Source organism: Megalobrama amblycephala, linkage group LG15, assembly GCF_018812025.1.
Source record: "Megalobrama amblycephala isolate DHTTF-2021 linkage group LG15, ASM1881202v1, whole genome shotgun sequence".
Taxonomy (NCBI): domain Eukaryota; kingdom Metazoa; phylum Chordata; class Actinopteri; order Cypriniformes; family Xenocyprididae; genus Megalobrama; species Megalobrama amblycephala.
The window spans coordinates 34,636,150-34,780,328 of record NC_063058.1 but is presented as its reverse complement, the minus strand read 5'-3'; the positions used below and the strand labels follow the sequence as shown (position 1 = coordinate 34,780,328).

General features: G+C 36.6%; 9 protein-coding genes, 1 long non-coding RNA gene and 2 other non-coding genes across 15 annotated transcripts; 4 read left to right on the top strand and 8 right to left on the bottom strand.

The window, feature by feature from the left end:
* Positions 1 to 18,910: 18,910 nt before the first annotated feature.
* Positions 18,911 to 25,757, bottom strand: LOC125247592. Its single transcript, XR_007180116.1, has 3 exons — positions 25,390 to 25,757; positions 19,711 to 19,984; positions 18,911 to 19,606 (listed from the first exon to the last, which is right to left on the bottom strand). It is a non-coding gene; the product is annotated as an uncharacterized LOC125247592 (long non-coding RNA).
* Positions 25,758 to 42,937: 17,180 nt separating this feature from the next.
* On the top strand, positions 42,938 to 48,470 carry gpr22b (G protein-coupled receptor 22b). Its single transcript, XM_048159429.1, is given in 4 exon segments — positions 42,938 to 43,983; positions 44,887 to 45,642; positions 46,817 to 47,336; positions 47,338 to 48,470. Coding segments are annotated over 2 exon segments (1,320 nt in total). The 5' UTR covers positions 42,938 to 43,983; positions 44,887 to 45,642; positions 46,817 to 46,820; the 3' UTR covers positions 48,142 to 48,470.
* A 5,479-nt stretch (positions 48,471 to 53,949) lies between these two features.
* Positions 53,950 to 66,237, bottom strand: chchd3b (coiled-coil-helix-coiled-coil-helix domain containing 3b). Of its 2 annotated transcripts, XM_048157708.1 has the most exons (9): positions 65,679 to 66,237; positions 63,157 to 64,216; positions 62,565 to 62,658; positions 62,296 to 62,476; positions 60,738 to 60,752; positions 60,325 to 60,408; positions 60,140 to 60,210; positions 59,703 to 59,838; positions 53,950 to 54,456 (listed from the first exon to the last, which is right to left on the bottom strand). In XM_048157708.1, the coding sequence occupies exons 1-9, from the start codon at positions 65,754 to 65,756 to the stop codon at positions 54,430 to 54,432; spliced, it is 1,746 nt and encodes a 581-aa protein (XP_048013665.1). In that variant the 5' UTR covers positions 65,757 to 66,237; the 3' UTR covers positions 53,950 to 54,429. The 2 variants fall into 2 exon arrangements, with proteins under 2 accessions (XP_048013665.1, XP_048013666.1); XM_048157709.1 differs by lacking the exon at positions 60,738 to 60,752.
* Positions 66,238 to 66,466: 229 nt separating this feature from the next.
* Positions 66,467 to 74,458, bottom strand: slc35b4 (solute carrier family 35 member B4). The gene is made up of 10 exons (XM_048157712.1): positions 74,228 to 74,458; positions 74,003 to 74,116; positions 72,343 to 72,445; positions 72,223 to 72,272; positions 71,601 to 71,682; positions 71,415 to 71,475; positions 69,551 to 69,660; positions 69,384 to 69,459; positions 69,092 to 69,167; positions 66,467 to 67,419 (listed from the first exon to the last, which is right to left on the bottom strand). Exons 1-10 carry the CDS (start codon positions 74,302 to 74,304, stop codon positions 67,173 to 67,175), a joined length of 996 nt encoding a protein of 331 aa, XP_048013669.1. The 5' UTR covers positions 74,305 to 74,458; the 3' UTR covers positions 66,467 to 67,172.
* Positions 74,459 to 74,543: 85 nt separating this feature from the next.
* On the top strand, positions 74,544 to 78,595 carry golt1bb (golgi transport 1Bb). 2 transcript variants are annotated; one of them, XM_048157713.1, is made up of 6 exons: positions 74,544 to 74,620; positions 74,694 to 74,837; positions 75,425 to 75,516; positions 76,090 to 76,268; positions 77,762 to 77,843; positions 77,958 to 78,595. In XM_048157713.1, the coding sequence occupies exons 2-6, from the start codon at positions 74,813 to 74,815 to the stop codon at positions 77,994 to 77,996; spliced, it is 417 nt and encodes a 138-aa protein (XP_048013670.1). In that variant the 5' UTR covers positions 74,544 to 74,620; positions 74,694 to 74,812; the 3' UTR covers positions 77,997 to 78,595. The 2 variants fall into 2 exon arrangements, with proteins under 2 accessions (XP_048013670.1, XP_048013671.1); XM_048157714.1 differs by lacking the exons at positions 74,544 to 74,620; positions 74,694 to 74,837 and adding an exon at positions 74,884 to 75,036.
* Positions 78,596 to 81,047: 2,452 nt separating this feature from the next.
* ldhbb (lactate dehydrogenase Bb) lies at positions 81,048 to 89,430 on the bottom strand. Its single transcript, XM_048157710.1, is given in 9 exon segments — positions 81,048 to 81,677; positions 81,680 to 81,689; positions 81,807 to 81,930; positions 82,140 to 82,257; positions 83,417 to 83,590; positions 83,665 to 83,838; positions 84,027 to 84,144; positions 87,428 to 87,564; positions 89,361 to 89,430. Coding segments are annotated over 9 exon segments (1,065 nt in total). The 5' UTR covers positions 89,416 to 89,430; the 3' UTR covers positions 81,048 to 81,522.
* A 2,050-nt stretch (positions 89,431 to 91,480) lies between these two features.
* slc25a3b (solute carrier family 25 member 3b) lies at positions 91,481 to 99,877 on the bottom strand. Its single transcript, XM_048158473.1, is given in 9 exon segments — positions 91,481 to 91,880; positions 91,882 to 91,895; positions 92,291 to 92,401; positions 93,894 to 94,066; positions 94,399 to 94,580; positions 96,037 to 96,216; positions 96,980 to 97,104; positions 99,342 to 99,491; positions 99,730 to 99,877. Coding segments are annotated over 8 exon segments (1,068 nt in total). The 5' UTR covers positions 99,478 to 99,491; positions 99,730 to 99,877; the 3' UTR covers positions 91,481 to 91,733.
* Positions 92,000 to 92,236, bottom strand: LOC125248072. The gene has a single exon (XR_007180234.1). It is a non-coding gene; the product is annotated as a small nucleolar RNA SNORA53 (small nucleolar RNA).
* Positions 94,139 to 94,369, bottom strand: LOC125248071. The gene has a single exon (XR_007180233.1). It is a non-coding gene; the product is annotated as a small nucleolar RNA SNORA53 (small nucleolar RNA).
* Positions 99,878 to 103,803: 3,926 nt separating the features above from the next.
* Positions 103,804 to 110,365, bottom strand: tmpob (thymopoietin b). Of its 2 annotated transcripts, none has more exons than XM_048158797.1 (6): positions 109,630 to 110,365; positions 107,702 to 107,819; positions 107,446 to 107,622; positions 107,191 to 107,294; positions 107,003 to 107,109; positions 103,804 to 104,567 (listed from the first exon to the last, which is right to left on the bottom strand). In XM_048158797.1, exons 1-6 carry the CDS (start codon positions 109,855 to 109,857, stop codon positions 104,216 to 104,218), a joined length of 1,086 nt encoding a protein of 361 aa, XP_048014754.1. In that variant the 5' UTR covers positions 109,858 to 110,365; the 3' UTR covers positions 103,804 to 104,215. The 2 variants fall into 2 exon arrangements, with proteins under 2 accessions (XP_048014754.1, XP_048014755.1); XM_048158798.1 differs by having other exon boundaries at positions 107,003 to 107,106; positions 109,630 to 110,362.
* Positions 110,366 to 133,163: 22,798 nt separating this feature from the next.
* Positions 133,164 to 133,984, top strand: pthlhb (parathyroid hormone-like hormone b). The gene is made up of 2 exons (XM_048158220.1): positions 133,164 to 133,298; positions 133,573 to 133,984. The coding sequence occupies exons 1-2, from the start codon at positions 133,210 to 133,212 to the stop codon at positions 133,982 to 133,984; spliced, it is 501 nt and encodes a 166-aa protein (XP_048014177.1). The 5' UTR covers positions 133,164 to 133,209.
* Positions 133,985 to 138,879: 4,895 nt separating this feature from the next.
* Positions 138,880 to 143,013, top strand: LOC125247056 (galanin receptor 2a). Its single transcript, XM_048158219.1, has 2 exons — positions 138,880 to 138,894; positions 140,913 to 143,013. Exons 1-2 carry the CDS (start codon positions 138,880 to 138,882, stop codon positions 141,825 to 141,827), a joined length of 930 nt encoding a protein of 309 aa, XP_048014176.1. The 3' UTR covers positions 141,828 to 143,013.
* Positions 143,014 to 144,179: the final 1,166 nt, after the last annotated feature.

The following is a 144,179-nucleotide window of genomic DNA, read 5'->3' as shown; positions in this document are numbered from 1 at the left end:
CTAATTTACTGGGTAAAATTAACCCAACATGTGTTCTGTCCTATATTTACCCAGCCCTTGGGTTGAAAACAACTTGTTTTTAACCCAGTGTTTTTTAGAGTGTATAGGCCTAAAATCAACATAACCCAACAAAATTCCTAGAATAGGATCCTGACTGCCTTTTCTTGAGGATCAAACATTCAAAACCCCTCGGTCCTAGAACTCACATTATATTCAGTTACATTACTCATTTAAATGTAATTTCCTAGTGTACATAAATCCAGCGGATGATGTGTTTTTCACCTGCTGAAAATTCATAAACGAGCGTGCTAATTAAGACATGACCTACATTGGCAAACAAGATCAGCCACAAACACTCATTTCCTGGTGGAAATGGCCGAGAAGATGCTCTGATACCGCAGCCATGTGATTACATTATCAATGACACTAATGCCACGAGAAAGAGGAAATGCGTGAGTGATCTCTGGCTTTTGTACATTTGATGAAGTTTATTTGCATTACATATTTAGCGCTATAGCAAATTTATTGAAACAATTACAAACAAACGCAGAAGTCGCATTCATTAGCAATTACCCGTAAATGAACTGCTGGTGAATGTGGCAGGCGGAACTGACATTTAAAACTGTGGTTTGACTATCCATAAATATATTTTAGATCGCTACATTTTTATTGTCATACTTTTGAATTACTTCTATATAAAGCAGTTTAAAATGATCCAAACATACAGGACCTTTATTTACAAATCTTAGACAACAGTTTACAAGGTAAGATTAGTTAATAAAATGTTTCAGGGTTTTAGTTATCTATTTTTGACCAGTAAGAATGTTAATTACAGATATCTACACTAAAATTCTTCCCAAAGTCACAAAGCTAAATGCAGATATCTCCAAAGAAAGGTCTTCGTTGTCAAAAATCAGATTGAGATATCCATTATTGAATTGCAGATATCTTTAAATATTTAAATTCCAGTTCAAGATCTCTCTTATTAAGTTTTGCCTAGTCAAAAACTAGTAATACATTACTTTCAGATATCTTTAAAGATGACAAATTAAAGTTATCTTAAATTTGAATTATGACTAGTCAAACACCAGTTAAAGATTTATCAATTTTTACTAGTGGTAATTCAGTTACAGATATCTCAAATTTAATTATCACTAATAAAATTGAAATTTGAGATATCTCTAATTAGAATTATGCCTAGTACGAATGGAAAAAATGGAAACAGAAAATATGACTAGTCAAAATAGCACTGTAGACAGCTCGAATACATTTTATGACTAGTCATAATGACGTTGTAGATATCCTAATTCTGATTATGACGAGTCAAAATTGCAGAATAGATATCTGGAATTGTAATTTTAAGACTAAATGAATTTAAGACTGAAATTCAAAACTAATCTACGACTAGAGCCAGTGGCATTAAATGCTAAATTGGCTTGCCATACACAAATCTTAACGAGGATGTTGAGATATCGGCCTGAACCAGTGACATCACTGTTAATCTTCCCTTGCGTGATTACTCACATCGATTCGACGCAAACAGCGGGCCGAGATACGATCGTAAACAAGGACCACCGGACAGGTGATGGATGCGAAAATAACCAGCTGAGATGAGACAGATTCAGCACGATGTCTGTCCATGTGCCTCTCAGAGAGAGAGAGAGAGAGAGAGAGAGAGAGAGAGAGAGAGAGAGAGAGGAGAGAAATCAGCCAGAGCTAATAAAACTTAGTTTACTTAGTTGGCCTCTTATTTTAAAGTCATAAATTACAATTATATGTAAACGCTGATGCTGGACAGGATGCGTATGATGAAGCACAGAGACTCATGATAGAAGTGTTTTTGTAGTGCACACTCATTCACTTAAATCATCTAGAGTCAACTGTGTCTGCTAGCAGTCATGTAGCGAGCGTTTGTGAATGTGTGCAAATAATCTTACACAATCACAATATCAACGTCTTTTAAAGGACCTAAAAATGAAAATTGTCATCATTTACTCACACTCATGTCATTTTTAAACCCTGCCTCTCTTTTGCATGAAACAACACAAAAACTACCCAAACACTGGGTTGTTACGTCTGACCCAGGATCTTGGTGACGCAAAAACTACCCAAGCACTGGATTGTAACATCTGACCCAGGATCTGGGTGACACAAAAACTACCCAAACACTGGATTGTTACATCTGACCCAGGATCTGGGTGACACAAAAACTACCCAAACACTGGATTGTTACATCTGACCCAGGATCTTGGTGACACAAAAACTACCCAAACACTGGATTGTTACATCTGACCCAGGATCTGGGTGACACAAAAACTACCCAAACACTGGGTTGTTACGTCTGACCCAGGATCTTGGTGACGCAAAAACTACCCAAGCACTGGATTGTAACATCTGACCCAGGATCTGGGTGACGCAAAAACTACCCAAACACTGGATTGTTACATCTGACCCAGGATCTGGGTGAGGCAAAAACTACCCAAACACTGGGTTGTTACGTCTGACCCAGGAGTTGGGTAACACAAAAACTACCCAAACACTGGATTATTATGTCTGACCCAGGATCTGGGTAACGTTGTTACGTCTGACCCAGGATCTGGGTAACACAAAAACTACCCAAACACTGGGTTGTTACGTCTGACCCAGGAGCTGGGTAACGCAAAAACTACCCAAACACTGGATTGTTCCATCTGACCCAGGATCTGGGTGAGGCAAAAACTACCCAAACACTGGGTTGTTACGTCTGACCCAGGAGCTGAGTAACACAAAAACTACCCAAACACTGGGTTGTTACGTCTGACCCAGGAGCTGGGTAACACAAAAACTACCCAAACACTGGGTTGTTACGTCTGACCCAGGATCTTGGTGACGCAAAAACTACCCAAACACTGGATTGTTACATCTGACCCAGGATCTGGGTGACGCAAAAACTACCCAAACACTGGATTATTATGTCTGACCCAGGATCTGGGTAACACAAAAACTACCCAAACACTGGGTTGTTACGTCTGACCCAGGATCTGGGTGAGGCAAAAACTACCCAAACACTGGGTTGTTACGTCTGACCCAGGAGCTGAGTAACACAAAAACTACCCAAACACTGGGTTGTTACGTCTGACCCAGGAGCTGTGTAACACAAAAACTTCTGAAACACTGGATTATTATATCTGACCCAGGATCTGGGTAACGTTGTTACATCTGACCCATGATCTGGGTAACACAAAAACTACCCAAACACTGGATTGTTCCATCTGACCCAGGATCTGGGTGAGGCAAAAACTACCCAAACACTGGGTTGTTACGTCTGACCCAGGAGCTGAGTAACACAAAAACTACCCAAACACTGGGTTGTTAAGTCTGACCCAGGAGCTGTGTAACACAAAAACTACCGAAACACTGGATTATTATATCTGACCCAGGATCTGGGTAATGTTGTTACATCTGACCCATGATCTGGGTAACACAAAAACTACCCAAACACTGGGTTGTTACATCTGACCCAGGAGCTGGGTAACGCAAAAACTACCCAAACACTGGGTTGTTACGTCTGACCCAGGATCTGGGTAACACAAAAACTACCCAAACACTGGGTTGTTACATCTGACCCAGGAGCTGTGTAACACAAAAACTACCCAAACGCTGGGTTGTTAAGTCTGACCCAGGATCTGGGTAATACAAAAACTACCCAAACACTGGGTTGTTACATCTGATCCAGGAGCTGGGTAACGTTACGTCTGACCCAGGATCTGGGTAACACAAAAACTACCCAAGAATTGATGGATAATATTAAGTCCCACCCTACATTTGTTTTTGTTGAATATTCTGTTTCACTCATAAATATAATTGGCTTGCGAACAAATGAGAGATTAAATGAGTAAATGATGACAAAATCAGAATTTTTGTGTGAACTATTCCTGTAACATACAGATTCTTGATCTGTAAGGCAGTTTGCACAAACCCACAACCATTTCTTTCACTTCTGATGTTAGAAGTTTCTGCAGAAGTATTTACTTTACTGCTCGGTCTGCTGTTTGTTGCTTTCATGGTTCAGTCAGGCCTTCAGTAAAAGGCACTTGTGTATTTTCTAGCCATATACAGTCATGAAATGGTGTGAAGCCAGACGAGGGTCATTAGTTGTGGGCCAGCGATGATCAAATGCTTTGTGTGGGGAGGTTATTAATGTGGCTCCGTGAACACATGGGCAGCTGTGACAGACATCTGTGAGTTAATGAAAACTTCACAACATGACTAAGGCAACCGCTGAAGGGGGGAAAGAACAGAAGAAAAGGCAAGAAATGAAAGAATGGATCATGCTGGAAGGGAATTGGATGGAAAGAAATCATGATGCAGCTGGAATGGAATGAAATTGATCTGGATGGAATGAATCAGATTGGAATGGAATAGAAATGGGCTCGGAATGGAGAATACATAGAAATCAGGAAAGCTTTACAATAAGGTAACATTAGTTAAGTATCAGGAACTAACAATGACAATTTTTTGTGTTTTTGAAAGAAGTTTATTCTGCTCACCAAGGCTGCATTTATTTAATGAAAATACAGTAAAAACAGTAGCCTAATATTGTGAAATATTATTACAATTTGAAATAACTGTTTTCTATGTGAATATATTATAAAATGTATTTTATTCCTGTGATTAAAAGCTGAACTTTTGATTAAATAAATTCAGCCTTGGTGAGAAGAGTTTCAAAATAAATAAATAAATAAATTATAAAATTGATTGTTAATTCATGTCTGTTAATTATATTAACATTACATAACTTGAAATATTAAAAAATGTATTAGCAAATGCAGAACATTTCATTTTTCATTTTGACTAATGTTAATATAATTGCATTAACTAACGTTAACATAATTGCATTAGTTAATGTTAATGTAATTGCATTAACATATAAAACCTTATTATAAAGTGTCATAACATCAAAAGACTGATATTGTCATTTTTGATGACCCAATATAACAGCTTGGTCTCTTTTTTCTTGCTAAACTCAGGGATGTGCATAATGGCGTTCAAAAGTACATTTTTCTCTGGCAGACACGCTGCACGCTTACACGCGCACTTAGATTGATTGCATTCTCAGCAGCGTTTATGGGCTCTGTCCAAGCCTGCTGGCAGAATGAATCAGGAGCCGTGAACAACCATTTTACACTGACTCACTGCTTCCACATAGAGGAAGACCAGCAGATAAAGGACATGCGAGAACACCGCTGGTGGGACCATCTCACTCCTGCTCAGATCTGCTGAAATCAAAAGCGCAAAGACATGTTAACTAGACTCTGATGACCAGCACTGCTGGGTTTCTTAACTAGCCTAACCAACAAGACTTCCTTGGACTGCCTGCTTCACAACAAAGACATGCTGGTTCAAATGTGTTTGTTTTAAAAAAGACATTTAGCAACTGAAAACAGACATTGTATTGTGATTTAATGGCTCTTGTCATAAAAAAATACACTTTTTTAGTTATATAAAATAGAAATCATATCAAACAGCAATTTTGTAAAAAATAATTTACAATATTACTCTTTTTGACTGTATTTTTGATCAGTTAAATGTAACATTGGCAAGCTGAAGCATCCATTTCCGAATTATTCCATACATTTGAATGGTGGTATAAAGTTATTAAAATATTTGGAAAATCAGACACTATTTATACATAACACTTATTAAGATGTTTATTCACAGCAAATAATATTCATTCATTCATTCATTCATTTTCTTCCGCTTATCCGGGGCCGGGTCGCGGGGGCAGCAGTCTAAGCAGAGACGCCCAGACTTCCCTCTCCCCAGACACTTCCTCCAGCTCTTCCGGGGGAATTCCGAGGCGTTCCCAGGCCAGCCGAGAGACATAGTCCCTCCAGTGTGTCCTGGGTCTTCCCCGGGGCCTCCTCCGGGTGGGACATGCCCGGAACACCTCCCCAGGGAGGCGTCCAGGAGGCATCCGGATCAGATGCCCGAGCCACCTCAGCTGGCTCCTCTAGATGTGAAGGAGCAGCGGCTCTACTCTGAGCTCCTCCCGAGTGATCGAGCTCCTCACCCTATTTTAAGGGAGCGCCCAGCCACCCTATGGAGGAAGCTCATTTCGGGATCTCATTCTTTCGGCTCCCAAAGCTCATGACCATCGGTGAGAGTTGGAACATAGATTGACCGGTAAATCGACCGCATTACTGCAGAAGCTGCACCGATCCGCCTGTCAATCTCCCGCTCCGTCCTTCCCTCACTTGTGAACAAGACCCCAAGATACTTAAACTCCTCCACTTGAGGCAGGACTACTCCACCAACCTGAAGGGGGCAAGCCACCCTTTTCCGGCTGAGAACCATGGCCTCGGACTTGGAGGTGCTGATTCTCATCCCAGCCGCTTCACACTCGGCTGCAACCGTCCCAGTGCACGCTGAAGGTCCTGGTTCACCACAAGGTTCTTCACCACAATGGACCGGTACATCGACCGCATTACTGCAGAAGCTGCACCGATCCGCCTGTCAATCTCCCGCTCCGTCCTTCCCTCACTTGTGAACAAGACCCCAAGATACTTAAACTCCTCCACTTGAGGCAGGACTACTCCACCAACCTGAAGGGGGCAAGCCACCCTTTTCCGGCTGAGAACCATGGCCTCGGACTTGGAGGTGCTGATTCTCATCCCAGCCGCTTCACACTCGGCTGCAACCGTCCCAGTGCACGCTGAAGGTCCTGGTTCACCACAAGGTTCTTCACCACAATGGACCGGTACATCGACTGCATTACTGCAGAAGCTGCACCGATCCGCCTGTCAATCTCCCGCTCCGTCCTTCCCTCACTTGTGAACAAGACCCCAAGATACTTAAACTCCTCCACTTGAGGCAGGACTACTCCACCAACCTGAAGGGGGCAAGCCACCCTTTTCCGGCTGAGAACCATGGCCTCGGACTTGGAGGTGCTGATTCTCATCCCAGCCGCTTCACACTCGGCTGCAACCGTCCCAGTGCACGCTGAAGGTCCTGGTTTGATGGAGCCAACAGGACAACATAATCTGCAAAAAGCAGTGACGAAATCCTTTGGTCCCCAAACCAGACTCCCTCCGGCCCCTGGCTACGCCTAGAAATCCTGTCCATAAAGATAATGAACAGGACCGGTGACAAAGGGCAGCCCTGCAGGAGTCCAACACGCACCGGGAACAGGTCTGACTTACTGCCGGCAATGCGAACCAAGCTCCTGCTCTGGTCGTACAGGGACCGGACAGCCCTTAGCAGGGGGCCCCGGACCCCATACTCCCAGAGCACCCCCCACAGAGTGCCACGAGGGACACAGTCGAATGCCTTCTCCAAATCCACAAAGCACATGTGGACCGGTTGGGCAAACTCCCATGAACCCTCCAGCACCCTGAAGAGGGTATAGAGCTGGTCCAGTGTTCCACGACCGGGACAAAAAACGCATTGTTCCTCCTGGATCCGATGTCCGACTATCGGCCGAATTCTCCTCTCCAGTACCCTGGCATAAACTTTTCCAGGGAGGCTGAGGAGTGTGATCCCCCTGTAGTTGGAACACACCCTCCGATCCCCCTTCTTATAAAGAGGGATTACCACCCTGGTCTGCCAGTCCAGGGGCACTGTCCCCAATCGCCACGCGATGTTGAAGAGGTGTGTCAACCAAGACAGCCCTGCAACATCCAGAGACTTAAGGTACTCAGGGTGGATTCTCATCCACCCCCGGTGCCTTGCCACCGAGAAGCTTCTGAACTACCTCAGTGACTTCAGCTTGGGTAATGGACGAATCCACCTCTGAGCCCTCGGCCTCTGCTTCCTCAGAGGAAGACGTGTCGGTGGGGTTGAGGAGATCCTCAAAGTATTTCTTCCACCGTCTGACGATATCCCCAGTTGAGGTAAACAGCTGCCCACTTCCACTGTAAACAGTGTTGGCAGGGCACTGCTTCCCCTTCCTGAGGCGCCGGATGGTTTGCCAGAATCTCCTCGAGGCCGACCGATAGTCTTTCTCTATGGCCTCACCAAACTCCTCCCAGACCCGAGTTTTTTTTTGCCTCCACAACTATCCAGGCTGCAGTCCGCTTGGCCTGCCGGTACCCGTCAGCTGCCTCAGGAGTCCCACAAGCCAGCCAGGCTCGATAGGACTCCTTCTTCAGCTTCGACAGGCACCGGAGACCTTACGGCCACAGCTCTGAACGCCCGCGTCAACAATGGAGGCGGAGAACATTGTCCACTCGGAATCCATGTCTCCAACCTCCCTCGGGATCCGATCGAAGCTCTGCCGGAGGTGGGAGTTGAAGATCTCTCTGACAGGGGTCTCGGCCAAATGTTCCCAACAGACCCTCACAGCACGTTTGGGTCTGCCGAGTCTGTCCAATCTCCTCCCTCGCCATCGGATCCAACTCACCACCAGGTGGTGATCAGTTGACAGCTCCGCCTCTCTCTTCACCCGAGTGTCCAAGACATACGGCCGGAGGTCCGATGAAACAACCACAAAGTCGATCATCGACATCCCGCCTAGGGTGTCCTGGTGCCACGTGCACTGATGGACACCCTTATGCTTGAACATGGTGTTCGTTATGGACAAGCCATGACTAGCACAGAAGTCTAATAACAGAACACCACTCGAGTTCAGATCAGGGGGGCCATTCCTCCCAATCACGCCCCTCCAGGTGTCACTGTCATTGCCCACGTGAGTGTTGAAGTCCCCCAGTAGAACGATGGAGTCCCCAGTCGGAGCACTTTCGAGGTGACATTCCATGTCCCTAGCACCAGATTCCGTGTCTGGGGATTGGGTCGCCAAGGCCCCCGCCTTCGACTGCCGCCCAATCCACAATGCACCGGCCCCTTATGGTCCCTCCTGCAGGTGGTGGGCCCACGGGAGGTTGGCCTCACGTCGCTTCTTCGGGCTGAGCCCGGCCGGGCCCCGCAAATAATAATCATAATAATAATTACATTTGACTTGTTTTCCAGTTAAAATATTTCAATAATGACAACTCACAGAATAGTTTTAGTATGTTATTGAATATGGCACTGTTAATTGGTCTAGGTGAGCCAAGTTTGCCACGCTGCTGCTGCTGATGATTATTACTGCTGTTGCTGCTGATTATTACTGCTGCTGCTAATGATTATTGCTGCTGTTGCTTATTACTGCTGCTGCTGCTGTTATTGCTGCGGCTGTTTTTGCTGCTGTTGCGCTTGATTATTACTGCTGCTGCTTATGATTATTGCTGCTGCTTATTACTGCTGCTGTTGATCATTACTGCTGCTGATGATTATTGCTGCTGCTGATGATTATTGCTGCTGCTGATTATTATTATTATTATTGCTGCTGCTGTTGATTATTACTGCTGCTGCTGATTATTATTGCTGCTGCTGTGCTATTATTGCTGCTGCTGCTGTTGATTATTACTGCTGCTGCTGCTGCTGTTGATTATTACTGCTGTTGCTGTTGATGATTATTGCTGCTGCTGATTATTATTATTATTGCTGCTGTTGCTGTTATTGCTGCTGCTGTTGATTATTACTGCTGCTGCTGATTATTATTGCTGCTGCTGTTGTGCTATTATTGCTGCTGCTGCTGCTGTTGATTATTACTGCTGTTGCTGTTGATTATTACTGCTGCTGCTGATGATTATTGCTGCTGCTGTTATTGCTGCTGCTGATTCTGCTGTTGATTATTGCTGATGATTATTGCTGCTGCTTATGATGATTATTGCTGCTGCTGCTGTTAATTATTGCTGCTTATGATTGGTGCTGCTGCTGTTGATTATTACTGCTGCTGATGATTATTATTGCTGCTGCTGATTATTACTGCTGCTTCTGCTGCTGATTATTATTGCTGCTGTTGCAGTTATTGCTGCTGCTGCTTCTGTTGATGATGATTATTGCTGCTGTTATTGCTGCTGCTGATTCTGCTGTTGATTATTGCTGATGATTATTGCTGCTTATGATTATTGCTGCTGCTGTTGATTTTTGCTGCTGCTGATTATTGCCACTGATGCTGATTATTGCTGCTTCTGCTGTTGATTATTGCTGCTGCTGCTGATTATGGCTGCTGCTGTTGTTGATTATTGCTGCTGCTGCTGCTGCAGAGCAAGTATGGACTTGCTACTGTCAATAGATGCACAGACACACTGCTGTTGCATATATAGACCTACATAAATCCTGTAGCAGATGTAGGCAGGTGGAGTTGGGGAAGGTGGAGGGGTCCATGCGGTAATGTGATTGCTTGCAGATTGCATATAAAGGACTGATCAGCCTGTGCCCTCAAGAGTTTTATGACTGAACTAGATATATCTAAAAATCATTAAAACAAAATAAATTTACTGATGCAACTCTCCATTAAGTATTATGATTTGTTCCTTTAAATTTGTTCCACTGGATCTTCCAGTGCATTAAAGACATAAAATCAATGTGGTGCTCCATACATTTATCTTGTTTTGAGGATTTTTAGATACTCTAACTGGAAAATTAGACATAAATATTCCTTAAGAATACCATTTTCTCCATTGTTGATATTGCATAGTGTGATGACTCATTCCTTTACGAGGAGAATTGGATGTTTCCATCAATGAAGAGATGCCATTGGACACAACAAGGACGCTCAGGACATTAATTCGCAATGATGCCACAGAAACCGTATTGATTGACTACTTAAAGGATTACTTTCAGTATTGACTCCCAGAAGGAGAACAGGTTTGTCATTGCCTTTTAAAGAAACGGCAAATTAAATTTAGCCATGATCTGCTTATCTGTGTAAAGTTACCTAGGACGGCTAGCTGTTTAAGTGTCTGTAAAATGAATGACAGACTGTAGATGCTCTTAGAGTGGGAAAAATGAATGCAAATGGAGCATGCAGGCAAACAAGCACTGCAGAACTGCAGTGCGCACATGTGTGTGTGAACAGATTGAGTAAATGTGTGTTCTGCTGTTTTCCTGCCACACCAGACACACACTGGCTGCTCTTCATGTTTAGAATGCTAATGCCGCCCTGCCGCTCTGAAACAGTAAAGGGCACCGCGGCATTAATCACGGCTTCTCTCCACCCTCCGCACTCACACCTGCTCTGCGGCGCGCGTTACCTGCTGCAGTCGCCTCCACCTGCTGAGAGCCCAGGACAGCAGAAACCAGACGACTCACACCTGCCCTGCCAAAAAGATTTCACAGAATGAAGAAAAGCACATCTAACCAGATAGATCTCCAAGTGGTAGCACTGAAACAACTAACTAAAGACACTATGAGAACTATAGCAACACTGCAAGAAAATACATTTAGTGGATTTTTATGCATAAAACATGAACCTGTGAATGACATGTATATATATATTGTAGTGACCCAGCATTCAACACCAGCAGCTGGTTGCATTGTGGGTATTTGTTTGTTTTTAGTTGATTTATGTATTATTTAAGCAAGATGGTTGGGTTTCGATTTTGCAAAGTGATGTGTGTTTATGTTCTAGTTAGTTTGGGTGAGTTTGGTTCAATTACCACCTGGTATTAAAAAGTGTGGCTCTCACCGTCATGGAGAGATATGTGTACAGGAGGGACTTGGCAATCTGGCCTTGCCTGTGTAGTTATTATTCTGTGTTTAGAATAAAAGAAAAGAAAAGACAGTACTGCCTCCTACTGTTTTATTCTGCGTAAAGAGACACTCACAGTCGTGCGGTGTATGGGACGCGAGTGCTCGCACTAGCTAGCCTAATACAAGTATATTAGAGTAGTATAGCTCCGTTTAGCCCCACGCTGTACTAAATAACTGCCAGTTATTACAATATTTTTGTGCTTCCTTGTCGTTCGTTCATCAACTGCGAGTGTGAGTTTTGGAGGTGGAGCAATGAAGAGAGGGGTGGGTTTTTTGGGTTGATTTCAAATAGCAACAATGTCCAACAACACTATTCAAAATCTACTTACCGCACCTTTAATGGAGTGTTAACAAGTTTAGATGACCGCTGTCAAATCGATCATTCAAAACTGTTATAGACAGTATGATGCAATCGTGACCACACAGGTCTGTAACTCCATATATCTGCGAGCGTTGTGCTGAGTGAAGGATATTTTTGTGTGCTGACTAACAGACGGTTTAGCAGAGAAATCAATATTGTTTTTATTGTTTTGCATGAAAGTGGGAGGGACTGCAGCACAATAGGGAATTCACCAAGACGAGCCGATCGGACAGACAGCAGCAGTGAAGTATTGTATAACCGCTGACTAAACGCAAGAGGTAAAATTACCACTTCAATGTATATTAGATGACAAAACTAATTTATGCATTCTGCATCAGTCTAGATATCTTGTCCTGGAGGCGAGTGAACGCTGGCAGAGAAATTACAGAAGGCAACTGAGAGCACACATTCACAAAGCAAGACAAAGTGCTCAATTCTGATTTCCTGCTCAAATGACCTTTTAAATGTGGCACATGTAAGACACTAGTGTAAACAGACACTGCTAAATATAATAAACATGAATCTGAACATATGAATGAATCTAACTATCCAACACTTCTGATTTATTTTTATGAAAGTGGCCCATATTGGAAATGATCAAATTCAATACATTTGTTTTCACTTATACAGACTAAATATAATAGATGATAATAGCTGTACATTCATTTGTATTCCATAACAAATTGGTCACTATTAATTATATGATACAGGACAGGAAAAAGGCATAATTGAGACTTGTTGCGAGCTGGTTTCAAACTCCTGTCACCCATATGTGTGATGTACAAGCCCAGGAGGTTTAAAACTTTTTGATGCCAAGGACAGCTATGAATGTACAGTTCCATGTACAGTATAGAAACCCATTTACACGGTAGGGGGTAATATTGTGATTTTATAAAATTAAATAAAAATTCAATTTAAAATTAAATAATTGGCTCTTACTGTCACTAAAATATAATCGGGAAAGCAGAATGCAAAAAAACCCCATAACTATAGTAATTCAATAATTAGTTTAATAATACATTTTATCAATTTCAAAAAATAAAAAATTGTTTAACATTTTTAATAAATTAAATAATTATTTAATTGAGTTGACAATCTTTTTGACAGCCATAAAAAGCTTTTTTTCCCCTCAAATTTTCTGAAGACCACATTATCATGACCACCCTATTATGCTATTTTAAAGCTGCAGTCCGTAACTTTTTTTGTTTAAAAATGATCCAAAATCAATTTTTGAGCAAGTGCATAACCAGCCAGTGTTCAAAACTATCTCCTTACCTTATCCCGATTCACATCGGTAAGCTTGGAATAATGTTTTATAATTCGGGTGGCACTGGTGGGTTTTCGCGGGAAATTCGAGCATGTAGCAGTCTGTCTTTGCGTCACGTCTGTTTACATAAAGAACGAGTCCCAGCTAGTAAGCTATATCGCATATGAGGCGGATCATTTATAGCCTTTTCTCACAGCAGCTGCAATAATTAAAGGTGCCGTAGAACGTGTTTTCAAAAGATGTAATATAAGTCTAAAGTGTCCCCTGAATGTGTCTGTGAAGTTTCAGCTCAAAATACCCCATAGATTTTTTTAATTCATTTTTTTAACTGCCTATTTTGGGGCATCATTAAATATGCGCCGATTTAGGCTGCTGCCCCTTTAAATGCTCACGCTCCCCGCCCCCGGAGTTCACACTTGCCTTAAACAGCATAAACAAAGTTCACACAGCTAATATAAACCTCAAAATGGATCTTTACAAAGTGTTCGTCATGCAGCATGTCTAATCGCGTAAGTACAGTGTTTATTTGAATGTTTACATTTGATTCTGAATGAGTTTGATAGTGCTCCGTGGCTAAAGCTAACATTACACACTGTTGGAGAGATTTATAAAGAATGAAGTTGTGTTTATGAATTATACAGACTGCAAGTGTTTAAAAATGAAAATAACGACAGCTCTTGTCTCCGTGAATACAGTAAGAAACGATGGTAACTTTAACCACATTTAACAGTACATTAGCAACATGCTAACGAAACATTTAGAAAGACAATTTACAAATATCACTAAAAATATCATGTTCTCATGGATCATGTCAGTTATTATTGCTCCATCTGCCATTTTTCGCTGTTGTTCTTGCTTGCTTACCTAGTCTGATGATTCAGCTGTGCAGATCCTGTGCAGATGTTAATACTGGCTACCCTTGTGTAATGCCTTGAACATGAGCTGGGATATGCAAATATTGGGGGCGTACATATTAATGATCCCGACTGTTAGGTAACCTGTTCTTCGGAGGCCTTTTAAACAAATGAGATTTACATAAGAAGGAGGAAACAATGGTGTTTGAGACTCACTGCATGTCATTTCCATGTACTGAACTCTTGTTATTCAACTATGCCAAGGTAAATTCAATTTTTAATTCTAGGGCACCTTTAAACTTATTTTGATGGTGGATTGTATGGTATTAACGTTACAGATTAGACTGTACAGAAATTGAAATCGACATGTAATGCTAATGCACACTAAATACACAGTCACACAATGCTGATGTTGTTAACATTAACAATTTGAGAACAAAGTATAACAATAATAATAATTTGTACGGCTTGACGCGATTCGAGCTAAGCGATCGTTAGATTTAAATCACCATTGGCAGCGCGATTTACTTTAATGCTTTTTTTCCCTCAGTCAGAACAAAAGTGGCAGACATGTTACTTGTTCAGATTACATTTTCCGAAGGACAGTATCCACACCGATGTGGTGACTGACAGCAAACATTAGATTCATCCATCCACAACCCACATAAAAATTATAATTCTGAAAACAACTGTAATTGCAGAGATGGCGACAGAGAGGCAAAACTTACGGACTGCAGCTTTAAAGGCTCCCAATTTTGTTTTGGAGTCTTCAAAAAACACATTTTCTCATAATATTCATTGCAGCATCAGCTCTTTTCTCACAGTGTCTGAAACAGTTCGATAAAGGATTCGGACTCTCTAAAACCCCGCTTTCCACGAGCTTCCTCTGCTCTGATTGGTCAGATAGCCCAACCTGTTGTGATTGGTCCACCGCTTACAACGCTGGTCGGAAACCAAACCCCCATTATCATATCTGACTTTTTATCAGAGATGTAGCAGCATGGAGATTGTGAACAACTCTCTACTGCAGGCAAAGACAATTTATGTCTATATATATCCATTGTGGCTAGAAGCTCTGAATCACAACTTTCAGCACTTTAAAGACACTTCAGGGGATGCACGAGAAATCAAAACTGCAAAGTGTTCAGAGTTCAGTCCTGACCTTCCATTAATATTGTGTTTTGCAAAAGGAACGCAACCTGTGGAGATTCCATTATAAAGCAATTTACTCTACCTGCCAAGTGCTGCTGGCAAATTATACCCAGCAGCTCTGTCATGCGAGAGGACATGTCTTAATTAAGGTGCCAAAATGCAAAAAACAAAAAAACAAAACATGATGTCTAATTCTTGCACATGAACTGATTGTAAATCACACACAACTTCAAGTTCTGCAGCTGAATGAATGCTCGACTCTTTGCTTACGTAATAAGGCGTCATTTGGCTGTGTTTTACAGTACTGAACATATAGTAATTTTAGTCCGTTTCAGAACCGCAGGCCCATTCTATGGAAGCTTTCTTTGTGACTAAATAATAGGGCTGGGTAGCTGACTAATGAGTTCATGATCACTGAATATGTTTTTCTGAGGTGAATGTGACGTTACGTGACATTGTTTACAAGCTGTTTTATTGACGTCTTTCCGAGGTTGAAACACTGATTGAGCGATTACACGACACATGATACGGATTTCAGTAAGTTGTACTGTATATTTTAACATACCTTCAGATGTTCATGCATGTTTATTTCGCTGTAACTGGTATTAAAGCGGAGGAGAGGATGATCACATGCTTCTCTTTAACTGAGGCGCTAAAGCGATCTGTCACGCCACATTAAACAGCGACAAAACGGTGTTTATTTTTTGAATCTCATAATAAGATGGACGTCATTTGAAATCTGAGACTTTGCTTCATATCAAAAGTAACAAAGATTAGTGCGATTTATTGGATGGGAGGCGCTACATATTCTGCTCATTCATCAACTGAAAACAGACTAGACTAATCGATTCTTGGGATTTAAGAATCGATATCGGTTCGTAAAAATGAGAATCGATTAAAATCAAGAAATCAATATTTTTAATAAATAAAAAAGGTAATAATAATATAATAAATAAAAAGGGTAATTGCAAATTTTTATCTTACAATTCTGACTTGTGAGATATAAACTCGCAATTGCGAGTTATATTGTCAGAATTGCGAGATATAAACTAACAAATGTGAGAAATTAAGTCAGAATTGCAAGTTATAAACTCACAATTCTGACTTTTTTTCTCACAATTCTGAAATTTTTTTTCACAATTGTGAGATATAAACTCGCAATGGCAAGATATAACGTTTTTCTGAGGGGAAAAAACTCAGAATTGCAAGTTTATCACGCAATTCTGAGTAAAAAAAGTCAGAAGATAAAAAGAGATAAAAAGTCACAATTATACCTTTTTTATTTTTATTCAGTGGCAAAATGTCCCTGTTATTAGTTCTTGTTTTTAATATTTATGACAGGATATAGTTAAGCAACACCACACGAGCAAGAGGGCTGTTTTCCCGAATATTAGCACGATTGCAAATGTGGTAGGCCTATTCATTTTATACAACAGTTCAATAAACAAAAAGTTGAATTGCATTTTAGAATATTATTTTTGCTCTATTTCGCCAACAAAAATAGTTCCACTGTAGAACCATTGCTCATCTCAGAGCAACATTTCATTACTGAATGAATCTGCGCTTTTGAACAAATTGGTCTAATTAATGATTCACCGTCTCACTTATAAAAAACACTTCGTCCCTGAATGAATCTGTTTTGAATGAATCATTTGACTGAATGATTCAATGACTCACTCGTTAAGACAAACTGTGTCTGAAATCGCATACTGTATGAGTAGGTACTACATTTGAATTTGAATCTACTACAGACTACAAAACTGCAGTGCACTTAGAATAAACGGAACATTAGCGTACGTTAGTTTGGACGCTAATATATTTATCGTTATAGTTATCATTCTTGGTGTGAATGGGACTTTAACTGTGAGATTTTAACACAAAAAGAAAGCAGCAGCAGCAGCTCAAATGTCGTCCACCGTGAAGTCAGTTCTGGCCCCACTCTGACGTCAGCACTTACTGACGCGCAGCTAAAAATCTAGGTCATATTTAAATCTCGGAAATCTACGTCCTCAAGAGCAAATATGGATTACTTTTAATATCGCTTCCGGTCTCTCTCCACCGGTTTTCGGCCTTCTTCCCAGCTCCCCTATGTGTGCCATGCCTAAAAATATCCCCTGCACTTCAAAGAGATGTTAAGTGTCTTCCAGCTACATCCAGAAACATTACAGACAGAGAGAGGGAACTGATAGCTGCCGGCTGTTCAATGGTTGGACAAAACCACATAATCAAAAATGGACCCTGATTAAACAAAGTGATCAGCAGTTAGGCTTAGATTTGAATGCAAAGCACCTAAAACCCTCTTAACCGTGGTAAAAGTGTGGTGATTTAACAAAAAAGTGCCTGCACAGATTTACCACTACTGCTTATGTTTGGAAAGTGGGTAAACAATAAAATTAACCAAGGATTTTGACTGTTTAGATGTCATTACTACACCATCTGGCTGTAAAGAGTATATTTCTCCATGATGGCTATTCAGATGTTGCATAATCTGATGAAATCAACATTGAAATTGCCTGATTAATTCTTAAAAAGCTAATTCACAATAATTGCACAATTTTTTTTAGCTTGCTTGTGACTGGGTTAGCCTATAAAAAGTATATTAATTTTAATTTTATATTAATTATATTAATTTGACACTATAAACATTACTTTGTGCATGCTATTACATGCTATTATTAAATTTTAAGATTAATAAAACTTAATTAAATAACAATAATGTTTAATATACTTTAATAATTTAAAGCATAACAATAATCATGATAGTTTGATTTGATTTATTTGTTTGTTTATTATTAATATTATTAATAATAACAACAATAATTTTATTTAATAAGAATAATAATTTCTACCAATTAATACAGTTTATTAGCCTAACATTTGGATGTTAACACATGCTGCAAAAATGCAGAATTTAACTTCAAATGTGTCTCATCCATAGACTTTATAAAACAAACAGTGTCCGTGACGTCATGACAAGAGCATTTTTGAAGCCCAAAGTGGGCGGAGCCGGCAGTCGCCATCTTGGTAGTGCATCACCACGCGTGACTCCTGGATAACCGAAAATAGGGACGAAAAGGCGGGACGTGGGTGGAGCTGAGACCGCAGACAAACGGCTAATAGTGACAGCAGCGGCAATCCACCTGTCACTCAAGTGGCCCCGCCCTTAATTATGCAGAACTTTAAGGCTTAATATAATTCAAACGGATGAGTTATAAAAAAAAAAATTCACCCCCTCACAGTTTTCATGAAGGGCAAAATGAGCTATATAGACCTAAACCACTTTTTGTACCAGGCTGTAAATATGTTTTTTTCTGATGTAAAGTTGGGCATTTTAACATGGGGTTGACTCCCTTTTGGATCCTGTCTCTAGTGGCCAGTCGATGAATTGCAGTTTAAGTCACTTCCGTGTTGGCTTCGAGAGAGAGACTGGATCTTTGCTGCTTGATCTTATCCAATCAGAATTGAGTTTGATGCTGGGCGAATCCCACAAAGAAATGTCCAGGTCATGTTTAATCCCAAAATTAAGTATATTTTTATGAGGATATTTCTCAGCAGTTTTCGTAAGATTCTCCCAACTACCCGCTGTATTGATTTGTGAGTGTGTTTCTGTCTATTTTAAGCTGTTCTCTTCACCTTCACACTGCCCTGTTCTCTCTCTCCTCATCCTCTTGTTTATGTAACAAGGTGATTTAATGTTTTTACACTGTCTGAGTGCCTGCATATAATTCACACTATGGTTCGTATCTGTCATCAGTGCAACGAGACAAATGGCAGAAGTGACGATAAGTGCATGCTAATGAGTGAAAAAAAAAAAAAAAACTTTCAGGAATGAAACAGGATGCGTCATCGTGATGATGACATCAGAGCATCCGGTCTGCTGCCATTCAAACGCACATTACAAGCAAATTGCTGAGTTAACTGAATGCGGTAATGACTCATCTGAGCTGCCTGAACTCATTTACTTGTGTGCCAACACATTCATTCACGAGGCCCGGAATGAAACTTTTACTGGATCCTAGTGTTGCATAGCCAGATTTTTGTCAATTTGCAGGTTATTCTGCCGTTAATACGGTTATATGGGTGCCAATAGGTGTCAGATGCAACAAAATTTACAAGGCAAACAAAAACAGGATGAAATTAAACCACAAGACACAATGGAATTAAAGGGACAGTTCACCCAAAAAATTAAAATTATCCCATGATTTTCTCTCATAAGAACTAGTATGAGCAAACTATTCTTTCTGATTCCAGTTTGGAAAACCTGTTTGGAAATAGTCATTATATTATCATTTCATGATGCAGAAATGACCTTTAAAGCGTTTAATAGATCAGGTGTTGTTGGATTAGTTGGTGTCCCACCTTGCAACACCTTGTTTGAAGCCGAGAATCCAGGACTTGGCAGTCTCTCTAGAACAACTAATCAAAGCAACAGATTTTGTGAGCCATCCAAGTAATATCAGGTTTTAAGATGCATATTTGGAGCGTGCCGTAAGACTGCGCCTGTAACGATGATTACTCACCGCTTTCCTCCTGAAACACGTGAGTGACGTGCCGTGCCGATGAGGTCATGTTGTAAAGGGCAGATGGGAGCCGTGGAGTTTGGCAGGTGTAGAATCAGATGGCAGACAAGAGGGCGATCTGAAGCCCCGCCAAACGCGGGCACTGCCAGGACCACAGATCACAGCCTACGGTTCATCTGTGGACCCGAGGGCTCGAGATCTGGGATGAAATGTCCTTACAGCACGAAACATAAAAGGCTGCATTTACACTGTCAATATCTGGCACAGACTGGATCTGTGAAGAAACAGAGACACGCATCATATCTGACATCATCTGATTTCGGCCATTGTCACTCCACATGTCAAATGACCCGTTTTATTTAATTATGACCTGTATGGGAAGACAAAAACACCCGAACAAAACAATTGGCGAACGCCAAGAGAATAGTGTAGCGCAGATCAGTTTTGGGGTTTTGTTATATCCAGTTTCAGATTTACCTGTCTTTAAACATCAAATTGAAAATTAATTTAGCTGGCTGCATTCCACAGGAAAATAAAAAATAAAATAAAATAAGTAAAATTCCTGTTATTAACCCAAATTAACTTAAAAAAATGAATCTGGTTGGATACATTTCAATGAATTGAAATTAAATTTATCTTACTTTGGACAGATTGACCTGTCCCTAAACGTCACCTAAAAATAAATTTGGTTGGTTGCATTGTATTGCATCAAATATAAATTGAAAATAAAATAAAATAAAAAATAAATAAATAATAAATTATAATAGTTATATAATTTCAGATTAACCTGTACCTAAATGTCACTTAAAAAATAAATTTGGTTGCACTGCACTGCACAAAATAAAATAAAATAAAATAAAATAAAAAATTAACCTGCAATAATAAAAAAAATAAAGCCATCTCGAGATTAAAGTTGTTAAATTTCGAGAAAAAAGTCGAGATAAAATGTTGAGAATAAAGTCATTAAATTAACGAATTTATTCTCGTAATTTAACGACTTTTTTCTCGTAATTTAATGAGTTTATTCTCGTAATTTACTGACTTTATTCTCATAATTTAATGACTTTATTCTCAACATTTTATCTCGACTTTTTTCTCGAAATTTAACGAGTTTTTTCTCGTAATTTAATGAGTTTATTCTCGTAATTTAATGACTTTATTCTCAACATTTTATCTCGACTTTTTTCTCGAAATTTAAGAAGTTTGTTCTCATAATTTAACGAGTTTTTTCTCGTAATTTAACGAGTTTATTCTCAACATTTTATCTCGACTTTTTTTCTCGAAATGTAACGACTTTTTTCTCGTAATTTAACGAGTTTATTCTCAACATTTTATCTAGACTTTTTTCTCGAAATGTAACGACTTTTTTCTCGTAATTTAACGAGTTTATTCTCAACATTTTATCTAGACTTTTTTCTCGAAATGTAACGACTTTTTTCTCGTAATTTAACGAGTTTATTCTCAACATTTTATCTAGACTTTTTTCCTCGAAATTTAACGAGTTTTTTTTTCATAAATTAACGAGTTTATTCTCGTAATTTACTGACTTTATTCTCATAATTTAATGACTTTATTCTCAACATTTTATCTCGACTTTTTTCTCGAAATTTAACGTGTTTTTTCTCGTAATTTAATGAGTTTATTCTCGTAATTTAATGACTTTATTCTCAACATTTTATCTCGACTTTTTTCTCGAAATTTAACAAGTTTGTTCTCATAATTTAACAAGTTTTTTCTCGTAATTTAACGAGTTTATTCTCAACATTTTATCTCGACTTTTTTCTCGAAATGTAACGACTTTTTTCTCGTAATTTAACGAGTTTATTCTCAACATTTTATCTAGACTTTTTTCTCGAAATGTAACGACTTTTTTCTCGTAATTTAACGAGTTTATTCTCAACATTTTATCTAGACTTTTTTCTCGAAATGTAATGACTTTTTTCTCGTAATTTAACGAGTTTATTCTCACCATTTTATCTAGACTTTTTTCCTCGAAATTTAACGAGTTTTTTTTTCATAATTTAACGAGTTTATTCTCGTAATTTACTGACTTTATTCTCATAATTTAATGACTTTATTCTCAACATTTTATCTCGACTTTTTTCTCAAAATTTAACGAGTTTTTTCTCGTAATTTAATGAGTTTATTCTCGTAATTTACTGACTTTATTCTCATAATTTAATGACTTTATTCTCAACATTTTATCTCGACTTTTTTCTCGAAATTTAACGAGTTTTTTCTCGTAATTTAATGAGTTTATTCTCGTAATTTAATGACTTTATTCTCAACATTTTATCTCGACTTTTTTCTCGAAATTTAACAAGTTTGTTCTCATAATTTAACGAGTTTTTTCTCGTAATTTAACGAGTTTATTCTCAACATTTTATCTCGACTTTTTTCTCGAAATTTAACGAGTTTTTTCTCGTAATTTAACGAGTTTATTCTCAACATTTTATCTCGACTTTTTTCTCATAATTTAACGAGTTTTTTCTCGTAATTTAACTAGTTTATTCTCAACATTTTATTTCGACTTTTTTCTCGAAATTTAACAAGTTTTTTCTTGTAATTTAACAACTTTAATCTCGAGATGGTTTTATTTTTTATTATTGCTTGGCCCTAATCCTCTTCTGTACTGCACTGCACTGCACAAAATAAAATAAAATAAAATAAAATAAAATAAAATAAAATGAATGAAATAAAAAATAAATGTACCTGTTATTAACTCGATTAACTTCAAAAATGAATTTGGTTGCATTGCATTGCACTAAAAAATAAAATAAAATTAAATAAATAAAATAATAAAATAAAATGAATGAAATAAAAAATAAATGTACCTGTTATTAACTCGATTAACTTCAAAAATGAATTTGGTTGGATACGTTGCACTGCATTGAAAATAAAATTAACTTAATTTGGGCAGATTGACCTGTCCCTAAATGCCACATTTGGTTGGTTGCATTGCATTGCATCAAATATAATTTAAAAAATATATATAACAGTTATTGTCCTATATAATCTTAACCTGAACCTAAATGTCATTAAAGGATTACTCCACTTTTAAATAAACTTTTGCTGATAATTTTCTCACCCCCATGTCATCCAAGATGTCCATGTCTTTCTTTCTTCAGTCGAAAAGAAATGAAGGTTTTTGATGTAAACATTCTAGGATTTTTCTCCATATCATTCATTTCAATGGGCACCAAACGGTTGAAGGTCCAAATGGCAGTTTCAGTGCAGCTTCAAAGGGCTTTAAACGACACCAGACGATACCAGACGATGAATAAGGGCCTTATCTAGCAAAACGATTGGTCATTTTAAAAAATAATCAAAAAGTTTAAGTTTTATAAGCACAAATGCTGGCCTTGCTCTTTTCTCCGATGTGCGTTCGTGACGTCACGTAATACGCAATTACATTGAAAAGGTCACGGTTGACGTAGGCGGAAGTATCGAGTCAGTGTTTACATTACAAATATGCGGAAGGAAGCTCGTATACACATATTCAAATGTCTTTGTGTCAGTTTATTGTTTAACCCTTTGAGCGGTACGTTCCCACATATGGGATGTTTATTTCTGTGCCCCTGGGCGTACGGTTCCACATATGGGATTTAGAATGTTCAGCGACGTCACATAACTGCTAGATTCAAACTGTGCTTTCGCGCTCTGGCTGCGAGACGGACGCGCGTTCTCTTGTCATCACAGGTATGCAGTGTTTTCAGCCACATAATGTTTCTATTAAGGTTTCACACATTTAAATACGCATAAGCACCATTAAACAATACATTTGGAGTTTATAAAATACACACTGATGTCAGACGTCAGTGGAAGCATCAATAAACAGTGAATTCAAATATAATTTGCTGACATTTATTCATATCAGACACACATAATGGATAACTATAAAGTTTACTCTCTTATTCTTCCAGTTCACCAGCCACTTACTTGCATATATTTCAGGAGAAACTGATGTATTCACCTGCCGTAAATCAGACTGACAGAACTCTGTGAACTGCAGTGCAAACTAAGATGGCGGCGCCCATCTCGCATTATAGATCAAGATAAAGATCATTTATAAAGGTTTTTAAACGACAAAACACTTTCACTCACACATATTTGAGAATCGGAATATCATATAGTTGAAGACATGTAAGCAAGTTTGCGAATATTTTAAATAAAAAAGGAAAAACAAAATAATAGTGATCCATCTCTCATACAGTGTTATTGTGGCTACGTTCAGCGCTCGTGACACGCACGCGTCGCCATGGAAACAATAAGGGCAAACGTTCTAAAATAAGGGTCGCCTTAAAAAAAAAAAAACTCACTCTGGCGGTCAGTTAGAATATTTTAAACTCACGCTTGAAAGGTGTGCGTATCCTGGGTGTTTTAATATTAGAAAGCCTAAAAGAACATTTTTGTCAGGACAGAAATTTGTGACTTTTCAGAGATTTCCTGTACACAATCCTGAGCGAATGAAACTGTGGTTGCTACGCCTACGTCAACCGTGACCTTTTCAACGTAATTCGGATCGGAGAAAAGAGCAAAGCCAGCATTTGTGCTTATAAAACTTAAACTTTTAACATTTTTTTTTTAAATGACCGATCGATTCGCTAGATAAGACCCTTATTCATCGCCTGGTATCGTCTGGTGTCGTTTAAAGCCCTTTGAAGCTGCACTGAAGCTGCCATTTGGACCTTCAACCGTTTGGTGCCCATTGAAATGAATGATATGGAGAAAAATCCCAGAATGTTTACATCAAAAACCTTAATTTCTTTTTGACTGAAGAAAGAAAGACATGGACATCTTGGATGACATGGGGGTGAGTAAATTATCAGCAAAAGTTTATTTAAAAGTGAACTAATCCTTTAAGAAATAAATTTGGTTGCATAAAAATGGGCAGATTAACTAGTTATTAACCTGATTAAATAAAAAAAAATGAAATTGGTTGGTTACATTGCATTGCACAGCAATGAATAAAAATAGAATAGAATAAAATAAAATAAATGTAATGCAAACGATTTTGGCGTTTTGTTATAGGCCTGTCTAATTTAAGATTAACCTGTCCCTAAAAATTACATTACATTGAATTAGGGCAGATTAATAAAATAAAAAAATAAAATCAATTTTGGGGTTATCTATGTAAACAGATGGGATCTGTGCATTAGGCCCTGCGGTGTAAACACAACCAGAGAGTCTCACAGCTTACAGAAGTGAGTCTTGCACCTAAAATAAATGTTTTTGAATGAGTTATTAAACCATTAAAAGAGCGACGCAGCATTCTGAATGCGTTCAGTCAAAACGAGGCTCATCTTAAGCTGCACGTGGATTAGAAACGACGGGCGTGAGGTACTTGAGGCTTATTTTGGGTTTGAAAGAACTCCCAGTCAGAGCGCTATCAGCTCATAATCAAACTCCAGCGCACGCAGCGGAAGCGAAAAGGAGGTAATTATATCATCGAGTCTAACAAAAAGGACCGCAGTCCATTACAAACAACGTCATAGTTGAAACCAAATCTGCAGCCAATTAGTTTTGTTCATGTTCTGAATGGACTAAGAGCAATCATGAAAACAAAGATAATTGAACATTTATGCCTCTGCAGAATCCTGTCCTGCTATTAAAACTTACTGTCGCATGTCATTTTTATCAACAAAAAAAAAGTGAAGGATGTGACAAAGATTTACTCACAGAAACTTCCCTCCTCTCCGCAGATCACAAAACTTCATTTCACGGTTATTAAGTTCATTACGGCTGTCGTGCTTGAATGCTCTGGAGAGGTGAGAGATGAACCTGAGACAGAGCTCATAAAGTGAAGGCCAAACAAACACAAACATCAATTAAGACATTTATGAAAAGCACAGCAAAAGCTGTAGGACATTTAGCTTGCGTGGATCATTATAAACTCCAGAGAGTGTGGCTCAAAATAGCCCGGGTTAGTGATTTAAACAAACCCCAAACCTAAAATATTAAAGTTTTGAGTTTAGTTTGATCTCAAAAGCAGATTAAAACAGCTATTAAAGGGGTTTAAGCTGTTTGAGCAACCGAAGCGCGAGCTGTTGAAGCTCCGCCCTCTTCTGGAAAGGGGGCGGGAGCAGCAGCTCATTTGCATTTAAAGGGACACACACACAAACAGCGTGTTTTTGCTCACACCCAAATAGGGGCAGATTTGACAAGCTATAATAAATGATCTGTGGGGGATTTTGAGCTGAAACTTCACAGACACATTCTGAAGACACCAGAGACTATATTACATCTTGTGAAAGGGGCATTATAGGTCCGCTTTAAAGGGGTCCTTGATTATAATTTCACTTTTTAACTTTAGTGTGTAATGTTGCCGTTTAAAGTTCAATGCAAAGGGAGATATTTTCTTTTACAGAAATCTCTGTTTTGAAAAGCTGGTAGGGACTATAACGAGCTTCTGCCCAGATTGGTGACATCACAAACCCTAAAATTTACATAAACCCCGCCCCCGAGAACACACAACAAAGTGGGCGGGGCCATGTTGGGCTGCTTTAGAGAAGAGGAAGAGTTGTTGTAGTAGAATGTTGTTGTCATGCGGTCATTTTACGCCGGACTGCTTCACAAACGAAGATCAATTCAACGCTGGATTTGCACAAAATATTAACATGAGGCACATGCTAGTGGATGAGTTGAATCAACTCCACAGCAACTACATAAATTTATCCACTAACCATTCAGAAACGTCCTAAAAGTTGTAACTTCTTCCTGAGTCTCTCCATCAGTGTCGACTCCGGTTTGAACAATGTAAGGCTGAACTCCGTTACTGACAATCCTCATTTTGGCTGCGTGAGATTCTCCAGCTTTGTTGTTGTTGAGCTGTTAAAGCTCCGCCCTCTTCTGCCGTGTTTTTGCTCACTCCTAAATAGGGGCAAATTTGACAAGCTATAATAAATGATCTGTGGGGGATTTTGAGCTGAAACTTCACACACATATTCTGGAGACACCAGAGACTATATTACATCTTTTGAAAAGGGCATTATAGGTCCCCTTTAAAAAACTATTCATAAAGCCGGCAAGGAGATACACAATGGGCCGTGTTTTGTCTCGATGACACTCTGAGAAGGAGCAAAGAGTGTTTTACTCTATTGATGTAAAGGTTATTCAATTATAATCGCTCTGAAGGTATAAGACAGGTACAAAGTGAGAGAAAAGAAAGGATGAGAGAAGACTCAAAGGATGAAATAAATCATAGCAGATTTTATATTAAGATAAAGGTTGGACAAGGCACTCGAGCAGATGACCTTTAAACAGCACTAATAATGTGGGTGGCGTCAATATCACACATGCTCATGGAGCAGCTGCAGACTGATGCTTATGCACACAAAAGAGGCTTGCAGAATCTGGCTGGTTTTATGCATTTTCTGGGAATGAAGATGCTCAGGTTTTTATCAGTCTGTCAGGAAACTAAAGGCATGTTTACAAGTTCCTGGACTGTTACTATGAGTGTTTCTGAGGATGAACTGACGCTGGATTTGCCAAAGTTGCATCAAATCTTTTATAGATTTTTTTTTTTTTTCTTTATAAGTCTTGTCCGCTTGCTCTGGTTTACAAGTAACATTTTTATAGATGAAGCCTGAACAAGCGGAAAAGACTTTATGGGTGAACCTCACTAAGAAATGTCTTGTTCATATTTTAATTAGGCATTAGGCACATTTAAACCCAAACTTGCATTACTGCATTACGTTGGATGGATGGATGGAATAAATTAAATAATTAAAATAAATAATTAAAAAATAAATTCTCATTACTAAATGAATGAATGAATGGATAAATAAACAATAAATAAATAGCCACAAGGAAGCGTATTAACTAACTAGCGAAGGAAAACCAAAAATGTTATAAATTAATTAAAATAAATAAATAAATATTAAAATAAATTCTCAAAAATAAATAAATAAATAGTCACATGGAAGTGTATTAGCTAGTGAAGGAAAACCAAAAATGTAATAAATTAATTAAAATAAATAAATATTAAAATAAATTCTCATAAATAAATATTAAAATAAATTCTCATAATAAATAAATAAATAGCCACATGGAAGTGTATTAACTAGTGAAGGAAAACCAAAAATTAAATAAATAAATTAAAATAAATAAATATTGAAATAAATTCTCATAAATAAATAAATATTACAATAAATTCTCATAAATAAATAAATAAATAAATAGCCACATGGAAGTGTATTAGCTAGTGAAGGAAAACCAAAAATGTAATAAATTAATTAAAATAAATAAATGTTAAAATAAATTCTCATAAATAAATAAATAAATAGCCACATGGAAGTGTATTAGCTAGTGAAGGAAAACCACAAATTAAATAAATTAATTAAAATAAATAAATATTAAAATAAATTCTCATAAATAAATAAATATTAAAATAAATTCCCATAATAAATAAATAAATAGCCAAATGGAAGTGTATTAACTAGTGAAGGAAAACCAAAAATTAAATAAATTAATTAAAATAAATAAATATTAAAATAAATTCTCATAAATAAATAAATATTAAAATAAATTCCCATAATAAATAAATAAATAGCCAAATGGAAGTGTATTAACTAGTGAAGGAAAACCAAAAATTAAATAAATATTAAAATAAATTCTCATAAATAAATAAATATTAAAATAAATTCTCATAAATAAATAAATAGCCACATGGAAGTGTATTAACTAGTGAAGAAAAAAAAAACTTTTTAATAAAATACTAATTTAATTAAATAATAAAATAAATTATTAAAAAATTATTATCACTGCATTGCACTGCACTGATAAAAAAATTCAAGAAAAATAAATGGGTAAAAAAGTTTGGGCATAATTCTTGAACATTAAGTGTAAATGTAGTTCACTACATCAAATATAACAATGTATAATTTGCAATTGTACTTTACAGTATAAATAAGCAGACAATTATTGTGTGTGTGTGTTATATGTGCTTATATTGTCAATGCAAAAAATGACTTAAAATAGGCTTCAATTCCTATTTGATTCACTCGTGCCAGTAGTCTGGGTACAAGAGGATACACAGTCAGGGATACACACTTTTTACCCAGCAGTCCTGCTGGAAACAGAACATTCTCTTCCCTCTTCATGACGCTTGTTTTCAGTTCTTCAAAGCAGCAGATCCCGCATCTCTTTCCTTTCACCTGCGCAGCCTGCGGATGCTCTAATTTAACTGCTATTTACAAGGCGAGCTTTCAGCCCGAGGTTTGGACAGACAGATCCATCTGTACAGAATACTAAAAGCATCTGTCAGGCACCAGCCGTCATCAGATATTCAGGCCGAGCTGGTGTGTGCTGGTACCGGTGCGGGCAGCATGACAGACCCAAGCGTCTGCCCACCTTTGATGTCCGGGAGGAATCGCAAACCTGCTTTTCCTTTTTATCCCAACCAAAATCATTACTGGAATTACTGCATATAATAATAATATATAAATATAAAAATACAATAATATTAATACTGTGATATATATCATTATTCTATCTATCTATCTGGTGCTTTAAATCAAAATAATATATAATAATAATATATAAACGTTAAACAATATGCAATGATAAACATTTCAAACAATGTATGAAAATAAGTATCAACTATACTGATAAGTACAAGTATTCTGATAATATGCTATACTCCAAACACAGCCTCTCTTTCTCATGCTCTTTTTCTTTTCACATCCATCATTCAATAGCTCTTCCTCATTTTTCCATTCTCCTTCCTGCTTCCTAATCACCTACTTTAATTTCCTGGTTTGGGAAAAGGATGTTGACCTCCGTTAACCTCACGCTCCGTAATGGCCGACAGATCAAGTGCATGATACATCAGCGTAATCTCTGGGAAATAGAAAGCAGGCATTAGTTTCCAGGTGCTTCCGAAATCTAATCCCACCTTTGCTTTTCTATGCATTTGGAGAAGCTGAAATGTTCCCAACTGGGATGATGATTAGACATCATTGTATGTTAATGCAGCAGGTGTGAAGCAGTTTGTTGAATATTAACTACACGCCTTTGATGGGCGTCCAAGCAGGTTCGGAGGAAGCCAGAATGTAAAGATTCATGGACTATGCCGAAGAGAAATTTGATAGATCTGGCAAAATATAATACACTGAAATATTTACAATTCATATGCTGCTTGCAAAATATACCAGAATACATGGCTACTTTTGAATGCCAATCAATGCAAAAATATTATAGTTTCATGCAAAAAAACAGCTGTTTTAATGGTAAAAGACCGTAAAAATTCTACTGTAAAAACGTGTTAATTGGGTAAGTTGCCACAGTGAAAAACTGTAATAGATCTACTGGGACATTACAGTAAAATACTGTAAAAATTAACAGGTTTTGAAAGTGAAAAATAACAAGTCATCTTATAATATTGTAAAAAAATATATATATGATCAATAAGTTATGACAACATATGTTTTTACATTGCTTTATCTCATCAAAATAAGTTAAGCAATTTTCCAAAAAAAAGTTATACAAGATTCAACTAATTTTTAAGTCAGTTTAATGTAATTTAAGTTTAAATAACTTATTTTGATTGTACTTAATTTAAGATAGCAACTTTTGTTTTACAGTGTACAGTAAAAAAACTGTTTTTCAATTGAAATGTTTCTTAGGTTTTTATGATCAAATATGTATATTAGTGTTTTATGTTACATCTTATGTTGTTAAATTAATGTTTATTGTATTATTTTAGTGTCATATCTGTTACTATGATGGTTTTTTGTGTTTGTGTCTGTCAGTATATTAAAAGGTAAAGAAAAAAAAAAACTAATTTTATTGATGGTATGTTTTGGTATATTAACATTAATTTCAGTTAATGAAATAATTATATACATTTAAGTTCAGTCTGTAAAACGTAACTCTTTCCCCACCATTGATGGAATTTTCCATCATTTATGCCACAACGCTTCCCCCGCCATTTCCGGCAATCCATGTTTTCACTGTTATACGGTAGGGGGCGCTATTACGCATCTTCTGAAAGAGTATAGAATATCCTGATCAAAACACAAGTGAAGAAGAAGCAGAAACAAGTGACAAAAGCATTGCTTACGCACATGTAAAATAACGCAATCGTCAAACATTAAACAGCATATAAATCAAAACTGCCAAACATTACTGAATAAAATGTCGAACCCATGAAGAGGAAACCACTGTGAAGCTTCGGGGTTGCTGATGGACTCGATCTACTCTGACTGATAATATAAAAATGTTTTTCACATATTTGTTAGACCTTGAGAATGAATGTAAATGCGGCGGCGGCTGGAGCGGAGGGCTCGGCGGCGGCGGCTGGAGCGGAGGGCTCGGCGGCGGCGGCGGCTGGAGCGGAGGGCTCGGCGGCGGCGGCGGCGGCTGGAGCGGAGGGCTCGGCGGCGGCTGGAGCTGAGGGCTCGGCGGCGGCGGCGGCAGCTGGAGCTGAGGGCTCGGCGGCGGCGGCTGGAGAAACTGGCTCGGTCCAGAAGTCTATTAGCCAGGCCGCATCATCTGGCGGCTTGCACAGAGTTGGAGCGGCAGGCTCGGAAAGGGCTGGAGCGGGCTCTGGAGAGACTGGAGCGGGCTCTGGAGAGACTGGAGCGGGCTCTGGAGAGACTGGAGCGGGCTCTGGAGAGACTGGAGCGGGCTCTGGAGAGACTGGAGCGGGCTCTGGAGAGACTGGAGCGGGCTCTGGAGAGACTGGAGCGGGCTCTGGAGAGACTGGAGCGGGCTCTGGAGAGACTGGAGCGGGCTCTGGAGAGACTGGAGCGGGCTCTGGAGAGACTGGAGCGGGCTCTGGAGAGACTGGAGCGGGCTCTGGAGAGACTGGAGCGGGCTCTGGAGAGACTGGAGCGGGCTCTGGAGAGACTGGAGCGGGCTCTGGAGAGACTGGAGCGGGCTCTGGAGAGACTGGAGCGGGCTCTGGAGAGACTGGAGCGGGCTCTGGAGAGACTGGAGCGGGCTCTGGAGAGACTGGAGCGGGCTCTGGAGAGACTGGAGCGGGCTCTGGAGAGACTGGAGCGGGCTCTGGAGAGACTGGAGCGGGCTCTGGAGAGACTGGAGCGGTTTGCTTCCTCCTCCTCCGCTTTCGGGGCCCAGTGGAGGAGTGTGGGTTCCGTGTGGGACAGGCAGGGAGTTTGCTGGAGGGGTATGCGGAGGAAGACGGTGGCTGACTGACTGGCCCGGCCAACCATGTTTCTGGATGGACTAGAGACAGACACCCATCCTGAACCCAATCAACTACGAATTTGGAGTCATTTAACCATAAAATGGAATTTATAGTTTCGCTTAAGGAGAAACGATAATCGGGTTTACCAAAACGGATGGTGTCATCATCTAGTCCATCCAGAAACAGGGAGATCAAACATGCTTCAGGCCAGTCAGACAAAGCAGCAAGCTCAACGAACTCCTCCACATATCTCTCCAGCGAACGACCCACCTGTAGGAGCCCGATGAGTAGATCGCCAGCAGTTAGAGGTGTTGGAGGAGCAGGAGCCAGGAAGCTGGTCAAAGTCTCCATCTTTCTGTGGAAATCCAGTTGGTTTTAAGGTCCATCTTTCTGTTACAGTTGTACTGGTTTGAAGAGATGAGGCAGGTACGAATTTCCACAATACTTTAATCCAAAAGGCAAGGAGAACCAAACATACAACGTAAACATAACATTAAGATGGACAAGGAGTGAAGGGAGTGAGTGCAATATAAAGGGAGTGCTATCAATAGAGTCCAGGTGCAGGTGATCCGTGAAGCTGAGGAGCTGACGAGGGAAGTGAGTGCAGGTGAGGAGACAAGAGGATCATGGGATTTGGAGTCCGGGGGACAGGGGATCCGTGACAGAGAGTATAAGCTACTTTTTAATTTATGGCCATATGAAATCCATTTTATGGAAATTTATTTTTGTTTTGGGATTCTGTGTTTGTATGAATTAATGCAAATGTATATAAACTTTAACAATTTAATCAAGCTTTTAAAATGTAATCAAATGAAGAATAAAAATTAATTTACAACAAAACATTTAAAAATGTCAAATAAGATGCTTCACAACAGAACTGTATAAATTTAAAACATGGATGAAAAAATATTTTGGTTCTATGATATTCCTTAGAAATAATAATATTATTACTTTGAGAAGTACATTTTAGTATATAGTAGTGATATATTTCTGTCATAATTTATTGAAGTTAAACCGAACTTTTATTTTGATGGTATGTTGTGAGGCTCTTTTAGTTTTAGTTTCAGTGTATTTGACGGTACACTGTAAAAACTAACTGTGAAATTCACTAAATGAAATAAGTTCATTTTACTTAAAACTTTAAAAAAAAGTTCATTCAACTTAACAAATTTTGTGATGTGAACTCAAAAACCTATTATATTAAGTAGAACTCAAACTAAATAAGTCACTATGTTATTTTAACTTTAATGGTTTAAGTTACAGAAATTTATTTAATCTAGTAGCTTACGTCGTCTATAAATAAATAACTAAAAGCTATCAAATAAACACACAAACAATAATAAACACATTAATCTTTTTCATATTAAGTCTACACACCTAAGCCTTTTTAAAGTAATTACATTTACTCACGTCAAAGTATTATCCTAGTGCGTTTCTTATTTTCTCAAATGAAATGGTGAAAAGTTTGTGAAGTGACTCTCAAAGCAGCTCTGGAGTTGAAGTTCATGTCTTCATGTCCTCGTATATTGAGATGGCAGACTCTGAAAATGCGGTAAGTGTGCGAGTTTGTTTTTTAAAAAACCGCTAGCGGGAAAAGAGTTAATGTCACTATTTTTATGGTATAATTCTGGCAACCACAGCTGCGTACATTTGTTAATTTCTCTCTCTCTCTCTCTCTCTTTTTTTTTTTTTTACAGTGTACTAACTAACCTGGACTATGTCAGACAAATGCTTTTGTCTGTTGCATTGCATCTAATTTGTAAAAATCCCATGCATGAGTAACATGATTTTTTAAGACAGCAAGTCATGTTCTATTCTGTTGAATTCTGTTGAATGCAAGAACTCATCCTGCATGAACTCCATTTAACAAATATTTTGGTCTGTACACTGGACTAGATTACTAATCCAAGTCTTGAAGACCAAATAATAGATTAAAATGGCTTTCCATTATTATTATGACTCCCAAAAATAAACCACATATTCAAACACCAGAGCGGGCCAAGAACAACATCTCAGCTCATTCATTCTGAGACCGCAGCGGCATCGCTAATATCAGTCATCACTACCGGAACGGGAAAGAGATCAGTCAGCCTGTCAGTACTAAATGCTAATGCCCGGCACTTCAAGAGGAGAATTATAGAGGCGCTCATCCCGCTTTCGAAAGCCCGGACGAATACTGATGCTTTTCAGCGTGAGAAAGTGGGAGACCTTCTTCTCTGCATTCGATGTTCACACGTCGAATGTTTACATGGAAGTTCCTCTGGTTCTCCGAGCGGCCTCCGACCGAAGAGCTCTCTTTATGTGGAAAAACAAACAGGACGTCGCATCTTCAGAACCTCACTGCGGGAGGTGGCGGGATTTGAACTGCACGTGGACCCATGATTGATGAGTCCACGTCCCAAACGTTTAAGTGACCATCAAGCTCGGCGACACACGTGATAATCATCGGATGATCCCGCAGCGCTCAGTGTGTTGTTTAGGGTCCCTGGGAGAAAAAATAAATATGCAACATATTTTATATGGCCAGGAAAAACAACTGTGATTCACGTACAAACATTTACTCTGCATTCAGTGTCCTGGTGATGTGCTTACGGATCTGTTACATCAAAAAATAAACTTTGGTGGCGTCAATCAATGTGGTTAAATTTAGCAAAATTGACTTTATAATATTTATGCAATTATCAAGTTTTTGGCTTCATTCCAAAACCTAGTGAACGGCCTATGGATGCAATTCAAGATTATAATTTCTATAATAAAATCTAATGAGCGCAATGAAAAAAAAAAGTGTGTTGGATTTACATGATTTAATCATTTACATTGGTTCAACATTAATCAACTAAGTAACACAAACATAATATTTTTAGTTACTTCAACATCACCAAGTCGTTCTGGAGTGATCAAAGTTCAATGCAAAGCGAGATATTTTCTTTTACAGAAATAACTTTTTAAAGACTACAATAAACGGCTGGTAGGGACTATAACAAGCTTCTTCCCGGGTTAGTGACATCACAAATCCTAAAATTTACATAAACCCCGCCCCCTAGAACACGCAACCAAGGGGGCGGGGCCATGTTGGGCTGCTTTAGAGAAGAGGAAGAGTTGTTGTAGTAGAGTGTTGTTGTCATGCCGTCATTTTACGCCGGACTGCTTCACAAACGAGGATCAATTCAAAGCTGGATTTGCACAAAAGATGAACATGACGGCACATGCTAGTGGATGAGTTGAATCAACTCCACAGCAACTACATAAATTTATCCACTAACCATTCAGTAACGTCCTAAAAGTTGTAACTTCTTCCTGAGTCTCTCCATCAGTGTCGACTCCGGTTTGAACAATGTAAGGCTGAACACTGTCGTCCTTTTGGTTGCGTGAGATTCTCCAGCTTTGTTGTTGTTGAGCTGTTAAAGCTCCGCCCTCTTCTGGAAAGGGGGCGGGAGCAGCAGCTCATTTGCATTTAAAGGGACACACACAAAAACGGCGTGTTTTTACTCACACCCAAATAGGGGCAGATTTGACAAGCTATAATAAATGATCTGTGGGGGATTTTGAGCTGAAACTTCACAGACACATTCTGGAGACACCAGAGACTATATTACATCTTGTAAATGGGGAATTATAGGTCCCCTTTAAACTACCTCATGTCTCAAAGCACATAACTTTACAATAATAATGAATGTAAATGACTTTAAAAGCACTGACCTGTAGCACCTGACTGCTGCAGATTCATTTCGCCGTTGATAGTGTTGCCATTGAAATGCATAAAATCAACTCACGAACCGCTCCAAGTATAACATCATGGGTTTGCATCTCTTCCAAATCACTTTTGGCGTGAACGCAGCATAAGATCGTTGTTTTGGTTCAGGAGGTAGTGTAAAAGGTGGCCGTCCAATCATTACATTCGGACCGAATGCAATGATTGGACAAACATTTTATGGTCATACGCCTTCCGCAGACAATATATTATATACATATAAATACATTTATACCACTTAACTTAGTGATTGCTTACCTTGCCTTACCTTACAGTTTCAGTTAAGTCTACATCAAAAATTATTTGAGTACTTGATTGGTTCACATAATTTAATCTCTAATTCACATTTTAGAGAATTACATTAATTATAAGCAAAGATAACATAATATAATTGAGTAAATCGGAAATCTGTTTTCCCATTTTTCCAGTGTAGCGTTTCAAATTAGAGTTTGAATTTGGGTTACACAGTCAGTGTAGGGTGTGGTAGACAGCAACACGGCTCACTAGGTTTCGTAACAGAGCCCTTGTAATACTAAACAGAGCGTGGTGAACCCCAGGTTTTTTTTAATGCATGACATAGCAGTTTCTCTTGTGAATCTCTGACCGAGGGGTGAACAATGTGTCCTCTGGAGCATGTCTGCTGCATTCTGAAACAGCGGACCTGTCCTTTCTCACGCTAACAAGCTAATGTAAACAAGCAACTCAAACAGGAAGTCAAGGGGTTTGCAGTGACTCTCTGTCTCTTTTAGTGTACTGTATGCTGGAATATAATGGACTTATCGTATATTGGCCCATTATTCTGCTGGGAGGAAAAATGAACTAGTGTTATTATCAGCATTTTTTGTTCCTAAAATTCCAGCCAAAAACTGAAGCTATACACCATGATTAATTACATAACCGGAAAATGCATTCTTAATAATAACACATTTTACTGTTATACAATTTTATTGCTCTTTCACGAGTACTATAACAAATCACTTGGACTCTGGAACTTACCTTTTCTAATGGAAGGACTGGGATGAGTCCAGCATCACTGTTGAAAGTGTGTCAATCGTCGCTATTATATTAAACTTGTATCTACATTTGGCCTTGATGTAATGTGTGCTGCAAATCTTGCCTTGCACAAATGTTAGCAGACAGTATCAGCAGTTTTACAGCTCCAAAATTTCTCCAGGGATGCACCGAAGTGGATATGTTGAATCACATAAATCAAATGAAAGTTTGCATCCTAGTAATTTTTCCTGCTTCTAACACATCAATTTTGAGGACAAAATGTTCACTTGCTGCCTAAAATATCTCCTCCACTAACAGGTGCCGTGCTGAAGAGATAATCAGTGTTATTCACTTCACCTGTCTGTGCTCATAATGTTATGCCTGATCGGTGTAAACTGTAAACATAATAACTGCATAACTGGTGACCCCAAGGTTGAAGATCTCTGAACTAGCCTCAGGTGGTTTACTGGTCTCTACTGGCCAAGATGGTTTCCATTGGGTTTTTTAAAGAGGTTTTCAGTTGGTCCAACTGGTATACTAGTTGGCTATCCGGGTAAACAAGCTTGGTCAGGCTGTGAGACCAGCTAAAACCAACAAATGGCCTCAGAAGAAGCAGATTTACTTCATCTACTGAACTGAAATTGCATCCACCTCAATTTGTTTGAAATGCAATCATTCGCAACATAATAACCGTATGATTTCAGGTATGATTGGTTCTCCATTTTATCTAGATTATTGCTGCATTCAAGTCCTCTTTGAGAAGTTCCCATTTATGAACTTGGAAGTCACAATGATTGGCCAATTTCATAGTTCTTTCTCTCTTTTTGACAAAGTTACTGTCAAATGCATTGAGCTTTTTTACTTCTGATCCAAAAAACGAAAAGGAAAGGATGCATATTAGATGTTGAATCTGCATATTAGCCATCGAGGAAGCAAATGAAAATGTTGTCGTACAAACCCATCACCTTATAAATTGGCTTAATGACATCAACAAGTACATAACATGAAAACTAATGTTTGGTCAACATTTACAATTACAACTTACAACCAATAATAATTAACTTCCACCATGATTCTTTAATTGACATTCCCAATTTGGAAAGTCTGCTTTATACGACAAGTGGTGGAATTCATGTGTTACTTGTAAATATAGTCATTACGACATGTGACTCACCAGCTCTAATTCATGTAACCAGTTAGTCTGACACCACAGAGGACTAGAGATGACACAAAACACATGCTGCAAACAAATCAGAGAACATGTTAATAAGAACAGATGATGCAATGAGACAACGGGGAAAAGAGAGAGAGAGAGGCCACAATTACACACAGACAAAACAGTCTTGCCTCACTGGCCACATTATCAAATTTACAAGCTTCGACAATAAAGATTAATCACTTCAGGCTACAGGGTATCGCACACAAATCAGATTTAGAGTGTCATAAACGCAAACAAAGATGAGTGATTTGTTTGCTTAAACATCAAAGGGCTTATAAATGCAGTCGTTGGCTTGAGTATAAGTACATTAGCGGAGCACCATGACCAATTATTATTTATTGATTGCACAGAGATGAACATTTAGTATAAAAGAGGATTGAAAACAGGTTACGGCTGAAAAACAACACGTTTATAAAAAAACTGATAATTACAATGGATGCAAAATGACATCAAACTGTAAAATCAATCAGCCGGCATGTGAAAAAATTCATAAGGAACATGCAATGAAGGGTTTGAAAAACTGGACAAAGTATCTTGTGCAATGAATGCAATGTCTCAGAATTAACGCCTAAACTTTAACTAATAACTAATGGCTAAAAGAAGCTATCAAAAGTTTGAACGACCAAAAGAAAAGGCACCATTAAATATAGACACCGTCTGAAGCTAAGAGGGAAATAACTTTAACTTTCTTATAACTGTTTTCTCAGATATAGCTATCATAACTTTTAGCTACACTACAGTGGCGCCTTGCTGCCACATAGGCCTATATAATTTTTTTTCCACTCAATTATGTCGTAATAACGAGATATTATGTCCTTAAAACGACATCTTTTCTCATAATAACGAGATGTTGTCATAAAAACATTTTCTCGTAATAACGAGATAAGATACCGTTTTAACGACATCTTGTTATTACGAGAAAATACATTTTAACTACACATTTCGTTACTATGAGAAAAGATGTATTTCGTTATTATGAGATGTTGTTTTAACTATTTTGTTATTATGAGAAAATGTCGTTTTAACTATTTCGTTATTATGAGAAAAGATGTCATTTTAAAGACATATTTTGGTATTATGAGAAAAGATGTTTTTTGATGACATATCTCGTTATTACGAGAAAAGATGTCATTTTAACGACATATCTCGTTATTACGAGAAAATATGTCATTTTAATGACATATCTCATTATTACGAGAAAAGATGTTTTAAACGACATCTCGTTATTACGAGAAGTTATTTTAACAGAACATCTCTTTATTATGAGAAAAGATGTTTTTACATCTCGTTATTACGAGAAAATATGCTGTTTTAACGACATATCTTGTTATTACGAGAAAATATGTTTTTACATCTCGTTATTACGAGAAAATATGCTGTTTTAACGACATATCTCGTTATTTTGAGAAAAGATGTCATTTTAAGGACATATCTTGGTATTACGAGAAAATATATTTTTTAATGACATATCTCGTTATTACGAGAAAAGGTGATTTTAACAACATATCTCATTATTACAAGAAAAGATGTAATTTTAACGACATATCTCGTTATTACAAGAAAAAAATGTCATTTTAATGACATATCTCATTATTAGGAGATGTCGTCTTTCTGACATTTCATTACGAGAAAAAATGTCATTTTAATGACATATCTCGTTATTATGAGAAAAGGTGTCGTTTTTACGACATATCTCGTAACGACAATTGAGTGGCAAAAATTATATGTATGTGGCAGCAATGTGCCAATGTACTACACCACCAGTTGTTAAAAAAATACACTGAATCTATTGAAGGGGTAGAATCATTTAATATGAAATTATCAGATGATATGACGCTATTTATCTCAAACAAAAACAAATCTCGAATAGGGTGACAGCTTTAAATTAAACCGATAAATTCAGACTAAATACAACAGTGTCAAACACATAGATGAACAGCAGCATCAAATAGATGACGTAGCAATAAACTCAAATGAGTATGTTAATCTGCACTGGTTGATTTACTTGAACCCATGTGAAATCGCTAAAATGATTCACCCGATTGGACACTTAAGTGTACTTAATTTATCCCTTTTGGAAGCTTTTCTTTCGCATAAAAATGTAAAACATTTTCTTCTCCTGTTCTCTCTCATTTTCGCTGCTCCAGCTGAGAAAGTGTTCAGATTTACTGTGCGTATTAAGAGGCGAGTGATTAAAACACTGCCGCCACTTTAGTAACACAAAGGCGGGCGGCTCTATTAGCGTTGTGCTAATCTACTGGGACGCTCCAGCTACAAAGAACATGAGTGGCACTGCAGGAGAGAGATAAAAGAGCCACTGCTGAGATTTCTGCCTTTCTCAAGCTGATTTCTAGCCCTGCGAAATGACCCTCTCACATGGCCAGGCCGAGAAAAATCAGAAGTCCAATAGGGCTTCTGCAGTTCTGCTCCCATAGCGATAGCGGACGGATCGAAACTGCGCTTGAGTGCTGGAATTCCCAGACGGCTCTCTGTCTGCCACTCCAGAAAAGTGATTCAAACTCAGCCGAGTTCATCTCTTGGACCAGACCAGATTCCTGAGGTAAACTCCACAGAAAATAACGAAATTTAAGTAGAGATAGACTGTCTGAAGACTGGAGTAATGATGCTGAAAATTCAGTTTGACCATTTTAACAAACATACATTACAATAGAAAACATTTATTTTAGCCTAAGTTGTAATAATTTTTCACAAAATTACTGTTTTTACTGTATTCTGAGACTAAAAATATTACTGACCCCACACTTTTGAATGATAATGTATCATAAAAATACTATGGTATGAATATAATCATCACATTACAATGGTGTAACGTAGTTAGTAGATACAGGAAGAAGGAAGCGGGAACCGGCAAATGTTTAAACAAACTTTAATATAGATTCGAGGCCGGTGCAGCACGCAGCTGACACTCGTTATCACTCGCGTCACCGGCTTCGCGCCGCTCCCTCACGGCTCTCGCCCACCCTGCTCGTCACAAATGGCATTTCAGATGAGTCACCAATGTTTTTTGGACATGTAGCTACTGTGAAAATACCATGGTTTGAATATGGTAAATTCATTACTTTGGCTTTTTGGATATGTACCATGGTAAAACCATGTTATTTTTGAAGCGCCTTGGAGAACCATAAGAATTAGCTAGAAAACAGAACCAAAAAGTAGTCGTTTTACCATCTGGTAACACCACAGTACTTGTAAACGCATGTCAATATATTAGTAAAATATACTACTACAGGTCTTCTTTCTTTTCACAGCCTCCATCTGTCTGACACATGACTGCAGAGGGAGGAACAATAACTATTTAGAATAATCATTGTACATTTTTATTCACAGCACACATAAGCGTCTTTTTCCTCCAACACTCAACACAGAAAAATGGTTAGGAATAACAGAATATTAGTCTGCAGTGTTGGAAGGCTGCTGGGAAAGCATGCTGAAATATTAATGGCATCTGAAATATTGAGCCTGGTTTTAGTGAAAAGTTTTCAGCAGCGCTGCCGCCATGTCTATAGAAAGCTGTTTACCACTTAATAATACAACATGTGCATTTCAGAACGTGTGGAGAGCTGCACGCCAACAAGTGCTTCAAATACGAACACACACACGTTCTTGTTTCGACTGTCACTTTAGACGCCCCCCTTACCTGCCAAATGAGCCAAACAAAATGAATTGAGAAAGACTGCTCCTTCTGCCAGCTGACAGGCCGGCTTAATTGAAACTATCAATCACAATTCCTCAACATATCACACACACACGCTAAGTGTTCCCATCATCTAAATCAAACACACATGCTCTGTTCCAAAACCTAGTGAGCTGCCTACACAGGTGGCTATAATTAGAATCTCGTCAGTGAACAAGTTTATCGACAATTCTTAAATCATACAAATAGTGCTTATTGTGTGAAATGCATGTCATACTCGTCTTTGATTTCAATAATTTTCCGTTAGCACTGATCACATGACAATAGCATCTAAAATACACTATATCACACACAAATATTGGGTAAAATAGTGTACGTTTAATTCGATTTTTTTTTTTTATTTCAGATGTACATATTGGTTATCGGCTGATATTAGACATTTTTAATTTATCGGTCAATATTATGTAATTGTGCATGCTCATTTCCATTTAGATTACCTTTGCCAACATCTACTTTCTAAATGTTAATCTTAAAAAGTACTAATAATTTAATAACCTTGATAAAATATAATCTTTAGCTAATCTCAAAATGAATATGAATACATAATATATTTAAAATAATTATATAACTTTTATATAATATACTATATATTATTTTAATCTAATTTATATTATATATAATTATATATTATATTTATATAATACTTTGTTAACTGTTACTTGTTATATAACTTTTTTAAGTTATATATATATATATATATATATATATATATATATATATATATACACACACAGTCAAACCAAAAATTATTCAGACACAAGATATAATTTTTGGTATATTTTTACTAGTGGGTGCAGGACACTATATTTTATTTATGTAAGTGAGGATAGCAAAATAAAGTAAACTGTGACATTAAATTCTTCATACAGTAGACTACCAGTACACAGTAAAATCCTCAGAGTTAAATCAACTCTGCTCAGAGTACATATGGTCCCTCTCTAAATAGTGTTAAAGTAACACTGAACCAGAGTTAAAGTTAATGAGATAATTAAACAATTAATAAGGCTGTGACTGAAGTCAGTTGTAGTTCTTGAGTTTCTCTTTTCTTCAGTGATTCTGCTTGTTAACAGCAGGTGTTCATCACTAATGCACAATCATTACTTAATTAATTGTTAAATTATCTCATTAACTTTATATCTGCTTTAGTGTTATTTTAACACTATTTAGAGAGGGACCATATGTACTCTGAGCAGAGTTGATTTAACTCTGGAGATTTTGCTGTGTAAAACTGATAAAAAATTGGAACCAAAAATTATTCAGACACTTTGACCTGACCATGTGTTATCTGACATAATTAAGATTAATTTATTCTGACACAGTTTAACTCTGAGATCTTATATTTTATTACCATTTTTCTAAACTATAGTGAATATCCTGTAATCATGAATGAAATGTTCAAGGTGTCTGAATAAATATTGGTTTCACTATATATATATATATTGTACTGTACATTATAATGTCGTGATGCTTAAATTCACCTGTAGTCATAGCATAAAACATAATTATCGTCTTGTCGGAATCATGATTTTTTGTATTGGTGCATGCCTAATTTTTTTTTTTAGGTATGGATTTGTTTTTTTCATTGAGTTCATCACAATACGTTGTGGGACTGCCTTCTCCGTTACAAATGCATGTCATGCCATTTCAAAATGTAGCTAAAATTAAGTATCATAGTCTTTAAAAACTGCCTGTATACCATAAAATGTTGCTTACGTAGACAGCTCACTAGGTTTGGAACAGAGCCACATTCTTTTTGTGTCCTTTTCCCAGGAGACACATATCCATTTTCATCACAGAGCACAACATCAAATATGAATGAAAACATGCAACTCTGACACAGTGTTTAAATAGAAACCAAAGCATCTCCGCAGGGACTGACAGATGCAGCCGAGCCGAGACTGCGCTGCCATCGCAGGATAGAGGGAAAAGCTGGATGGAGAGAACGACAAGAAAACAAAAGAGTGCATCCCCACTCTCGGGGGAGGAAAGGGTTAACCCCATTACGACAGACCAATCAGAGCAGGGAGCAACACTGCAAAACCGCCGCAGTGAGTGAGAGAGGGAGACGAAGATAGAGAAGCAGTGAACGAGAGAGAGAGAGAGAGAGGGGGACAAGAAAAGATGTGGAGGCGCAACAGAGGGGTGCATCGGCAACACTTCAACGCATCACAGTTTGAAGAGAGAGAAAAAGAAGCAAGACAGTGAAGGAAACAGTTAGCAGGACAGTAGATCAAAGTCAGAGGACGTCCGTTTCACTCCGCTGGCATTGCTGACAGTTCGCACGGACAGTATTTGATTCACACTCCTCAGGGGGAGGCAGGTTTACGACTCGCTGACATGCAAAGGCTACAAAAGTGTGTGCACTTGTGGATCTCAGATGATGCTTCGGTGAAGCTGTAGCTACTCTCCGTTGCATGACAGATGAGAACTCTGGGAGCGCAAAGGTAAGATGGTGATATTGAATAACTTTGGTGATCAAAAATGACAGGAATGCGATTGAACAAGTATGCATGCTGCTGAGTTTTTGGATATAAAACCGTATTAATTCAAAAGAGCAGATGTCGAAACGTGGAATAGCAGATATATACAGCTCCCTAGGGCAACACTGGCATCTTATAGAGAGCAAATCTGTCAAAATTGGAGTTGCCCTAGTAAATCAAATTCAAATAAATCTGAAAAATTAAGAACAGAGGGAAATAAAAGATGCTTATCGCAAATATTCATGACTGAAGTATAAGTATTTGTCATTGAAAAACCCCTGTCTGAATATTTAGGGGACGTCTATTAACTCTCCGATACCTGTAAACAACATTCTGACTTTAGTTAGTCTATTGATCCATGTCTCCCCTGACAAATTTCGCCCCCAAAACCCAATCGATTCTGTTTACGGTTTCCCCCGATCTATCAAAGTCTGCTGGACTGTAACATCTGGAAAAAATTTACAGTGCAAAATCTCATTTACTGCTGGAACACGACCTCCTCGTTATATGTGATCCAGGCATATTCTTGCACGGCCGTTGACTGAAAAATGATGTGATAAAAGTACAGACGTAAAACAACACAGGTGATTGCGTTACCTTCCCTAAAAGGCATTGCTTTGGAAATGAGTGTTTGTAGATTGTTCCCAAGATGCACGGGCCCATCCATCAACCCCTGCAGGTTCGCAGATGTTACTTGTACCTTCACATGGACGTTAAGCAAGACCAGAGCTTGTGCATTTCCGCAGACCGCTTGGGAAAGATGAATGGATAACACATGGAAGTCCATACTTGATGATGGATTGGATGCAGGCTTAATGAATAATTGATTGTTCACTTATCAACACTTCTCTGCTTTTTTCTTGTTAGGATTGTGGAATCAAAGAGCTGAAGAGAAGTGCCATCTCTCAGGAAGACATGCACTAACATTGGGTCTCCCAGGACGAGTGGATTTCCCAGGACATTCCCATGCTCTCCACGGATGTGGAAAGTTTTTATCAGAAAGCGTTGATAGAGCCTAAAGGTGACCTTCAGTGAGGGGACAGAAAATTACATCGGCAACACCCGGAATGCCCCACCCCCTCGTGCTGACCTAAACAATTCTGCGACCTTGGATTCTTCAGCAGATGGCACATGCAAATCAGCAAACGCAAATCAATATGGATTTATCACCTTCTAGGGCCCATAAAACTGCAATAACGGGAATATGCCAGCATTGAAGCAACGGAATGAGATGGTATCAAGCGAGATGAAACCCTAAAGTGGATATAATAATCAATCGAAAACGATTGCTTTCAGTTGTTAAGATAGATTAGAAAAGGAAAATGGACATTTTATCTCTGAATCACTTATTTTCTTTGGACTCCTAAACAAATCAGAACACGAAAGAACAACTCTTTCTTAGGTCTGGGCATGGCAGGGGTCCAAACGTATCATTTGGTTTAGTAAAAAACCATCATCCCTGATCAAAAAGCGAGAGATTCGCTTGGATTACGAGGATTAAGAAGTGCAGAATACTTCCTTGAAAGGCCATGCCTGGGGCTGATGTACAACTTGTACCCCTTCCAGACTCTCCCGTCTCGACTGCTGACTCCCGAGGCTGAGAAAAAAGCTGGAAGGGGAAGGGTAAGTCAACTAATGCGTAGAATAAACTATTGGACAGTTGTCATTAGTCGTCAAGGATGAAAACAAGCTTGATGATCTGTGAGGTGTTGTGTTTTAGCTCATGAAGTCATTCAAGTTTCCATATGGTTTCACTCCAAGGTGTCAGTCAGCCTAGATCAAAACAAAGAGTTATTAGTACCCAGTTGGCACCCTGATGCATCTATCTACACTGGAGTAAATTACAAAAGCCAGGTTAATACTTATCTCGACAATCCTCTCTCTTAATTCTCCCTCACGGTGATGAATGAAACGCAGCACTAAAGACAGGCGCATTTGCAAATGGAGCAATCCATCACTGTGCAACAAATGAAAAAGCATCGTAGACAAAAATAATGCATAAAGTGTGTCTATTCATAGCAGCGCCTAATACAGAACGCGCAGTGCATGACCAATGCATTATTAGTCAACGTGCACAGAAGCATCAGATGTAAAGCCATTCGAAGGCACACAGGGAATCTGAACTAGTAAGACAAACAGAACTTTGTATATGATGGTGGTGCTTCGAATCCAGCAGAAATCTACCAGATACCTTAATCTAATGGTTTTGTTGGTTTCTATAGGTGAGACCCCCAAAAAATCTCTTGAATGATGTGCCGTTAAGGCCAATTCACACCGCACAGACAAGCGCCAATAAACAAGTTGGTGAAAAACCCCAACCAACGGCAACAGACACTGACAGGAGTAACGGATCCAACAAACGTTGGCGTTTGTCTGTGCGGAGTGAATTGGCCTTAACAACTTAATTTGTTCTTCTCTTAGATTTGAAAGAGGGTTGTACAAAATTCAGTATTGAGTGAATGAGTGTGAATTTGAATTCATCCATCCATCCATCCATTCATTCATCAATCCATCCGTCATCCATCCATCCATCTGTAAGACATTCAAACCTGAAACTTCAAGATATTTACAATCTTTTCAGCTTTGTCTTGATAAACTTACAGTTACGAGAATTTCTTCGACTTTCAATTCATTGTAATTCACATATTCAAATTCGACTTGCAATTCTGCATCCCGTTCGCCACCTCAATTCAAATGCAATAACTGAATTGGAACTCAAAAGGCATTCTCTGTTCAAACACATCTGGTCTTTCCACATGTTTCTCTGATTGTGAATCCTGCTGTTTTTACCTTTCAGGATAATGCACGTCCCTCCCTCAACGGAGGAAGAAAGCACCATGAGTAACGTTACTGTCCTTGACATCACCGAGGCTGTGAGTCCCGCCATGACGGCGGCCGGCCCGTACCCTTACCCGCTCAGCTTCCAGGTGTCCCTGACCGGATTCCTCATGCTGGAGATTGTCCTGGGATTGAGCAGCAACCTGACCGTGCTCGCGCTCTACTGCATGAAGTCCAACCTGGTCAATTCCGTTAGCAACATCGTCACCATGAACCTCCACGTGCTGGACGTGTTGGTGTGCATTTGCTGCATCCCTCTGACCATCGTCGTGCTGATGCTGTCATTGCAAGGCGACACGGTGCTCGTCTGCTGCTTCCACGAGGCCTGCGTGTCCTTCGCCAGCGTGGCTACGGCAGCTAACGTGCTAGCCATCACTTTGGACCGATATGACATCTCCGTTAAACCCGCCAATCGCGTGCTGACTATGGGACGAGCGGTGGCTCTGTTGGGTTGCATTTGGGTGCTGTCTTTTGTCAGCTTTCTTGGTGCCATTTATCGAAGTGGGATTCTTGGGACCAGAGCCCACCAAAGCCAATCAGACCGCCGTTGTACACGTCAACGAGTATTACACCGAACTTGGACTGTACTACCACCTAGTGGCCCAAATCCCCATTTTCTGTTTGACTGCCGTCATAATGTTAGTGACATACGCAAAGATCCTGCAGGCTCTCAACATCCGCATTGGTACGCGCTTCCACGCCGCGCAGAAGAAGAAAAAGAAGATGAGGAGAAAAAAGAACTTCTCTCTTATGTCGACGTCCGAGCAGCAGCTGCCCGAGATCACGGACGCCTCGCAGAGCAGCGCCGGCAACCGCGGAAACGCTCCGCTTGGCATGCGCACGTCCGTCTCGGTGATCATCGCCCTTCGAAGGGCCGTTAAGCGCCACCGGGAACGCCGTGAGCGGCAAAAGCGCGTTTTCCGTATGTCGTTGCTTATCATCTCCACATTCCTCCTCTGTTGGACGCCCATTACTGTTTTAAACACTGTGATTCTCAGCGCAGGCCCCAGCGACCTCACTGTCAAGCTCCGACTGGGCTTTCTGGTCATGGCCTACGGCACCACGGTCTTCCATCCGCTATTGTACGCCTTCACAAGGCAGAAGTTTCAGAAAGTCCTGAAAAGTAAAATGAAGAAACGGGTGGTGTCCATCATCGAGGCGGATCCACTGCCGAACAATGCAGTGATTCGAAACTCCTGGATCGACCCTAAACGGAATAAGAAAGTGACGTTTGATGATCACGAAGCCAGACAGAAATGTCTATCATCCGAAGATGCAGATTAAACCCCTTTTGCAACCTCCAAAAAAAGACTTTGAGTTCTCATAAAAGCACTGTTATCCATAAAGAAAACCACATGATGTGAATATTAGTCATACATGAGCAGGTATCAAATAATCTTATTATTTATAACCAACTTGGGAATATAATATGATAGGTTTCATAGAATGATACTATTGCAGTTACAAGGTGCATGTCCTTTATAAACCACTGTATGTACTGTAAATACATGAAAACTGAGATTTGTACATACTCTTGATCAGTTATGTACCTCTATTATGACTTGTAGCCTGTGTATAAATGTATTTGTAATAAACTTGGTGGGGGAAAAAAAGACGAAATCCATCTGCTCTTTGACACGAACGCAGATGCTGTGAACATTGACCCGCCATGATAGTGCTTTTCCTTTAGAGCTAGATCCATCTGAAGTCAGGAATATGATGATATTATTGTTTCTGTGGAACAAAAAAGGAGAATTATTGACGAATCTTCACACATCGATTCATATGTTAAGCTCCAAACATGAATAAAACACCAAAAGCACTTACAAATTCACTGTACTCCAAGTCTTCTGAAATCATGTGATAGCTTTGAGCGACAGAACGCAAATTAAAAGGTGACAACCAACAGGTTGTAGGTTTGAACCGTGGTTTGATATGCAAAGAAAAGCATTGCAAATGCTGTCAAATCTGAGGAAACGTCTGGTTAATTTCAGCAGTGCTGTCGAGGACAAAACGTCCCTCATTTTGCATTCACTGAAACACTGAAGTTAAGCTCCCATTCACCAAATCAGCATACATATTAATGAAAATTTTCCTAGGTCAGAGCCGTAGCTCTTAGAGGTCTATTGTGAACCATTACGAGAGCATTCGTCCTTGTGCGTTCAGTAGAAATTATTCTGTTGTGAAGGAAATGGCCAAATGACGATGCCGATTTAGATCCATATCAGAGTGGACCATTCAGTTTTTAAACATATCGGTTCACTTAACAGCTTTATTTTTAATTTAGTATTAATTTTATTACTTATAGTTGCCAAACATTTTTAATTTTCATTTAAATCTAATATTTATATACTTTATTTTATTTTATTTCAGTTAATGACAATGATTTAGTTTTAGTTAACAATAACAACACAGGGATGAAGCTATAGAAAGAAATAAAAGTGTCAAAATGAAACCCATATTCATGAACAAATGACTCTTACAAGCTTGTTCTTTTAAATGATTCAGCCAAAAGGAGTCGGTTAGAATCATTTTAATGAGTCACTCACTGACTCTTTTGGAGCTATTTTGATTTATACAACTTTTGTCACGATGAACGGTGTACTTAAAGGGTTAGTTCACCCAAAAATGAAAATGATTCCATGATTTACTCACCCTCAAGCCATTCTAGATGTATATGACTATCTTCTTTCAGTCAAACACAATTGGATAACACAATATCCTGGCTCTTCCACGATTTATGTAGTCAAAATTTAATCCATCCATAATAAAAGTAATCCATACAACTCAAGTGGGTTAATAAAGGCCTTCTAAAGTGAAGAGATGGGTTTTTGTAAGAAAAATATCCATATTTAACACTTTAAAGGTACCCTAGAATCAAAAATTGAATTTATCTTGGCATAGTTGAATAACTAGAGTTCAGTACATGGAAATGACATACAGTGAGTCTCAAACTCCATTGTTTCCTCCTTCTTATATAAATCTCATTTGTTTAAAAGACCTCTGAAGAACAGGCGAATCTCAACATAACACCGACTGTTACGTAACAGTCAGGATCATTAATATGTACGCCCCCAATATTTGCATATGCCAGCCCATGTTCAAGGCATTAGACAAGGGCAGCCAGTATTAACGTCTGGATCTGTGCACAGCTGAATCATCAGACTAGGTAAGCAAGCAAGAACAATAGCGAAAAATGGCAGATGGAGCAATAATAACTGACATGATCCATGATATCATGATATTTTTAGTGATATTTGTAAATTGTCTTTCTAAATGTTTCGTTAGCATGTTGCTAATGTACTGTTAAATGTGGTTAAAGTTACCATCGTTTCTTACTGTATTCACGGAGACAAGAGCCGTCGCTATTTTAATTTTTAAACACTTGCAGTCTGTATAATTCATAAACACAACTTCATTCTTTATAAATCTCTCCAACAGTGTGTAATGTTAGCTTTAGCCACGGAGCACTATCAAACTCATTCAGAATCAAATGTAAACATCCAAATAAATACTATACTCACATGATCCGACGCATGCATGCAGTATGCATGACGAACATCTTGTAAAGATCCATTTTGAGGGTTATATTAGCTGTGTGAACTTTGAAAATGCACTGTATTATAGTCGAGAGCTCGGGGCAGGGGGAGAGAGATTTAAAGGGGACGCACATGCTGAACCGGTGCATAGTTAATGATGCCCCAAAATAGGCAGTTAAAAAAATTATTAAAAAAAATCTATGGGGTATTTTGAGCTGAAACTTCACAGACACATTCAGGGGACACCTTAGACTTATATTACATCTTGTGAAAGAACGTTCCAGGGCACCTAAAAAAAATAAAATAACTAGCTTCTGACAGACACAAATCGACTTACGCCAAAAAAAGAGTAACTTCTGACCCGACGCATAACGTAATGACGAACGCAGAAGCGCAAAGGATAGAGCAAAACAAAACACCAGTCATGAATTAGAAGTCTAAAACGAGAGTTTCTAAAGAGAAATGTTCACACTTTCGCCATAACGCCGTCTGCCGAAGCTAGTTATTATAGTTAATACAGTTAGAGCCGAATGGATTACTTTTATGATGGATGGATGCACTTTTTTTGGGAATCAAAATCGTTCACAACCATTATAAAGCTTGGAAGAGCCAGGATATTTTTTTAATATAACTCTGATTGTGTTCATCTGAAAGAAGAAAGTCATATACACCTAGAATGGCTTGAGGGTGAGTAAATCGCGGGATCATTTTTGGGTGAACTATCCCTTTAAGCCAAGTGAGATCACCGACTGCTTATTCATACAACAACGATTTGGAACAGAGCTATGTCTCACAATAAATGTTAAACAGAAAATGAAATCATTTGTTCAGTACCATTTACCATTTAAGGAATATCAATGCAGTGCTGCAGGAGAGAATCTGAACCACAGACAAGGTTCTTGAGATGTTCATACATCAGATTGGATGACAGGTAAAGTGCACTTTACTTAAACGGGCCAAATTTGTGAGTAAACAAACAAAGGCAGACAGAGACTACACTGTTAATTATGCAATTTAGAATCACTTGAAAGCTCTTGTATTGTACATTAAAGTCACACAGTTTTGCACTTGTTCACCAACGACCTCTAGAAAAGCAATATCAAGCTGGCATCCTACGGCGTCAACAGGTCACGCCTACGGTGTCCTGTTATTTGCTAGGATAAAATCATACGTTTGATTTGAAATGCCCTTGGCAGACATCTGAAGCCGGTTTCATGGTGCTGTAAAATCCAGGTCACACGGTGACCCGCAATTCACGGCTCTGCCTCGCTCCAAGTGAGGGCACTTCAAACAACCGAACCAGCCGTTCAATATGCCGCGGTGACCTTTCGTCACACTTCGAGATTTGCACCTCTCAGATCGTCCTATAAAACTGTAATTGAGAATCATCAAGCCCTCTGTAAACAGTCAATGTACCACAAGGGTTTACTAAATGTCACCTGTTAAATCTTTCATCATATATAAAGCTCGGTTTGCTCATGTCAAGCTAGGGGCCGAGGAGGGCATCGTGGTTTCAGGTTTGCAAAGTGAGAGTCTGTCTATTGCACTCTGGGAAACAAGCTTATTCTGGACACTTTACAAGCACCTGATGCATATAAAATGAAGAGATGAGTACGAATTTAAACCAATAAAAAGCTTTTTCTTGGTCCCACTACATCCTAGCAGTCTTTAAAAACATCTTGAGGAGCAATGGTGGAGAAAAATAGAAAATATAACTCACATTTGTTAGCACGTAAACTTAAAATCAAAACATTTAGTCATATAAATTATTTGTGTGTTATGAGTGTGTAAACACTTAGTGCCCAGAGGCAACACTGTACAACTCAGGAATGAAATGAACATGGCTATTTTAGGGAATATGCTGCTGTCAGATGTTTTTCATTTCGATTTTTAGTATCTATAGTCTTAATATGTAGTTAAAGGGTTAGTTCACCCCAAAATAAAAACGCTCTCATGTCATTTCAAACCTGCTCTCTGAAAAATGCTGGGTTAAAAATAACCCAAGTTGGGTTAAAGATGGACAAACCCAGCGATTTGGTTGTTTGACCCAACCTGCTGGGTAGTTTCAATTAACTCAACTATTGTTTAAATGAATATAATTACTATATTGCTTGCTTAAAAATAGGTTGGAAATTAATATTTATTAATGTTTAATAAATTAAACATTTATTAATATGTTTAATAAATAATAATTAAATAATAAACATTTTTTAAGTTGCTTATTATTGTTTCCTCTAGTAATTGTGTGTCTGATTTTTAATTTATTTTAATTTAACATATTTTGTGTTCATTATAAGCGAGCCACATAGTAATTTTAATCAATAGTTGAGTTAAATAAAACTACCCTGTAGGTTGGTCAAACATTTAACCCAACTGCTGGGTTTGTCCATATTTAAGGTTGTTTTTAAAACAGATTTGTGACTTTATTTTTTCTGTGGAACGCCAAAAGGAGTTTTTTGACGATTATCTGAGTCAATCTTTTATACAGAATGAAAATAAGAGGATAGCATCATAAATGTAGTCCATAGGACTCATTTCTCATAAAGCTATATGTTTTGTGTTAGAGTAGATACAATGTCTTGAACAATTCTTGAGTCAGATCTTTTCAATGAATCGGTTGATTCACTTCACAAATTATTAAATTGTGTATTAGACTGATCCTGTGAAGTTTTTTAGCAAATAGCTTAAATTTCAATCTGTTTCTCAAATAAAGCTATTGTATGACTTCGGAAGACTTGAAATATGGACTAATATGATATTTTTATGGTGCATTTATATCCTTTTGGATGCATGAAAGTTCCTGTAAATTCATGCAAAAGAGTGACATATTCATTAAAAATGTTCAACAGAATAAAAAAGAAATCATATATATGGGTTTGGAGCAACATGATGACAGTCTGAGCTGTTTCTTCATGCAAGAATATTTTGCATCAAACATGCTTTCATAATGCGTGCGACAGACGGTTAAGGCAGAGATGTGAAATTTGCATGAACTGCTGTGCTGAATCTAGGCTATGTGTTTATGCTGGTAGGACTTGTTTATCAGAGGATGCCAGAGGCAGGTGGACATGATTTCTTATTCATTTCACCTTCTCATACAACACAATACTGCACTGACAGAACTATAGCCCCCTTGGTGCTGTACAGAGAATCAATAAAATAATAAACCAGAAAACAAGCCATGCAAATGCTCTACTGCCTCATTTTACAACTGGTCATGTTCGTTTCATACTGAACTTATTGTCATTCTGCTGATCAGAGGCTTGGGAAAATGGGATTGCTGAGAGGGTTGTTCGTCCTTTTAACCTTCTAGACCAGCGTGGTTCCACAATACATCCAGAATATGACAATAACGTTCAGTTTCTGGCCACAGACTGTGGGCGACATTGCCATCTAGTGGAATTATGTTATTTAAAGTTGCACAATGAAGAACCTACAAAATAATGTGACCTACACCCATTATTATAGGGGTTGCCATTTTGCTTTTTGGATGAAATCCAAACTGTGCTGCTAAAGCCAATCACATTTACCCAAAATGACCATAAATAAAACATTTCAAAGGAAAAGGCACAAATTTTTTACTATGCAAAAATGTGTCATCATCACACAGCAGCTTCCAGATTTTGCATCGCTTTGTACGTTTTGGTCTTGGAAAAAAATTGTGCAGTGTTTTTCTGAAAAATCAAGGGATACTGAGCAAGAAACATCACTACGTCTGTGCAGACAAACAACGCTCTCGATAGCACCTGAAAACATTTAGCATTTAGCTCACAGTTCACAGTTAAAAGAGATTGAGGTATTTCACTATCAATGTCCAATCATGGCTATTCATGCATATTCAAAACTGCTGAAATGAGAAAACTTCCTTTTCTTTTTCTGTAGGGATGAAATTCCCTCACGCTTCCAGTGGAAAATGTTGAACTGGCACATTTAGCTATAAAGGTCTGGAGTTTTAGGACTGGTTTAGATGTGTGTATTTTCTGCCCTTTGTCTTTCACCATGACACTGTAGATCTGATGTTCAGCCCGGTAAGTTAACCTCCAGTGCTTAACTTTTTATCCTGGAAAAAAAATTGAATGCAAGAAATCGTATAAATATTTCTGTAATTCTTTTTTGAACCACTTTTTTTAAAGTCTTATTTCAAGATATGTTCTAAGCTAAAATTTTTATCATCTTGTTTCTTCCACTGAATAAAAAATAAAAAAGGTAATTGGAACTTTTTATCTCACAATTTTGACTTTTTTCTCAGAACTGCGCGATATAAACTCACAATTTCGAGTTATAAAGTCAGAATTGCGAGATATAATTCTAAAAACAAGTCTTTTTCCCTCAGAATTGGTTTGTCGCCCAATTCTGCTTTATAACTCACAATTCTGACTTTATAACTCGAAATTGTGAATATATCTCACAATTTCGACACAATTGCAACTTTATAACTCACAATTCTGACTTTATATCACGATTTCGACTTTATAACTCAAAAAGTCGACTATAACTCACAATTCTGACTTCATAACACAATTCTGACTTTATAACTCACAATTCTGACTTTATAACTCAATTCTGACTTTATATCACTCAATTCTGACTTTATAACTCAATTCTGACTTTATAACTCGCAATTCTGACTTTATAACTCAATTCTGACTTTATATCTCGCAATTCTGACTTTATAACTCAATTCTTACTTTATATCTCGCAATTCTGACTTTATAACTCAATTCTGACTTTATAACTCACAATTCTGACTTTATATTACGCAATTCTGACTTTATAACTCAATTCTGACTTTATATCACAATCGCATCTGACTTTATTTCTCGCATTCTGACTTTATAACTCAATTCTGACTATAACTCACAATTCTGACTTTATAACTTACAATTCTGACTTTATAACTCACAATTTCAACTATAACTTGCAATTCTGACTTTATATCACGCAATTCTGACTTTATAACTCAATTCTGACTTTATAACTCACAATTTCAACTATAACTTGCAATTCTAAATTTATAACTCGCAATTCTGACTTTATAACTCACAATTTCAACTATAACTTGCAATTCTGACTTTATAACTCAATTCTGACTTTATATCTCGCAATTCTGACTTTATAACTCAATTCTGACTTTATAACTCGCAATTCTGACTTTATAACTCGCAATTCTGACTTTATAACTCAATTCTGACTTTATATCTCGCAATTCTGACTTTATAACTCGCAATTCTGACTTTATAACTCGCAATTCTGACTTTATAACTCAATTCTGACTTTATAACTCAATTCTGACTTTATATCTCGCAATTATGACTTTATATCACAATTCTAAATTTATAACTCGCAATTCTGACTTTATAACTCGCAATTCTGACTTTATAACTCGCAATTTCGACTATAACTTGCAATTCTGACTTTATATCACAATCCTGACTTTATAACTCACAATTCTGACTTTATAACTCGCAATTCTGACTTTATAACTCGCAATTCTGACTTTATATCTCGCAATTCTGACTTTATAACTCAATTCTGACTTTATATCTCGTAATTCTGACTTTATAACTCAATTCTGACTTATATCTCGTAATTCTGACTTTATAACTCAATTCTGACTTTATATCACAATTCTGACTTTATAACTCACAATTTCGACTATAACTTGCAATTCTGACTTTATAACTCAATTCTGACTTTATATCTCGCAATTCTGACTTTATAACTCAATTCTGACTTTATATCACTCAATTCTGACTTTATAACTCAATTCTGACTTTATCTCGCAATCTTACTTTAATTCTTCTGACTTTATATCACAATTCTGACTTTATAACTCACAATTTCGACTATAACTTGCAATTCTGACTTTATATCACTCAATTCTGACTTTATATCTCGCAATTCTGACTTTATATCACTCAATTCTGACTTTATATCTCGCAATTCTGACTTTATATCTCGCAATTCTGACTTTATATCACTCGCAATTCTGACTTTATATCACGCAATTCTGACTTTATAACTCAATTCTGACTTTATAACTCAATTCTGACTTTATATCACAATTCTGACTTTATTTCAATTCTGACTTTATAACTCATCGCAATTCTGACTTTATAACTCAATTCTGACTTTATAACTCGCAATTCTGACTTTATATCACGCAATTCTGACTTTATACTCAATTCTGACTTTATAACTCAATTCTGACTTTATATCTCGCAATTCTCACTTTATAACTCAATTCTGACTTTATATCACAATTCTGACTTTATAACTCAGTTCTGATTTATATCTCAATTCTGACTTTATATCACTCAATTCTGACTTTATATCTCGCAATTCTGACTTTATAACTCGCAATTCTGACTTTATATCACTCAATTCTGACTTTATAACTCAATTCTGACATTATATCTCGCAATTCTTACTTTATATCTCACAATTCTGTCTTTATATCACAATTCTGTCTTTATATCACAATTCTGACTTTATAACTCAATTCTGACTTTATAACTCACAATTCTGACTTTATATTACGCAATTCTGACTTTATAACTCAATTCTGACTTTATATCTCGCAATTCTGACTTTATAACTCAATTCTGACTTTATAACTCACAATTCTGACTTTATATTACAATTCTGACTTTATAACTCACAATTTCAACTATAACTTGCAATTCTGACTTTATATCACGCAATTCTGACTTTATAACTCAATTCTGACTTTATAACTCACAATCAACTATAACTTGCAATTCTAAATTTATAACTCGCAATTCTGACTTTATAACTCACAATTTCAACTATAACTTGAATTCTGACTTATAACTCAATTCTGACTTTATATCTCGCAATTCTGACTTTATAACTCAATTCTGACTTTATATCACAATCTGACTTTATAACTCAGTTCTGACTTTATATCACTCAATTCTGACTTTAATCACTCTGACTTTATATCACTCAATTCTGACTTTATATCTCGACTTTAATTCTGACTTTATATCTCGTACTCAATTCTGACTTTATATCACTCGCAATTCTGACTTTATAACTCGCAATTCTGACTTTATAACTCAATTCTGACTTTATATCTCGCAATTCTGACTTTATATCACAATTCTGACTTTAATTTATAACTCGCAATTCTGACTTTATAACTCGCAATTCTGACTTTATAACTCAATTCTGACTTTATATCTCGCAATTCTGACTTTATAACTCGCAATTCTGACTTTATATCATCAATTCTGACTTTATATCTCGCAATTCTGACTTTATAACTTGCAATTCTGACTTTATATCTCGCAATTCTGACTTTATAACTCAATTCTGACATTATATCTCGCAATTCTTACTTTATATCTCACAATTCTGACTTTATATCACAATTCTGACTTTATAACTCACAATTTCGACTATAACTTGCAATTCTGACTTTATAACTCAATTCTGACTTTATATCTCGCAATTCTGACTTTATAACTCAATTCTGACTTTATATCACTCAATTCTGACTTTATAACTCAATTCTGACATTATATCTCGCAATTCTTACTTTATATCTCACAATTCTGACTTTATATCACAATTCTGACTTTATAACTCACAATTTCGACTATAACTTGCAATTCTGACTTTATAACTCAATTCTGACTTTATATCTCGCAATTCTGACTTTATAACTCAATTCTGACTTTATATCTCGCAATTCTGACTTTATAACTCAATTCTGACTTTATAACTCGCAATTCTGACTTTATATCACGCAATTCTGACTTTATAACTCAATTCTGACTTTATAACTCAATTCTGACTTTATAACTCAATTCTGACTTTATAACTCATAATTCTGACTTTATATCACTCAATTCTGACTTTATAACTCGCAATTCTGACTTTATATCACGCAATTCTGACTTTATTCTCGCAATTCTGATTTTATATCAATTCTGACTTTATAACTCGCAATTCTGACTTTATATCTCACAATTCTGTCTTTATATCACAATTCTGTCTTTATATCACGCAATTCTGACTTTATAACTCAATTCTGACTTTATATCACTCAATTCTGACTTTATATCTCGCAATTCTGACTTTATAACTCAATTCTGACTTTATATCACTCAATTCTGACTTTATAACTCAATTCTGACATTATATCTCGCAATTCTTACTTTATATCTCACAATTCTGTCTTTATATCACAATTCTGTCTTTATATCACAATTCTGACTTTATAACTCAATTCTGACTTTATAACTCAATTCTGACTTTATATCTCGCAATTCTGACTTTATAACTCAATTCTGACTTTATACCACTCAATTCTGACTTTATAACTCAATTCTGACATTATATCTCGCAATTCTTACTTTATATCTCACAATTCTGACTTTATATCACAATTCTGACTTTATAACTCACAATTTCGACTATAACTTGCAATTCTGACTTTATAACTCAATTCTGACTTTATATCTCGCAATTCTGACTTTATAACTCAATTCTGACTTTATATCTCGCAATTCTGACTTTATATCACTCAATTCTGACTTTATATCTCGCAATTCTGACTTTATATCACTCAATTCTGACTTTATAACTCGCAATTCTGACTTTATATCACGCAATTCTGACTTTATAACTCAATTCTGACTTTATAACTTGCAATTCTGACTTTATAACTCAATTCTGACTTTATATCTCGCAATTCTGACTTTATAACTCAATTCTGACTTTATATCTCGCAATTCTGACTTTATAACTCAATTCTGACTTTATAACTCGCAATTCTGACTTTATATCACGCAATTCTGACTTTATAACTCAATTCTGACTTTATAACTAACAATTCTGACTTTATAACTCAATTCTGACTTTATAACTCATAATTCTGACTTTATATCACTCAATTCTGACTTTATAACTCGCAATTCTGACTTTATATCACGCAATTCTGACTTTATAACTCAATTCTGACTTTATATCTCACAATTCTGTCTTTATATCACAATTCTGTCTTTATATCACAATTCTGACTTTATAACTCAATTCTGACTTTATAACTCAATTCTGACTTTATATCTCACAATTCTGTCTTTATATCACAATTCTGACTTTATATCTCACAATTCTGTCTTTATATCACAATTCTGACTTTATAACTCAATTCTGACTTTATAACTTGTAAGAAAAAGGTCAGAATTGTGAGATAAAAAGTCACTTTATCACATATGTGGCGGAAACAAGCTTCCATAGTAAGTCATGTCATGTTAATGCAAGTGTCCGGTTTACCTGTTTGGCGCGGTCCACACACTGAATGTACAGTGATGCGATGTTGGAACAGCTCATGGTTTGACCTTTATTCTCAGCGTAACACTTCATTATCTGACTCTGTAGATCCAAACACACTGGCTGGATTTGGTATCGCCTGGAGAGAGAGAAACAAGCAATTTACTGATCTTGCACCAGGGTTATTATCATTAACTAAAACTAAAACTATTAAAAACATTTCTGTTTATTGAAGTAAGGCTGAAATTAAATAAAATATAAATATACGTCAAAAAACTTAACAGGTTATATCACCAAAAACTGAAATATAGTAGTTAAAAGACACTTAATATAAAGAGTGACCATTAAACTAAAGTTAACATGAAAATTAAAAATCAAAAAAATAAAAGCTAATTCAAAATATTAGTAAAACTAAAATAAAAACAGTCTTGCACACTCACCTGAAGCGATTTGTTGCATCTTCTAAGCCTTTCCTGTAATTTTCAGCTGTGACTTTAGTGAACTGAGCCGCCTGAACGACAACAAAGAGAGATGGTCAACATATGTAATATACTGCATATGCAGAGGTGACATCACTCTGAAAAAGTTATGGAGAGCATATGAAAGATGGGATGAATCATTTTGCCTTTTCTTGCATCTTGGCAATCTGCTCCCGGAACAGAGTGTCCTGATTTTTCAGATCTTTCTCCTTCTCATCCAGCTTCTGAGCCTAAAGATAAAACATCTTATGACTGTAAATCTCCCATAAAAATAACTGATCACTGTAGTAAATAGAGTTCAAAGGCACATGCATTTTGTGATGTACAATACAAACAGTCTTGCTCACACATGACCTCTAAACTGGAAAATGTTGTTAAATTTCCACCAATGGCTTGTATATGTGTGTGATAAATTATTATAAATTAAACTGAACTAATTTAACCTTGTATTGAAGCATTCACTCACTCATCACATCTTGCTGATATAGAAATGGTCACAAATCTCTCTCAAAAAAGTGAAAGAGCGAGTGATTTGCAGAATGAAGCCGCAGCGTCTTACCTTCCTCTCCATCCACTGAAAGACACGAGCAGATCGAGAGAAAGAGAGATGGAAAGGAAATGAGCGACAGTGGAGTTCAGCAGCAGCACCAGCATCTCACTTACTTCATGCGTTTATAACGTTTGGACATTAGCAAAGAAAACACATGCAGATCAATGTAGAGAAAGCGTTACGCAATATAGTTATTTTAGTATCGTTGAGACACTGTTATAGTTATATTAATATTCTGAATTAGTTTTTATCTTGATATTTTCCATTTTCTTGTTAATTTTTAAGTTTATTAATTTGACTATTATTTGTATATTTATGTGCATATATATAACTCCAACCATCCATCCATCCATCCATCCATCTATCTATCTATCTATCTATCTATCTATCTATCTATCTATCTATCTATCTATCTATCTATCTATCTATCTATCTATCTATCTATCTATCTATCTATCTATCTATCTATCTATCTGTCTATCTGTCCGTCCGTCCGTCCGTCCGTCTAATCTATCTCTCTATCTATCTATCTATCTATCTATCTATCTATCTATCTATCTATCTATCTATCTATCTATCTATCTATCTATCTATCTGTCTATCTGTCCGTCCGTCCGTCCGTCCGTCTAATCTATCTCTCTATCTATCTATCTATCTATCTATCTATCTATCTATCTATCTACCCATCCATCCATCTATCTATCTATCTATCTATCTATCCAGCCATCCATCCATCCATCCATCGTCTATCTACCCATCCGTCTATCTATCTATCTATCTATCTATCTATCTATCTATCTATCTATCCATCCATCCGTCCATCTATCTACCCATCCGTCTATCTATCTACCCATCCGTCTACCCATCCATCTATCTATCTATCTATCTATCTATCTATCTATCTATCTACCCATCCGTCTGTCTATCTATCTATCTATCTATCTATCTATCTATCTATCTATCTGTCTATCTATCCATCCATCCGTCTATCTATCTATCTATCTATCTATCTATCTATCTATCTATCTATCTATCTATCTATCTATCTATCTATCAGTCCATCCATCTATCTATCTATCTATCTATCTATCTATCTATCTATCTACCCATCCATCCGTCTATCTATCTACCATCCGTCTATCTATCTATCTATCTATCTATCTATCTATCTATCTATCTACCCATCCATCCGTCTATCTATCTACCATCCGTCTATCTATCTACCATCCGTCTATCTATCTATCTATCTATCTATCAGTCTGTCCATCTATCTATCTATCTATCTATCTATCTACCCAGCCATCCATCCATCCATCGTCTATCTACCCATCCGTCTATCTACCCATCTATCTATCTATCTATCTATCTATCTATCTATCTGTATTCCTTGAAGGACCGTGGAGTAAAGACCATATGTGAAAGTACCATATGATACCACAGTATGGCAACAGTATTTTTTTGTTATGAGACAGAAGAAGCCAATCAAACTGTCAGAAACACGTACACTCGAGGCACATACACAAACAACACACAACGAGCAAGATCCTGTGTGAGGAAGCTGACTTACATAATACTGAGTTATGAGACGCTCATCCTGAACGTTCACCTGCTCCCTCCTAATGGCGTCAGCTAGAGTCTGTTGATAGGACACCTTCTCCTCTTCCAGAACCTTCTGGACCTCTTCCTGAATCTGGAGTTGGGCTGCAGCTTGAGCCTGGGCCTTAGCTTTAGCTTTCTCTTCCTCCAGCCTCACGAAAACACACAGTAAATACAGTTTAAACACTAAAACTCACTGCATTCTTGGGTATGTTGCTGAAAGATCAGATGAGTTTTTACTGTTGTAGCATATTACGCTCTGCCGTCTTCATCTCCTCGTTCAGGAGCTTCTGGAGATCTTCTCTAATCTGCTTCCGGAGCATTTCCTCATTCACTAAGCAGAAGAAACACAGCCGCATTTGAGGATGAATGGAGATTTCCAATGAATTATTTAACACAATCAAGTTTCTGAGATGTTAAAAAAGATTAGTCCACTTTCAAAATAAAATTTTTTAATTTAAAATTAAAATTACAGAAATTTTAATTTGAAACTGAACTAATTCTTTAAAGTCAACACGAGATGGAAATTCACCCTATCTATTTTCTAATGTATATTTAAAATACCATAACTAGTCCTTCTAGTGGAAATGACAGACTTCTCTCTAGTGATACGGAATACAGACATCAAGTCAAATTTACTTGCTTTTCACAATACACATTGTTTCAAACCAGCTTTACAGAAAATCATGATGTTCATGCCTCTGTACCATTTCACTGACTTCAAGACTGAGTTAAGCATTTAGAGATACAATTGGAGACTTTGCTGGTCAATCAGTAAAAAATGTAACCAGAAAGACTGTGGTAAGACTAATGTACCAGATTATGAACTTACCAACATGTGTTTGAGGTTGAAAGACCTCAACTTGGTCAATTAAGGGAGGAACAACAGGTTCCTCAACTGGAGGAACTTCTTCAGTTGAAGGTGGATCCATTTGCGTCTTGGAAGGCATTTCATCAGGTGAAACCTCATCTGAAGCAGATCCAGATGGTGACACAGTAGACTCCTCCAGGATTGATGGAATGGGATCAGGTATGGAGATTGGAAAGGGTGAAGTCTCAAGCTCGACAGGTGAAGGAACCGGTATGTCCATGGGGTCGGCAGATGTTGGTTCAGCAGATAAAGTAGAAGAAGATGGAGTCTCTACAGGTTCAATCGGTTCAGCAGTTGGAACGAGAAGTTCAGTAGGTACAACTACAGGTACAACAGAGGACTCTAAAGATGTTACAGGTCCAGTAAGTGGGTCTGTGGTTGGTGAAGGTGGAATGGTTACAGGTTCAGTAGTAGAGGTTGCGACAGGAGGTGGAATTAAGGGTTCAACAGGTGCACTGGTTGGTTCCTCTAATGAAGGAGCAGTTAGTGGTTCACTTGAGACTCGTGAAGGAGCATTTATGGGTTCAGCAGGTTGAGGATCAGGTGTAAGTATGTTAGCAGATCCAGGTTGAGGATCAGGTACAAGTACGTTAGCAGATCCAGGTTGAGGATCAGGTACAAGTACGTTAGCAGATCCAGGTTGAGGATCAGGTACAAGTACGTTAGCAGATCCAGGTTGAGGATCAGGTACAAGTATGTTAGCAGATCCAGGTTGAGGATCGGGTACAACTACATGCTTATTACCTGTAGGTGAATCTACAGATGAAGGTGGTGTAGATGTTTCCTCAGTCACAAGAGGCACTAAAGGTGTTATTGGCTTTGAAATAGGAGGAGGGACCAAAGCACTAGCGTATGAGGGAGAATGAGGCATTATGGGCACATGACGTTCATCTGGAAACGAACACTCAACTGGAGGAGCCACAGGAGGAGTTGATGGTGACTGCATAAAGGATCTGGTTGGTGCTTGCGGGCGAACCACAGGTGGAGACTCCTTCATTCGTTCAATCACTCTCTCTGAAAGCTGTTTATCATCAGATCAGAAATAGCATTGATATACATTTTCTCTTGTTTATTAAAATATGTGCACCATTTCGTTTTACAATAAAAATTAAAAACATTTTTCTGCATCACCTAAACTTTTTTGTCCAGATTATTGTTGCCCAAAATGAATGTACTAATCTTTTTCAAACTTTGCGATATCAGTCCATATAACTAGCCATCCATTCATCCATATATATATATATATATATATATATATATCCGTCAGTCTATCTATCTATCTATCTATCTATCTATCTATCTATCTATCTATCTATCTATCTATCTATCCATCAGTCTATCTATCTATCTATCTATCTATCTATCAGTCAGTCAGTCAGTCAGTCAGTCAGTCAGTCCGTCCGTCTATCCATCCATCCATCCATCCGTCAGTCCATCCATCCATCTATATATACATATATATATATATATATATATCAGTCAGTCCGTCCGTCTATCCATCTATCCATCCATCCATCAGTCCATCCATCTATCAATCTATCAGTCAGTCCGTCCATCCATCCATCCATCAGTCCGTCCATCTATCTATCCATCCATCCATCCATCCATCTATCTATCTATCTATAAATCTAGCTATCTATCCATCCACCTAAACTTTTTTGTCCATATTATTGTTGCCCAAAATGAATTTACTAATCTTTTTCAAACTTTGCGATATTAATGTCAGGATTCGTGGATCTTCATTAGCTGATATTTTATGCAAATGCATATAGAAGCAACTGCAAATAACACAGAAATTGATTGAATTTGCATTAATTTTTCTCATCGCTTTGGTGCTTTCTCACATCACTATTTACATTTGCACAACAGTTAGTTCACCTCCACAACATTTAGCATTTGTGCACATCAATACAGTTTCTCATTCCTTCGAACAAATTCATTGATATATACTGGCAACCAAATTCATGTACCATGGTATTTCCATGGTACATACCCAAAAACATGGTATTACCATGGTATGTGTCCAACAAAATCTAGTAATACCATGATAAGTTTCAGTACTATTAGGTTGGTGTGGGGCTCTGCAGTCACTAGTCAAGCACAAGTCTGTTTCGAAAGCATTATGTCTATAAGTTTACCAGTCATATATAGGTGTAGTATGCATGCTAAGTATGCAGAGCAGGTCAACATGCATGACCCATAGGCTATATTTAACATAACATAACATGCACTGGAGTACATTTTGTTCTACACCCATAAAATCTTCACAAACAATGCATTTCATGCAATTTGCACAATATTACAATAATATGAAATCAAAGTCTTCGACTGAATCATTGAAATGCAATGCAAGTACGTACAAGTAACATAGCACGCACCAAAGAAAGTTTTGCATTAACAATGGAGGTAATGTAGGTATAATTAATTAATAAAGAAAAGGAAAAACTCTTCTTCATAAGTTTATTGTTATCTAGTACACTTACCCGAATGCCCTTTACGAATGTTACCTCATCGGCTTCATCGTCGAGGGAAACGTGGCGCGAGCTGCTGTTGCCTCCCATCACTGCGACGGTGTACCTGTATCTCTAGTTTAATGTGATAATTATTGTAAATAGAATACCAAAAACTGGGATTTATTTGATGGGAAATTCAGTAGGGCTTCGCTATCAGCCCAAAAGCTCGTGTTCAGTTCGGCCCTTCCCACTCTCACCCCCTGAGGAATTTACAGCCCCCCGTTCATTCAAACCTCCTCAGAGCAAGCGATTTATTTCTGTCAGAAAATAAACGTTTATAATGGACGATAAATGTTTTTGTCATTATATATATATATCTGGGATCACACAATATGTCACGTTTAAAGGTACTTGAAAGGGACATTCTGTTCTTTTGCGCGATTTGTTTGGGGGCGTGGCTTATGTGGTGTGTTAATAATACATGATGTGCTTATTAATTATTCATTATTATTAAAAATGGCAAAAACAACTGTTCTGTGCACTAAAAATGTAAATCATATACTTAAAAATAATGAGATTGGGCTTAAAAAAAAAGTTTTAATGTTACAGCATTAACAATAAGTGCATTAATTGTTGTATTTTGGTGGAAAATATGGTTACCATTATGAATTTTTGTAAAGAATACTAACTGTGTGAGTTCATGAGATCAACATGAGCAACAAACAATACAGTACCCCCATGAAAACCTTGCTTTTATAGCCAATAAAGACTAAACAGGACATCAAGAACACACGAGATGAACAAAACCACAAAAGACAAAAATTTCCTTTAGTTTATGAGGTCTCTTAGTTAGCTGATAAAAAAAACGTTTCTTACACAAATCCATGCATAATCACAAATCGTAGCCTCATGAACATAACACCTACAGTTCTGGCAGTTTTGTTTTCTACAGTATTGCTTTAGCTCACCCTGATACTCATCTGTAAGGCGACTACAAAATATCAAAACTGAAATGACTATTACTTATTATTATTATTATGACTACAACTTAAAATTATTACATAAAAGTTTTGCATTACCTTTTGTAGTTGTATTTATTTTCTTATTTCACACATGTAAGTGGGCCGACATATTTACTGACTTACCAATACTGGCTGTGATTAAAAATTGGAAAATAAATAAATATCACTAACTTGTTGTGAACATTAATACATACTAAGTTAGCTGCAAGTCCTGAATTGACCAGAATTGACCATTATGTCAGTCACAATGTGCGATGAAGTAGATCTATGTGATTTTCCTTAAGTAAATATGGTGGCAGGAGCAAAAGGAGTGTGTCTTTTTCTGCAAAAACAGGTCATGGATTGTGCAAGCTTATAGACAAATGCTCTACACACATCTGGCTCAAAAACAGCTCATAAAATTGGCCCAAACATACTTCATCCATTCACAGTAAACCAATGAAAATTGACCAACAAAACATACTTGCAAAGAATTACAGAGGTATTACAATTCCTGTACAGTTTACTCGGCCTTCTTGTCGGCTTTCTCTCCTTTCACTGCCGCACGAACGCTGGACCATACTTCCGTGTAGAGCAGCGTTCCCAGGAACACCACGGCCGTTCCCACCCAATGCCAGGCTGTGAAGGGATTACGGAAGTACAGGATGGAAATAATGAGGCTCAGAAATTTGCGCAGCGTCACCACCAGTGTGACCGTGAGCGACGCGCACTCTGTGGTCAGAATAAAGACGCCACGGATACACACGTATCTGGGAAACCTGGCTAAGGATGAAGTACACGACATAAAACTGACTCTAGACAGATTTCTTGACAAGTTGGCATGCAATTTGGATTCTACAGTCCTGTCCAATACAGGCAATAAAAGCCCATAAACAAAATGTTAAAGGGTTAGTTCACACAAAAATGAAAATGAAGATTCTGTCATTAATTACTCATGTCGTTCCAAACCCGTAAGACTTTCGTTTATCTTTGAAACACAAATGAAGATCTTTTTAATGAAATATGAGCGATTTATGTCCCTCCATTGACAGTCTACGCAACTACCACTTTCAAGCCCCAGAAAGGTAGTAAAGACATCACTAAAGTACTCCATGCGAATGTTTTTATGTGAATGCCTGTTGGAGATTGATATTTTGTACTTAAAGTGGTAAATTATGTTTTTTTGCACAAACAAAGCACTTGCATCGCTTCCTAAAATTGAGGTTAAACCACTGGAGTCACATGGATTACTTTAATGATGTTTTTACTACCTTTCTAAGGATTGAAAGTGGTAGTTGTGTAGACTGTCAATGGAGGGACATAAATCGCTCAGATTTCATTAAAAATATTTTAATTTGTGTTCTGAAGGTCTTACAGGTGTGGAACGACATGAGGGTGAGTAATAAATAATAGAATTTTCATTTTTGGGTGAACTAACCCTTTAAAAGGTGCCCTAGAACCAGTTTTCACAAGATGTAATATAAGTCTAAGGTGTCCCCTGAATGTGTCTGTGAAGTTTCAGCTCAAAATACCCCATAGATTTTTTTTTATTAATTTTTTTAACTGCCTATTTTGGGGCATCATTAACTATGCACCGGTTCAGCGTGTGCGTCCCCTTTAAATCTCTCGCTCCCTGCCCCCTCGAGCTCTTGACTATAATACAGTGCATTTACAAAGTTCACACAGCTAATATAACCCTCAAATGGATCTTTACAAGATGTTCTTCATGCATACTGCATGCATGCTTCGGATCATGTGAGTATAGTATTTATTTGGATGTTTAAATTTGATTCTGAATGAGTTTGATAGTGCTCCATGGCTAAAGCTAACATTACACACTGTTGGAGAGATTTATAAAGAATGAAGTTGTGTTTATGAATTATACAGACTGCAAGTGTTTAAAAATGAAAATAGCAACGGCTCTTGTCTCCGTGAATACAGTAAGAAACGATGGTAACTTTAACCACATTTAACAGTACATTAGCAACATGCTAACGAAACATTTAAAAAGACCATTTACAAATATCACTAGAAAATATCATGTTATCATGGATCATGTCAGTTATTATTGCTCCATCTGCCATTTTTCGCTATTGTTCTTGCTTGCTTACCTAGTCTGATGATTCAGCTGTGCACAGATCCAGACGTTAATACTGGCTGCCCTTGTCTAATGCCTTGAACATGAGCTGGCATATGCAAATATTGGGGGCGTACATATTAATGATCCCGACTGTTACGTAACAGTCGGTGTTATGTTGAGATTCGCCTGTTCTTCGGAGGTCTTTTAAACAAATGAGATTTACATAAGAAGGAGGAAACAATGGAGTTTGAGACTCACTGTATGTCATTTCCATGTACTGAACTCTTGTTATTCAACTATGCCAAGGTAAATTCAATTTTTGATTCTAGGGCACCTTTAAAATAACAAATATGAAAGGATACTGGGTGATGACGTTCATCAGCAGGTAAAACCACATGACTGGCATAGACTGACCAATCACAGGGATTTCCATTGGAGCTTTGAGAGAAAGTCATCGGTTTGTTAATTCAAACCAAAAAGGCAGAGAAAGTCAAACTTTTTAAAGGCTTATATACACTATCGTTCAAAAGTAAAAAAAAAAAAAAAAAAAAAAAAATCAATACTGTTATTCATCAAGGATGCATTAAATTGATCAAAAATGACAGTAAAGACAGTTTTAACATTACAAAAGTTCCCCTCCAGAATCAGACTCACAGCTCTGGCTGAAGAGCACGGCGTGTTTGTAGATGTCCGTTGACAGCAGGAGGAACCCTGGTAATGGCAGACAGTGCTGAAAAAAAAGGCAGAGAAATTCCACTTAATCCCACAAACTCATATATGACAACATGTTGCATGCATCATATGCACAGTCACTGACTCACATTGTAGAACAGAGCCTCCTTTGAGTGTTTTCCATACTCCTTGTACAGAGTTTCTTGGAAAATGCCCATTCTCGCAGACATCAGCAAGGCGAACGTCAGCATGGCAATACCTGAATCACAACAGCACTAATTTAATCAAATATCTTGCTTACATGGGTACTCCAAAATGAGAAATAAAGTTCAGAATGATTTAACTTTTCACATATACTCAACAAATTTCTTAGGGCAGGTTCAGAATAGCATACTAAGACACAATTTTAGCAGTATGCAGTATGTGCACTACTGTACAAAAGTTTGGGGTTGGTAAGACTTTTAATGTTTTTGAAAGAAGTCTCTTCTGGTCTGCATTTATTTGATTAAAATACAGCAAAATCAGCAATATTGTGAAACATTATTACAATTTAAAATAACTGTTTTCTCTGTGAAAATATGTTAAACTGTAATTTATTCCTGTGATCAAAGCTGAACTTTCATCATCATTACTCCAGTCTTCAGTGTCACATGATCCTTCAGAAATCATTACAATATGATGATTTGCTGCTCAAGAAACATTTATGATTATTATCAATGTTGAAAACTATGGAAGCTTGTTTCCGCCATGAAATAAAAAAATAAAAAAGGTAATTGCAACTTTTTATCTCTCAATTCTGACTTTTTTTCCTCAGAATTGCGAGATATAAACATACAATTGTGAGTAATAAAGTCAGAATTGCGAGTTATAAAGTCGTAAATGCGAGTTAAATGCGAGTTATAAAGTCGGAAATGCAAGTTATAAAGTCGGAATTGCGAGATATAAAGTCAGAATTGCAAGATATAAAGTCGGAATTGTGAGATATAAAGTCGGAAAATCGAGTTATAAAGTCGGAAATGAGAGTTATAAAGTTGGAATTGCGAGATATAAAGTCAGAATTGTGAGTTATAAAGTCGGAATCGCAAGATATAAAGTCGGAATTGCGAGATATAAAGTCGGAATTGCGAGATATAAAGTCAGAAATGTGAGATATAAAGTCAGAATTGCGAGTTATAAAGTCGGAAAATCGAGTTATAAAGTCGGAATTGCGAGTTATAAAGTCAGAATTGCGAGTTATAAAGTCGGAATTCTGAGATATAAAGTCAGAATTGCGAGTTATAAAGTCGGAAATGCGAGTTATAAAGTCGGAATTCCGAGATATAAAGTCGGAATTGCGAGTTATAAAGTCCGAATTGCAAGATATAAAGTCGGAATTGCGAGATATAAAGTCGGAATCGAGTTATAAAGCGAATTGATATAAAGTCGGAGAATTGCGAGTTATAAAGTCAGAAATGCGAGATATAAAGTCAGAATTGCGAGTTATAAAGTCCGAATTGCAAGATATAAAGTCGGAATTGCGAGATATAAAGTCGGAATTGCGAGATATAAAGTCAGAATTGCGAGTTATAAAGTCAGAAATGCGAGATATAAAGTCAGAATTGCGAGTTATAAAGTCAGAAATGTGAGATATAAAGTCAGAATTGCGAGTTATAAAGTCGGAAAATCGAGTTATAAAGTCGGAATTGCAAGATATAAAGTCGGGAAAATCGAGTTATAAAGTCAGAATTGCGAGTTATAAAGTCGGAATTCCGAGATATAAAGTCGGAATTCCGAGATATAAAGTCGGAATTCCGAGATATAAAGTCAGAATTGTGAGTTATAAAGTCAGAATTGCGAGTTATAAAGTCGGAAAATCGAGTTATAAAGTTGGAATTGCGAGATATAAAGTCGGAAAATCGAGTTATAAAGTCAGAATTGCGAGTTATAAAGTCAGAATTGCGAGTTATAAAGTCAGAATTGTGAGTTATAAAGTCAGAATTGTGAGTTATACATTGAATGTGCAGAGAATATTACCCAGAAGCCAATGCATGAAGGCATAAACACCATCTTCCTCCGTCGCCCCTTTCTCAACATTCTACATAAGGATCAGACCTGATGTGTTAGGTGCAGATAAGATGTGAAATAAAGCACTGAAATGCAAGTATGTTGTGCCTATTAATACAAAACAACTACTAATCCAGGCTGGTTTTGCAAACTCACCACTTGTTTGGCCGACATAATAGTGCAGATGAAAATGCCCACAGACACCAGCACGATGGAGAGATATTTACTCATCGAATATCTGCAGTCGGAATAAAATAACAATGTGACTGAACAATATGCAAAAATTCCTGCTTAAATGTTCATTATTTTCCTCATATTCTCCATTGTTGCAGCTCCTCTCTTCCTAGTCTGTCAGTAACGCTCTGTTTAGTTCCTGTCTCTATGAAGCCCCTCCTTCTGAAAAGAGCAATGTGCTCTGATTGGTCGGCTGAAGCAATGTGTTGTGATTAGTGTTTGGGAAATGTCCCGCCCCTTACCATAACGGCGAGTTTCAACACACTACTAACTCAACCAGGCCCCTCCCCTTTATTTGCATAGGGCGGGAATTATTTTGGGCCGCCCCTTTATTTGCATTGGGCGGGAATTATTTAAATGAGGAATATTGTGATTTGTTCATGTTTGCTCCCGGAAGAAAACTCAAGAACACAATAGAGATTTTGCAAATGTTTTTCATGCACAAAAATGGCAACATTACACACTAAAGAAAGATGTAAGAAAATATAAAAAAGCATAATATAACACCTTTACGTAATGATTTTGTGCATGATATTCAGCATACCTTTTCTTCAAGATGATAATACCGAGAATCATGTTTGCTATTAAAGAACCCTGTGAATGAAAAGGAGAAGTTAAGGCACAGTTTTCAAAGCAATGAATGAATGAAATGATCGACACTCACTGATCTGAAGATCATATGCAGCGGCATGGCGATGTTAAAGTTCAGGGCGTAGTTATTGATCACGCTGACGGTAAAGAACATCGTCACCATGATCACATAGTTACTGCAAAGGAGAAGGACACCAAAGGTCATGAAAGACATAAACGTTTAGCTGGAGTTTCTGATGGACAGGAGGGAAAAACATTGCTGAATGCAAACAATGTAATGCATCTAACCATAAGAGCATCCATACAATATTTTGCTGTAAATTCATCTGTTACATGGGAAAGAAATTGTCAAGTTTCATCATGGACAGATCTGCATGCCCTCATACTGAATTGAACGTATAAATTACAATGTTTAACCAAGGTCATTTTACTGCTGCCCACTTGATGATCAGTACAAAATCTGTCCTGAAGCAAAACCAGTTAAGAACGACTGAACGTAAGATGTGTCTTCTCCAGTCTGTGATTCTAGATTTAGCACAAAGAGTGTAACATAAGTCATCTCGATGAGGTTCAAAACTGCACGACTATGTTAGGAATGAAATACTAGCAGGGGTTTTCAAACTGGGGTTGCGTGGAAAAGTCAGGTGAAAAAATGTATAAATAAATAAATAAACCAAGTAAATAAATGAATTAAATTAAAACAATTAAAAAAAAATGATTAATACAATAAATAAAAAAGATTTGTTTAAAAATATAAAATAAATATAAAAATAAATAACAAATATATAGATATAAATAATGTAACAATACAAAATTATTTTAGATTTATTATATGAATTTAATAAATTAATTATAATATGTATATATTACTAATTATAATAATTAATTAATTATAAACTGGGTGTTTATAAAAGATAGATGCCTTTTATCATTTAAGATAGAGTCCCTCTCATAAGGATGATCATATTTGGGGGCCCGTGGCATCAAAAATATTGAAACTCCAGGTTTAATGTCGTACACTGTGCAGTACACTATATAGGAGCTGCGTCTCATTTCAAAGGCTGCGTCCTCCGGAGGGCGCATTTGAAGGCTGCATACATCATAGAGGTGGTCTAACCGTTAGATTGCAAAGTAAGAAAGAAATACAGTATTTTACACCTCACAAGGAATAACGGTCAATTTTATTACGGTGTCTTTTTCTTAAATAAGACATCCTTGATGAAGTATGCAGCCTTCAAATGCGGCCTCCGAAATGACATGCAGCTACTGTATATTGCCTTTGAAGTATGTGAAACATGCAGTATGCTATATTATATATTGTAACATCAAAGATATTAGATGTAGTGCATATATATATATATATATATATATATATATATATATATATATATATATAATGATCTGTTGAAGCTCTCTGAACTGTGACTTACAAACCACCTATAGCAGTGACAAAGCAAAGTGTTCACCTCTCACCTATAACAATATAATAATCAATAAAGCCTCATTCAACAAGCAAAAACTGATTGTAACAGTAAAAATGCATGAATATGCATTTCATGTTTGTAAAATGAATGAATGAATGAACATATATAACATAATGTCAATCTGTCAAATCATCTCAACATTCACCTATAATAATAACTGAATTTCCACTGTTTACTAATCTGGTCTGACAAGCCAAAACAAATGGTTAAAATAAAAAATGCGCATATAAAATTGTATAAATGATTAACCTGAGGGGTATGTGTGGCTTTTTGCGTCCAAAGTTTGCCTCAAAGATGAACCCCTCCAGTGCAATGAAGGCAAACTGGGCAAATGTGACAATATTTCCACATCCTGGGAAATCCCTGTAAAATATATGATTTAAAGAAGTAAGAATTGACAGCATATATGAAGTTCAAATGCTTTAAATACACACTAATACGAAAATAATCATAAATGTAAGAGATATAACTCACCTAACCAAAAGTTCCAGAAACACAACATTACTGCAGCAGCCAACAAACACCAAAATAATCGCAAACAACGTATTCATTTTTAAAGGCTAAAACGAAACTGTTATTCCAGCTTTACAATAATCCGGATGTTAGCATTGTGAATAATAAATGTGTAAATATTCCTGTCCTCGCAAACTATTGATACTTCAATGAATACGTCTCCCAGCTAGAAACAGACATGCCTTCCTGCTTCAAACTGCGTCTTGTGGGATTTGTAGTTTTTTTTCTCTTATCCAGAATGCATCTGAATGCTACTGAAAACTACATTTCCCAGCAACACAGACAGAAGCGATTGGGTTCATTCAAACTAAAATCTTTGCAAGTATTTGCGTGGGAGTTGCACAATCGCGAGAGGTAGAAACACCTTTTAAATAAAATAAATAAATAATAATAATAATAATAAGCGGTTTTTGACCTTTTTTTGCAGAGCGTATCTGCGTCATTTCAGACGTTTAAAGTATCTCTACGTGTTTCCGGTGTCGTGGCGATCACACACAGAACAGTTTTACTCATCAGTCAGTAAACCTGCTGATAAACAACACAAACATGATTTCATTAACGGACTCACAGAGTAAGTCAAATTTACTGTATCTCTGCGTTATGTTGATCTAGATAGAAATATTGAAAATGCGGCTTTAAAGCTTGAAAATCTTCTTGAAGTGATGAAAGGGAATGAATGAGGATACACGGCCCGGCCTCTAACTGTACAATCAAATCTGGTAAAACTCTGACATGAGCTGTGATACCATGGTAACATCACTGACATTATGGTAATGTAGTATATAAATATGGTAATCATTAGATTTATCAATAGTATAACCATATTATACTGTTGCCTATCTATCTATCTATCTATCTATCTATCTATCTATCTATCTATCTATCTATCTATCTATCTATCTATCTATCTATCTATCTATCTATCTATCATGGCATTCTCTGAAGTGATGTGGAGTGCCATGCAAATACCATGGTATATGGTATTCAAATCTTTTCCAAAGCATAAAAAAAGAAGAAAAAGTCTAATGCAATTGCAAGTTGTACTTGTATACTTAATGTTAATTTCTGCAACCTCTCAAATATGACTCATTTGCATGCAGTAACTCTCTGTAGATTTGTAATTCAGCACTAATGAAGTCTGTTCTTGTGTTTGATCAGAGATCGGGATGGGGCTGACGGGTTTCGGCGTGTTTTTCCTCTTCTTCGGAATGATTCTGTTCTTTGATAAAGCACTTTTGGCCATAGGAAATGTGAGTGTGTGATTTAACATGGAAACAAAGTTCCAGTAAAATGTGATGTGAATGCTCAGATTTGTGTTATTAAAGGATTAGTTCACTTTTAAATAAAATTTTCCTGATAATTTACTCACCCCCATGTCCTCCAATATGTTCATGTCTTTTTTTTTCAGTCGAAAAGAAATGAAGGTTTTTGATGAAAACATTCCAGGATTTTTCTCCATATAGTGGACTTCAGTGGAGCCCAAACGGTTTGAGTTTGCATCTATGGTAGGACATGCAGCATGTTTATAAATCAGATACAGTTGTATTTTTTTCAAAATGACCGATCGTTTCACTAGATAAGACCTTATTCCTCGTCTGGTATCGTTTAAAGCCCTTTGAAGCTGCACTGAAACTGTAATTTTGACCTTCAACTGTTTGGAGACCATTGAAGTCCACTATAAGGAGAAAATCCTGGAATGTTTTCATCAAAAACCTTTTCGACTGACAGGGTGAGTAAATTATCAGGAAAATTTTATTTAAAAGTGGACTAATCCTTTAACCCTCCTTCTTGAACTGAACATGAATGTCTGTGTGTGTTTGTAGATCTTGTTTGTTGCAGGTCTCTCATTTGTTATCGGACTGGAACGGACTTTCAGGTTCTTCTTCCAGCGGCATAAAATGAAAGCCACTGGTTTCTTTCTGGGAGGTGTTTTCGTGGTGCTCATCGGATGGCCGATTGTAGGTGTCGTCCTGGAGGTCTATGGATTTTTCCTTCTCTTCCGGTGAGTTTTTTTGTTGCTGTTGTTGCTTTTTTATTAATAAATAAACCCTGTTTCGGGTGGTTTTGCATGACCATAAAGGGGTTTATTTTTATTCATTTTAAAGCTACACTATGTAACTTTTTTCGTTCAAAATTAATAAAAAATTTAATGTCAGCATGAAATGGAAGTTGCGATAGTCTTTGATTCACTATTGTGACCACAGGATGTAAAAAAAAAGTCTGAAATATCTCTGAATAAGGTCTCGATCACAAACATAGCTGTCAATCATGACGTTACACTCCATTTCCATAGCATCAAATAACTAACTAAAAGCAAACTTACTGAAAAAACACACATTTGAGCAAATGTCAGCGTGATAACTACCTAAAATGACAATCTTCGGAAAAAAAATAATTAAAGCGTAATTGGATTTTTTGATTTCTATACTGCAGCCAGCCACCAGGGGGCGATTAGTGCTTTGGCTTCACTTTTCAGGACATGTGCGACACACCTGGTTGTGACGCATATCAGACGCATATACTATCCATCCTAAATAGTATGTGAGATTAGAATAAGTGCGTCCCAAAGCATAGTATGTTGAAAAGAGTCCCAGGATGGTCTATTATTTCTGGTAGATTTTCAAAGTGTGGATCCGTGCACACTATAACGGCTAATATTGCCCACAACCCATTGCGCTTTGGAGGAGGATTCGGCTCAGAACTGCAAACACTAATTTATTACGCAATTTTATGATGCGATAGTGTTGGGGAACGTTAGTTTTAAAAGTAATGCATTACGATATTGCATTACTGCTTAAAAAAGTAACTGATTGTGCTAGTTACTTTTTATGGAAAGTAATGCGTTACATTACTTTTGCGTTACTTTCTCTCTCCTGGGCTGGGCTGTTTGTTTGTTTTTATAACAACAAAAAAGTTCTCTTTTTGGCAAATGTAAAGGCCCTTTCACATCAAAAGTGAAACGAATAAGCTTCATGCTGAAGGAAATGCAAATTCACGCCTGTACAGTAGAGGGCGCAGCTTAAACAAACCTTTCAGCTGTGCTGCCATTCTGGAATACAGAAGAATAGGACGCTGGAGAAGTAAATATATGCTCACGTTTAGTCTAGAATAACCGTCATGTTCACACACATCGCCTCTGCACTCCTGATTTCACTCAACATGAGCGCCATCAGTTAGTAAATGTGAAAACAAAGTAACTCAGATATTATTCTTTTTCTTTACTAAAAGAGTACATATTTTTAGGGCGTAGTATAAGTAGGTGAAGTAGGATGCAGCATGAGTGAAACCGCTTCACAAACAAGAACAAATGTAGGGCGGGGCTTGATTTTGTCCGTGGGGAATTGGCTGGATGGTTGTGGTTTGCTATTGGTGGATCTCATGTGAGTGACAGGTTGCCCCGCCCTCATCATCAGAGAAAAGATTTCACAGCAAGAAGGAGGGGAAGTTCTTCTGAATATAATACTTGTTTTTAATTGGATCTCCATCTGTTTTCAGGGGCTTTTTCCCAGTAGCGGTTGGCTTCATTAGGCGGGTGCCTATTCTGGGATCTTTACTGAACCTTCCTGGCATCAGTGGAGTAAGTCAACCACAGTTTGCTGACTATTGTCACTAGTTTGGTGTTTTGTGCTTGCGTAAGTGACAGATACTTGTCAAATGATTCGTTTTGACTGTTTTTCTGTTTCTCTTTCAGCTTGTAGATAAAGTCGGTGAGAGCAACACCATGGTATAACGGTCAACGGTTTAGTTTTTTGTTTTAGTTTTCTATGAGTGGCTCATATTTATATTTGTCATAATGTGCGTCGGGCTCGGCGTCTTGCTGGCCAACCTCTCTGAACCACATATGAGATTTTTTGATATTTTACCTGTGAAGAAGTTTGTGTTTTTTCTGGGACTGATAACCAAACCAAGTCAGGCGATGTCATTGTTGCTGCATCACGCGTCTCCCTCCAGGGACAGGGACCACTGCACCCCAAATGACGACTAGATGAGCGGACGATGAAGATCCACTGAAGGAATCGCTGGGTTCTGAATAAAGTCGTTACTGTTTTTTTTTTTTTTTTTTTTAAATGTTTTTATGTGCCAACTTGGTTTGTTTTGCTCTTTTTAATTGTCAAAATCTTGAGGCTAATTTGGACTTTTTCCACATGAGCTCCACCTAGTGGAGCGGAGACTGTTTCATAGCGCACACGAGGACATTCAGCAACCTGCGTGATATGCTGTTATATTACATGACTGACTTGTTTAAGTATTTGTACATACTTGAAATGTGAGACTAATATACATTTTTACCGACAAAGATCCTGTTTAATAAATGGATTATATCCTTGACGATCCAGCTATCTGTTGCCTGACATCACATCTACAGCCTTATATAAGTGCTCAGTGCAAACATTACACAAAAAATTTATATATTTGTAGCATTTGGCTTACACATTGCATTTCAATATCAACATTTAGTGTGTACATTTGAGTAGTTCCCTTAACTAACAGTCATTTGGAAGTGCAACAATGTCAGTCAAAAGTTTGGACACACCTACATTTTCTTATATGACGACTTCACATTTCGTGATTAAATGTGACCCGAATGAAAACTCATATTTGAGTTTTTTCTTTGGATTCCAGCTCGTCTCAAGTCTCTTCACTCGGCGGCCATATTTGCAATACACTATTATGTGATTAATTCTCAAAACAATCAATATATCATACACTTTAGTTAAGCGCGATCTGCTGTGATGTCACAATCAAGTTGAATTGTGGGATATAGAGCTGCTTGAAGTGTACATCAGAGTAGACTCGCTCCCTCAGTCAAAATTCAAGAGGACGAGGGTCTGAATATAAACTAGCCTCATCCACTTCATGAAGTGGAACGCTCTTCAAAATGGCAGCAGTGATTCCCCGAGGGGAAGTGCTTAGGGAAGTTCGCAAGTGCATGTCTAAAATTGGAGTTGAAGTCCTATCTGAATGGGGAAATCCTGAAATCTCAAAAACTGCTAGGCAAACTCACAATAACATATTTCAAATCAGCAACAAAATCAGTCATGAACTGTCCTATTAATGTTGTTTCTTATGCTCAAATAGCGTTTAAAAAGCTTATTTTTCAGCCTTGATTAGCCAATGCGCATGTGCAGTCCTAATAGCGAGTCTCAGGTTTCTATGGGAACCGGAGCTTCTAACGGCAGCTGCAGTGATGCAATGACTTTATCAATCAGCGATTAGCTCTTTTACTTGGAAGGCGGGATGTAGCTATTCCGCCATATTGCGCGTTGCAGTTTCTCCCATAACTAATGGAGGAGGTGAACCGTCTTTCTATACTGTACCAAAGACTATAGAATAACACAAGACGCGTCACTCGTATTGTTTTGAATGGGAGAAAGACGTCCCATTACAGAAGTCCCATTCATCCATATAAGTCCCGCCTTCTAAATAAGAGCCAATCGCCGATTGGTAAAGTCATCGCGTCACTGCAGCGGCCATTAGAAGCTTCGGTTTCTATAGAAACAGTCAGACGCGCGCCTCCGAAATGAGACACAAGAGACGCGCATTTAGGACTGATCCAGCCTGAAAAATACAATTTTTTGTCATGATTCGAGCGTTTAGAAACAAATTTATGAGACAATCGTTGTAAGATTTCATTGGTGATTTCAAATATGAAATTTAATCGAAAGCTTGGCAAACAGCCTTGGAGAATTTGATGTTTCCCAATTCAAAGAGATAGGAGTTGCACTTGTATGCCCGAGAGGCGTTTCTAAGATGGCCGCCGAGTGAAATTACTTGTCTTAAAGGGACTTTGACTGTACGCACACCGGTGGATTTTTGTAACCAGGCATACTTGTACACGCAGGTTGCACATGAGCATTTATTTATTTATTTATTGCAGTAACTGCTAAGTGTATTACTGCCCTCCTCAGGTCAAAGTTTGAACTAAATTGTCATATACAATATGCTAGTGCAAGTATATAACTAAACAATTATATAACTATATAACAAGTATATAACTATATAACAATTAGTTCAAACTTTGACCTGTGGAGGGCAGTAATACACTTAAGCCCCGGGTATACTTCACTTTCCGCGCCCGGACGCGTCGCGTGCAGTCGCATCCGCGTGTCTTTCAAAGTATAGTAAACCAAGGATGCGCTTGGATGACAGAGTTCGACACATGAGCAGTGCAATTTTTCCTATTCTACTACCAGACAACCGGACATTTGTTAGGCAGGATCGGAGAAGAAAAATAGTGCAGCACCATTGCAACATAGTTCAGAAGATACACCAAGAGAACAGGAGTCAAAAACGATGGAGAAGGCATGCTTTTGAGTTTACTCGTCTTATTTTTGAATCGTTCTTTACACACTCTTCTTTGACGACTGCACATTGTGCTCAGTACTGTGCGTATTGCCACCTAGTGGACTTTTCTTTCTGCGTGCACGAACGCGGACAGCTGAAGTATACCCGGGGCTTTAGCAGCGTTTACACTGCTGGAATTCTAATAGAGAAGAAGAAGAGAGCTAGTTCAAGATGAGCATTTATGGTTAAAACGTATATAATTTAAAAAAATGTTTTAGAAAATAAGCAATGGTTTCTCTAGATAAGACTCTTATTCCTCGTCTGGGATCGTGTAGAACGTTTTGAAGCTGCACTGAAACTGACATTTTGACCTTCAACTGTTTGGTGCCCATTGAAGTCCACTATATGGAGAAAAATCCTGGAATGTTTTCATCAAAATCTTAATTTCTTTTCGACTGAAGAGAGAAGGACATGGACATCTTGAATGACATGGAGGTGAGTAAATTATCAGGAAAATTTAATTTGAAAGTGAACTAATCCTTTAAAAGCTTGATGATGCTTTTCCTTCACAATCCATGCATTTTTTGATTAAAAAATTGTTAGTTTTGCAAATTAATTCAAATGTTGGCACAATTTATATTTGTCTACAAAGCTAATTTGATCAGAAACGTTTGGATTAAAAGGTTTTTAGGATCATAAGAAACATCAATTCAGTCAAGTGTGTCCAAACTTTTTGACTTGTAGCGTATAATATTCACCGTAAGCTTTCAGACACCAAGATCTACTTTCAAACAAAGTGCTAATGTGACAGTCATGTGTTATGTAAATGTAAATTCAGACCCCTAAATCATTTGATAGTACGATTAATTATGTAATACTAGATATTTTAAAAAAAAATCCTCCAGTGAAGCGCTCAAGCAGTGATCAAACATGTGACGCTGTGAATGAAAGCTCTTGGTTGTGAGTTCGCGTCACAGATCTTTAAGGTCTCTCTGGATGTGCCACAGCATGTCTGCGCTCTTCTTCAGCTGCGCGACTTCGTCGCTGGTCAGAGTCATGTTGACCACGCTGCCCACTCCAGCGCTGTTCAACACGCACGGCAGGCTCAGGAAGACCTCGTCCCGATCCCGTACATACCCTGCAACAAACATCTTCATTCAGGCCTGGAAATGGGTTTCATTATTTTTGCTGTCAGTGTGACAACATGCCCCACTATAAGGTGAAGGTGTTTAATGAATAGTAATACTGTCCTGACCTTCACCATGGTGGAAACGGGATGGACTCGGTTCAGGTTCTTCATGAGGCTCTCGGTCAGGTCGGCCACACTCAAGCCGATGGCCCAGTTAGTGTAACCCTTCAGTCGGATCACCTCATAAGCACTGCGGTGAACAGAATTACTGAATTATAAACTATATTTATTTGTGAGATGATAACTAGACACCACACTGAATCAATCACCCAGTGTAGTGAAGTCATGTGACGAGTGTCTCATATTGTTCCATACTGATTCACGTTTTTGCAGTATGCATTTTGGATGATCTATTCTTTAGTGAGGAATAAGAACAAAAAGACGAACTCATTGCCGTACCTGTCCACGACCTTCTTGTGCGTTTCTTTCCAGTTCTCTCTGTCCGTGTCTTTGCCAATGTCTGGATTGAGTTTCTGCAGACTGACTCCTGCCACATTAGTGCCGCTCCAAACAGGAACTGCAATACAAACACAGAGAGAGCATGAGTGCTTGAACAATATGAAATTTTCAAAATTTGATGGCAATATTTATGGTTTTATTTTATATTATATTATATGTTTGTTGTTAATAAATAGAATGTATTTTAAAAACATAACATTTTACAATTTATATAATTGTATTTATATTTTGACAATTTTTTTAAATTTATTATTATTTTAATAATGCATATGGCTTAATAATGTTATTATTATGACTTAATAATAATGTTATTATTTATAATATTTTATTTATTAAATTATTATTATTATTTATTATAATATTTATTTATACTTTATTATTATAATATATAATTTATAAATTTAAAATAATACATATTAATTATAATTATTTTAATAATAATTTTGTTATTTACTGTATTTATAGTTTATTATTTATAATACTCTTATTTAAATATTATTTATTTTTTATATTTTATTATTAATTATATATAATGTATTATTATTATTATACATTTAAAATAATAAATGCTCATTATAATTATTTTAATAATAATTGTATTTATTATATTTATAGTTTATTATTTATAATATTTAAATATTTATTTTAATAATAATTAATATTAGTACTTTTAATAATTGTATTATTTATAATTTATTTTAATATATTTTATTATTAAGTATATATAATTTATTATTATTAAATATTAATTATAATAGTTTAATAAATTAATTATTCATTATATTTTTAGTTTATTTATTATAATAATTATTATTTTAATATTTTTATTTATTTTAATGCATACGGATTATAATATTTTAATAATAATTTTATTCTTTTTAATATTTATTTTAATACATTTTATTACTAATTATATATAACTTATTATTATTATTATATTTTTAAATGAATAAATATTAATTATTTATTGTAATAATTGTATTATTTATGATATTTTAGTTGATTATTTTGATTAATTATTATTTACATTATTTCTATTTTTAATAATACGAATTACTAATATTTGTATATATGATGAAATTTAAAAATATATATATTTAAATATTATATATATTTAAACATATGTAAATATTGTATACATTTATTTTATATAATAGTTGTATAATTTATTTTACTAATATATACACACAATTATATATTTGTCTGGATTGTCTCACCGCTGGAGTCTCCATGTTCTCCCAGAATCCATCCATTGAAGCTGCTGGAGTGGATGCCCAACCTCTCGGCCATCAGGTAACGAAAGCGAGCCGAGTCCAGGTTGGTTCCGCTGCCGATGACGCGGTGCTTCGGCAGGCCGCTCAGCTTCCAGGTCACATAGGTCAAAACGTCCACTGTATGGGCAGAAAAACTGTGTGTTATAAAAGCAAATGAAGTGTGAGATGTATGATAGTGTGTGTGTGTGTACCTGGGTTGGACACTACAATGAGGATGCAGTTGGGACTGTATCTGACGATCTGAGGGATGATGTGTTTGAAGATGTTGACGTTTCTCTGCACCAGATTCAGTCTGCTCTCGCCCTCCTGTTGACGAACGCCTGCCGTTACCACCACGATACGAGAGTTGGCCGTCACAGAGTAATCTAAAGGAGAAAACATTTCAGAAGGCAGCATTTTCAGCTCTCTTTTGAAAGAAACCACTCAAATTTCCCAAGCAACCATATCGTAACATGCTACAAAACTTTAGTGACTGCACAGCATAGGCAACCACCAGCATCATAGTGAGGATTCAGCACGAGTAAGTGCTGAGGGGACAGAAGAAGTGTGCTACCTTTTCCTGAGACGATCTTGGGCGTCTTTAGGAAGAGACTCCCGTGCTGTAAGTCCATCATCTCTCCCTTGAGTTTGTCCTCGACCACGTCCACCAGCGCCAGCTCGTCCGCCAGCTCCTACAGACGCCAGAAAATCAACAGACATTAAAGAAAATGACTCAAGTTTGCATCCCAAATTACATACTCATGCTATGCACAAGTACGTACTTCGTTTTAAAATAATATTTTAAAATACTGCTTACAATGATAGATAGAAATATAAAAATATAATAGAAAATATAATAATATGAAAAATAGATATAATAATCAATGTTTTTTTTAGATGATTTTTGCTTTAATAATCTCTGGACAATTACACCTAGACATTACTGACTTTATGAATCCCACAAAAATGTAAAAATAAAATGAAAATATTAAAGGGCCAAGCAATCATCAGTAAAATGCATATAGTAAAAAGCATTTTATTTCACATACTTTATTGTAGTTAGTGGCAATATTTTGTTCAGTTATAGCACCACCAACAGGCGCAATCCCACCACTTTTTTATGTGTCCTCAGAGTGTGCCCATAAATGTGTCAAATTTGGTGAAACTATCTCATTTCGTTTAGGAGTTATAGACATGTATATGTATGAGTGCATTAAAAAATGACCCATTCATGACTTTGATTGCATTTTTTTGCCACTTACTATCAAAATTTTGTCATTTGGGCTATAACACATGGCCAACCACCCATTTCCAAATTTTCTTATGGTGGTTTCATCTCGATTGGAGTAACGGTTTCGAAGATATCCGTGAATGTTGTTTTAACGCTAAATCACAACGTTGCACAAACCATAAGGCGAAACCTAGCGTGTTAGGCATCGTTGGACTCGGCAAAGATTCAGGAATCTATAAAATTAAAAAAAAAAAAACATCAAAAGTTATGAGCATATAAATATTTGATTTCACCACTAGGTGGCGCCGTCTCAAAACTTCTCAGGCTCCTTCAGGGCATTGTACTGATGACCCATATCGAGTTTCATAATGATACACTAATGCGTAAAAAAAACAACAAAAAAAACATTTTGCTACAAAATGCAAAATGGCCGATATGGTAAAATGGGCTATATGCACGGTTACTTCCTGGTTGTCGTTAAACCAGCTTGGGCATTTCCGGTGAACTGTTAGCTGTTCATTCTGTACTCGCTGTACATCGACACAAAACCATCAATGGTTGACTTTTTTAATGTTGTATTCATATTTTAATGCAGTTATCACGTTTACCTAATTTGCCAATAAACCAGTTTTATTAATTGCAATAAAGACAAAGCTATTGGGAGCGTTTAAAAACGCTCTGTAATTAGACACGCACGCGCATTATTTTCCAGCACTTCAAACATTATTTGTTCATCCTTCTGAGATTGCCCCCATTGTAAAACCAAACGTATAAAAATGTAGGAAATTCAACATTTGATAGAAAACACTTATTTAAAAATAAAAAAAGACAATAATTACCACTTTAACCAGCAGGTGGCGACAGAGTAGCATTTATTTGCGCATTTATCCGCCATAATCCTTTTTCACTTCGTTTTTGACTAAATATTAAACATTATAAAATAACTAGGTTTAAAAATACATTTTGTGAAGTATGAAATACTCAAAAAATCTCATGAAAAACAATAACTTTTCTTGTGAATGAATGACACAGAAAGCGAGCACCGCGCTCTCCCTTTGTAATCACAGAAGCTGTCAGTCAGTGCAGCGCAAGATCAATGATTTCAGCACACTTGTGAAAACACATTTTATTCAATTAATCTAACTAAAGTGCACAATAAATATTTAATTTTTGAAGCTTTTTTCACATAAAAGTGTGAAAACTGATGGTCGAATTGAATTTAGCCGAGGAGGAACACCGAGGTACGTCTTTATTTATTTATTTTTTGTGCTCCGGACCAGTAGGTGGCGCTGTGCCGAAACACAGCATGTAGCCTCAGGTCATATATGTGATGATGTACCAAGTTTGGTCAGAATACGCTAAAGCGTTGCGGAGATATAGCGTTGCGTCCAATTTGGCATTTTTGTTTACGTGTTATTCGAGAATGGTTGTGTTTATCAAAAAGCTTTTGATTACTTTTTGCCAGCATAGTCTGAAGATGATCTGGTTTGATTTTCATAAAAATTGGAGCAATCGTCTAGGAGGAGTTCAAAAAAGCTTTTTTGGCGGGAAAATTTGGCAGGGAAAGTTTCTTGATGGAAATTACGTCAATCGTATTGAGCCAAGGAATCAGAGGAAAAAAGTTTGTTTCTAACCCTTGTGGTTCAAAAGTTAAAATGTAAACATGAGTGAAATTTTGGACAAGTGGTGGCGCTAGAGAGTTTGATCTAGAGACACCAAATTTGCTGTAGTTAATGTTGGGACTGCCATAGACTCCCAAAGCAGAAGAAGAATAATAAGGACGCCAACGGATACTATATAAATTATACATACATACATACATATATATATATATATATATATATATATATATTGCATTTTGCTTATACACCGCATTCCAAATTACTATGCAAGTGACATATCAGTAAGATTTCAGTAGAATAAACATTCAGATTTTAGTTTTTCTAAGAAAATGTTTGTTTGTTTATTTATCCATGTCTTATAACTGGTATCAATCTCAGACAAAATTATTAGCCAGGTTAATGGAAACCCTACTTAGAGGTTGTTCCACATTATTAAGCAAGTCACAGTTCTCATTCAATATGGGGAGGAAGAAAGATCTTTCTGAAGATGAAAAGCATGAAATGGTGCAATCTTGTGCAAAAGGCACGAAAACAACTAATATTGTGTACAATATTAGTTGTTTTCATGCCTTTTGCACAACATTTTTGTCTGAGATTGATACCAGTTATCTAAAAAGACATGGATAAATAAACAAACAAACATTTTTTTAGAAAAAAAAATCTGAATGTTTATTCTACTGAAATCTTACTGATATGTCACTTGCATAATAATTTGGAACGTGGTGTATATTAATGTCACATCAACAGCCATTATAGTTTGTCTTCAAACTCAAACTTTTATTTTGTCCTAGTTTAGTTATTTGTCAGCCTGTTAGACTCGTCTGTGTCTGTGCTGGCCGTGGTTCTTCACCTTTAGTCTAATTGGACAAAGGGATCAAAGTCAAGCGCAGACAAACACGGCCTAAATCTGCTGGAAAATGACTGATATTGTGACCCACTGACTCACTGACATCATCAGCATGAGCAAAATGTTCATTCCCTCTTGTATAATCAATAAACAAACAAGGTATTTGCCCAGGAATATGTTTGTGCTTTGGTCACAAAGTCCGAATTACGTTGGCGAGTACAGCCTGTCGCGATCAATGACTTCATGACGACCGCGTGAGCGTTTTACAGTCTCACCCGCAGCAGAATGCTGACGGCACAGGCCATGCCAACCTGTCCCACGCCGACCACCGTCACTTTGTTCCTCGGCGGTTCAGCCGGCCCGCTGAACAGAGGAGTGATGAGCTTCTGCAGGACTGATGCCATATTCAACACTGCAGAGGAATAAAATCAGAACGTAGAAATTCAGCCGACATCTGCGTAATATCTCAATTATTTCTCAATAGTTTGTGCTCAGATTTGTGATCTGAATCAAAAGTCAGATATCTCAATATAAACTCATATTTCCCAGTAAATTCTCACAAGATTAATTGATCTACCTCTCAGGGTTATTACAATTATCATGTTACTTAAACATTTTCAAAAACATGCACACATTTTATTTTTATATATATATATATATATATATATATATATATATATATATATATATATATATATATATACACATATACATAAATTTATATATATATCTCACATAAATGTTCTGTATTGCGTATATATTTGTGTGTGTGTGTCTGCATATATATTTACAAACTTTTGTTAGATGCAGTTAATCATGATTAATCGATTTGAAGGCACTAATTTGCAACTTTTATGTTATTTATATGTATATATTTATTTAATATACTGCACATATATTAATATATATTATTTATTAATATATAAAATTTATAAATTATATATATTCATTAAAAATGTATATATACACACATTTACAAACTTTTGTTAGATGCGATTAATCATGATTAATCGATTTGACAGCACTAATTTTCAACTATAATATATGTTATTTATATGTATATATGTATATAATATACTGTACATATATTTTATCTTATTAATTAATATATAAAATATATAAATTATATATATTCATCGAAAATGTGTATGTATATATATATATATATATATATATATATATATATATATATATACACACATATATTTACAAACTTTTATGTTAGATGCGAACAATCATTATTAATCTATTTGACAGCACTAATAAAAAATATATATATAAAATATGCATATATATATATATATATATATATATATATATATATATATATATATAGGCATATTTTAACTACAAATTAAAAATAAAGTGAAACATAGATTTAAAAATGAATTATTAAAATATTATCTCATTGATACTAACATGCTTCCTCTATATAAAACTTATTATTCTGGAAAAAACAATTTAAAAAAGTAGTAAGTAGTTACTGTAGTAATAACTATAAATTATGCATAATTACATGCAAATAACCCTAAACCAAACCCTTATCCTAATCCTAAAGTAAGTACATATAGTTAATTAATATTACTCAGTACAGTATAATTACACTGTAACATGGACACCTTAAAATAAAGTGTAACCAAAAACTTTGCATACCGAATGAAGTCATTTTAAAGAATTTGGAAGTAAAATACGAGGTTAATTTGTGGTGAAGCAAGCAAATCTCAAGAGAACATGCTGGTTAAGTTAGTCCCAGATTAAGTTTTGCCCGAACAACCTCTAACCATGTTGATGATTAAAAACTTCACCAAGCAACAATTCCCAAAACACTGTCCTCAGGCGACAGAAATGGAGAATCCTATAACCTCATCTCATAACTAAAACCATCACAGATGACACAGAAATCCAGCAGCATGTGGCACAGCAAGACCTCACCTGTACAGATGCTCTTCAGTAAATCACACAAGCATCACAAGAAATCTGCTGTAATGCAGCAACCTGCTTCCTGTTTATCTGCTGCTGGTCTGTATAGATCAAGGTCACTTACAGGACACTCCTCCAGAGATGTGGACAAACACACACGTCCTGTCCTATATACACTCAAACAAACTCTGTTCCTCACGTGACGCTCCTCTCGTGTCCAGTCAAGGTCATTCAAGACTATATTTCTGCATCCACTCTTATTGAGACACACGCACATGTCAGTCTTACCTTGTCTGTAGAGGCTTTGCGCGCCCAGGTAGAGATACCACCATGAGACGAGCATGTTACTGTTGTTTATATTAGGGCACCACCGCAGTATGTCTGTCTCTGCAGTCAGTGCAGTGCCCGCTCCTGTGCCAGGCTAATGGAGTTACTGTAATCCGCTGCCATCTGCTGTACAGCCGCTAAAACACACGGGGAGATTAAAACAAACGAGGGATCACGCGACATTGGTCCTGGTCAGGAGCACAGGTGAAGCCGTGAATTAGCATAGTTCATGTAGCCTATACTGACACATGTCACTTTCTAAATAGCCTTACTTATGAGTGACAGGGTCAGAGAGCAGATAAATTACTAATTAAATAGCCTACTCTTGACATACAGCAAGCAAAATCCGCATGATTGTCAAATAACAATAATATCGTAATAAAAATATTTAAGATGTAGGCAAGCCTACATTGTGCCGATCTAATTGCCGATAAATAAGTCACTTTAAAGGGTTAGTTCACACAAAAATGAAAATAATGTCATTAATTACTCACGCTCATGCCGTTCCACACCTGTAAGACATTAATCTTCGGAACACAAATTAAGATATTTTTGTTGAAATCCGAGTGAGGCCTTCATAGCCAGCAATATCATTTCCTCTCTCAAGATCCATTAATGTACTAAAAACATTCAGTCGTTCAATATTAATATTATAAAGCGACAAGAATATTTTTGGTGCGTCAAAAAAAACAAAATAACGACTTATAAAGTGATGGCCGATTTCAAAACACTGCTTCAGGAAGATTCGGAGCGCCAAAGTCACGTGATTTCAGCAGTTTGGCGGTTTGACACGCGATCCGAATCATGATTCAACACAAAAGATTCATAACGCTCCGATTCTTCCTGAAGCAGTGTTTTGAAATCGGCCATCACTAAATAAGTCGTTATTTTGTTTATTTGGCGCACCAAAAATATTCTTGTCGCTTTATAATATTAATATTAAAACACTGTACTCACATGAACTGATTTAAATATGTTTTTAGTACCTTTATGGATCTTGAGAGAGGAAATGTCATTGCTCCCTATGCAGGCCTCGCTGAGCCATCGGATTTCAACTAAAATATCTTAATTTGCGTTCTGAAGATTAACGAAGGTCTTACGGGTGTGGAACGACATGAGCGTGAGTAATAAATGACAGAATATTTTCATTTTTTGGGTGAACTAACCCTTTAAATAACATATTTCAAATCAGCAACAAAATCAGACACTGTCCCATGAATGTTGTTTCTTATGCTCAAATAGTGTTATTAAAATAAATAGCTTATTTTTCAGGCTAATGCTCCCGTGCAAGTCCTAAGCGCGAGTATGGGAACTGGAGCTTCTAACGGCAGCTGCAGTGACGCAATGACTTTATCAATCAGCGATTGGCTCTTTTACTTAGAAGGCGGGACATATTCTGCCATATTGTGCGTCGCAGTTTCTCCCACTCATTATTAATAGGAATGAACCGTCTTTTTCTATATCTAGTCTTTGGCTATATATCATCAACCACATATCAGTATCACATCAGTAATATTAGCATTTTATTTTATCGGTTAAATTTGTCCTAAGCTATAATATGCTATATATACTTGACTTCTTATTTAACCATTAAATTGTGTATTTTAATAAAAATTATAGATTAAAAAAAGAAAAAACTACGTGAGCACCTTATTCCGGTTAATGACTTCAGTTGCGCTGACCACTATAGGTAAATAACATGCAGTAAATAGTAAAACTAGCGTTATTAATTATTATAAATTAAAAATAATTTCCAGACAGACTGTTTTCGTGCAGTAAAAATAACTGACACCACTCATACATTTAAAAAAACAAAAAAAGTATAGTAGAGAACCCTTTTTGTGCAAAAAATAAAATAAACCACACTGCCCCTACTGGCCATAGACAGTTACTGCAACATTTACTGAGTTGGCCTTAAATTTCTGTAATACAATGACATTTACACTGCTGCAGAGATTTCAAATGTTATGATACACAAAGAAATATAGATATAAAAATCTTGAAATTTATAATCCATAGAGCAATGTTGGTTGTTACAACAAATGAAAAACATGAAAAAAAATGAAGAGAGACCACACTTCTTGTGTATAATATCCAGGTAGCTCTTTATTGTACTACTGACACAACAAATGTCAGAGGTTAAAACCAGACGGCATTCATTCAGATCACAATCCTTTTATATAGACTATTGAGACATGGAACTGCCTGTGAAGGAGAGCGGTTCCCCTTCATCATCATGATGTCAGGGTCGAGTGGGGCTCAGGACAGACTTAAATATAGAAAACAGGAGGTGTGCAGCTGTCGGAGGGGAAGGTGGGCGATCGATCTGTGGATCTACTCTGTGAGGCCGAGCTTCTTCTTGAGGGACTCGGGCATCTCGGGGGGAGGAGGGCGGGGCAGGCGGAAGTAGACCTTCACAGAGTCGTAGATGAACCACTGCAGGGCCGTCAGGGTACCGATCATGATGATACGGGCGACCAAGACCCTTCCACACGCCTGAAAAACACCACACACAAGTCAAGAGGGTGGATAGGAATTTAAAAAAAGCTGATTTGGTAACAACAATGTAAAACAATTGCTGAATTCTCTTATTTGAATAGTTTGTCTGCTCTCCAGCGGTTCTGCCCTGCCGTTTTCCTGAGAAGGTTCAGGGCAGAGAGGATGCTGGGTAAGCAGGTAGACTGATCTCACACGCCAATGACTCAAGCACCTCTGACTGTACAGCAGGAAGCTGCTGGGAGCCTCCGGCCCGATCCTGCTGCTCCCAGAGAGAGAGAGCAGAACAGAACAGAACCGGAGCGGAGAAACTCCCCAGAGGTGGATCTAAGGAGCGTGTTGATCAGGTTGTGAAACAATGAATTGAGATCTTCAGAAAAAGACAAAAGGCACACCTTTAGGCCCAAGCTTCTTCAGCACTTGTGCAGCTGTGCTTCCCTTTTCTTTGTTCAACACGGACACGACCGAGTCAGCGGGGTGAGACACGATGGCGCAGAACACACCAGCTGCAAGAGACAAGCAGAACATGCATCACAACCTGGATCTCTAAAAATGTTGTGCACATTTCTAAATATAAATTAAAAGTACATTTCTAATAAGAAAATTATTAAATAAAATACAAACTAAAACTAAATATAAAACTACAAGTTATAAAACTAAAGTTTAAAATTATGAAAATAGAGAAATTTAATAGAAAATATACACAAATTAATAGGGTAATATAATGTAAAAAAAAAAAAAAAAAAAAAAAAAAAACCTAGAATTAAGATATTAAAAAGGAACTTAATAGAAAAAAAAAATAAGGTAATACAAATAATAACATAGAATCAAAATAATATAAAAGAATTAAAGAACTAGAATTAAATAGAATAAAATATTAAAAATGATGAAAAAATATCAATACTGACAATTAATATTTTAAGATAAATATTAATTAAAAAAAGTGTAAGGTAATATAATGATAACAATTATATATATATATATATATATATATATATATATATATATATATATATATATATATATATATATATATATATATATATATATATATATATATATATATAAAAACTAGAATTAAAGAACTAGAATAAATAATATTAAAAATTATGATAAGATATAACCAAAAATGACAACTTAAAACAAAATATTAATTAAAAATAAGGCAATATAATGATGAAACAATAAATAAAACTAAAATTAAAGAACTAGAATATATAAAGGTAATACAAAATAATGAATATAGATTTAAAAATGAACAAAATAGAATTAAAGAACTAGAATTCAATCTAGAATAAAATAAAGATTGATAAAATATACAATGACAACCATTAATGAATTAAGATAAAATATTAATTAAAAAAATTAATAAGGTAATAATAATGATATAACAATAAAAAGAATATAAAACTAGAATTAAAGAACTAAGATTATTAAAATAAAGAAATGATGTAATAGAAAAATATAGACATTAAGGTAATACAAAATATAGAATCAAAAATGAATATAAAATAGAATTAAAGAAATAGAACTGAATTTAGAATTAATAAAATATTTAAAAATTATATAATCTGATGACAATTAAGATTAAATTAAAAACAATATTAATAATTATATTAAACAGTAATAAATTAGAAATATAAAACTACTATAAAATTAATAACAGTAATATGAGATTAATTTTAATGATAATTTAGAATAAAATGTATTTAAAATGCATAATTATTAATAATAATAAAAAAATAAAAGCAAACTTAAGTTGTAAAACTTTACAATAAAGTTCCATTTGTTAACATAAGTTAACTACATGAACTAACATTTCATTACTAATATATTACAATCAAAAGTTGTATATGTTAATGTATTTAATGGATCTGAGCTGAACTGTAATGAATGTATTGCTCATTGTTAGTAATGCAGTAACTAACGTTAACTAATGTAACCTCATCGTAAAGGGTTTCAACTTAAATCAATTCAACGCTCAGAAATCATTCTTACCGATGTAACCAGCAACGAAAGTGACGACCAGCTGTTCGGGTTTGGAGCATTCGCTGCGGGGTTTGGGCACCACGTACTTGTACAGCAGCTCAACGGTGCGCTCGAAGCAGGCGAACTTCATCATGGTGTAGGGGATCTGTCTCATCCACAGAGGAACCACACCTTTGTAGAACCTGCCAGAAGATCCACACTCATTAACTCTCAGAAGAGTGCTCAAGTCAACATAAAGGGGCTTATTTAAAAAGATTGTCTGCTCTCCAGCGGTTCTGCCCTGCTGTTTTCCTGAGAAGGTTCAGGGCAGAGAGGATGCTGGGTAAGCAGGTAGACTGATCTCACACGCCAATGACTCAAGCACCTCTGACTGTACAGCAGTGAAGCTGCTGGGAGCCTCCGGCCCGATCCTGCTGCTCCCAGAGAGAGAGCGAAACAGAACCGGAGCGGAGAAACTCCCCAGAGGTGGATCTAAGGAGCGTGTTGAGATGGGTTTGAAGTGCAGGATACTCACGCCCAGAGCCCTTCCTCGGCGTACATCTTGGGGGCACATTCTCTCAGGGTGTTGGCATAGCCAGGCTGAGTCTGGATACGCACTTTACACGCCTCCATAGGGGCCAGAGCGATATCTGCGAAGAACTCAGCGCTGGCAGAAGCAGCCAGATACAGAGAGGTTCTCCACAAGTATGCGTTTTCCTGTTAGAGGACAGGAAGAACACATGAGCATCAGCTGACAGACTTTACAGCACGGCTTCTACTGGGTTTATTGCTATGCTTATTTTTCAAACTGTGGAAAATGAATCCTGGTGTATAGGTTAAAAAAAAATAAAAAAAAAAAAAAACATTTTTAAAAAGCAATTAGTTCTTATAAATATCTATTAATATTTATTATAATAAATATATTAATGTTTATACCAAGTAATATTTAATAAATAAATCAATTTATTTTTATTAGTTATCAATATTACATTTATACATGTGTGTGTGTGCACGTGTAATATTACTCTAATAATATAAATTAATGTATAAGCAATAATATTGATAGCTAATTATAACACACATATATATATATATATATATATATATATATATATATATATATATATATATATATATATATATATATATATATATATATATATATGTGTGTGTGTGTGTGTGTGTGTGTTTAAAAAAAAAAAAAGTGTATTTTTATAACATATACAATAGGGCTGTTCAACGATAATCACGATTATCGTGTACAAAATAAGAGTGTGTTTACGTAATATGTGTGTGTTTGTTTTGTTTAATTATGTATATATAAACAAACATACATTCATGTATATATTTAAGAAAAATATCTTACATTTCTAGAAAAATATCTTACATTTATATATTATATAAATATATACAAATATATGCATATATTTATACATACATGCATATTTTTCTTAAATATATACATGTATGTGTGTGTCTTTATATATACATAATACACACAGAACAAACACACATTATGTAAACACAGACTCTTATTTTGTACACGATAATCGTGATTATCGTTGAACAGCCCTAATATACAAGTAGTAAATTATAAATACTTTATATTAAGTATAGTTAATATAGATTACGACTAAGTATATGTTAAATAATCTATACTTAATATAAATTATATATAATTTATAACTAACATATATACCCAAACACACACATTTTATTTATTTATATTATGCAATTGTTAAATTATGTATAATTTATATTAAATTATAGCTTATATTACATTACCTTTTAGAGTAATAATAAATTATAAATGTAAATTAATATAACTAATATTAATAACACTCATATACACACAGACATAGATTTTATAATATTATATATATATATATATATATATATATATATATATATATATATATATATATATATATATATATATCAATTTGATCATGAATATTGAATTATTAATTATTATATATAATTTGAGAGTTTAACTATCTGCACCCAAAAGCAAAATATTGCAAATGAATGGTTGTCAGACTCAGAATATTCATTAAAATTAAAAATAAAAATTCATTGCATCAAAGCCAAAATGATGTTATTGAGCAAATTCAAGGGAAAAGAAGGAGTTTTTTTTAAACTCGTCTCTCAAGCGCCACATCATTCATCTCACCTCTCCTAGCAGGTCACCGTACAGGATCTTGAACACCTCGTAAAAGCCGAACTTGCAGAGCCCCTGCATGGAGTATCCGATGAAGGTGGGCGCCCAACCCTTGGCCAACCCTCGCATGCCGTCCTCTCGGATCGTGACGGAGAATCCATTGAAGATGCTCTTGTATTTAGCAGGATCCACCTAAACGCAGCATTCGGTTATTGCAATGACAGTCAGAAACAACCACAGAGGAACTTCACCAGGAACCGGCTGATTATGAAGGAACACGGTTAATGGTTTCACTTCATGGTATTTACATGCTGGAACAAGATTAATACATCAAAAGGTAAACCAAATGTTACTTGGATAACATCAGTGGCAGAGCGTCACGGATCAATTTAAAGAAATTCATCCTCATATTGTTCCAAACCAATACTACTTTCTTCCATGAAACACACAATTAAATGTTTTATGGAAAAGAGCAGCTTGAACATTCTGCATAATATCTCCTTCAGTGTTTCAGAGAAGAAAACACGGTGCTTTCTTCAATTTCATATTTTAAACTCATTGCACAGAATGATATAATCATCAAATTTGTTAGCTGGTTAGTCAAATCACTTCAAAAACATGTTAGTGACCCTTCGCCACGGATGCCATCTCTTTAACTTGATGAAGGGGAGTGAGGCGAGTACAGACCTGGAGACGGCACTTGACCAAGTCGAGGGGCACGACGGCCGTGTGTGTAATACCACAGCTCAAGATGCCCCCGAACCCGCAGAGGGCGTAGTATTTCCCAGAGCCGAACTCGCAGCTATCACCTGTGGCCGTCTCTGTGACGTGAGGGAACAACACACACATGCTCATGCGTCACAACACGACACTTAACATGCAGATGATGAGGGGTTGCACTGGGGTCAGGTCACACGGACACTCGGGTGACTCCGGCTAACACACACACACGGACCTGCATTCGGCACTTGACCAGGTCGAGGGGCACCACAGCCGTGTGTGTTGTGCCACAGCTGAGGATTCCTCCGAAGCCACAGAGCATGAGGTATTTCTGTGAGCCGAACTCACAGCTGTCTCCCTCTGAGGAGAAACACGGAGTCACGTTCATCTACACAAGGTCTGAGATGTTCGTTTGGGGGTTAGTGGAAAACCGCCACACTAGACTGGACTGGACTAAAGCGTGACCTTTGACCTGCTATCACACCAGGTGACAAGCTATGTCAGGGGTTTTTAATCTCTTATGGTGCGCTCACACCAGACGCGAATGAAGCGTTAAGCGCGAGTGATTTACATGTTAAGTCAATGCAAAGACGCAAATAGACGTCCTGCGGCGAATTGAGCGTTTCAGGCATTTTGACGCGCGTAACGTGTGATTCGCGCGAGTTGAAAAATCTTAACTTTAGCGAATATTCGCGCCGCGTTAACCAATCAGGAGTTTGTTCTAGTAGTGACGTGACAACGACGTAGCGATCAGAGGCAGAAATCTGAAACAACAATGGAGGACAAAATCATCGTCGCTGTACGATACATCTTTGTACTTTTATAGAAACAGAAAGTGAGTGAGGAGGTCGGACAATCTGGTAAGCGAAAAAAAAAAACGGAAAAAAAAAACGCTCTTTACTCAATTTGAGCTAGCTATAGACTACAAGCTAGCTAAATTGTGTTTATTCGCCGTATTTTACAACTACTTTCCCGCTGACGAGTTGATGTGTTTATTCAGAGGAAGTGTGCAGAAAGAAGTGGAAGAGTCTGGGACTCTGTTTCGCGTCTGTTGTGAAGTGAATTTCACGCGCGAATGAAGCGAGTTAACTCAAAACGTTCAACCGTCCAACTATGTGCAAATAGCGTGATTTATTTGCGCAAGTCGCATCTGGTGTGAACGCCCCATGAGATCCCACAGACCAACAAATATCAGTAGTAAAAAAGGCAACTAATGAATATATAATTAATATATGGTCTACATATCTGACAATGGAAATTCTGTACAGTCTATTTTTAATCATCAGTAATTGATTCATTTTGGAAACTTGTTACCATTTTAACCGAAACTACTTTTACACAAACCTTGCTAAACTAGTAATCTTCTGTTTATGGTCGACCTCCTTATTCCACTTTAGCGAACAGGTAAAATAAATACGCAAACTAATTAGCCTTTTTCACGCTTTCGGGTTTCCGGCGCTCGGGATCGCAGGGTAAATTTACTTCCGGCGACGTCTAAACTCAAGTGTTGTTGTAAGAGACTACATTATATATATTTTTTTTGTGTGTGAGTGTTCACATTTGCTCAAATAGCAAAAGGAAAAACTCCACAATAGTGTTCACACAACTTTCAAAAGAGGAGAGAAAAAAAATAAAGCGATTAATAACGGCAGAAAGATTTCAATTCCCACATCGGCTGTATTACAAACACCCTCACAGCAGCGTTAACTAGTTTTTTTTTTTGTAATTTGATGAAAATACAAAGTATAAATGTACATAAAATTTATTAAAAAAAATTTAATATAAAAAAACTGCAGGATTTACGATGCTGATGACCGTTAAAACGCAGTCCGTGAAAAAGGCCTTTATAGCGTTTCTACTAAAAATAAATATATTATTATACAAACCCATCAGGGAGAGGCACTGATAAAACATGCAAAAGGTATTAAAATGTACGATTAAATGTTGAGCAAGATAGGATACACGACACCAGACTTGGACGCGTTCCTCAGCCAATCAGAACGCGCCTTGCTGAAAGCTGAACGCGCTCCTGCGCCAGAGAGCCAATCACATCGCCCCTCATTGAGAACAACGGCACACACACAGGTCATGTGAAGAATAGGACGCTTTAAATAAAGAACACCATGTCCCCTAACCGGCTTATTACAATTTTAACACATATTAAACATATGTGCACAACTCTAGTGCACTAAAATGTAAAAACATCTTCCGAAAGCTGTATAACGCGCCCTCCAACTTTGTCCTTCATTGCCCTCCATGAACGCAACAAGGCCAGAAACATTCAGCAAGCAGCAACAATAAACTACTATTCAACGCAAACTACATAAATACATCTAAAAAAGTGATAACTAAAGCATTTAAAGAGAACTTGCTAATATCTAAACTATAGTTAGGGTCTAGTTAGCACAGCGCTAACTCGTAACGTTATTCTAACCTTTTATTCAGCGGCGTTATTTCCCATTCTGATCCATTTCAAGCATTAATAACAGAGAAATGTGACGGGTTAGGTGGACTTTCTTATGTTTACCCCCGTTATATCCAATAAAACTGAATTTTAAGCATGAAAATGATACGGTTTTGGTCTCCGAAGGTCTTACCGGCTACTGCGGCGGCGGCGAGCCTGCGCTTCTGTACGGGAGTGTGTGTCTGCGGCTCATCGGCTCTCTGCAGCGTGAACAACGGGGCGCTGAAGGGGTTCGCCCGGGCCAGCTGGGTTAGTGTGCTCGGATACATGTCTGATGGTGGACCTGAATGAAGAATAAACCGTTATAAGCTGCAAAAATGTCAATTAAAAGAGTCGTTTGTCCTCTATGATCTCTCATGTGGATCAATGGAGAGGTCAGCGGCCCTACGCTCTTCTTGAGGGAGACGTTTTAATAAAAATAACAGTATTTAACACGTTAAAATGAATTTATCTGTGAAAAGACAATTTCATCTGTGTGTAAAGACCAAGAAAGGGAGGTGTAAGGTTGGAGAAACTCTTACTTTAGAGAAGTTGACTCAAAATGGCGCCTCCGTCCTCTCCTCTACCGGCTGCGCATAGAGACCGAGCGATGAGTGAGAGCGGCTCAAGGCTGAACCGGATAAAGGAAGCGACTGCGTCACTGCATGCCCCGCCCACTGCTTTACGAATCATACTATGGCGAAGTATTGGTTCATGAATATTAATATGGACGATGCAGAAAACATATTTAATAAACAATGAGCTATGAACAATGCCAGTGATGAAAGAAAACTATTTTGCATTCATTCAAAACATTTTGTTTTCAATTATATGACATGAAACTAATGACATTAATTTATTTAAAATGTTTTTTTTCTAATATTTTCTAATATATTTATAATAATATTTTATTACTGATTATTTATAATAATATTTTCATATTTTTTACTATATATAGCTATTTAGGGCTGTCAAACAATTAATCGCGATTAATCGCGTACAAAATAAAAGTTTGAGTTTGCCTAATATATGTGTGAGTACTGTGTGTAATTAATATGTATATATAATATAAATACACACAAATTAATGTAGCTTATATATTTAAGATTAATATGTTATTTATGTACAAAATATTTGTATTTATATATCATATAAATGATATAAAAATATAAATAAATACATATACTTGTAAATATTTCTCAAATATATACATGACTATGTTTGTATACATAATAATTACATAAAGTACACCCACATATATTAGGCAAACTCAAACTTTTATTTTGTAGGAGATTAATCGCAATTAATCGTTTGACAGCCCTAATATATATATTATGGCTGTTCGTGATTATCGTGTCCAATCATGTAATATATGTGTTTGTTCTGTGTATAATTATTATGTATATATATATAAATAAACACACATTCAAGAAAAATATCTTAGATTTATATTAAAAAAATTATATTTATATATATATATATATATATATATATATATATATATATATATACATACATGCATATATTTCTTAAATATATACATGTATGCGTATTTATATACATATAATTACACAGAACAAACACACATATATTACGTCAACAGACTTATCATTGAACAGCCCTAATATATATATATATATATATATATATATATATATATATATATGTGTGTGTGTGTCTAAGAAGAGAATATAATAAAAATAAGTAGAAGAATATATATTTATAAAACTAAAACAACTCAAATACAGTAATCCTGTCATGCAATATAATTTTCCAAGTCAATTTTAAAACAATAATAAAAAGTTTCCAACGAGAAAAAGTGTCATATTTAATTATTAATTTTAGGTTCTACATACATAAAATGAAAAAGTAATACATATGCCTCCAAAAAGTACAAAATACAAAAATGTATTGTTTCTCAATTGATTTTAAATAAAACTGTAATGTTCTGCAAAAATGTAAAAGCAAAAAAGTTATTAGAGCCTGTATTATTAAGTATGATTGACACATTTTACTGTTTTTAGCACTTTATCACCTTTTTTTCTTCATAGAATAAAAGACCAAAAATGATCTACCTGCGTCTTAGCCAATCAGCCAGGCCAACTGGATAACGTCACGGTACGTAATTAATATTCATGAACCAAGCCTTCGCCATAGTAGAATTCGCTCGACCAGACAGGACAAAAATGAGGGCGGGGCTTTTCCAGAGTGAATTACGCAAGAGATTCTATACATCTCAAAGTCACCGTCTGCTGTCTTTGTAGTGTGATTGCATTCATGTTGTACAGCAGCTAATTACTGTAAAATATATTTTGTGTAATTATATCTGAAAAGGGTCTGATTATTTGGTTTGCTAGTAGCGAAATGGTGTGACTGAAGGTCAAACCTCAGTGTAAAAATGACAGGAAACATTCCTGGTTGAATAAAATCGCTGGAATGTCGTGTGTGTGTGTGTGTGTGACTGAACTGACCTTGCTGTAAATAAACTACAAGGAAGGGTCACCTCTGGGGTTTCACTGGTTTTCTTTTATTTCACACCAGAATTGTATTGAATCAAAGATAAATATTCAAATCATTCCATATGACCAATTTTACACAATTAGCTGCCTAAATACAAAGTGCAAATTGGACTTGAATACCATTCACTGCCTTTGACACAGCAGGACAAAACTAGGATGTTAGTTATTGGTTAGTAGAGTCGGTATATGTACATTTAAAAGTAACCCACTGCATTTTGAAAAAATGTTTTTAATTTTAGAGAAGACATTAGAAAAATATTGCAGTTAAAAAGTGATTAAAACAGTACCAAAATATAAAAACAAACCCCTGCAAATGAAGATGTCACAAATGTATAGTTTTGAATGAAATGAAGATATACTTAGTACAGAAGACAACGGTTTTGTTTTTAAAAATTACAGCAAAGAAATGAATTCATAGTTTAGTCAGATGAATCACAGACGGTCCGATTACAGTCAAGAACAGGCAAGTGTCGGCGGACTCGATTTTCATTACGGGTTTTAAAATTGGCTATAATGCCACATCACATTATGAAAACATCACAAACACATTTAACAAGCCCACATTACCTATTTAAAATTTTAAAAAGACTGCCTCTCACCAGAAGTGAAGCTTTATTTACTACACGAGACTTTCATATAAGATCACATTTTCTGTCAAGCTCTGGATAAAAAACAAAAACAAATATCGAATCTAAAAAGTCTAGTACTAAAACCAGACATTATCTGAGCTGGTGGTTCAGTAGTTTGAACATTTCAATGCTACAAATCACTTAAACAAAAGCTACTGGATGAATCTGATGAAAACCATCAAGCATATATCAAAGTCATATTTCACCACAAAAAAAAAAAAAAATGTAAAAAATATTTAAAATATTTTCAATTAAGCACATTCCAGCTAATTACAATTACTGTAATAAAATTTAATAATGATTTAAACAATCATTATTAAAAAAGTAAATTAAGTACACACACTGTGGCTGTACTCCTTAAACTGAATTAAATGTATGCCAATTTTAAGTAAAAAATAATTATTGCGCTCACACATCAATTATTATTATTACATTATATGAATAATTTTTTTAATTAATTTAAAATAAAATTAGTTTTTGTATAAGTTATTTTCTATGGAAGCATGTTTCCGCCACTAAATAAATAGGTAATTGCGACTATTCATTTAACAATTCTGACTTTTTTTTCCCTCACACCTGCGAGTTATAAAGTCAGAATTGCGAGATATAAACTCGTAATTGGGAGAAAAAAGTCAGAATTCCAAGATATAAACTCACAATTGCAAGAAAAAAATGTTCGAAATCCGAGATATAAAATTTCCAATTCCAAGAAAAAAGTCAGAATTCCAAGATATAAACTCACAATTGGGAGAAAAATGTCAGAATTCCGATACACTTGCAATTGCAATAAAAGTCAGAATTCCGATATAACTCGCAATTGCAAGAAAAAAGTCAGAATTCCGAGATATAAATTCGCAATTGCAAGAAAAAAGTCAGAATTCTTATAAACGCACAATTGCAATAAAAGTCAGAATTCCGAGAAATACTCACAATTGCAAAAAAAGTCAGAATTCCGAGATATAAACTGGCAATTGCAAGAAAAAAGTTAGAATTCCGAGATATAAACTCAAAACCGCAAAAAAAGTCAGAATTCCGAGAAATAAACTCACAATTGCACAAAAAAAAAAAAAAAAGAATTGTGAGATATAAACTCGCAATTGCGAGAAAGTGTCAAAATTGTGAGATTCAAAAGTCGCAATTACCTTTTTTATTCAGTGACGGAAACAAGCTTCCATAATTTTCCATCATTACAGTAATACAAATGTTGTTGTTTTTTTTTTGCACTCTGGTAATGAAAATTCGATTTTTCACCTTACGAATATGATTTTTTCTGGGCATTATATCAATGGAGGATATATATATATATCTTTTGATTTTGTAGTGAAATATGAGCCAGATATTTTCTTGTGAGATTCACCCTACTCTGCAAGAACACAATTTTCTCACTCTGGTTTCATTAGCAACACTTCATAATGTCAGATTCAGCCACGCTAAAAAATAAACTTCACCAGGATTTTTCAGGAAAACGTTTTTGCAAACATTCAGGGTTTTCCTTCCAGCTGCGATGTGTGTGTGAACCGAACTGTGCTCGTGTTGGCCGCATCTTGGCACTTGAAGAAACACGCCGGCGAGTCTTAAACCCTCGTCGCGGGAGCGCCGGTGACTGCGGCGAAAGATTCACTGTTAGCGAACACTACACTTGTCTACGTCGTCTCAAATGCTACAAAACCGTAAAATCGCAAAGCAAGATCAAAACACACGATGCACACAGAGTTTAAAGACTACTTGAAACACAAGTCTATTCAGATGTGACTGCTAGGTCAAACTGCGATAAGCAGAATCCCTCCCTCCCCGAACCCTGCCGATGCGTTGCTCCTTAAAGGACTAGAAAATCAGTCTGACAGCAGGTGCATGCTGAAGCGGGTCGATGGATCTGCAGCTCACTTGTCGTCGCCGCCCTCGGATGGGCTCTCCCAGCTAATGTAATTGACGATGGGTGTGATCACATTGTCCTGGATGTAAAGCTGGCAGGTGTTGATCTGATCGGCGGTGACGTTCTGGAAGGCGTAATACAGAGAAGCAGCCAGTGCGATGAACACCAGGAGCTTCAACCAGAAAGCGAGCCAGCGGCGGGGTTTGGGAGGAACGGCGGGAGTTGCGCTACGGACGTCTGTGACAGAGGATTTAGTCGCTGTGTAAACGCTCTGCTGTAGGAGGGGCTCCTCGGACCAGAGGTTCAGCGGCTTCACCGGACGTCCGGCAGCACCGTGGATCGGCCTCCGACATGTGGCCCTGTTCAGAGAAAACATAAATGTGGGTTTAATTAAAGCACTATCGTCAAACATGTATTTTGCAGTTTTTCACCAACTTTTTATATTGAGAATCAAGTATGTTTAAATAAGTTGCATATATGCAAACATGTCAAAAATATACAGAAAGAAAAATTACAAAAAATATTGTACATCTTAAACAGTTGCATAGTTCATACCATTATCATTTATATAGTATTAGTTTATTAAAGGCACAATATGTATTTTTTCGGCACTAGAGGTCGCCTATTCAAAACAAAGGCGTAGCTTGATGACACTGAGATCGGAGCGCAGAATCGTGGCAGATGTGGTCTTCACCTCACAGCCGGTGGAAAGAATCCGACGGGCAGAAATCATGTTCATGGATGAGATTATTAACGTTACTGTGTGTTGTGGGAGCTGAACGAGGCCGCTGGAGCGATTGTTAATGAGAGACGAACGCGACACACAGCTCTAGAGCAGCGGGACTTTTATTATGCCACAGTCGCCACTTCCGTTTCTTCCAGTCAAGCCTATGTGAGGTAACGCAGCTCTGTTTATCATATTAGATACATATGAGTGTTGAAAATGACGTTATAACATTATTCTGAGCGTTCGCTTGGTGCTGCTGTGAGACACTGTTACACACTGCAGTAAGATAGATCGATTTTAGAATATTAGAATAAAAATCAAGAAAATGAGGATTAAAATAAGACTAACCGTGTTGAGCATTATATCATGATTAGTTTTCTGCCTATAAATGTATGCAAACAGTTTGCTTGTCTTATAAAACACATAATATATTAAATTGTCTTTGGTTTTTTCATGGTTTCTACAAAATAAAAGCAGAAATCGAGGGTAACGCAGGTATGATGTCATTGATAGCCGACGCACAGACATGGTCCGTGTCCTGGTTGAAATTGCTTATTTCTCTGGATTTAAACATTCTTGGAAACATCTGGGATAATGTAAGTACACAAATCAACAAAATATACATATATGTGTGTGTAATATATATATATATATATATATATATATATATATATATATATATATATATATATATATATATATATATAAAAAAAACACGGTTCTAATGGTTTTTAGATATTTTAATACAAAAAAAATTACATATTGTTCCTTTAATATTCTAAATTGCCATTTATTTTTATAATTTCTGTTTTCAGTTAAATTTTAAAGTTTTAGTAATTTTGTTGGGTGTTTTTGTCATTTTTAAAGGTCCCGTTTTTTGAAGCTTTGATTGTGTTTATAGTGTGCAATATAACATGTGTTCATGTTTCGCGTGTAAAAAAACACAGTATTTTTCACATAATTTACTTATCTGTATACCGCTGTTTCCACGGTCATAAAAACGGGCTGATGACTTCCTTGTTCTATGAAGTCCCTCCTTCAGAAATACGTAACGAGTTCTGATTGTGCCAGCGCTTCCTGTGTTGTGATTCGACAGCTCTGAGCGCACCGTGCCCGGAAAGGTCAAGCCTCTTACCATAACGTGGAGATGCACGCGCTCAGTGTTACTGTAAACATGTCTTTAATTTTACCCTATCAATTTGAGCCGGAATCAGACCCGGTGATTGACTGCGGGATGAAAATAACAGCGTTTCGACGACATGGCGACAAACACACTCTACAAACGCAACTCTTGTGTATTCCTGTGGGCGGAGGTTAGTCAAAAAACTGTTTTAAGTGACGTCATTAAAGAAGGAAGTAGAGGGATGTAGTCCAAACTGGCCGTTCGATGTAGGCGACTTCTGTTAAATAAAATATCTCGCTTGGCATTGAACTTTGAGCTTTAAAATTTTACAGATTTTATTTATACTCTAACAACAACATTACACACTAACTAAAGTTTGAAACATGGGATCACGAAGAACGGGACCTTTAATAGTTTTAAAAAAAATAGTTTTCATTAATTTGGAGGGAAGTGCTTTTGCATACCAACATTTTTGGGGACAGGGACACGTTTACTTACTGAAGTACGATTTTTCTCCATCTCTCGTAAGGTAGCGATCACAATGATGTACATTCATTAATTATTAGGGGTGTAATGGATCGCAGTTGATCTGTGATCCCTCTTTCGCGTTTACATGCCCTTGAACGGACACATACACACAAAATACCCGTCTCGGCAAGTATTCTCTCGGTTATGTCATACGTGAACAGTTGAGAAAGAAACCGGATGCGTCAGTATATTCGGTCCGTGCTTTAATTCTTAAAGTGACAGCAGCCTAATATATCTGCTGTTCTCTGTCATTAATGTTAATTTAAAAAAAAAAAATCATCATCATCCATCATGTTCAAGAGAAATGAATACAGTGAGGCGAGAAGACAGGAGGAGTGAACCAGGCCAAAAAAGTTATGTGCACCCCTGATTATATGAAACCTCCTTCACTCAGGACGACTCATCTTCATACTCACATTATTCCGGTCGGTGTGGCAGGTTCATTGGGGAAGATTTCCTTTAAAATATCTCCTCCGTCCACAGACGCTTCCTCAATGGCTGATGCCGTCTCCTCCACCTGCTGCTAAACAGAAGAAAACTCGATTAGTAAGAGATTTTGCACCATAAACTGACTCTATTGCGATGCTATTTGTATTTGCTTTACTTTAGTGCGCTGCCTGCTGCTGGTCCTGGTGGTGACTGGAGTCTTTCCTCTGCTCCGGACCGGCTTGGTCACTACGGGAACCGGCTCAGGTACAGGATCAACTTCTGCCAATCAAATGCAAAGACACGCAAAGATCAAAGTCTTTTTATTTTTAAATGTTTAACTAAATGTTTATGTTTGTGCTTTTCTGGATGACTCGGGTCACATGCAAAATAACAGCACACCTCTTCTCAACAACAATTAATCCTACTTTACCTTCTTCTTTGTCGCTGTACTGATCTTCAGCTGAATGTGTGTTTCCGTTCTGGTTTCCGTCTGCTTTGATGGTGACGGCCTCTGGGATGGTGGTCTCGGGTTCAGGCAGGGTGTTCTCCAGTGGCGGATGCTCCAGGAGGTGCTGAAGCTTCTTCTCATACAGCTGACGTGTAGATGCTGAGATACAGAACCAGGCATATGAGAATACAACGCAAACCTTCACAAATAGGACATTGTGAAAAACTGTAATACTAACCAACAATTGGTCCTGTATGGACTCCATACTTCTGAAGCTGAACCTTCAACTCTTCATCAGTCAAACCTGAAATGTCGTTCTCCTCAGCCCGAACTCTGTCTGTCTTTCTTGTGGCTTTCTGAAGGTTAAGGAAACATATATGCATAAATAGTTTTTATTTTTTTTATTTGTACCAACAACACTCAAGAACTTACAGGTAAAATAACTTGTATTGTTTGCATAATTTACTCAATAAATAATATCATAAAATAACATATATAAAATGTATAAAATAACAATTTTTATAAAAAAAGCGTGTTTTATTGTGATAGACTAGTGAAATGATTATTCGGTCAAAAAGCAAATATAAATATATTTAAAATATTTTAACAAGACAAATAAAAATCAGTTCTGTACAATGCATATTTATTGTGAAAATTAGCATTTGTAAATCATAATTTTCAGCATTATATGATAATGATCATATGTTGCATAATTTTTAATGATTATTAATAATTGAGATTAATAAAATATGTATAATACATATTGAATGTTTGTGTCAAAAAGTAGAAATAAAATTAATGAAATATCTGCAGATCTTTCCCTTCTGCTCCATCATCTATCGTAATTATGAACAAGCATGCTAATCAGTGTTAATGGGATAGTTCATCCAAAAATGAAAATTATCCCATGATTTACTCACCCTCAAGCCAACCTAGGTGTATATGACTTTCTTTTTTCATTCGAACACAATCGGGAATATATTAAATAATATCCTGGCTCTTCCAAACTTTATAATGGGAGTGAATGGTGTCCGAGTTTTCTAAGTTCCAAAAACTGCATCCATCCATCATAAAAGTAATCCATACGACTCTAGTGGGTTAATAAAGGCCTTCTGAAGTGAAGCGATGGGTTTTTGTAAGAAAAATATTTATATTTTAAACTTTAAACACTGGCTTCTGGCAACGTCATATACGTCGTTCTTCCGCCAAAACTCGACGCTCTTGTGAACTCGTGTACATCTGTTGTCGGAAGCCAGTAATTTTTAAGCTTTAAACGATACCAAATGAGGAATAAGTGTCTTATCTAGCAAAACGATATGTCATTTTTGAAAAAAAAAATACAACTTTATATGCTTTATAAAAACAAATGACATACACAGTAAGCTTTTTGAAGAATACGAAAAGTGGAAGCACGTGCAAAGGCAATCATTTGTGTTTATAAAGCATATACAGTTGTATTTTTTCCGAAAATGACCGATCGTGTCTCTAGATAAGACCCTTATTCCTCATCTGGTATCGTTTAAAGCTCTTTGAAGCTGCACTGAAACTATAATTTTGACCTTCAACCATCTGGAAGCAATTGAAGTCCACTATAAGGAGAAAAATCCTGTAATGTTTTCATCAAAAACCTTAATTTCTTTTCGACTGACGAAAGACAGACATGAACATCTTGGATGACATGGGGGTGAGTAAATTATCAGGAAATTTTTATTTGGAAGTGAACTAATCCTTTAATAAAGGCCTTCTGAAGCAAAGCAATGGGTTTTTGTAAGAAAAATATCCATATTTAAAACTTTATAAACACTGGCATCATCATTTACATCGTTCTTCCACCAAAACTCGACGCTCTCATGAACTTGCACAGCTATAAGTCAGTGATTATAGTTTATAAAGTTTTAAATATCACTTCAGAAGGCATTTATTAACCGACTGGAGTTGTATGGATTACTTTCATGATGGATGGATGCACTTTTTTGGCCTTCAAAATCTCGGCCCCCATTCACTCCCATTATAAATCTTGGATATCATTTAATACAACTCCGATTGTGTTCGTCTGAAAGAAGAAAGGCTAGGATGGCCTGAGGGCGTGTAAATGATTGGATACTTTTCATTTTTGGGTGAACTATTCCTTTAAAGCATGCTTTTGATTCTCATAAGAGCTCTTACCTTCCCCGAGCGGCTTCTGTTGGACACCAGCGGCGCTGTCATCTCCTCATCGCTGGAGAAAGTGTCAGAGATGCTCTTCTTGTTGAGCACGGTCAGGTTCTTCAGATACAGCTGCACATAGACGTCTTTCTTGCTGTCAGCGCTGGGCAGAGGAACATTATTGGCCAGTAACTCACTCTTTAGTTTCTCTTTAGTGAGCTGCGCCGGATCCTCGTGATATTGCGCCATGCTTTATCTTTACCTGAGTGGAATATGAAACACGGGTTTTACTTTAAAAAATGCAGGTGCGATTATTTATTTTTCTCTTTTACAAGTGAAGCGGTAACTCGTTTAAGCGCCCGAACGAGAATAAATGAAAATAAAATGTCTCGCGCGGACACCCGTCAAACCGGCTCGCGCCTTCCGTTTGAATGTCCTCCGAGGATTTTACGACAAACACAGCTGTCCGTTACATCCAAAAAAATATTTTTTGGATGACTGAACATCGAATATTGCTGTTAAATAAAAACAACTCTGCTAAAATGCGCAATTAAGCGGTTTCGCGAAGGCGGATAAAAGTAGAAATAGCTCGACGGCTAAGAGCGCGCGCGCCTCGGAACTGGCACAGTAGAACAAAGCTCGACGCTCATTGGTCGAATGGGTTAAGTAAGGTGTTCTCCTATTGGTCGACGAGGAAGAGTGACAGACGCTGGTCCAAAACAAAGAGGCCGACACAGGGCGACAGCTGCAGCATATGGTGTCCGACTGCAGCACACACTTGAATTCACTGCAGGTTTCTTTACAATAAACTATTTTTTTTGTAAAGCACGTAAAAAATAAATAAGGCGGGAACATTATGATGAGTTCCGTTCAACAGAAAACGAAAGGGTTTTTGACAGGGTTGTATTTCATAATAAAAGACTACAATGCAAAGTGGGGGGAGGGGTGTCTTAGAAATACCATAGTACATCAATATGGTAATTATTCAGAATCATTGTTAAAAAATCATGGTATTTTGTAAGCATGGAGGAGCTTTAACCCTATAAAGCCTATTTCTAAGACCTCAAAATGATCAAAACTTGGCTGAAAAGTTTTGCTTCTGCATGCCTTCTGTCATCTGATTGATAGTTTACACTTTTTAGCAAGTAAAAGGCCTTTTATTATAATTGTAAAAACTTTAGGCCATGGTTCGCATGTCTTTTTGCTGTGAAATCTTTCATAATTTTTATAAACGTAAGAATAACGCTTATATTGTTAGTAATTATTTCAAGATGAACATTACTGCAACTTGATTATCAACATAATTTCATCAACATAATCTCTCAATCATCATTGCATTGCATTATATGTTTTAGAGCTTTGATCATAAAACTAAGCATATAAATATCATCTTACTAAGACATTATTGGCAGATATAGAGTGATAACTGATATTTATATGCATTTTATGTAAGTAGTTATACTGTTATAAAGATCTCATTGATTTACATTACAAGCCATCAGAATTTGATCTTACTTTTAGGCCATATAAATAACAAGATCTGCACCAAATTGCATAGATTTGCTCAGTTTGGGCCTCTGATTAAAACTGATGTTTTTTCCCCTATTCAAATATGAGCTCCACGTTCTCACTATATCATACTATATGAGCCATAAAAAGCCTGATGTGATATAAAACACATATGCATACTTTTATTTTATATGCCAGGCCTTACAGGGTTAAATGTTTAATCTGTTTGAATACCAGTGTATTTGTTATACATTAATATATGTTCCCTAAATACATTCAAACGTTAGTCAAAAAATGTACACAGTAAGACCAAATCATTCTATTGTGGAAGATTAACTCAATATAGAGGAATTACAGCATAACATCCTAAAGATGGCAGCATAAGCCTTATTAGACCAGTAGGCTCTACTATAGCAGGACAGACACATAAGGTCAAATGGACCGTATTTAGCAGCAAATCCGGTATAAATCTGTTCTTGTGGTATGACACACATGGAGAAGTACAAAGTATACAGCACTGTAAAGTAAGCACAGATGAAATGCACATGTGAAGCCAGTAGTAGTCTTAAGTCTAAAATCTTAAAGTCAGCATGAAATCAAAATCAACTGTATTTACTTTTTTACAATACATGTTCCTGGTCTTATTGCTAATACTGCACAATATTCTAAAGAAAAACGTTGTATTTTTGTTAAAATGCTTGCTCTGTATCTAAAATAATATTCCTTTTTCAGCTGACCAAGCATTCTCAAAGATGCAATTCACCTTATATTTTTTTCATTAAATCCTTAAATGATGTTGGCGCCGATAGCCTAGTGGGCAGCGCATCATGGTTGCTTTTCAGGAGACCCAAGTTCAAGTCCTGGCTCGTGGACCTTTTCCAATCCCTTCCCCCTTTCTGTCAACTAACTGTCCTATGTCAATAAAAAAAGGCAAAAATGCCCCCCCAAAAAATCTTTAAATGACATTGGCGCTGATAGCCTTGTGGGCAGCGTATCAACACATAGCATGATTGCTCTTCAGGCTACCCATGTTTGAGTCCCTCCCCCCTCTCTCTTCCTGTCAACTAACTGTCCTATCTCAATAAAAAAAAGGAAAAAATGCCAAAAAATAAATCTTTAATTGACATTGGCTCCGATAGCCTAGTGGGCAGTGCAGCAACACATAGTGCGGTTGCTCTACAGGCGACCCAAGTTTGAGTCCTGGCTCATGGACCTTTCCCAATCCCTCCCCCCTCTCTCTCTTCCTGTCAACTAACTGTCCTATCTCAATTAAAAAAAAGGCAAAAATGCCAAAAAATAAATCTTTAATTGACATTGGCTCCGATAGCCTAGTGGGCAGTGCAGCAACACATAGTGCGGTTGCTCTACAGGCGACCCAAGTTTGAGTCCCGGCTCGTGGACCTTTCCCGATTCCCCCCCCCCCCTCTCTCTTCCTGTCTCAATAAAAAAAAAAATGCCAAAAAAATAAATCTTTAAATGACATTGGTTCTGATAGCCTAGTGGGCAGCACCTCAACACGTAGTGTGGTTACTCTTCAGGCAACCCGAGTTTGAGTCCTGGCTCATGGACCTTTCCCAATTCCTTCCACCTCTCTCTCTCCAATTCACTTCATATCAACTAACTGTCCTATCTCAATTAAAAAATAAATCTTTAAATGATGTCAACGGCAATAGCGCCATCATACACATAGTGCGGTTGCTGTTCAGGTGACCCTGATTTCGAGTCCCGGCTTTTGGGCTTTTCCCGATCCCTTCCCCTTCTCTCTCTCCCAATTCACTTCCTATCAACTAACTCCTATCTCAATTAAAAAATGGCAAAAAGTAAATCATTAAAAAACATTAAATGAGTGAAATGAGTAACACTTTGAACAAAAGAAAAAGAAAGGCTTAATGTGGCCCCTTCAGGAGTTTCCAATTGATCCTTTTTTTATTCTTTGTCCAAATATCTCTTGGACCGATCCGGGCTCTGTTCCACTCATCTCAGGTTCACGGTCTCCACACGCATTATGAACCTGAGCTTGTGTGCGGGTGTGGATGTAGCTGGTGGTTTTGACCACTGTCTGGTCTTCCTGGATTCCAGCTCGGTGTGGTTTAGGGCACCCTGGATCTCCGTCGCAAGAGCTGGTGATTTCGCCCCACGCTTATGTTTCTGGGATATAGCTGAATTATGGCAACGGTGCCCAAAACCACACAGATTTTAACGCTTAATCTTCAGTTAAAGCGTTCCAAGAGAGGTCTGCCAGTGAAAAGCAGAGAGGGAAACTTTGAAAATGTCGAGCTCTTAAGAAACACCCTTTCTGTCTTTATTGTATTTCATTTACACAGAAAACAGTTCTCCAGCCAAGCACCACATAAAAGTGTCTTTTAAAGCATAACAGTGGTGCCCTCAGGAAAGGGATCTGAGAGAAACTAGGCAATTATCAACATCGGGGTGTATAAAAGTGGTTTTGAAAAAGGAATGCAGTGTAAACTGTAGCAGGGTGATGACATGTTCAAACGTATAAACTGTCCAAGCGTGTACGTTTTCCAAATCCAACAATCTTCGAATTGTATTTACTGTACATTTTTGTTTAATGATGGAATATGAGAATGCTTATGTATTGTGAACACTGAAGTAACAGCATCTGCAAGATGGCAGCCAGTCATATTTTGCACGTCTGTTTACGTTTAAGTAGGTTTCAGTGATTATCTTGAAATGCAATTGTCTTTTTTTCATGGACGTTGCATTGGCAGGGATTTAACTGCATGTTGACAACAGGAAATGAATGCTATAAAATGCAAAAATTTGCAGCTTCTACACTTAAAATTAAACTTCCCTAGTCCACGTACTGTGCACTGCAATACTTTTCAGCACACAGTTTAGCCTGTCCATCACGCAACCACTGTCAGCATATGTAAAACTTGAAATTTTCATATGGTTTGTGGCTTATAACCATATTTTAACATAAAGTGCCTTAAAAGTATGATAAAATGAAGTATTTAAGAGGTATTTTCAAAATGTTTGAGATCTAGATCTTTTCTTAAAGGTGAAGTGTGTGGTATTTCTATGTTAATATGCAGGGACAACTATAAGTAAGCCATTTGTAAGTTGATTTTGCCATAAATGTGTAAACACTGTGGCTGTGTGGTGCTTTCAAAACATTGCTCTGTTTGTTTGAGCATCTCGTCCAGCCCAACACAGCAACACTGACTCAACCAGTGCTGAGGCGGGACAGTCTGTTTGTCCATTTGTGATCAAATGTTTCAAAAACGTGAGCTTTTTAAAGGCCCACTGAAGTGCCCTGTAACGCCCAGCATTATTCAGTGTGTTGATGTAATTTCCACTGAAACAGAAATACAGGGTGGGACATATCAAACAGCTCCTCCCCCTTTTAAAAAATAGCCAATAGCGTTTTGTTTATATCACAGCACAACCAGAGCTGTTGAACTTGGTAAAGCCTCAGTTTCCTTCTAATCTTTAACTTTCTCCTTCTAATCTCTTCCAATTCGCTTTAAAATACAGCATTCTGTGCAGAATTCAAATGGGTCCGATATGTTCTGTGGTCTACGCCGACTCGCGCATATGATCCGCTCTGTGCTCTCATGTCTCTGGACCGGAGCAGACTGTGCACACGCTGCGGCAGTTCACGTGATGCTAACGTGAAACCAGACTTCATATATATGCCATTCACCATGTGGAAAATAATAAATGTGTGAACAAGTTTCAGTGTCAATTTATAATGTAGGGGGCGGGACTTTTTAGATTCTAGAGAGCATTTGATTGGACAGAAAAACTGATGAGAAGCTGAAGTGCAGCATGATGTCATCAAAATAGTTGATCCCTATTGGTGGAAGTGACGAGACCATACGTTTTGAACGCTTATATCTTCTAAATACGAGTTTTGTCATTGTTTTGGAGCTTATAGATAAGAGTAAGGCTAACATATTCTTACTTAAAGCCAAAAAAGGTTTTGATTTTGATTTCATGGCTACTTTAACTGTGCATGACAATAACATACAGACAGTTGCAATATCCATTAAACAAAGGAGATATGAGAGTGTTTTTGATGCTGTAGTAACAATGTATCGCCGCCTCTGTGTAGAGCATGAAAAGACACGTGGACCAGCGTACAACAAGCAGCGTCTCAAAGGTTTGTATTCATGGCTAATTAGAATCAGGCCCTTGGTGTGGTGCTAGATTGAGAGGCAGCTTTTCACAGGCGCTGAATGGATTTGTCCTGGCTTGGAAAAACCTAGTACAGTATATTTCCCCTGTTGACAGTCCAAACTGTGCTTATAGGACACACACCTCGATGTCAACTCTCACTACAGAGAAAGTGAGACTCCTTTTCCCAAAGCCTGCCAGTCCAGCTCTTTATGAACGGCGTGCCAAACAAGTTCTCCATTTATTTGTTCAATTATTATGTGAATTTTTGCTGTTTTGTTTGGCTGGTGTTGACGGAGGTCAGCTCGTGTCAATACTGGGTTGTACTCAAAGGCAATATGAACTGTCAGGTGTTTTTATGAGGCCTTGAATGGGCACAAGGGCAAAGTCGCCACCCACGCCCACCTACTGTGTGCAGGCTGGACGTTTTCCACCGAACCAATCCATGGGGGCCGTCTGGTCATATGACCATGTATATTGTGACTTCCCCATGTTAGCACAGGAATTCCACCTTGAGGATCTTATTCACGTGGGCCGACACAAAGAACCGGCAGTTTATGCCAAGCACAATTACCCAAGCACCTGAAGAGAAATCCACCTACTGTCCCAATGCACAAGTCTGGCCCACACAGGGAAGTTAACATGAATTGAGTTTGGCTGGGTGTTTCAATACTCCATTATTACAGGAATAATCCTCAACATTATAACTGCTCAGTATAACTGTATTTTGCGAAAGCCAGTTTTGGACCACATATTAGGGTGCTTCCAAAGGAAGCCAAAACAATCGATTTTGTGTCTTAATAGTACATATAATACACCAGTTTAAATCTACAGGCCTACAGAACAGAGTTTTAGTCACTTCAAAAGTTATATTACAAATTAGAGTGCGTATTGTCACCAAAAGGACGCACAAAAGAGGTAACAACAGCAAATCCACTCAAGCACTGTTGATTAGGATCAGTATTGGATGGTATATTGATAAAACACAAAACATAGACAACAAATTATTCACACAAATATGTCACAAAAAACATAGGGTAACTACAAATGTTAGATTTTCGTTTAGTCAGAGCGCATGTTTTTCAGCAATAGACTGTAAAGAAAGATGGGCGACGCATCTCTATGTCCTTCCACCATAGAAAAATGAAGCCAATTATCCCAGAAACTACCTAAAATGACGCAAACCATCTTCAGAAAAACATTATTTGAAGTATAATTGGATTTTTTAGTTTGGCTCACATCCCATTTGATTACATGGAAAGCGCAGGGATTATGACCTATACTGCATCCAGTAGAAAGAAATGGTTATGGCAATACATCCAAGCGATAACTATTCCAACATGTTCTTAAGTCGGATAATGTCTGTGTCCTAAAATCCCACAAAGCCTTGCGTTGCTGACATCACATTCCCATTCTCTATAGGTCAATAACTGGAAGAATAACAAAATGCGAAGTGGTAAATTAATTTGCTCTACAAACCAGTGTGTTTATGATTCCGAGTTGGATTCGGGAAGTAAAAACTTCATTCATTTTCTCCATAAGGAAACTTTAAAGACAGACCTACTGTGAGCTACGAGGTTGTTGATCCATGGTATTTGCCTCTGCTGAAGCTGTCAGCACACATTATTTCAACTTATTTTTAAAATAATTATGTTTAACAGTGGAATTCCTGGTGAAAAAACTACATTACCCATGATGCTGTACAGAAAATTACACCAATCAGAGAGTTGAAGAAAGCAAAACATTCCAAAATAGCTCTTTAGCTCCGCCCACTTTAATGAAATCGAGTCAGTCTCAGTACGTTCTCAGGCCCTAGTGCTTTTTCTTTTTAAAATGCATACGTTTTGCGATAGTTACTCATGTCGTTTACACTAGTGTTTTCAAACATCGAAAACGGAGACTTTCGAAAATGCTGCAGACCCAGTTTGAGTTTGAAAATGCCGGCGTTGCATTTCAGTATAAACGGACCAAAACAAAGACTTTTGAAAACGATGCCATGGCTGCCCACGTTCGCTCTGCGTATCCTTGACGACCGTGTAAACAATAACATGACTGAACTGCAATTTTTGCTGGCTTTGTTGTCATTTTTAGCAGCCATTGTGCATTTTTTTAATACTACAGCTGCCTGCATGCACAAGAAGCAACTGTTTACACTTGTATGCGCATGCGCAGTGTGCATGAGTGGTCATGTGAAATGCGTTTTCGGTCATGTAGTATAGATGGAGATTGTTTCTGAAACGCTGTGGAAAGCCAGTGTAGACGAGGATTGTTTTCATTACGCCATTTTAAAATGAAAAAGCACTAGTGTAAACGGGGCCTCAAAATACTTACATGTTTGTATATATATATGCATATTTTGCAATAAACTTAAAATATCGCACTGCTTCATGGGATTGTAGTTCTTTCTATCACTAAAGCCTTAAGTACCTTTGTATTTTTGTCCAATTTTCAAAAACTTTTTTGCTTCAAATCAAAGTTTGTAGCGTTGTGATTCAATTGGCTTGGTTCATGGCTTATAACTCTTGAACGAAGATTTTTTTTAAAACCCCTATGGGAAAAATGTATGAAAAAATACTTACGGAACAAGCACCACTGAAAAAGGGGGCGGGCACAGTTGCACTCTATAGATCTAATTTTGTGGGCGGAGCCTACCTGATAGCAGAAAATGAGAGTTCTGCAGTAGCAGTTCAATTCAATTCACATTTATTTGTATAGCGCTTTTCACGATACATATAATTTCAAAGCAGCTTTACAGAGAATGCATGTCAACATTACAATTTAGAGAATGCAGTTAGCTAACAATGTAATAATTTAGGCAATTTAATTTACAATCACTGTCAGCAGATTAATTGAAGGTAGAAGCAATGAGCTCCTGGAAAGCAGTCTGTGGAAGCCATGAAATAAAAGAATAAAAAAAGTTAATTTCGAGTTTATATCTTACAATTCTGACTTTTTTCTCGCAAATCTGAGTTTATATCTCACAATTCTTAGAAGAAAAAACAATTTTGAGATATACTCGTTATTCTATTTTCCTCAGAATTGCGAGTTAATATTCCTTTTTCCCCCCTCATAATTGTGATATAAACTCACAATTGCAAGTCCAAGTCTGAACAATATACATGCAAATGCAAGAAAAAAAAGTCAGAATTGTGAGATAAAAATGTTATATGTTTAAAAGTTATGTAAAATGTTATAGGTTTAAAATATTATTTCATGCTGTAACTGCTATGTATGTCCCCTATGAACTGCATATGTGAATATTATGTTACTGTTTACATCAAATTCATGCTTTAATAGTAGACTAATCATTGCAGGTTGCATCATCAGTCTGTGACTTGCAACATAAACGTCTGCGTTTAGCTTCAAAGTGCGTCTTCAACGACGGTATTCTATAAAAACGAAGACTACATTTTTTGCATTCCGATTCTGACATCCAAATTCTGTGGATTTTGCCCATTTTCCTCCACTTGTTACCGCAATTTTTCTGCCAGCACAATGCACGAGCAGCTGCAAGTGACGTAACTGTGATGTCTGCTCCAAATTGGTCTATATCAAGCAGCATAACACAACAATAACAATAACTGAAGCCTCAAAACATTCAAGTTACAATGGCCTCGCCTGCTCTTATGTTAAAAAGAGGGATGATAATTTATCTCAAAGCAAACCTTACAGCTTTGTTCACACATAGCATCGAAATGTCCATTTACCTGCAATGTTACAACTTTGCACCCAGAATGTGTCTATAGGGTAGAAAAGGGAGACTGAAATTGTGGTTGATGACTTTCGACAACAAAAATTTTGGTCCCTCAGAAACTCAATACACCTGAAATAATGGCAAAACAAGTGCTATTTTTATATTACTTTTGAATGTAACCAGTGGGCCAGTCAAATTCTGAACATGCTGCATGTTTAACCTCGCGTTGACATGTTTTATGTTATATTACATCGCAGGAAGCACAATCCCAAGTCTTTGGAATGACCGAGCCAGTGGACCGAAGCGCTCGATCGCCACCTGCAACGAGACAGAACGCGCCTCTCAGACCATTCCTGTCCCTCACTGAACCCTCTCGCTCTGGAAACTTAAACAGCTTTTTAAGAATGAGGAGGGTTTTTCAGTTTGTTGCTAAATTTAGGTTGGCCCTGTGCAGGCAGCAGGTTCCTGAGCCATTTTCAACAAAGATGAGCCGTAGCCCTTGCCCAGTGCCGGCGGGTGGCGGCTGCCGGTGGTCTGCTGTTCTCTTATGCACTAGCTTTTAAGTAAACATGGCAATTCTGCGGTCGCCATCGCCATGGCAGCCAGCAAAAGGCCTTACTGTGTGGCGGCACACACAGCCTTGGTGTGCCTTCTCCTAAACCCCCACGCCTTCAGCTCAGTGGACTGAGGTCAGCAGGCATTGAGACCCATGATGTATGATCCCCAAAATCTGAAGAAGCCCCTCAGCAGTTCACCCTCCGGTCCCCGTTGTTCCAGCGCGAACACAGCACTTTTTCATGCATTTTAGCCGCGGCGTATCACTCATCTGCCCTGCCGCACGGGATTCTGGGATACGTGTGGGTCTTTAGAGGGACGCCTCCCATTCACCTCCATTATCCAGTAAATATTTGTATATTTTATGTATGGCTGGATGGTGGAGGGCTAAACTAACCAAGCATTTACTGGAAGGGCTTTCCCTCCAGACGATTAGATAAAATCGAAACATGTTTTTGTAGGCGGTTTGCTGACCGCTGAAATGTTGACCGACCACATGGGATGGCACCTGCTCGACAACATGAAAGCATTTACCTTCATCTCTGAAATTGCTTTATTGTCTATTATGTAGAGCTACCATGGTATACAAAAAAGGCCAGTTTGTTGACCTATAGGAAATTTTTATAAAATATATTTACATATATTTTAGTTTTATATGTATATATGTTTGTGTGTTGTGTGTATTCATGTTTTTTTTCATGTTATATATATATATATATACAGTACAGTCCAAAAGTTTGGAACCACTAAGATTTTTAATGTTTTTAAAAGTTTCGTCTGCTCACCAAGGCTACATTTATTTAATTAAAAATACAGTAAAAAACAGTAATATTGTGAAATATTATTACAATTTAAAATAACTGTTTTCTATTTAAATATATTTGACAAAGTAATTTATTCCTGTGATGCAAAGCTGAATTTTCAGCATCGTTACTCCAGTCTTCAGTGTCACATGATCCTTCAGAAATCATTCTAATATGCTGATCTGCTGCTCAAGAAACATTTAATGTGTACAATTGTACAAAATATTTGTGTACAATATTTTTTTTCAGGATTATTTGATGAATAGAAAGTTCAAAAGAACAGTGTTTATCTGAAATCTAATCTTTTGTAACATTATAAATGTCTTTACTGCCACTTTTGATTGATTTAATGCATCCTTGCTGAATAAAAGTATTCATTTCTTTAATTTCTTTTCAAAAAAATTAAAATAAAAATTCTTACTGACCCCAAACTTTTGAACGGTAGTGTATAATGCTACAGAAGCTTTGTATTTCAGATAAATGCTGTTCTTTTGAACTTTCTATTCATCAAGGAATCCTGAAAAAAAAGTACACAACTGTTTTCAACATTGAAAATAATCATAAATGTTTATTGAGCAGCAAATCAGCATATTAGAATGATTTCTGAAGGATCATGTGACACTGAAGACTGGAGTAACGATGCTGAAAATTCAGCTTTGCATCACAGGAATAAATTACTTTGTCAAATATATTTAAATAGTACACAGTTATTTTAAATTGTAATAATATTTCACAATATTACTGTTTTTTACTGTATTTTTAATTAAATAAATGTAGCCTTGGTGAGCAGACGAAACTTCTTTTAAAAACATAAAAAATCTTAGTGGTTCCAAACTTTTGGACTGTACTGTATATATATATATATATGTGTGTGTGTATATTAGTGGTCAAATCGATGACCATTAATCGCATGTAACAGAAGTTTGTAAACATAATGTGTATATTTTCTGTATATTTTAAAAGTATTGCATAAAATGTATTTAAAAAATACATGTAAGCAAGAATAGAAAAGTGTTGGCTTTTTCTCAATATTTTGTATTGTTTCAGAAACGTGACAAATTTAGAATATGTTCAGAAAATCTCTCTTTTTGTCTAATTAATGAATTTATTCATATTTTTGCTGTATTTATTTTTTGCCTAATGGGATAGCAAAAAACATTATTTTTAACACATAAAGTTAACAAATTATATAGAAAACTTTGCATGCACTAAATATTGAGTTTGACGGCAGAATGTATAATGGCACCAATATAGTCTTTATATAAAATGAAATTGAAATACATTATGCGATAAAAGCTGATACAAAGCGTTTCACAAGTGAAAGCTCCTTTGTATGCTTTCTAAGTTCAGGAACACATCAAGTTTGACTTTGACAAGTTTCACCTATAGTTTTTATTGAGAACACACGAGTGTCCTTTCCGCGGCCCCTAGTGCTGAATATTTAAATACAGTCTCTGTGAATACTCTTTTCATGAAGAAGTCCTCTAGGTGCCTTCGTATCGATGCGATGTGAGCATAACTGAATGAAATAACACGCAAGTCTGTGCATCGAACAATAGTGACCTAAATGAAGCTCTGCTTATGGAGATCAGCGGTGGGAGGTGTGTCGCCTCGTCGGTTTCCAAACTTCTTACCTGCTAGCAGAAGGATTTACTGGAACCCTCAGACAGGCTTTCACAGCTCGGGCTCTAAACGGCCTGTTGGCAAGGCGGCCATGTTTTCTCTGGCACCGAATCAAACCCGCCGGACTAGATCCAAAAGTACCTACACAACACAAACCTGTGGGATGTTTGGATGATAAATTGCCGACGCTCTGCAGTAGAACAAAAAATATTGGCCTTGCTGGGGACATCAGTCTTAATAATCTCACAGTCAGATGGCACACTGGGTGGCTGGGTCGGACCAGAGCTTGCATGTTTCTCAAATGTCCCACGATTCACTTAGAGTGGCGTTTGACTACAGGTGTCATATCAAAGTTTGTCCAAGTGCTGAGAAGGTCAAGTGCCAGTGGTCGACAGGGGAACTGACAAGGTGTTAAATGACATGTTTTCTTCATTTAACAATTTCACGGAGAAGACCGCAAAAATTTGAGACTTTCCTCGGTAGCAGAATTCACTTACGCCTCACGATTAAATCTGGAGCGCTGCTGTGCAGCGGCCCGCTGGAATTTTTGGCTAAAAACGTTTGGTCAAATGGAAGAAATCGTGTCATGTGTTCCCGCAAGGTTACATGATAAAACAAACACAAGAACAAAACAGGAGTACACGGGAAGCGGAAAGGAAACTCAAGCCATGACAGTTAAACAATTTCTCACAAAACGCATTAGTGTGGATGAGTCAAACCCTTTTGAACATTGCTAGACGGTGCTGTCACTGACTAGAAGTACAAAACAAAACATTCCTCAGTAGTTTGAGGCTAATAAGAAGAAAGACTGAACATGAAGGATTCATGAGACCAAACCGTACAGCTACTCTTTTACAGATAAACGTTCTGTACAGCAGATTCCTCTAATCAAGAACCTTTTTTGTCGTTTTTGAGTCAGCGATATGGTTTTGAGATTAAGATTAAGGAGATTACCACCAAGTGTCCACTAGGGCTGGGTATTGACACAATTTTCATGATTCGATTCGATTACGATTTCGATTTGATTATTTTGGATATAGTATTTCAGTTACAGTACATGGCAAAAATTATAATGAATATGTTTTTCTGAGGTAAATGTGACGTCACGTGACATTGTTTACCAGCTGTTTTATTGAGTCTTTCCGAGGTTGAAGCACTGATTGAGCGATTACACGAGACATGATACGGATTTCAGTAAGTTGTACTGTATATTTTAACATCCCTTCAGATGTTCATGCATGTTTATTTCGCTGTAACTGGTATTAAAGCGGAGGAGAGGATGATCACATGCTTCTCTTTAACTGAGGCGCTAAAGTGATCTGTCACGCCACATTAAACAGCGCCAAAACGGTATTTATTTTTTTAATCTCATAATAAAATGGACGTCATTTGAAATCTGAGACTTTGCTTCATATCAAAATTAACAGATTATTGTGATTTATTGGATGGGAGGCGCTACATATTCTGCTCATTCATCAACTGTAAACAGAATAGATTAATCGATTCTTGGGATTTAAGAATCGATATCGGTTCGTAAAAATGAGAATCAATTAAAATCAAGAAATCAATATTTTTTACCCAGCCCTAGTGTCCACCAAAGTGTTTTTTAATCCAGCTGAAAATGCTAGGCGCTCTGCTATACTAATACTAATTGTACAGCAAGAATTTTGTGTCAGTTGGCCCGTGTTGTATTTGTCCCGCCCCTCCTCAACTCTGATTGGACGGCTGCCTAAAAAGTGACATTGACGAGCGCAGCATTTTACTCAAAATTGAACGTTCTTCAATTCGAGGCGACCAGCAAAAAAAGGCAAGTGTTCAGCGCTTGAGCATGAAAAGACGCTCAGTGCCTCGTTACGCTCCTGGTGTTTAAAAAGAGCAGCGCTCCCATGGAAAAAAATTGGAAAAGTACGTTAGCCGTTGGAAATAGGTCTCGTTCACACAGAACACGTCTTTGTGTCTAAAAACGCGAGATGCAGCGCTCAGGAATGTTTTTTTAAAAAGCGCAGCGCAGAACGCAAGGGTCTCGAGACGAGCTTTTGAGACGTGATGCAATAACGGAAATAACAGAAATAGGCAAACAGCTGAACAGGACATGGAAAAAAAGAAAATAATCGTGTTGCTGTCAAATAAAACAGTTGCCATGCCAACTTGCTAAAGTAAACAGAAGCTCGCAACGCTTGCCCCGCCTCCGAGTTCTTCTGATTGGTCCACTGTTTTGGAACTGACATTGATGAGTGGTGCTGCGTGTAAAAGTTGACACGGCATCTTAAAAATGTGGCGCTCATGCGAGGCGCTACAAAAGACACGCGACGCAAGCGTAACGGCCATACAGTTTTCACGATTCGATTCAATTACGATTTAGATTATTTTGGATGTAGTATTTCAGTTACAGTACATGGCAAAAATTATTATGAATATGTAACGGTGTGAATATGTTATTCTGAGGTAAATGTGACATTACGTGACATTGTTTACAAGCTGTTTTATTGACGTCTTTCCGAGGTTGAAACACTGATTGAGTGATTACACGAGACATGATACGGATTTCAGTAAGTTGTACTGTATATTTTAACATACCTTCAGATGTTCATGCATGTTTATTTCGCTGTAACTGGTATTAAAGCGGAGGAGAGGATGATCACATGCTTCTCTTTAACTGAGGCGCTAAAGCGATCTGTCACGCCACATTAAACAGCACCAAAACGGTGTTTATTTTTTGAATCTCATAATAAGATGGACGTCATTTGAAATCTGAGACTTTGCTTCATATCAAAATTAACAGATTATTGTGATTTATTGGATGGGAGGCGCAACATATTCTGCTCATTCATCAACTGTAAACAGACTAGACTAATCGATTCTTGGGATTTAAGAATCGATATCGGTTCGTAAAAATGAGAATCAATTAAAATCAAGAAATCAATATTTTTTACCCAGCCCTAGTGTCCACCAAAGTGTTTTTTTATCCAGCTGAAAATGCTAGGCGCTCTGCTATACTAATACTCGTCGTACAGCAGGAATTTTGTGACAGTTGGCCGGTGTTGTATTTGTCCCGCCCCTCCTCAACTCTGATTGGACGGCTGCCTAAAAAGTGACATTGACGAGCGCAGCATTTTACTCAAAATTGAACATTCTTCAATTCGAGGCGACCAGTAAAAAAAGGCAAGAGTTCAGCGCTTGAGCATGAAAAAGACGCTCAGTGCCTCGTTACGCTCCTGGTGTTTAAAAAGAGCAGCGCTCCCATGGAAAACAATTGGAAAAGTACGTTAGCCGTTGGAAATAGGTCTCGTTCACACAGAACACGTCTTTGTGTCTAAAAGCTTGAGATGCAGTGCTCAGGAATATTTTTTTAAAAAGCGCAGCGCAGAACGCAAGGGTCTCGAGACGAGCTTTTGAGACGTGATGCAATAACGGAAATAATAGAAATAGGCAAACAGCTGAACAGGACATGGAAAAAAAGAAAATAATCGTGTTGCTGTCAAATAAAACAGTTGCCATGCCAACTTGCTAAAGTAAACAGAAGCTCGCAACGCTTGCCCCGCCTCCGAGTTCTTCTGATTGGTCCACTGTTTTGGAACTGACATTGATGAGTGGCGCTGCGTGTAAAAGTTGACACGGCATCTTAAAAATGTGGCGCTCATGCGAGGCGCTGCAAAAGACACGCGACGCAAGCGTAACGGCCATACAGTTTTCACGATTCGATTCAATTACGATTTAGATTATTTTGGATGTAGTATTTCAGTTACAGTACATGGCAAAAATTATTATGAATATGTAACGGTGTGAATATGTTTTTCTGAGGTAAATGTGACATTACGTGACATTGTTTACAAGCTGTTTTATTGACGTCTTTCCGAGGTTGAAACACTGATTGAGTGATTACACGAGACATGATACGGATTTCAGTAAGTTGTACTGTATATTTTAACATACCTTCAGATGTTCATGCATGTTTATTTCGCTGTAACTGGTATTAAAGCGGAGGAGAGGATGATCACATGCTTCTCTTTAACTGAGGCGCTAAAGCGATCTGTCACGCCACATTAAACAGCACCAAAACGGTGTTTATTTTTTGAATCTCATAATAAGATGGACGTCATTTGAAATCTGAGACTTTGCTTCATATCAAAATTAACAGATTATTGTGATTTATTGGATGGGAGGCGCAACATATTCTGCTCATTCATCAACTGTAAACAGACTAGACTAATCGATTCTTGGGATTTAAGAATCGATATCGGTTCGTAAAAATGAGAATCAATTAAAATCAAGAAATCAATATTTTTTACCCAGCCCTAGTGTCCACCAAAGTGTTTTTTAATCCAGCTGAAAATGCTAGGCGCTCTGCTATACTAATACTAATTGTACAGCAAGAATTTTGTGTCAGTTGGCCCGTGTTGTATTTGTCCCGCCCCTCCTCAACTCTGATTGGACGGCTGCCTAAAAAGTGACATTGACGAGCGCAGCATTTTACTCAAAATTGAACATTCTTCAATTCGAGGCGACCAGCAAAAAAAGGCAAGTGTTCAGCGCTTGAGCATGAAAAGACGCTCAGTGCCTCGTTACGCTCCTGGTGTTTAAAAAGAGCAGCGCTCCCATGGAAAAAAATTGGAAAAGTACGTTAGCCGTTGGAAATAGGTCTCGTTCACACAGAACACGTCTTTGTGTCTAAAAACGCGAGATGCAGCGCTCAGGAATGTTTTTTTAAAAAGCGCAGCGCAGAACGCAAGGGTCTCGAGACGAGCTTTTGAGACGTGATGCAATAACGGAAATAACAGAAATAGGCAAACAGCTGAACAGGACATGGAAAAAAAGAAAATAATCGTGTTGCTGTCAAATAAAACAGTTGCCATGCCAACTTGCTAAAGTAAACAGAAGCTCGCAACGCTTGCCCCGCCTCCGAGTTCTTCTGATTGGTCCACTGTTTTGGAACTGACATTGATGAGTGGTGCTGCGTGTAAAAGTTGACACGGCATCTTAAAAATGTGGCGCTCATGCGAGGCGCTGCAAAAGACACGCGACGCAAGCGTAACGGCCATACAGTTTTCACGATTCGATTCAATTACGATTTAGATTATTTTGGATGTAGTATTTCAGTTACAGTACATGGCAAAAATTATTATGAATATGTAACGGTGTGAATATGTTTTTCTGAGGTAAATGTGACATTACGTGACATTGTTTACAAGCTGTTTTATTGACGTCTTTCCGAGGTTGAAACACTGATTGAGTGATTACACGAGACATGATACGGATTTCAGTAAGTTGTACTGTATATTTTAACATACCTTCAGATGTTCATGCATGTTTATTTCGCTGTAACTGGTATTAAAGCGGAGGAGAGGATGATCACATGCTTCTCTTTAACTGAGGCGCTAAAGCGATCTGTCACGCCACATTAAACAGCACCAAAACGGTGTTTATTTTTTGAATCTCATAATAAGATGGACGTCATTTGAAATCTGAGACTTTGCTTCATATCAAAATTAACAGATTATTGTGATTTATTGGATGGGAGGCGCAACATATTCTGCTCATTCATCAACTGTAAACAGACTAGACTAATCGATTCTTGGGATTTAAGAATCGATATCGGTTCGTAAAAATGAGAATCAATTAAAATCAAGAAATCAATATTTTTTACCCAGCCCTAGTGTCCACCAAAGTGTTTTTTTATCCAGCTGAAAATGCTAGGCGCTCTGCTATACTAATACTCGTCGTACAGCAGGAATTTTGTGACAGTTGGCCGGTGTTGTATTTGTCCCGCCCCTCCTCAACTCTGATTGGACGGCTGCCTAAAAAGTGACATTGACGAGCGCAGCATTTTACTCAAAATTGAACATTCTTCAATTCGAGGCGACCAGTAAAAAAAGGCAAGAGTTCAGCGCTTGAGCATGAAAAAGACGCTCAGTGCCTCGTTACGCTCCTGGTGTTTAAAAAGAGCAGCGCTCCCATGGAAAACAATTGGAAAAGTACGTTAGCCGTTGGAAATAGGTCTCGTTCACACAGAACACGTCTTTGTGTCTAAAAGCTTGAGATGCAGTGCTCAGGAATATTTTTTAAAAAAGCGCAGCGCAGAACGCAAGGGTCTCGAGACGAGCTTTTGAGACGTGATGCAATAACGGAAATAATAGAAATAGGCAAACAGCTGAACAGGACATGGAAAAAAAGAAAATAATCGCACTGGCTACGGCCTCCTCCATCATGTTGCCGTCAAATAAAACAGTTGCCATGCCAACTTGCTAAAGTAAACAGAAACTCGCAACACTTGCCCCGCCTCCGAGTTCTTCTGATTGGTCCACTGTTTTGGAACTGACATTGATGAGCGGCGCTGCGTGTAAAAGTTGACACGGCATCTTAAAAATGTGGCGCTCATGCAAGGCGCTGCAAAAGACGTGAGACGCAAGCGTAACGGTCATGTGCGTCCGTCTAGCGCATAATTTATAAAGAAAATTCAAGATCAATACCATATTTCATCATATTTTATTTGACAAATGACCATGAGGCTGTGAGAGATAGCATTACAGTGTGTTCAAAGATGTCAAGTGTTCAGCTTACAAAAAATTGAAAATCTTAATTAAATTTGACATGACAAAAACGCAACTTCTGTCATAGTTTTTTATCACAGCCCTCATGTTCTAAACTTGTATGCTGTTATTTTTACTGCACTCTAAAAACTAATTCAGGGGACCTTTAGTCATTACTTAAATATGTATATTGTTGTGAAATAAAAAATCAAGTTCTGAAATGCTGTTAGACTTTTTACTTGTAATTGTTATTTTATTGAGCTTGGATGACACACAAATTATGCCTATTGATTCGATATACTATCATGACTTGTCATAGTTTAACATTTTCAGTTAATCAAAAATGTATTTAATTTTAAGTTCTGTTAATGTAAAATACAATCTGATGACGTGTAAACGTGTTTCATTGTTTTGAGTTGTATGAACACTTCTTTTAACTGGGCTGGGATTTATATTTCCCATCATGCTTTGCCCATGGCACTTGAAAGGGAGAGTAAATGCTAAAATTAAGTCTTATATAATGTTTTTTTGCACAAGATTAATGGTAAGGGAGATTTAGTAGTAATTAGTGTTTTGTTATGCTAATTTAGAAGAGTTAATGTGTTAATGTGGGATTTGGAGATTTACCATCATGGTGAGAAGCGGTGCTTGGTAAGATCATGTTACTTAGAAATGCCTTTTATTGTGTCCAAAAAGCATCTTCACCTTACTTAAAACAATATGTTGGATCAACTTAAATAGTTGCATTCATGTTGACAATTATTAAGTTCATGTTACTTAGAAATGCAGTTTTATTGTGTCCAAAAAGCGTCTTCACCTTACTTAAAACAATATGTTGGATCAACTTAAATAGTTGCATTCATGTTGACAATTATTAAGTTCATGTTATTTAGAAATGTGTTTTTATTGTGGCAAAAAAACGTCTTCACCTTACTTAAAACATTATGTTGGATCAACTCAAAATATTGCTTTGAATTAATGTAATTCTCCCAATTGGCTTAAATTAAAAATTCTAGTGGAAAACGTTAACATATTTTTTTTTTTTTTTGTTGAACCAATGTTTTATTTTTTAGAGTGTGTAGAACATAAAGGAGAACTTTCTGAAGAATCTTTACAAAGTTCTTGTTGCTATTCATGACAGTATATAGACAATAATAACAACATAAATGTATCCTAAAAGTAGTCTATATTGAAAATGCACATATTTTAAGTCTTTTAATAGTTTTGTGTGATGAACATGCCTTTCAAATGTTTGGGGTCGCTAATATTTTTAAAAAGTTTTTGGAAGAAGCCTCTCATGCTGATCAAGGCTGCGTTTATTTTATTAAAAATACAGTAAAAACTGTAATATTGTGAAATATTATTACAATTTAAAGTAAACAGTTTTCTATTTGAATGTATTTTAAAATGTAAATTATTCACATTTGTCACATGATCCTTCAGAAATCATTCTGATTTGCTGCTCAGGAAACATTTCTGATTATTGTCAATGTTGAAAACAGTTGTGCTGCTTCATATTTTTTGTGGAAAACATTTTTTTCCAGGATTCTTTGATGAATAGAAAGCTCAAAAGAACAGCATTTAGTTTGAAACAGAAATCCTGTCTTTACTGTCACTTTTGATCAATTTAATGCATCCTTGCTGAATAAAAGCATTAATTTCTTTCAAAACCCCCAAACTTTTGAATGGTTGTGTAAGTCAGTTTATTTTCCAATGTACGCGCAGCCTCATAAACATGGAAATATATGGAATATTTTAGTGTCGCACAGAACTAATTTGTAGTTGATGAGCATTAGTTATGTTGTGAACTTCTTGCCCCGAGGCCTATAAATGAAGCGGTACTATTTTGTGGGCTCCCCGAAAACCACCTTGACCATTACGTTTGCTTAGGAGGCGAGCAGACCCACCCACAGGCTTGATTTCACTGAGGTTATGGTCATAATCTCTTGGGACGGTGGTCAGCCAAAGCTGTTTACTTTCTTCACCCAGGTTCACCCATGTTTTAGGAGGGGAGGGTCTCGTGGTCTCCGTTATGAGCTATAACGTTCCTCCGATCTCTCACACAGAATTTCCATGCAAAGTAAAAGACCAATGTTGGGCGTTCAACATAATGTAGCATGTTTTTTTGGTGTTAGTAGAAGTATCAGTTGTCCTTTTTAATGTCTTTCAGGAAATAATTCAGCATTTTTTGGGATTTGCTTCATGCATTGACCATAAAATGCTAATTTATGATTAAAAAAAATCATAATTTACATTGTTGCAGCACCTGTTTTCACCCTCTGTCTGAATATACTGTTTTAGTTTTGTTTCTTTAAAAACCCAGTTTGCTCTGATTGTTCAGCCGGCCCCAGTCTATTGTTGATTGGTCTATTACTTAAAGTGTGTGTCGGAAATGTGTCATAACCATTGAGCATCAGGTTCAAAGCCTTATAACTTTATTTGAGGTTGGGCCAAAGTCATGTGTTACAAGGTGACGTACAAGGTGTTTTCTGTTGGAGAAACAAACTCACTTTGCCGTGGATTTTGTGCTTTGTAACTTTGCAGATTGTTTACATACACAAACAGCTACATTAAAGGGGAGATTCTCCAGCTTTGTTGTTGTTGAGCTGTTAAAGCTCCGCCCTCTTCTGGAAAGGGGGCGGGGAGCAGCAGCTCATTTGCATTTAAAGGGACACACACAAAAACGGCGTGTTTTTGCTCACACCCAAATAGGGGCAAATTTGACAAGCTATAATAAGCTTCACAGACACATTCTGGGGACATTATATTACATCTTGTAAAAGGGGCATAATAGGTGCCCTTTAAAATAAATTCAAAAAAGCATAATATGCCTCCTTTCACTGGGTGATTATTCGTCAAATGCTGCCCCTCCTGGCCAAACCTGAACCCTTGCGATGGAGAGAGAGAGAGAGACCAGCATACCACCCTCTTTCCAATGAAGGTGTCTGCCTGTGCGTTTCTTGGAGTGTGTGTGTGGTTTGTCAGTCTGGTATACACTTTGGCAGTCATGGGCAGCAGACACACACACACACACAGGCAAGTGTGCAGTGCGCACTAATTTTCTCTGCTGTAACGCCTGCTGTCCATACCAGTTTGCATTGAACAGCAAAGGGGACTTACACGACTCACCGGTGCAATAAATCTAACACCCATCGCTCTGGTCCTCTCTCACTCCCTCTCTATGTGTTCATTCCTTCAAACACTCTGGAAGGAGACATAAGAAGAGTTTGTCTTCTGGACTAGTGGAGTTTGGATATATTAACATGCTTCATTTAGGCAGCAGCTGATGCTCCTGGTTTATCGAACATAGTCACATGTCGGGCTTCAACAGCTGTAACACGTCCAGCCGGGTGGCAGCAACATGCAGCAATAACTGATCTACTGAGCAGTGGCATTACATGTGAGTATATTATCAGTGTTGAAGCCTTACAACAGCAATTTAATGTATTACACCTCATGTTAATTGATGAACAATGATATCATTCCTATTTCCACTTGTGTACTGGACATTGTCTCAGTTCTAAGTAGTACCATATATATATATGTTAAAATGCATGCAAAAGATGAAAAAAATATTATTTTATATTGTATTGAAATTACATTTTTAATTTACAAATGATATAAGGCAATTATTTTTTTTTTTTTATTATTTTTTTATTTTTATGTTTTTTAAAATAAACTTCTCATAAAATATATAGTAATTTTTAAACATTTTAATAAAATATATATTAAACTGAATTAAAAATATATATTAAATTAAGTTATATTATTGTATATTTTTTTCCTAATATAACTAGTAAAATATATATAAATTATATATATATATATATATATATATATATATATATATATATATATATATATATGATTTACAAATTATATAAAGCAAATATTTATTTTTCTCATAAACCTCTCATTAAAATATATAGTAATTTTTAAACATTTTTAATAAAATATATATTGTTATTTTATTATTTGTATTATATTTTTTGCCTAATATACCTAGTAATATATATATACTATATATATGATTTACAAATTATATAAAGCAAATATTTTTTATTTTTTCTCATAAATATTATAAAAATATATAGTAATTTTTAAACATTTTTAATAAAATATATATTGTTATTTTATTATATTTTTTACTTAATATACCTAGTAATTTATATATATATATATATATATATATATATATATATGATTTACAAATTATATAAAGCAAATATTTTTTATTTTTTCTCATAAACCTTATAAAAATATATAGTAATTTTTAAACATTTTTAATAAAATATATATTGTTATTTTATTATTTGTATTATATTTTTTTACCTAATATACCTAGTAATATATATATATATATATATATATATATATATATATATATATATATATATATATATATGATTTACAAATTATATGAAGCAAATATTAATTTATATATATATATATATATATATATATATATATATGATTTACAAATTTTAAAGCAAATATTTTTACTCATAAACCTTATAAAAATATATAGTAATTTTTAAACATTTTTAATAAAATATATATATTTATATTATATTGTATTATTTGTATTATTTGTATTTTTATTACTTTTTGCCTAATATACAGTAAAAATATTTGTAATATTTTTTAGACTACTATGCTTAGTAAAATATTTAATTCTAATTCAAATCAATTACACATATATATATACTTGATAGTGTTTGTCTCCTGTGTTCAGTTGTCCAGCAGTATGTTGAGGCATTGGGGGTTTGCTGTGTTCCTGTTAACTGTCCTGATACCGGTCCAATCCAGACCCACTAACACTCTCAACAATAGACAGTAAGTCATGATCTCCTCTGACTATTTGAATATGAGTGATTTCTACAAGATCTCAAAATGTGAGGGCTTTCAGAGCTGTTGAGACTGCCATCTGCTGGTAACAGAAGAAACAGGCCCTACATCTTTTAGGAAGTCAATGCAAAAACAAATGCACTGCTTTTCCTGCAGTGAAGGTCAAATTGTTATAATAAAGCATCATAGTCACATGCCAAAATCTCTGCATGTGACTTGAGATTAAAGTCAGTATGAAATATGTTTTCTCTCTTTGTCCCAGGAGACGTTCAGTAGGCCACGCCCAGATGATGCACGACAGGGGCCGATCCCTGCACGACTGGAAGAGGCGTAGATTGATACAGGAACTGTTTGAGCGGGTGCACACGGCTCAGAGTTGGGACTCCCCGTATCAGAGCGAAGGAAGCGTCCAGACCCCGCTGTGGTCCACCGTCCACTGTCCCAAACCCATTGGCAGCAGCAAAAACTTCCCCTTGAGCTTTCAAATAGGGACTATAGGGATGAGAGACAACCTACCGCAAGAGACCAGCAAGACCCTGAGATATGAGGAACAGCCACTGAAAGCTGTGACGAAGAGGAAGAGGAAGATGGGTTTGGGCAGATTGAGAGACCCAGACAGGAGGAAAGACAGAGGGTGTTCCTTCCATACGCAAATACCGATGAGAGACCAATGAAAGAGCCTGGACACCACAAGAGTGAAGGGACGATCACACTGACAGCGATCTGAAGCACAGTAATCTGAAATGGAGCAGACTTTATGCAAATGAACAGTGGCACAATATGGTCACATGATCTGCACCTACAAGGAGAGACTTCAGTGCATCTTTAAATTGTAAACATCCTGGTGTTAAAGACTTTCGCCATGGCATGGGATACGAGGACTCTTTTGAGAACCCACTTTATTTTTCATTCACAATAAAGGCCTTTATGGAAGCTTGTTCCGCTATGAAATAAAAAATAAAAAAGGTAATTGCGACTTTATATCTCACAATTCTGACTTTTTTCTCGCAATTTTTCTCAAAATTACGAGATATAATCCCACAATTGCGAGATATAAAGTCAGAATTGTCTGATATAAACTCGCAATTAAGTGTTTATATCAGACTTTAATCTCACAATTTTGACTTTATATCACAATTTTGACTTTATATCACAATTTTGACTTTATATCTCGCAATTCTGACGTTATAACTCTCAATTTTGACTTTATAACTCGCAATTTTGACTTTATAACTCGCAATTTTGACTTTGTAACTCACAATTCTGACGTTATATCTCACAATCCTGACTTTAATCTTGCAATTCTGACTTTATATCACAATTCTGATTTATATCTCACAATCCTGACTTTAATCTTGCAATTCTGACTTTATATCACAATTCTGACGTTATATCTCACAATCCTGACTTTAATCTTGCAATTCTGACTTTATATCTCGCAATTCTGACTTTAATCTTGCAATTCTGACTTTATATCTCGCAATTCTGACTTTAATCTTGCAATTCTGACTTTATATCTCACAATCCTGACTTTAATCTTGCAATTCTGACTTTATATCTCACAATTCTGACTTTATATCTCACAATTCTGACTTTATATCTCACAATCCTGACTTTATATCTCACAATCCTGACTTTAATCTTGCAATTCTGACTTTATATCTCGCAATTCTGACTTTAATCTTGCAATTCTGACTTTATATCTCACAATCCTGACTTTAATCTTGCAATTCTGACTTTATAACTCACAATTCTGACTTTATATCTCACAATCCTGACTTTAATCTTGCAATTCTGACTTTATAACTCACAATTCTGACTTTATATCTCACAATCCTGACTTTAATCTTGCAATTCTGACTTTGACTTTACATCTCACAATCCTGACTTTAATCTTGCAATTCTGACTTTATAACTCACAATTCTGACTTTATATCTCACAATCCTGACTTTAATCTTGCAATTCTGACTTTATAACTCACAATTCTGACTTTATATCTCACAATCCTGACTTTAATCTTGCAATTCTGACTTTATAACTCACAATTCTGACGTTATATCTCACAATCCTGACTTTAATCTTGCAATTCTGACTTTATATCACAATTCTGATGTTATATCTCACAATCCTGACTTTAATCTTGCAATTCTGACTTTATATCACAATTCTGACGTTATATCTCACAATCCTGACTTTAATCTTGCAATTCTGACTTTATATCTCGCAATTCTGACTTTAATCTTGCAATTCTGACTTTATATCTCGCAATTCTGACTTTAATCTTGCAATTCTGACTTTATATCTCACAATCCTGACTTTAATCTTGCAATTCTGACTTTATATCTCACAATTCTGACTTTATATCTCACAATTCTGACTTTATATCTCACAATCCTGACTTTATATCTCACAATCCTGACTTTAATCTTGCAATTCTGACTTTATATCTCGCAATTCTGACTTTAATCTTGCAATTCTGACTTTATATCTCACAATCCTGACTTTAATCTTGCAATTCTGACTTTATAACTCACAATTCTGACTTTATATCTCACAATCCTGACTTTAATCTTGCAATTCTGACTTTGACTTTACATCTCACAATCCTGACTTTAATCTTGCAATTCTGACTTTATAACTCACAATTCTGACTTTATATCTCACAATCCTGACTTTAATCTTGCAATTCTGACTTTATAACTCACAATTCTGACTTTATATCTCACAATCCTGACTTTATATCTCACAATCCTGACTTTAATCTTGCAATTCTGACTTTATATCTCGCAATTCTGACTTTAATCTTGCAATTCTGACTTTATATCTCACAATCCTGACTTTAATCTTGCAATTCTGACTTTATAACTCTCAATTCTGACTTTATATCTCACAATCCTGACTTTAATCTTGCAATTCTGACTTTATAACTCACAATTCTGACTTTATATCTCACAATCCTGACTTTAATCTTGCAATTCTGACTTTATAACTCACAATTCTGACTTTATATCTCACAATCCTGACTTTATAACTCACAATTCTGACTTTATATCTCACAATCCTGACTTTAATCTCGCAATTCTGACTTTATATCTCACAATCCTGACTTTAATCTTGCAATTCTGACATTATATCACAATTTTGACTTTATATCACGCAATTCTGACTTTAATTTCGCAATCCTGACTTTAATCTCGCAATTCTGACTTTATAACACTCAATTCTGACTTTATATCACAATTTTGACTTTATATCACGCAATTCTGACTTTAATTTCGCAATCCTGACTTTAATCTCGCAATTCTGACTTTATAACTCACAATTCTGACTTTATATCTCACAATCCTGACTTTAATCTTGCAATTCTGACTTTATATCACAATTCTGACTTTATAACACTCAATTCTGACTTTATATCTCACAATCCTGACTTTAATTTCGCAATCCTGACTTTAATCTCGCAATTCTGACTTTATAACTCACAATTCTGACTTTATATCTCACAATCCTGACTTTAATCTTGCAATTCTGACTTTATATCACAATTCTGACTTTATAACACTCAATTCTGACTTTATATCACAATTTTGACTTTATATCTCACAATCCTGACTTTAATCTTGCAATTCTGACTTTATAACTCACAATTCTGACTTTATATCTCGCAATCCTGACTTTAATCTTGCAATTCTGACTTTATATCACAATTTTGACTTTATATCACGCAATTCTGACTTTAATTTCGCAATCCTGACTTTAATCTCGCAATTCTGACTTTATAACACTCAATTCTGACTTTATATCACAATTTTGACTTTATATCACGCAATTCTGACTTTAATTTCGCAATCCTGACTTTAATCTCGCAATTCTGACTTTATAACTCACAATTCTGACTTTATATCTCACAATCCTGACTTTAATCTTGCAATTCTGACTTTATATCACAATTCTGACTTTATAACACTCAATTCTGACTTTATATCACAATTTTGACTTTATATCACGCAATTCTGACTTTATATCTCACAATCCTGACTTTAATCTTGCAATTCTGACTTTATAACTCACAATTCTGACTTTATATCTCGCAATCCTGACTTTAATCTCGCAATTCTGACTTTATATCTCACAATTCTGACTTTATATCTCGCAATCCTGACTTTAATCTTGCAATTCTGACTTTATATCACAATTCTGACTTTATAACACTCAATTCTGACTTTATATCACAATTTTGACTTTATATCACGCAATTCTGACTTTATATCTCACAATCCTGACTTTAATCTTGCAATTCTGACTTTATAACTCACAATTCTGACTTTATATCTCGCAATCCTGACTTTAATCTCGCAATTCTGACTTTATATCTCACAATTCTGACTTTATATCTCGCAATCCTGACTTTAATCTCACAATTCTGACTTTATATCTCACAATCCTGACTTTAATCTCGCAATCCTGACTTTAATCTCACAATCCTGACTTTAATCTCGCAATTCTGACTTTATATCTCACAATCCTGACTTTAATCTCGCAATTCTGACTTTATATCTCGCAATCCTGACTTTAATCTCGCAATTCTGACTTTATCTCGCAATCCTGACTTTAATCAATTCTGACTTTATATCTCACAATTCTGACTTTATAACTCACAATTCTGACATTATAACACAAAATTCTGACTTTATATCACAATTCTGACTTTATAACACTCAATTCTGACTTTATAAATAAAAAGTTGCAATTACCTTTTTTTATTATTTTTTTATTTGGTGGCAGAAACAAGCTTCCATAGCCTTTGCCTTTATTATAAACTCTCTAAACAATTCTCTATTTTAGAGCCTTAATTGATAAGTAGAATATGCTTCATATACAAACTAATTTGCATATGTTACAATTAGAGTAGCCTGTTTTAAATGTATTCATTCAGTCAGACATTTTGTGTAATATTTAATTTATTTGATTGGAATATTTATTTCCTGAATGTATCTCAATGCTGCTGATTTTGATGAGGTTTTTAAAATGCACTTTAGATAGTTATGCTGGTCTACATTAAGTTTTTTTTTCTATCTTTTACATTTTATTATACAGCTTTTCTTTTATTTTAGTTAATGTTCTGCTATTTTCAATAAATAAATTAATGAGCAATACACAATAAAGCTGAAAAATGAAATACAAGGTTATCTTACAAGAACATCAATTCATTCTCATGATTTGCACCACTATAGTTGCGGTTTATTATTTTTTTTGTCTATGCATGCAAAGCGTTTAAGTAGCCGTTACTAGTAGTGACTGAGGACGGTGGAATAATCAATCAGTGTGTGGTCATGTGTCTGTGATCAGAAGCCAAACACCAGGCAAATAAAGACACAAAAATGGCTCTAACAACAATTATACACCTTTCACTGCACATGCTAATGGATGGAGAGGTAAATGCAACCTTCTGTCAACTTCCTGTCAGTGCTTTAGGATCACATGTCATGCCTTAAAGACTCATTAACCACAAGACAGAAGCCCAGAGATCAATCACAAATCAATAAGCCTCCAATCAGAGAATGAGAGATGGAAAACCAGCAGGTAACGACTGAAATTCATTCGAAAGATGTCATTTGGTGTATTCGCTACATAAAATCTTGTACAAGTCGTCGCTTTTTAAATCAATTCCAATAGGAGACTTTTATTGATAAATGAATGCTTTTTTTTGTCTCTGTAAATGGCATTTATTCTAATGGAAGTATTAGGGAAGCTTAGTCCATATTTTTTTCTATTTTCACTGCGAGATTTTATCTCTACACATTTAGACTGGTGTCTAAAATAAAAATTTGTTATCTGAATACACAGATGTATTATCTTTACGACTACATGGATATCTAACTGAACAGATGGTGAGTAAATAATTTCCTCTGGCAATATGTGAGATGAATTAGTATTTTATTAATAAATAAAATAATTTTACTTAGTCATTTTACTATACAATTTATAATTTAACATATTTTCAGAAGCATACTAAAAAATTAATGTAGTCAATCTAATTTTTAGGTTTTCACACTGAGAGACAATAATAATGTTTTGTAATATAAATATATATATATATGAATAAAATGTATTTAAAAATGTTTCATATTATATTGTATTATATAAAATCTTTTAAATACATTTTAAAATTATATTTTAATTTTAAATTAAAGTTTAATTATATTTTATTTAATTTAAAATTATATAGTTATGATAATAATGTTATTTTTTAAATTCTATTTTAATACACATTCTGGTGCTCTTCGGTCAGTTTTGACCAAAATATTTTACGTTTTGTTTCTTTTGGAATTTTTTACTTCATTGGAATGGTACAAAACTTGGTAAAAGTTTTGCCACTTGCTTTGTGAACACACACACAAAATAAATCATGGACGTGATTCGAAAAGGTTAAATGGTCCTGAAAAAAATAGTCACACTTGTACTCCTGGCAGTCAAAATTGAACTCATTGGAAATGAGACAAACAAATTTCATCTAGTGGAAGTGTTTGGTACTGCGCCCAAACAAAATCTTACTGAAAGCTCATTTTTTGAGATATAAACCTCAAATTTGGAACACAACTTGTTTAGATTTATGGCTTTCATTTTCTTGCAGTTTTAGAGTAAAATGTGATTTTAAAAATATATATTTCATATAAAAATTGAAAATACTATTTTTGTGCATTTTTCAAAACACTAAGCATAAAATTTATACACATGTAAGACCTTCGCTCATCTTTGGATCACAAATTAAGATATTTTTTGATGAAATCCGATGGCTCAGTGAGGCCTGCATTGACAGCAAGATAATTAACACTTTCAAAAGACATTTAAAACAGTTCATGTGACTACAGTGGTTTAACCTTAATGTTATGAAGCGACGAGAATACTTTTTGTGTGCCAAACAAACAAAATAACGACTTTTCAACAATATCCATTGATAGCCGATTTCAAAATACTGCTTTGAAGCGCCAAAGTCATGTGATTTCAGTAAACGAGGCTTCATTATGTCATATGTGTTTCAAAATGTCAATAGTTCACATGACTTTGGCAGTTGATACACGATCCGAACCACTGATTTGAAACAAAAGATTGGTAAAACTTCATGAAGGAGTGTTTTGAAATCGGCCATCACTAGATATTGTTGAATAAAGTGCTATTTAGTTTTTTTTTATTAAGGTTAAACCACTGTAGTCACATGATCTGTTTTAACTATGTTTTTAGTAGCTTTCTGGGTATCTGAAAGTGTTAATTATCTTACTGGCAATGGAGGCGTCACTGAGCCATAGGATTTTATCAAAAATATCATAATTTGTGTTCAGAAGATGAATAAAGTTCTTACGAGTGTGGAACGAATTATATTTACAGTGTAAATATAATTTAGTACCATAAAATCCTCTAAAAATATTAAATAAAAAACATTATCGAACTAAAATATAGTACATTCATTTCATTGAAATAATAATAATAAAAAAATTCAATCATTTTTGACCAACACGCGAAGAGCACCAGAGGGTTAAGAATTCACACAGCAAATTTCAATGCAACTCAACACATACTGTTTTTGCCATTGTCTCTAACAGGCAGCCACTAACACCTATGGAGTGATCTTTGCTTGCACTTGTAGCATCATAGTGGGCATTGGTTTCTGTGCCAACCTGCTGGCCTTCTCCCTCTTCGCTAAACACAAGAACCTTCATAAAAACCGTCTGGACGTTCTTCTCCTCAGCATGGCTCTGGCAGACTTCCTCTCGCTTCTCCTCATCCCCTTCACCATCCACTCCGCGATCACTTTCTCCTGGCCTCTGAGCAACACGTTCTGCAAGGTCTATCAGTTTCTGCTGGCATTCTCTCTGGCCGCCAGCACATACTCCCTGTGCACCGTATCTATGGTTCGGGCCATGATCATCACCAACCCCTACCGCCCCCCAACCATGGACCTGGTGGTCCTCATGTTTATTCTGGTCTGGGCCCTGAGTTTCTTTACAAGTCTGTCGTTGCGTATTTTCGCCACTAAGGAAAGCTTAGGCCCAGGTTTGAATAACTGCACCATTTGTTTGCCGACTACGCAGGAACATCATTACCAGGTTGCTCTCAGCCAATTTGTGCTATACTATCTCATACCAATGCTGGTGATCGCCGTCAACTCGGTGCGTATGGCTCTTTTCCTGCGCAAGAGGCCCGTTATGTCCCTGGCCAGCACCCGGAACACACGGCGGGCGTCTCTCATGGTGTTTTTGGCGGCTGGGACGTTCTCCTTGTGCTGGCTGCCAGGGTATGTTCTAGAGCTGTGTGTGTATTTGGGATTTTACCGGCATGGGCGCTCATGGGAGATGTTCCACTTCACCTGCACGGTTCTCCAGTATCTGCACCCCTGCGTGAACCCCGTCCTCTACGTTCTGCTGTCCAAACGCTACAGGCGGAAGAAAGATTGGATGTTCAAATGCAATAGGAAACGGGTGCATCCGCAGATTATTAGCGTGATGAAGAGTTTCTGAGGAGGATCAACAACATTTCGAATCATTTATAACATGTTGAACTTAAAACTGAATGAGAGCATGGTTTGTTTGGTTCAAAGAGATCAATAATACTCGGAAAAAGTTGTGTAGCTATGGCATCTACTGGCAATAATGATCTGCTGATAACTATAAAGATGTGGTGGTCACATGACATTATTAGCGAAATAAATTTAGGTGGAATTTCGCTGGCAAAATAGGTCCACTGTGAAGTGTAGCGATGTATGAAGGCACTTTCAAACCAAAAAACTGCTTTCGGTTCATAAACGCGGCAAATCCGCATTACCAACATGAACTCGATGAGAAATCTGCGTTAGGACATTTTTGCCCTCACCAAGAAGTTCGCCGAACAATTTTATATGTGACGCACAGATGATGTAATGTTAATTGAGTTTGAACCGCTAAATACTACAAAAAAAAAGATAGTTATAGAATTTGATTGACAGGCAATCTAACCAATCATAACGCTGAATCCGCCATTTTGTCCGACAAAGCAGTCAGGGGAGTTAGCAGATTAATGTAGGTGGACTTGAACTTGAAAAATGGTGTGTAGGGGAGAGTGGGGTAAGATGAGCCAGTGGGTAAGTTGACCCACCCCCTGTATCTTGACAACCGTACCATTTTATTGTCATGTGACCATATATTTTAGAACCACCCAGGAGTGGAAGTCGCTTATTTACTTTTTAAAACTTTTTTTGGCTTGTCAAAGTAAAATTTTAACAGAACAGATGTAATGGCTGTTTCATCAAAGCAAATTTGTCCAGGTCTAAAACTATTTATGATGCATATTGGTGATTTAGCAACGTATAAAACCCATGCAAGTCATTTAGCTAAATATTATCCTGAATTGGTAAGCTAGCTAGCTTTTTCTAAAATGGCAGCTATGGGGCAAAGTGAGCCAAATGCTGTGGGGTAAATTGAGCCAGCGTTTTAACTTACCCCACGATAAGGCACTGCATTTAAGTTAAATCTGAAGTATAAACTGGTGTCATTTCAATGTAATATTACGCAACTGGTTTAGTTTATCTTTATTTTTGAGTTTATTTGATAATGTACAAGTACACCAAATCCTTCTCTGATACGAACCAGAGGATGTTTAATCAAATATATCTTTCCACCTGTAGTCTCTAATGGTCTAACATGGTCGACATTGCAGAAAAACTACCATGTCAAGAACCTTTTGACTAAAATGACATTTATTCATTCTTATTTAGTTTTTATTTAATTTTACTCAACAAACTCTCTGTTTATGGGAAGGTTACAATTTTGGTGTTCAACATATTGTTTCAGAAATGCAAACAATTAAAGATACTAAAATTTCAACTTCATTTGGTTGGTTATGTGTTGTTTCATTTTGCTTCAAAAAATAAATATTTGTAAAATTAATTTTTAAAATAGGTACATTATCTTTAAAATTTCACATGGGTTTGATTCAGATTCAGTTAGATGGTCAGTTTACACCCACCTACTGACTCGGTTCAACTTACCCCTAACCTGGGGTAAATTGAGCCAGAGGAACACTTTTTTTTTAAGAAGCCATATTTTTAGAACCCTTTGTCATAGATGTATTCTGATCATTTAAAATGATAGGAAACATCCTGAAATTACTTAATACTTTCATTGTACTTCTGCCTAATTTTCCATTATCTTGAAGACCACATAAGTAACAAATGGCTCATCTTACCCCACTCTCCCCTACTGACGTCTTTGACGTTTGAAACAACATTCCTTCTGATGTTCATTCATGTTTATTTGATGCTATAAATGAACTAGTAGTAAGAGATGATAAATTCACGAGCCGCTTGAGCTGAGGCGCTACAGCGATCTGTCACGACACATTAAAGAGCCACAAAACGGTATTTATTGTTTAAATCTCTTTAAAAATGACAAAATTTGAGACTTTGTTTCATATCAAAGTAACCTGTTCTGTCTTGTCTGTCGACGAGTTGTCAGTGTCCTCTTTGCTCCGCGATGTATTTTTCACTGCGTGAGAACATGATGTGTGGCGAAAGATCGACATGGCTTGTCGAACATAGCAACAGTAACTAAAGGGGGCGGGTCTTTGTGAACGGTCAATTGATAACATGAGAAATAATGCCATTTTCTGTGTAACATTTCGCAGCTATATTTAAATAACTTAATGAATTACTACTTGTGTTTGCATTATAAAATCACAAAAGGGTCGAGTTTGTAAAATAAATTTCTGTGTAACTTAATTTTCGAGGCTCGTCTGTTGAGGTTCGCCTCACGCAACTCAAACGTGTTTTGATTGACCCTAGTTAACCAAATGTCAACTATTTTTAAGACTGTTTAAACAAAACACTAAAATCTGTT

What these genes read in the sequence shown, in the direction of transcription:
- tmpob (XM_048158797.1), bottom strand. Translation starts at nt 109,857, where the DNA reads ATGGCGCAATATCACGAGGATCCGGCGCAGCTCACTAAAGAGAAACTA. An exon ending in ACAGAAGCCGCTCGGGGAAG is followed by an intron (nt 107,820 to 109,629) that starts GTAAGAGCTCTT and finishes CTTAACCTTCAG; the next exon opens with AAAGCCACAAGAAAGACAGA. An exon ending in GCAGCAGGCAGCGCACTAAA is followed by an intron (nt 107,110 to 107,190) that starts GTAAAGCAAATA and finishes TCTTCTGTTTAG; the next exon opens with CAGCAGGTGGAGGAGACGGC.
- pthlhb (XM_048158220.1), top strand. Translation starts at nt 133,210, where the DNA reads ATGTTGAGGCATTGGGGGTTTGCTGTGTTCCTGTTAACTGTCCTGATA. An exon ending in AACACTCTCAACAATAGACA is followed by an intron (nt 133,299 to 133,572) that starts GTAAGTCATGAT and finishes TCTTTGTCCCAG; the next exon opens with GAGACGTTCAGTAGGCCACG.
- slc35b4 (XM_048157712.1), bottom strand. Translation starts at nt 74,304, where the DNA reads ATGAATACGTTGTTTGCGATTATTTTGGTGTTTGTTGGCTGCTGCAGT. An exon ending in TTTCTGGAACTTTTGGTTAG is followed by an intron (nt 74,117 to 74,227) that starts GTGAGTTATATC and finishes TATATTTTACAG; the next exon opens with GGATTTCCCAGGATGTGGAA. An exon ending in ATTATCATCTTGAAGAAAAG is followed by an intron (nt 71,683 to 72,222) that starts GTATGCTGAATA and finishes TTCCGACTGCAG; the next exon opens with ATATTCGATGAGTAAATATC.
- golt1bb (XM_048157713.1), top strand. Translation starts at nt 74,813, where the DNA reads ATGATTTCATTAACGGACTCACAGA. An exon ending in TTCATTAACGGACTCACAGA is followed by an intron (nt 74,838 to 75,424) that starts GTAAGTCAAATT and finishes GTGTTTGATCAG; the next exon opens with AGATCGGGATGGGGCTGACG. An exon ending in GGATTTTTCCTTCTCTTCCG is followed by an intron (nt 76,269 to 77,761) that starts GTGAGTTTTTTT and finishes ATCTGTTTTCAG; the next exon opens with GGGCTTTTTCCCAGTAGCGG.
- chchd3b (XM_048157708.1), bottom strand. Translation starts at nt 65,756, where the DNA reads ATGGGAGGCAACAGCAGCTCGCGCCACGTTTCCCTCGACGATGAAGCC. An exon ending in TCAACCTCAAACACATGTTG is followed by an intron (nt 62,659 to 63,156) that starts GTAAGTTCATAA and finishes TCTTCTGCTTAG; the next exon opens with TGAATGAGGAAATGCTCCGG. An exon ending in TTGCCAAGATGCAAGAAAAG is followed by an intron (nt 60,211 to 60,324) that starts GCAAAATGATTC and finishes GTTGTCGTTCAG; the next exon opens with GCGGCTCAGTTCACTAAAGT.